Genomic DNA, 144,179 nt, shown 5'->3' with positions numbered 1-144,179 from the left:
CCATTGTTTTGTAGTCACGTTTCATTCTGGCATACAATTTTAGCTAATACAAAAACAATTATATGGTTTCTCCACATTCTTGTTGACTCAGCTCTTGGCCAAAACAATTACACACTGGCGTGAGTTCATTTTACTTTGTAAAATGGAATTGCAGAATTGCAGAAGTAACATTAATTTACCTGTATCCCACAATTTCCCCCTTTTCTTTAATTACCATTTGTTATCTTCTGCATCTTTCTTTTAGGGGCACCTGTTTCATCAAGGCTGTTTCAATCAGTCTTTGGGTGAGCCCTCATATACAGGGTATGATACAACAGCCAATGGCCACCAATACCCCGACTACTACTATCAGGGAAGTAAGGATAGAAACCACCACCCCCTTCTACCTTCCAAACCAGGACTGAAGCCATCCTGTGAGAGATGTCTCTACTCCTGAATTCTCAGCCAGTTCCTCTGCTAAGGTAGTCAATCCCCTTAAGGCCATTTGTAATTGAACCATCAGGCGCAATGTTATTAGGAATAAAGGTATAACAGCTTCCTCCTAACATCACACACACACCCTTTTTCTGCTAAAATCATATCCAGGGGCATTCTGTTTTCCCATGCCATTCTACTTGTTGCATCAAGCTGGTCTGATATTCCTTTAACCGCATCTCTTGTATAATTTATAAATCGCTGTTGATTATAGAAAATGTAATTTATCCAACCTACATTTTTATTAATTGTTACCCACCAAAAGAGAGCTGACACAAAGCCTGCTGCAATCTGGTTACAAGCCTTGAATTCATCAGGTACTCCCCGAGGGACTCCTACAGAATCGAGATAAATCCTGTCATCGAAAGAAGTGTCTAACAGTGATCTCTTACCCCTTCCCTTTTTCCCTCCTATCTTTTCCTTCTCAAATGCCAGGGTAAATGGAATTGCCAATTGTAAAATTGTACATATCCCTCTCCAATCTGGAGGGAGGGTGGGTCTCAGTATTTTGCCTCCACAGTACCACCACAGATCCGCTCGGGGAACTTTCAGTGCTGAGTAGTTCCCTCCCTTCTCCGTTTCGGTGACATTCTTAATCTCTGTACATAATTTCAGCTCCCCCAAATCTCTTGACCGACTTGTACCTCGTCTACGCACACATGACATGCGATTTCCAACTGCGGTGGAAAATGTGCGGGGGACTTTTGCATCTTTCTTCTCCAAGGGAGGGAACATCCGAGATAGGGAGGTACAATTCCTATCATTCCATGCAGTCTCATCCTGATACAGGGCGATCATACATTTCATGCCCTTCCTGTCTCCCTTCCACCCGAGCGGAAAGGGAACCACCTGGGCCACTGGCCGACCGGAGGCACATGCATAGCAATTGCTCTTGTTCAGACTTTTTACAGTCTACTTTACCCATTCAACCCAGGCATTTGCATCCCCGTACCCAGTTTCTATTTCAATGGTCTGTTTCAAGTCCTTTCCCTCTATAAATTTTACTACTTTAGGATCAGCGGGAGGGGTGAAAGATTGTATTTTATTACCCAGTAGTTCTACCCGTTTTTCCCGTGCAACGCTAATTTGAAAACAACAGCCCAAGAAATCCTTCCTATTTGCTTTCATTTCTATCCCAAACGTTTCATTTCATTGTATCTCATAGGTGCCCCCCACCCCCACCCCCAGGATTGTTTCGTGCTATGTTTTCCTTATTGTCAGGTATATTGGGTTACACTTTTTTATCGGGACAATCACGAGCTGGTCGGAAGGGGGGCCTGGTGTACTGTGACGAGACCATTATTACCAAGGCCATCCCCATAGGACTTAAGATGTATCTCAGAGCTGCGGTACTGTCCCTGATTATCTACATCCCCACAATTTACTAAGCTGCATACATCAGCGTCTATTACTTGTGGATTATCTGATTCGGGAACCGTTAGTAATACATATGTAAATGATATTTGACAAAATCCCAATACTAAGAGGGCTAGCATCATAACTCTAAGCATTCCCAGTATTCTAAAGATCATGCTGAAGCACAAAACTTCTTAATATACAATCTTACAGAAATAATCCCACGCTCGCATCACCACTGTATAATTAGTTACTCAAAGTCTCTTAAACCTGAGTTTCAGCGGATCTTGCGTTGACTCGGCTGTCCAGACTTCTTCCTCCACGGGAGGGTCCACTCGCCCTTTGATCCGAGTGTAGTAAGTCCAGCCTTTCTCCGCCGTCCTTATTGCCATTTCAGTCGTCAAAAGAGCCTGGTACGGCCCTTCCCAGTCCGGCTGCAATTTAGTCTCTGTCCATGATTTTACTATGACCCAATCTCCCGGTCGGATGGGGATGAACGGTGAATTCAAGGGGTGGAGTCTGTGCCAATAAACCCTGTTTCCTGAGGAAAGACAAAGAGGAGGTCAAGCCCAGTATGTACTTCTTTAAGAACAAATCTTTAGTTTTGGGAATTGACAATTCTCCATTCGTTCCCAAGTAAGGTAATCCAAATAAGATTTCATAGGGGGATAGTCCTAAATCTTTCCTCCGCCAAGGGACAAGCCCAAAAGGCATCCTTTAAATCTATCACACCAAACCATTTGTGGTCATGGGTGATCTTACTTAATCTCTAATCAGTCCCTCAATTACTGGCTGCAGTCCTCGTTTACCTTCTATGGAAATGGGATATTGTTGCTCATAGACAATGTCCCCTTTCCTTTTTAAATTTCTTAGAAGGGGAGGGATCTGTAGTTTTCCATGACTCCCTTCTCTAGCCCATACAATAGGGTCTATCTCTCTCTCCATATCCTCTGTCAACATTGCCATTTGTACAACTAATTCTTTTTCCTGAATTCCAATCCCCAGTCCTAAGAGGATAATTAAGTCTCTCCCTAGTAACTCACTTCCTATATCAGGGATATACAGCAGTTCCCCTGTGACCCTATCCTTAGGACCTTCTATCATCATAGGTTCAAATACTGGAACAGTAAATCCTTCCCCTTTTACCCTCTAAACAGTAATTGACCGTGTTGACATTCCTACTTTCTTTGGTTTAAAATTCAGCGATGACCGTGCTGCCCCCGTATCTACTAGGAAGACTACCTCTTCCCTACAGGGTCCCACCTTCAGGTTTATCAAGGGTTCCTGGTGGGTCCCCGAGGGCAGGAACCTCTGACACCCCTATTCGTCATCAAAATTCATAAGCGGAATTGTCCTTTCTTCCCTTTGTAGATCAGGACACTCCCGCCTAAAATGCCCGAGTTTCTGCAATAATAGCATCCTGCCTGTGGAGACCTCCAGCACTGCCCCTGTCGCTCAAACCCTCTATCAAACGCTCCCCCTTGTCCTCTCTGTCCGACATGCTGCCACCCACCGCTCCGGTTGCTCAATATTGGTTCCATTCTTTTCTTAACTACCTCATCAACCGTAGATACCATCATTTTCACCTTCTGTTTCTGTCTCTCATCCTCTCTCTTTACAAACACTTTCTGTGCCTCTCTTAACAATTCATCTAATGGCTTTTCACTCCACCCTTCTATCTTCTGTATCTTTCTCTGTATGTCTGGCCATGCCTTTGTCACAAAATGTACTTTCAAAAGACCCTGTGCCACTGGGTCCTCAGGGTTCATTCCAGAATATCTCCGCATTGAGTCTCGTAATCTCTGCAAGAAAGCTGAAGGAGTCTCATCTTTCTCCTGTCTAACTTCAAAGGCTTTAGTCAAATCCTGTGACTTCGGAACTGCCTCTCTTATTCCTTTTAGAATCAGGTCTTTCAATTCCCTCATTTCTTCTCTATGCTCCGGGTTTTGATCTTCCCACTGGGGGGGTCTCTGAGGGGAAACTTCGTCTCTCCCTGTCCAGCATCCCCATCTCCAATGGGGTGTTCCCTGTCCCATATTTTAATGGCTGCTCCCCATATAAGTCCCCTTTTTCTTTCTTAAAGGAATATTGCAATATTTCTAGCTCCCCATAACTTCAAACACCAATTCATCAATTCATGCTTGACTAACTTTAAAGCCTGTTCCAAACTTGTAAATATATTTATATATTTACGTTCATTTATACAGTATTTAATATTTAAAATGTAAAATGCATACAGTTCCCAATTTTGAAATCCACTGTAATCACTCAGTTTTAGTCCCTTAATTTAAATCCAAAATTAGCTTTCTTAAGTAGTCCTGACCAATCATTGCTCAATTACAATACTATAGGTCGTGAAATAATCAGAGCTGCCTTAAAAGAATTTGTCTATTCAAGTTAAAAAAAAAACTTCTAATGCATGAACAATGGCCGAATCCAAGGTCACAGATATTAACCATAGAATTTTGTTTTTACCTCAATCTAACGTTGAACTGAAACTTCAACTGTCCTCCATAAATCGCTTTTATGTAAAGATAAAAGAGATTAGTTAGAAACTGATAGTAAGGCAGTCATGACCTGTAGGAAGAACAGGAGTTATCATTCTTTTTTTTCATAATCTCTATAGAATCCTTAACCTTAAAAGAAATCATGTTAAGTTTCCATAATAAAAATCAGATTCAAAACAGTCCTGGAACTCAAGCTCCAGGGAATAAAATGCAAACATTCAATCACCAACAAACAAATGTGCATTCAAACCAAATCAAAAAGGGTTAAACTTTCTACCAGCTGTACAGCTCTTTTCATTCTCTTTCTCTCTCTCACTCATTGCCAAATAAATTCAGATATTTACAAACCCAGTCTTTGTCCGACCTGTATTTTGGCCAGAAGACGGCGGGACGAAGAATGGATTCCTTATTCCATACGAAGCAACAATATTTAATCATCTTTTTCCCTTGTACAAGTATTATTTTGCCAATTCCACAACATCCTGCCCAAAGGACTTTCTGGAGGTATGTTGTAAGGGACCCCGCCTCCATTTCCATTGCTTTTTTCTTCTTTTGTTTTCCCGGAGGCTTTTTCCTTACCCACGGCACAGCCCATATTGAGTTCCTTCATTAGTCCCTTATTAACTACTAAAACTCAATCCCGGCCACCAAGGCAAAACTCAAAAGTCAGGTTTCTTACCTTGGTCTGTGCACAGAGTTGCCTGGCCCCTTTGTGCCGTATGTTCTATCAATCTCCTTTCACCGTCTGATTCAGATGTCTCTCTTGTGGGATTCGTACCAGTCACTCAAGGGAGCAGACCAAACCGGGACACGAGACTGCTCCTCAATGGGGAACGGGACGTGTCTTCCCAGTGTCCAAGGCCAGCCACTCCCCCCGGCGATGGAAGAACATCCCGGACGAGCCCCTAATTGTGAGAAACAAAGCTCAATCACCTCAATAATTTCAGTCCGAGACAAGATCTAAATCAGTAGTGTCATTTATTTTACACTTGCAAGTGGGTGTGATGTCCAGTGTCTATAAGGCAGAGGACATACACACCAAATTCAATTCATACACAACATTTATATAATTTGATTTCTTTTGTTTTACACTGCTCCTCCCCTGTTTACATCTTCCACTTCCCTAAGACCGGCCCCCATTACCCCTGTTTATCTCTTGCCTTATCCGGCCTTGTCTGTGACAAAATGCTTATTTCTGGCCTCACAAGGCTGTTTGACCTCATCCTGCTGTAGGTCATTGTTAGGTATATCCTTTCTTCACCATTATCTACCCCCTTCATCTGTGCCTTTCCCGAGGCCGTTCTGATCCCTATGACCCTTTTAATTGGGGTTTGTTCCTCTGTCTCTGTAAAAGTGGGAAACAGATGTTTATACCTACTGCTTGTACAGGCGTATCTAGCTTAACTTCAACCCCTCACAACCTCTTATCTATTTGCCCGTAACGTCTACCATTGTTTTGTAGTCACGTTTCATTCTGGTATACAATTTTAGCTAATACAAAAGCAATTATATATTTCCTCCACATTGTTTCCATTCTTGTTGACTCAGCTCTTGGTCAAAACAATTACACACAGATGTGAGTTCATTCACCTTGTATCAGACATTATAATTGCAGAATTGCAGAAGTAACATTAATTTACCTGTATCCCACACTAGCTTTCGGAGCGACGCTCCTTCATCAGGTGATTGTCAGGAGCGTCGCTCCAAAAGCTAGTGTGCTTCCAAATAAACCTGTTGGACTATAACCTGGTGTTGTGTGATTTTTAACTTTGTCCACCCCAGTCCAACACCGGCATCTCCAAATCGTAAAGAAAGAGCACACAGTGTGTTGAAGATTAGTAGGAAGCTAGAGGCTGGTGAGTCTTTAAAAACCAGCAGAGGTTCGTGAAACAAGCAATTACAGGGGGAATAGATGAAATTTGAGGGAAAGCTAGCTGGCCGTACAAAAGGAGATTGCAAGACATGTTTAAAATGCATATATAAATGATAAGAGAGAGACAAGACATTGGAGCACTGAAAAATTAGGCTGGAGAAATAGGAGAAATAGTAATGGGGAAACAAAGAGATGGCAGAGGAACTGAACAGATACTTTGCTTCAGTCTTCATAATGGAAGATGTTTGTGGCATACCAGATTTTAAGAGAGTCAGGGGGGCAGAGGTGAGTGTAGTGGGGGCTGGGGAAGCTGATAGGCCTGGAGGTGGACAAATCATCCAGACTGGATGGGCGTCACCGCAGAGTTTTGAAGGAGATAGCTGAGGAGAGAGTGGAGGAATTGGTGGTGGTCTTTCAGGGATCACGGGAGGGTCTCAGAGGACAGGAAGACGGGAGGGAGACAGAAAGTGGGAAATGATAGGCCGGTTAGCCTGCTCGTGGTTGGGTGGTGAGATGTTTGAGCCCGTTATTAAGGAGAAGAGTACAGAGTGTGTGGCAAAATAGGGCTGAGTCAGCACGGCTTTGTCAGGGGCAGGTCATGCCTGTCATAACTGATCAAATTCGTTGTAGAGGTAGCAATCAAGTTGCACAAAGGAGAGTCAGTGGTCATTGTCTGTTTGGATACTCAGAAGGCTTTCGACAAGGGGCTGCATAGGAGGCTGCTAAATAAGGTCAGAGCCCCATGGTGTTCGGGGCAAGGTACCGTCATGGTCAGAGGATTGGCTGACTGGGGGAAGGCAGAGAGTGGGGAGAAAGGGATCTTTTACTAGATGGCACCTGTTGACTAGTGGAGTTCTGCAGGGGGTCCATGTTGGGACCACAACTACCCACGTTACACGTTAACAATCTGGAGGAGGTAGCTGAGGACATCGTTGTTCAGTTTGCAGATGACACAATGATAAGTGGAGGGACAGGTAGTGTTGAGGTAGCGGGGAGGCCTGAAGAAGGATTTGGACGGGCTAGGAGAGTGGGCAAAGATGGAACGCAATATGGGAAAGGCCTCTGACATACACATAAAACGTAGCAGGTGAACACCCTCCTTCCAACACATCCACAGGTAGTCTTTTTCGAACACAACTTTCTCTCAGGTAGAGAATAGAGGTGTAGACTATCTTCGAAATGGCGGGGGGGGGAGATTTCGGAAATCCGAAGCACAAAGGGAATTTGTGAGTCCCGGTTCAGGATTCTCTTCGGGTTAACAGGCAGGTTCAGTCGGCAGTTCGGAAGGCAAATGCCTTCGAAAACAGTTGAAGCCACAAGTAGTGAGGATGGAGTAAGGGTTTGCCAAGGGATTCAGAATGTGACGTTAACATTCGTTTCGAGAGGGTGAGAATACAAGAGCAGGGATGTACTGCTGAGGTTGTTTGAGGCTGTGGTCAGACTGCATTTGGAATCTTGTGAGCAGTTTTCAGGCCCCGTATGAGAAAGGAAGGATGTACTGGCCTTGGAGGTGGTCTGTAGAGAGTTCGCAAGGATGATCCTGGGGATGGCGGGCTTGTCATATGAGGAGCGGTTGAGGACTCTGGATCCATACTCGAATGGAGTTAGTCAAGTGAAGGTGGTATCTCATTGAAACCTCCAGAATACTGAGAGGCCTGGTCGAGTAGGCCTGGAGAAGATGTCTCCACAAGTAGGACAGGCTAGGAACAAAGGACACAGCCTCAAGTTCAAGGGACCACAATGTCCTCAGCTCCCACGTCCAAGATTGTTAACATGTAACGTGGGAGTTGTGGTCCCAACATGGACGCCTTGCAGAACTCCACTAGTCACCGGCTGCCATCTTGTAAAAGACCCCTTTTAGAACTGAGATGAAAAGGAATTTCTTCTGAGCGTGTGGAATTCATTGCCCCAGAGGGCTGTTGCGGCCAAGTCGTTGAGTATATTTAAGACAGAGATAGATATGTTCTTGAGTGGTAAGGGGCATCAAGGGTTTCGGGGAGAGGGGGAGAGAATGGGGTTGAGAAACGTATCAGACATGGTCGAATGGGGGAGCACACTCGATGGGATGAATGGAGTCATCCTGCTCCCATGTCTACAACCAACAAGTCCTGGTTGGAGACTCAAAGCTTCTTGCTCCCAGGATAGAAGGGCTGCCATTGATTCACAAGGCCTCTGACATACACATAAAACGTAGCAAGTGAACACCTTCCTTCCAACAAATCCACAGGTGGTCTTTTTCGAACACAACTTTCTCTCAGGTAGAGTCTCCTTCCCTGTCGGGCACTCATACTGACCCTCCATACACATCCAGACTAAATGACAAGAGACACAATGGCTCAGTGGTTAACAGTGCTGTCTCACAATGCCTGGGTTCGATTCCAGCCTCGGGTGACTGACTGTGCAGAGTTCACGCGTTCTCCCCCATGTCTGTGTGGGTTTGCTCCGGCTTCCAGTGATGTGCAGGTTAGTTTGGATTGCCTGTGTGAACGTGAGGACTGCAGATGCTGGAGATCAGAGTCAAGATTTGTGCGGTGCTGGAAAAGCACAGCAGCATCCGAGGAGCAGGAAAAATCGGCGTTTCGGGCAAAAGCCCTTGATCAGGAATGAGTGTTCTGCTGAATGATTTCCCTGCTCCTCGGATGCTGCCTGACCTGCTGTGCTTTTCCAGCGCCGCTCTAATCTTGGCTGTGCTAATTTGCCCACTGTGTCCGTGGGGGGAGTGCAGGCTGGGTGGGTGAACTGTGAGAGATGCAGGGATAGGATGGGGGAGGGGATTTCTCTGCGGAGGGTCAGTGTGGCCTCAGACAGCCGAATGGCCTGCTTCCGTACTGTCAGGATTCTATGAACAGTACATTCAACCCATCACGGGGCATGAGTGCTGTATGTATTAACTGGGAGGAGGCCATTCAGCCCCTTCGAGCCTGCTTCACTGTTAATAGGGGAATGCAATGACCTAGTGGTATGATCGCTGGGCTGTTCATCCAGAGACCACATGTTCTGAGGATGCGGTTTAGAATCCTGTCATGGCAGATGGTGGAATTTGGATCCAATAAAAACCAATAATTACGAATCTAATGATCACCATGAGTCAATTGTCAGATAAAAACCCATCTGTTCACTAATGCCCTTTAGGGAAGGAAGCTGCCATCCTTACCTGATCTGGGCTACACGTGACTCCAGACCCACAGCGATGTGGTTGACTCTTAACTGCCATAGAGTCCTACAGCAAGGAGACAGGCCCTTTGGCCCAACTGGTCCAAAATGTCCGTCCACACTAACCCCATTGCCCTGCACTTGGCCCATACCCTTCTAATCCTTCCCTCTCCATGTATTTGTCCAACTGCCTTTTAAACATTGTTGATGTACCCCCCCCCCCCAACCACTTCCGTTAGCAGCTCATACCATCTGTGTACCACCCTCTGGGTAAAAACGTTGCCCCCTCAGGCTCCCTTTTACTCTTTCCCCTCTCACCTTAACCTGAAGCCCTCTAGTCCTTGATTCCCCAACACTGGGGAAAAGGCTGAGTGCATTCACCCTATCCATGCCTCTCATGATCTTATACACCTCTATAAGGTCACCCCTCAGTCTCCCACGCTCTAAAGATAAAAGTCCTCACTTGTCCAACCTTTCCTCAGACCCTTGCATCCTGGCAACATCCTTGCAAATTTCTTCCGCACTCTTTCCAGTTTAATAACATCCTTCCTGTAACAAGGTAACCAAATCCTCCCAGTGCGGCCTCACCAACGCCCTGTATGACTACAACCTAACTTCCCAAAGTTTACACTTAATGCCCTGACTGATGAAGGGCAATTAGGGATGAGTAATAAATGGTCTTCTCACTCGTAAGAAATGAATAATAATTTTAAAAATGTGATGGTTGATCTCATCTCATCCTGGTTCCCACTTTCTTGGCTAGTGCAGTCTGTGTTGTGTATGGAGATCTAGAATGCTGTTCGGGGGCGTGTTCCTGGATTTTGACTCAGTGACCGAAGGAACAGCGATGTATTTCCAAGTCAGGATGGTGGGTGGAGCTTGAATAGGGACCTTCAAGTCCTTGTGTTCCCAAGGATCTACTGCTCTTGTCCTTCCAGATGGAAGTTGTCGTGGGTTGGGATGGTGCCAAGGGCCCAACGGTCTGCTTTGGCATGGGGCATCTTGAGAGTGTCGGTGCATCGCCAGGTTCGAACAGCCAACCCGTCTCCCCAATGTGGGTATGTGAAAGAAAGCAGCTTTAAAACGGTAATTCATTTGGGTACGAGGTGAGGTTAGGATATCTGGTCGGCCTGGTCGGGTTGGACTGAAGGGTCTGTTTCCGTGCTCGATGACTCTATTAGGAGAAAGTGAGGACTGCAGGTGCTGGGGATCAGAATCAAAAAGTGTGGTGCTGGAAAAGCACGGCCGGTCAGGTAGCATCCGAGGAGCAGGGGAGTCGATGTTTCGAGCATAAGCTCTCCATCAGGAATACATTCCGAATGAACATGTTCGAAACATTGACCCTGTTGCTCCTCAGATCCTGCCTGAGCGGCTGTGTTTTCCCAGCACCACACGTTTTGACTCTATGACCTGTATTGGACAAGTAGACACCAGTTCATTCCCTCCCGAGCCAGAGGTCAACCCATAACAGGAGCAGGTAAGTTGCCATTCCCCACCAGTTGCATCAAGCTCACCCTACCCCAAAGTCAAAAACTGAACTGGAATAGCCATTTAAATGCAACAGCTACAAGAGCAGGTCAGAGGCTAGGATGACTACATTGAGATATGAGCATAAGAGGTACAGTTAGTAAGTTTGCAGAAGACACCAAAATTGGAGGTGTAGTGGACAGCGAAGAGGGTTACCTCAGATTACAACAGGATCTGGACCAGATGGGTCAATGGGCTGAGAAGTGACAGATGGAGTTTAATTCAGATAAATGTGAGATGCTGCATTTTGGGAAAGCAAATCTTAGCAGGACTTACACACTTAATGGTAAGGCCCTAGGGAGTGTTGCTGAACAAAGAGACCTTGGAGTGCAGGTTCATAGCTCCTTGAAAGTGGAGTCGCAGGTAGATAGGATAGTGAAGAAGGCGTTTGGTATGCTTTCCTTTATTGGTCAGAGTATTGAGTACAGGAGTTGGATGGTCATGTTGCGGCTGTACAGGACATTGGTTAGGCCACTGTTGGAATATTGTGTGCAATTCTGGTCTCCTTCCTATCGGAAAGATGTTGTGAAACTTGAAAAGGTTCAGAAAAGATTTACAAGGATGTTGCCAGGGTTGGAGGATTTGAGCTACAGGGAGAGGCTGAACAGGCTGGGGCTGTTTTCCCTGGAGCGTCGGAGGCTGAGGGGTGACCTTATAGAGGTTTACAAAATTATGAGGGGCATGGATAGGATAAATAGACAAAGTCCAGTACTAGAGGGCATAGGTTTAGGGTGAGAGGGGAAAGGTATAAAAGAGACCTAAGGGACATCTTTTTCACACAGAGGGTGATACGTGTATGGAATGAGCTGCCAGAGGAAGTGGTGGAGGCTGGTACAATTGCAACATTTAAGAGGCATTTGGTTGTGTATGTGAATAGGAAGGGTTTGGAGGGATATGGGCCCAGTGCTGGCAAGTGGGACTAGATTGGGTTGGGATATCTGGTCGGCATGGACGGGTTGGACCAAAGGGTCTGTTTCTAAGCTGTACATCTCTATGACTCTATGACTGTATGAATAACTCCCCCACTAACTCCCCAAATTCTACCCACCATCTACAAAGCACAAGTCAGATACTGCCCACTTGCCTGCATGGGGGAAGCTCCAACAACACTCAAGAAGCTTGACACCATTCAGTACAAAGCAGCCCAATTGATTGGCCCCACATCCACAAACATCCACTCCCTTCACCGCTGCTGCTCGGTAACAGTAGTGTGTACTATCTACCAGAGGCACTGCAGAACCTCACCAAAGCTCTTTAGACAGCAGCTTCCAGTCGATGATCTTTACCATCTGGAAGGACAGGGGCAGAAGATACCTGGGGACACCACCCCCTGCAAGTTTTCTTCTGAGCCACCCACCAACCAGGCACGGCATGGTGGCTCAGTGGTTAGCTCTGCTGCCTCACAACGCCAGGGACCTGGGTTTGAATCCAACCTCGGGGCGACTTTCTTTGTGGAATTCGGACATTCTCCCCGTGTCTACGTGGGTTTCCTCCGGATGCTCCAGTTTCCTCCCACACTCCAAAGCTTATGGGTGAATTGGCCATGGGAAATTGCCCACAGTGTTCAGGGGTGTGCAGGTTAGGTGCATTAGTCAGGGGTAAATGTAGAGCAATAGGGTAGGAGGAATGGGTCTGGGTGGCTTGCTCATTTGAGGGTCAGTATGGACGTGTGGGACAAATGGACTGCTTCCACACAGTAGGGATTCCATATCACTGTTCCCTCAGTGTCCCTGGGTCCAAATCCTGGAACTCCCTCCCCCAGAGCATTGTGGGTCCAGATGGTTCAGAAACCACTCCCTTCTCAGGGGGTAATTAGGGATGGCCAGTAAATGGTGATCCAACCAGCCACATCCAAAAAAAAATCACATTCCAGAGCTATAGTCTATTATGGATTTAAATGTTCAGGTCAGGTGAATTGGCCATGCTAAGTTGCCCGCAGCATTAGGTGAAGGGGTAAATGTAGGGGAATGGGTCTGGGTGGGTTTCTCTTTGGAGGGTCGGTGTGGACCTGTTGGGCTGAAGGGCCTGTTTCCACACTGTAAGTAATTTAATCTAATCTAATAACGAGAGCAGATGGAAACCTGTCTTAGCATGACTTGTCACAAAGCTCTTGGCCTTACAAATATACGTGTCAAAACAGCCCAGGAAACTGCAGCTTTGATGTTACACTCACCAGTGAGAGGTTTATTTTTAGAATCATAGAGATCTACAGCACAGACAAAGGCCCAGCCTGTCCAAACCAGTCAAATTCAACCACCTAACTTTCTCATTGTCAATTTTCCAGCACTTGGCAACAGGTTAGGGTGAGTTGGTCATGGGAAATTGCCCACAGTGTTTGGGGATGTGTAGGTTAGGTGTATAAGTCAGGGGTGAATACATCTTGAGTTGAGTCCATAGTTAAGAAAGCAAGTGTAATATTGTCATTTATCTGAAGAGGGTTGGAATGTAAAAGCAGCGATGTGCTTCTGAAACTTTATAAAGCTCTAGTTAGGCCCCATTTGGAATACTGTGTCCAATTTTGGGCCCCACGCCTCAGGAAGGACATACTGGCACTGGAGCGTGTCCAGAGGAGATTCACACGGATGATCCCTGGAATGGTAGGCTCAACATACGATGAACAGCTGAGGATCCTGGAGTTGTATTTATTAGAGTTGAGAAGGTTGAGGGGAGATCGAATAGAAACTTACAAGATAATGCCTGACCTAGAAAGGATGGACATTGGGAATTTGTTTCCGTTAGGCGGAGAGACCAGGACCCGTGGGCACAGCCTCAGAATTAGAGGGGGTCAATTTAAAATGGACATTTTTTCAGCCAGAGAGTGGTGGGCCTGTGGAATTCATTGCCATGGAGCGCAGTGGAGGCCGGGACGTTAAATGTCTTCAAGGCAGAGATTGATCAATTCTTGATTTCGCAAAGAATTAAGGGCTACGGGGAGAATGCGGGTAAGTCGAGTTGAAATGCCCATCAGCCATGATTGAATGGCGGAGTGGACTCGATGGGCCGAATGGCCTTACTTCCACACCTATTTCTTATGATCTTATGGTTGTCTTATCTTTAATGTGATGAAAATATATTCCTGACAGGCAGCCTCTCGGTGAAAAAGGTTTATCTCACATCCCCTCTGAACCTCCAGCTCCTTCCCTTAAATCTGTCTCCCCTGATCATTGAACCCTCCATAAAGGGAAAACTACAGGTATGGTCTCCTTTTCTGAGGAAGGATGCTCTTGCTCTCGAGTGAGGGCAGTGAAGGTTTCCCAGGCTGATTCCCGGGGGATGGCGGGAATGGTGTATGAGGAGAGATTGACTCAGTCAGGATTGTTTTCACTGGAGTTCAGGTGAGTGAGGGAGGGATCTCATAGAGACGTATAAAATACGAACAGGGTTAGACAGGTTAGATGCAGGGAGGATGTTCCCGATGGTGGGTGTGTCCAGGACCAGGGGTCACCGTCTGAGGATTCAGGGTGGACTGTTTCGGACGGAGACGAGGAGACAGTTCTTCACCCAAAGTGTGGGGAGCCTGTGGGATTCGTTACCACAGGAAGCAGTTGGTGCCCGAAACATCGAATATATTCAAGACACGGCTGGATATAGCACTGGGGGCAAATGGGGTCAAAGGTCATGGGGAGAAAGCAGGATTAGACTCTTGAGTTGGATGATCAGCCAAGATGGTGGTGAATGGCAGAGCAAGGCCTGAAGGGCCGAATGGCCTCCTCCTGCTCCTGTCTTCGATGTTTCTGTGTTTCTATTCTTTCTTGTCCATACCCGTCGTCACTTCAAACATCTCGATCACGCTCCCCTCGCAATCTCATCTGCTCAAAGGGAAAAGCAACCCCAGACTATCCAATCTCTCTTCATCGCTGAAGTGTTGCAGCCCAGGCAACATCCTAGGAATTTACTCTCCGCCCTCTCCAGTGCTATCTCATTCCGTCCCGTAACATGGGTTCCAGAACTGCACACAACACTTTGGCTGCGGTCAGATTATATCCAACTGCGACGTGACTTCCCTGCTCATAAACTCTCCACCTCGGCTAATCAAGGCAAGGTTCCCATTGGCCACTTGACCACTTTATCCACTGACCATTCATCAAGTATTCCTCTGCTTTGCTTTCTGCTCGTTTCCTAGCTCCTTGAAAGTGGAGTCACAGGTAGATAGGATAGTGAAGAAGGCGTTTGGTATGCTTTCCTTTATTGGTCAGAGTATTGAGTACAGGAGTTGGGAGGTCATGTTGCAGCTGTCCAGGACATTGGTTAGGCCACTGTTGGAATATTGCGTGCAATTCTGGTCTCCTTCCTATCGGAAAGATGTGACACTTGAAAGGGTTCAGAAAAGATTGACAAGGATGTTGCCAGGTTTGGAGGATTTGAGCTACAGGGAGAGGCTGAACAGGTTGGGGCTGTTTTCCCTGGAGCATCAGAGGCTGAGGGGTGACCTTATAGAGGTTTATAAAACCATGAGGGGCATGGTTATGGTAAATAGACAAAGTCTCTTCCCTGGGGTGGGGGAGTCCAGAACTAGAGGGCATAGGTTTAGGATGAGAGGGGAAAGATATAAAAGAGACCTAAGGGGCAACGTTTTCACACAGAGGGTGGTACGTGTATAGAATGAGCTGCCAGAGGAAGTGGTGGAGGCTGGTACAATTGCAACATTTAAAAGGCATTTGGATGGGTATATGAATAGGAAGGGTTTGGGGGGATATGGGCCGGGTGCTGGCAGGTGGGACTAGATTGGGTTGGGATATCTGGTCGGCATGGACAGGTTGGACTGAAGGGTCTGTTTCCGTGCTGCACATCTCTATGACTCTATGGCTATATGCTCATGCTAACAGACCCTTCAACATAAACCCCAGTGCATCGTCTCCTGGGCATGCCTATTGAACGGTGGGGCAGGTTGGAGGGCCCGAACAGCCTACTCCAGTTCCTGTTTCGTCCCACTGTCTCCGCGTCCGAAATCAGTGACACCCTGTCCCCATCGTTCTCCCACCCAAACTTCACACTTTCCCACGTTGTATCCTGCTAAACTGTCGAAGCAAAGCACATTTGCTGTATACACTCGCTTGGCTTTCTGCTGTCTGAACATTTCTGACATCTTTTCGAAAGCGGGCCGCGTTGTTATCTCCTTCATAATCAGGTGCAACCTTTACGAATGCAGTTATTTTCTGCTACTCGGTTTGAGACTGCAAGATTGTCTGAATCAGTGTTAGACACTGTTCCCATGCTAGCTTCAGTTCACACCAGCCTTTGACTGGGGGTGATTTGTTATCTTATGTGGCTTCTTCATACATATAATGTCTCTGTAATCTCAGTGAGTAAGGTCAGGCATTGGGCTTGAAGCACGCCATTGGGTCATCGAGATCTGCCACTTTCAGTCCACGAAGACCAATCTGTCCACCAATTCCAGTTGCGTTTTCCATCACTTGGCCCAGTGATCTAATTGTAGCGCAAATAAAACTCAGCTTTGGAGCCCGTTCCGATGCAGTAGCCCAGTCCCTACTGCTGGGCCAGGTACAAAGCCCAGAGCTGTGTTGCGACACTGAAGTAAAACAATGGCCCTGGGAATGGAGTCAAACAAGAAACAGAAACTGCTGGAGGAACGTCAGCAGGTCTGGGAATGCTGTGGGTCATTGAGTCATAGACATGTGCAGCATGGAAACAGACCCTTCCGTCTAACTCATCCATGCCGACCAGATATCCTAACCTAATCTAGTTCCATTAGCCATCTCTTGGCCCATATCCTTCCAAACCCTTCCTATTCATAAACCCATCCAGATACCTTTTCAATGCTGTAATTGTACCAGCCTCCACCACTTCCTCTGGCAGCTCATTCCATATACGTACCACCCTCTGTGTGAATAGGTTGCCCCTTAGGTCTATTTTATATCTTTCCCCTCTCACCCTAAACCTATGCCCTCTAGTTCTGGACTCCCCGACCCCAGCGAAAAGACCTTGTCTATTTACCCTATCCATGCCCCTCATGATTTTATAAACCTCTATAAGGTCACCCCTCAGCCTCCGACGCTCCAGGGAAAACAGCCCCAGCCTGTTCAGCATCTCCCAAAAGCTCAAACCCTCCAACCCTGGCAACATCCTCGTAAATCATTTCCAAATCCTTTCAAGTTTCTCAGCATCCTTCATATAGCAGGGAGACCAGAATTGCACGCAATATTCCAACAGTGGCCTAACCAATGTCCTGTCCAGCCGCAACACGACCTCCTAACTCCTGTACTCAATACTCTGACCAATAAAGGCAAACAAACTTTATTGAGTACAGAGTTGGGAGGTCATGTTGAGGCTGTACAGGACATTGGTTAGGCCACTGTTGGAATATTGCATGCAATTCTGGTCTCCTTCCTATCAGAAAGATGTTGTGAAACTTGAAAGGGTTCAGGAAAGATTTACAAGGATGTTGCCAGGGTTGGAGGATCTGAGCTATAGAGAGAGGCTGAACAGGCTGGGGCTGTTTTCCCTGGAGCGTCGGAGGCTGAGGGGTGACCTTATAGAGGTTTACAAAATTATGAGGGGCATGGATAGTGTAAAAAGACAAGGTCTTTTCCCTGGGTTGGGGGGAGTTCAGAATTAGAGAGAATAGGTTTAAGATGAGAGGGGAAAGATATAAAAGAGGCCTATGGGGCAACGTTTTCACGCAGAGGGTGGTACGTGTATGGAATGAGCTGCCAGAGGAAGTGGTGGAGGCTGGTACAATTGCAGCATTTAAGAGGCATCTGGATGGGTATATGAATAGGAAGGGTTTGGAGGGATATGGGCCGGGTGCTGGTAGGTGGGACTAGATTGGGTTGGGATATCTGGTCGGCATGGATGGGTTGGACTGAAGGGTCTGTTTCCGTGCTGTACGTCTCTATGACTCTATGACTCTATATCAAACACACAGGAATCGGAATGTTAAATCTGTTTCTGTCTCCACAGATGCCTGTGCAGACCTGCTGGTTTCCTCCTGCATTTTCAGGGTTTGTCGAAATAAAAAATGAAATTTAAGTTTGGGTTTGATGTTAGTTATAGTCATCTCCAGCTTCTCGCGTTACTGAAGGATAGTTACTCTGCGGCTTTTGTGGTTTGGAAGATGGTTCTCATATGAAATGTGTCGGCATTTAGAGTTTACTGCTTGCATTACACAAATAATGTGCACAAAATGACTCTTGTATGACTCATCTTGCTCTCTGAGGCAGCCCCACTGCGCCAATGTGAAGAGGGTAACTTAATGATTTAATGAACTTAACTTCAGCATCCCCTTGCTGCCTGGAGCCTACACTATCCCACCAACCATTTGTTTATCAGGAATTGCCGCCAGAGAGGGCAAACCCATGGTTGGAATAAACGCAGAAAGTGCTGGAGGAACTCAGCAGGTCTGGCCACATCTGTGGAGAGAGAGAAACAGGGTCAGTGTGTCACATCTGGTCTGACTCTTCCTCAGAAGTGAGCTGACTCTGGGTTTGCATGTCCCCTGTTGACCCAGTTACGTTCGTAGCCCACATCCTTCTTTCGGTTCGAGAGCAAAGCATCCTTCCCCCATTTCAATTCCTCTTAATAGTTCATGGGATGTGGACATCGTTGGCTATAAATGCTGATTTATCGCTTGTCCCGAATTTCCCAGAGGGCAATTAAGAGTCAACCACATTGCTGTGAAGTCTGGAGTCACATGGAGGCCAGACCAGGTAGGGATGGAAGATTTCATGGAATATAGCACGCAGGACAGTACAACACAGGAGCTTGAGCCCACAATATAATGTCAAATGTGACGCCAAATTAAACTAATCCCTCCTGTTTGCCCTTACTCTATATTGGACCCCCTCAAGGACTAAAGTGGGCATGTATGTGTAGAACAGCAGGAGATAGGTGAGGTTCTCAATCCAAAGGTGAGGTTCTCAATCGGGTGGCACAGTGGCACAGTGGTTAGCACTGCTGCCTCACAGCACCAGAGACCCGGGTTCAATTCCCGCCTCAGGCGACTGTGTAGAGTTTGCACATTCTCCCCGTGTCTGCGTGGGTTTCCTCCGGGTGCTCGGGTTTCCTCCCACTGTCCAAAAATGTGCAGGTCAGGTGAAATGGCCATGCTAAATTGCCCCTAGTGTTAGGTAAGGGGTAATTGTAGGGCAATGGGTCTGGGTGGGTTGTGCTTCGGCGGGTCGGTGTGGACTTGTTGGGCCGAAGGGCCTGTTTCCACACTGTACGTAATCTAATCTAATCCAAAGATGTGCAGATCAGGTGAACTGGCCAAGCTAAATTACACATAGTGTTAGGTGCATGAGTCAGAGGGAACTATATGGTAGGGGAGTAGGTCTGGGTGGGTGGGTTTGGACGTGTTGGGTCAAAGGGCCTTTTTCCATACTGGAGGGAATCTAACCTAATATCCAAGCGCTTATCTAAATGTCCTTTAAACACCCCTATCCCTGTAACCCTGCATTTCTTATGGTTAACCCCACCTGCACAGCACTGAACCCATCCAGTCAGATCCAGGTGCTGGAGCGAGAGGTGCGGGCCTTACGAGACGAACTTGAAGATCGAGGTTGGAGGATAAATCTCTGAATTGTCAGGCTCCCTGAAGGTGAGGAATGTGAGCAGCCAGTCAGCTTCTTTGAAAGCCGGCTGCCGAAGTTTTTGGGCCTTCACTTCCAGTCCAATAGGCTGCAGGTTGAAGGGCCTTATTGGGTTACAGTGCACAGGTCAGGCCCAGTGCAGCGCCCCCGCTCAGTCCTAATGCACTTCCACTCATATAAGGACAAGCAAAAAGTCATAGAAGCTTCCAGATCCCTGGGAGAAGATCCGCAGGCACTGCTGTACAAGGGTTTTTTTCCAGGATTTCTCTGCAGCTGTAATTCGAAAGACGAAGTCCTTGGATGAAGTTAACAAGAGGCTGAGGAACCTGGACATCCATGAGATACCCTACAGTGCTCCATTTCAGCCACAAGGACTCGGTTTATACATTTGGCTCAGCAGATAAGACTAAAATCATTGTGGACACTTTAAAAGAGACGGATAGGCCTGAAGGGTATGGTTAATGCTTGTTCTCTTTTCTATCTGTCCAAATATTTTCGCTTCCTTTTTTATTATTCCTTTCTTTCTACCTAATAGTTTCCTTTTTGGAAAGGAGGGAAAAGACCTTGGAATAAGTTGTTCCTACGTTTTATAATAACTGGATTTTCTGATGGGAAATTTTGTGGATGTTGTTTGTTGCCTCCCCCCGTTATTTTGTTTGTTCTGCTTCTCTTTTAGTCACGTGAAAGAGAAGGGATGAGTGGAGGGCTCATCCTGACTTGGTCTTTTTTTCTGTTGATTTAAGGATCATCTCCTTGTTTTTTTTTCCTGGCCTAAGACTGGGGCACAGTCCGGGTTTGAAGGAGCTGTGAAGGAGGGGATGGGTAAGGTGAGTGCCCCCTATGGGCAGGGGGAAGAGTCTTCCATTCAAGATTTTATAGTTGGTTTTCTTTGTAGTTTTTTGGTAGTAATAGTTGTTTATAGGTATGATAGAGTAGTTTTTGTACATATAGTTTTTCGATTCTATGAGTCTTTATTTACTTATGCTCGGCGCTTTGTAAGCAGGGTTCTCCCTCTGAGGGGTTCAAGGGTCTCTGAGTGTCTTATTAAATGGCGCGCCTGGAACATGAAGGGAAGTCATTCACCTGTTAAAAGGAAAAAAGTTCTTTCTAGCCTTAAGAGGGAAAGGGTTGATATCACTTTGTTGCAGGAAACCCATGTTTATGATGGGGAACACTTGAAATTACAACAAAGGGGTTATGACCGGGTATTCTTTTCATCCTTTACTACTAAAAATAGGGGAGTGGTGGTATGTATCCAGAAAAATCTTCCGTTCACATTATTAGAGCAGTTGAAAGATGAGCAGGGACGGTTTCTGATACTTAAAGCCCTGATATATGGGGAGGAATATGGCATTTTAAACATCTACTGTCCTCCGGTGCATCCCCTCAAATTTTTGATTAGTGCTTTCTCTAAGTTGAGTGCTTTTGGAACACGGCACATTATTACAGGGTTGGGGGGAGGGGTTAAGTGCCTTTTGGATCCAACAGTGGACAGGCTGCCTTTTAGGCCCCCAACTATTTCTTCACAGGCTAAGCAGGTGGTTGACGTTGTGCGAGGAGTTGGGGCTGGTGGATGTTTGGGGATGCCTTCACCCTACCGGCAGGGACACCACCTTTTTTTCAAACCCACATAAATATCACATGAGGATTGACCTCTTTCTGGCTCCCTCAGCCCTTCTGGATTTGATTATGGGTTGTAAAATTGGGAATATAGCTGTGTTCTGATCACGCGGCAGTATATTTGGAGGTTAAGACCAAGAGTGAAGGGCTAGGTTTGCGGCACTGGCGTTTGGACCCTTTTCTCCTTAAGGATTCCAAATTTGTGGAATACATTTTGAAGGAGTTTCAGGAATTCTTGACTATCAACTCAGGCATGGCTAGTAGTCCGTCCATAATATGGGAGACTGCTAAGGCCTTTGCTAGGGGATTAGCTATTTCCTATTCGGCTAGCCAGAAACGACAGAGGGAGGAACAGCAGCGTCTACTTGAGACGCAGTTCAAAGCTGCTGAGTCGGCACATTTTGCGCGGCCTTCGGTGACTAAGCTAAAGTGGATCATGGCCTTCCGGGCTGTGTGAATTCAACACTGACACAAAACGCAAAGGAAGAGCTTGCTTTTACTAGACAGAGGCTGTTCGAATATGGGGATCGGCCAGGGAAGTATTGAGCGTACCTGACTCGGAAAAAGCGTGCTCCCCAATCCATTACTGCAATCAGAGACAGCGCCGGGCTCCTTACACATGACGCTAAAAAGATTAATGAGGCTTTTCGGAGTTTTTATTCTGAATTGTATCGGTCTGAAGGTTGCGAAGAAAGGAGGGCTAAAGTGGAGACCTTTTTTAAGAGCCTGGACCTCCCAGGGGTAACCTTGGAACAGGCCTTTCTCCTTAATGTCCCCTTGACAGTTCAGAAAATACAGGAGGCAGCGAGGCAACTTCAGAGTGGGAAAGTGCCTGGCTCTGATGGTCTCCCGGGTGAGTTTTATAAGGAGTTTACAGGGATCTGTCAGGGCCGATGTTGGAGATGTACAATCACTTCTATATGCATGAACGCCTACCATCATCTTTGAGAGAAGCTAATATTTCCTAATTCTTAAGAAGGGGAAGGTTCCTGACGATTGTGCCTCATACAGGCCCATCTCTCTATTAAATTTCCATTTCAAGATTCTGTCCAAGATCCCGGTGCTGAGATTGGAAAGGGTGTTGCCCCAGATTGTTAAAGAGGACCAGATCCTCTAATAATCTTAGAAGGTTGCTGAATGTGGTCCAAGTCTGTCAGCGACAATCGCTTCAGGGGTTGGTTTATTTCCTTAGATGCAGAGAAAGCATTTGACCGGGTGGAACGGCCGTATCTTTTTTATATCTTAGAACAGTTTGGGTTGGGTGGAGTCTTTGTGAGGTGGGTGGAGGTTTTATATCGCTGTCATTGCCAACGGGGTGAAGTCTGGGAATTTTACGATGGGTCGGGGCAGTCGGCAAGGCTGTTGTTTATGTTGGTGACCCTCTCACCGCTGTTGTTTATGTTGGTGACAGAGCCGCTGGGAGAGGCTATTCGTCAGAATGTCCACATAACCGTTCCGGAAGTGGGATCGAGGGCACACCAGTTTACACTGTTTGTGGATGGTGTCCTTCTGTTTTTATCGAACCCAATCACCTCTGTACCCCATCTGATACAAGGTATTGATTCAGTTGGGGCTATTTCAGGATATAAGGTTAACTTTGCAAAATCGGTGGGTTTGCCTTTGGGGAACCTTAAGGATGTTCCAGAAGTTGAAGGTGGCTCTAAGTTCCCTTTTAAGCGGTCACGGGAAGGGTTCCGATACCTACGCACTTTTATTACCCCCCCCCCCCCCCCCAAGTTCGATCTGTTATTTCGAAATAACTTTGCTCACTTGCTCGACAATATTAGGCGAGATCTCCAGAGATGGGAGGCTCTTCCCATTTCCTGGCTGGGCCGAATATCTCTCGTTAAGGTGAATGTTCTTCCTCGTTTGCTTAATGTTTCCCAGGTCAACGCCGCGGAAGCTTATGGGGTGGTTTGGTTCCTTTGTCTGGTATCGTGGGCAGCCCCTCATCAAACTTATTAAATTGCAGTTACCTCCTGGAGAGTTCCCAGACACCAGAAGGTATCAATTGAGTTCCCTGCTGTCCTTTGTCTGCCATTGGGTAGGTAACGATCCAAACTCAGTATGGCTGGATATTGAGGCCTCCCAGGCAAAGAGCCCTCGTTATTAACCTGTTGTTCATGGATAAGGTGAGGACAATTATGGACCACTCCCATTGTCATTAGTACAGTCAAGGCATGGAGGGTGATGCGTCAGAGTGAGGGTTGTTTGTCCAAGACTTCGCCACTTACACCTATAGTTGGTATGCCAGGGTTCCGACCAGGGATGATGGACTCAGGGTTCAAACTATGGGCAGCAAGAGGAGTTTCTAGTTTGGGAGACTTGTTTGAGGGGAAGGTTATGATGTCTTTTGAGCAACTGAGCTGCATATACAGGTTACCCATCAGAGATTTTTTTCCGTTTTTTTCCAGGTTCGGGATTTCCTCCAGAAGAAGACTACGCTTCTGACGAAGCCCCATAAACCCGATACAGAGAGGATGTTGCTACGTTCCACAAGCACCCTCTCGGTTAGTGCCCTCTATCGCCTGCTGGGTGACAGGGCCTGGCAGGATATTAACCGGTTATGTGAGGTCTGGGAGCAAGAGCCAGGAGTGGAGATTGCTACGGAAACGTGGGAGAACACATGGGAGAATACTTGAAAGATCTCAATCTGTAACAGGACATGCGCTACGCAGTTAAAAGTTCTGCACAGGGCTCATCTGGCACCAGACCGTCTGGCGACGTTTAAAAAAGGGGCATCTTCAGTGTGCCCCAAATGTAAAATAAGTGTAGGTCCTCTTACCCATTGCTTCTGAACAGGCCGCAGGCTCCGTGTTTATTGGAGCGCGGTGGCGGGAGAGATAGGGAGGGGATTGAGGACTGAAGTCAAAGTAGACCGGACATCTCTCCTCTTAGATCTACCGAATTTACCATCTTTAGACGGGCATGGGAAGAAACTATTTAACATTCTTGCATACTGTGCACGGAAGAATATTCTGATGAACTGGGTGTCTGAGAACCTGCTGGGATGGCAGAAATTAATTATGGAGCTCATTCCCTTGGACCTTTTTACAAACATGGTGCACCACACAACAGACTATGTTTATATGGCAACCCTGCTTGAGTCATTTGGATATAGATTTGTCAGTTATACTAACTAGGGCTTTTGTCGAACCAGGGTTGATTAGATTTGTCAAGCCCTGGGCCCCTGGAGGGGGGTGCCCTGAGTTAATACGGGTATTAGATTAGATTACATTACTGTGTGGAAACAGGCCCTTCGGCCCAACAAGTCCACCCATACCCCTACATTTACCCCTTACCTAACACTACGGGCAATTTAGCATGGCCAATTCACCTGACCTGCACATCGTTGGACTGTGGGAGGAAACCCACGCAGACACGGGGAGAACGTGCAAACTCCACACAGTCAGTCGCCTGAGGTGGGAATTGAACCCGGGTCTCGGCGCTGTGAGGCAGCAGCGCTAACCACTGTGCTACCCACTAATATACAATGCTCCCATTCCTTTGTTTGGGAGCTTTACACCGAGCATAGCTGTTCTGTATTTTGTGTTTTTTTTAATTTTGCTTTTCTTTCTTTTTTTTGGTGTTGCTTTGCATAGTGTTAGGGTTTGCTTTGTATTAGAGGGTAGGGTAATAGTTAGGAGACAGTAGTTGTATTGTAATTTGTGGGGTTTTTTGTTTTTATTATACTGATATTTGTTATTGATTGTATTTTTCAATAATTTTATACGTTTGTAAAGTTAAAAAATATTTGCAAATAAATATATTTACAAAAAATAAAAAGTCCCCACAGTGTTCAGGGATGTGCAGGTGAGTTGAGTTAACATCGGAAATACAAGGATAGAGTAGGGGGATGAGTCTGGGTGGGTTACTCTTCAGTGGGTTGGTGTGGACCCGATGGGCTGAATGGCCTGTTTCCACACTGTCGGGATTCTAACTGTCTGGGTGTGTCTAGGAATTGCTTGTCTCTCACCAGACACTGTCTGAGTCTGTCGCGGAGCTGTCTGGATCTATCTACGAGCTGTATGGAACCATCCAGGAGTTTTGAGGATTTGCCAAGGAGCTTTGTCTAGGAGATACCTCAGGATTTTCCAGAGATTTCTGGCTCTGTCTGGGATTCAGCTGGATCTGTCATAGCTGATTTTAGGTGCTTTCTGCTTCTCTCTAGGATTCTGTCACACACAACATTGTGCTGTCTCAGATCTGACTCTGTCTGTCTCAGATCTGGCTGGGTCTGTCTCAGACCTGTCTGGGTTTGTCTCAGATCTGTCTGGATTTGTCTCAGATCTGACTGGGTCTGTCTCAGATCTGATTGGGTCTGTCTCAGACCTGTCTGGGTCTGTCTCAGATCTGTCTGAGTCAGTCTCAGATCTGTCTGGGTCTGTCTCAGATCTGACTGGGTCTATCTCAGATCTGTCTGGGTCTATCTCAGATCTGTCTGGGTCAGTCTCAGATCTGTCTGGGTCTATCTCAGATCTGTCTGGGTCGATCTCAGATCTGTCTGGGTCTGTCTCAGATCTGACTGGGTCTATCTCAGATCTGTCTGGGTCTATCTCAGATCTGTCTGGATCAGTCTCAGATCTGTCTGGGTCAGTCTCAGATCTGTCTGGGTCTGTCTCAGATCTGTCTGGGTTTGTCTGAGATCTGTCTTCGTCTGTCTCAAATCTGTCTGGGTCTGTCTCAGATCGAACTGGGTTGATGTCAGATCTGTCTGTGTCTATCTCAGATCAGACTGTGTCTGTCTCAGATCTGACTGGGCTTTCTGAGATCTGTCTGGGTCTGTGTCTGATCTGTCTGACTCTCTCAGATCAGAATGGTTCTGTTTAAGATCTGACTGGGCGTGCATCAGATCGGTCTGGGTCTGTCTCAGATCTGACTGGATCTGTCTCACATCTGTCTGTGTCTGTCTTAGATCATTCTGTGTCTGCTCAGATCAGTCTACGTCTGTCTCAGATCAGTCTGCGATCACTCAAGATCTGTCTGGGCCTGCCTCAGATCTGCCTGGGTTTGTCTCAAATCTCTCTGAGGTAAAAACAATGACTGCAGATGCTGAAAACCAATTACTGGATTAGTGGTGCTGGAAGAGCACAGCAGTTCAGGCAGCATCCAACGAGCAACGAAATTGACGTTTCGGGCAAAAGCCCTTCAAGTCTTTTGCCCGAAACGTCGATTTCGCTGCTCGTTGGATGCTGCCTGAATTGCTGTGCTCTTCCAGCACCACTAATCCAGTATCAAATCTCTCTGAGTCTATCTCAGATCTGACTGGGACTGTCTCAGATCTGTCTGGGTCTATCTCAGATCTGTCTGGGTCAGTCTCAGACCTGTCTGGGTCTATCTCAGATTTGTCTGGGTCTATCTCAGATCTGTCTGGGTCAGTCTCAGATCTGTCTGGGTCTGTCTCAGATCTGTCTGGGTCTATCTCAGATCTGTCTGGGTCAGTTTCAGATCTGTTTGGGTCTGTCTCAGATCTGACTGGGTCAGTCTCAGATCTGACTGGGTATGTCTCAGATCTGTCTGGGTCAGTCTCAGATCTGTCTGGGTCGATCTCAGATCTGTCTGGGTCTGTCTCAGTTCTGTCTGGGTCAGTCTCAGATCTGTCTGGAACAGTCTCAGATCTGTCTGGAGCAGTCTCAGATCTGTCTGGGTCAGTCTCAGATCTGTCTGGGTCAGTATCAGATCTGTCTGGGTCAGTCTCAGTTCTGTCTGGAACAGTCTCAGATCTGTCTGGAGCAGTCTCAGATCTGTCTGGGTCTGTCTCAGATCTGTCTGGAGCAGTCTCAGATCTGTCTGGAGCAGTCTCAGATCTGTCTGGGTCAGTCTCAGATCTGTCTGGGTCTGTCTCTAACCTGTCTGGGTCTGTCTCAGATCTGTCTGGGTCTGTCTCTAACCTGTCTGGGTCTGTCTCAGATCTGTCTGGGTCTGTCTCAGATCTGTCTGGGTCTGTCTGAGATCTGTCTGGGTCTGTCTCTGATCTGTCTGAATCTGTCTCTGATCTGTCTGGGTCTGTCTCAGTTCTGTCTGGGTCTGTCTCAGATCTGTCTGGGTCTGTCTGAGATCTGTCTGAGTCTGTCTCTGATCTGTCTGGGTCTGTCTCAGTTCTGTCTGGGTCTGTCTCAGATCTGTCTGGGTCTGTCTGAGATCTGTCTGGGTCTGTCTCTGATCTGTCCGGGTCTTTCTCTGATCTGTCTGGGTCTGTCTCAGTTCTGTCTGGGTCTGTCTCAGATCTGTCCGGGTCTGTCTCTGATCTGTCCGGGTCTGTCTCTGATCTGTCTACGTCTACGTCAAATCTGTCTGGGTCTCCCTCCGAGTTGTCTCCGAACCGTCTGGATCTGCCAGAGCTATCCAACGTTTTCGAGACATTGAAACCCTTTATGACAGAGCAGTAGCATCCCTACCTTTGGTCTGGGGGGCTCCTGTTTGCAACAACCCATCTCTACCAGTCGAGCATCTGAACAAGTTGACTTTTTAATATCTTGCGGCTATCTCTGTCTCTGTTCCTTTGTGAACTGCATTGCCAACGTGAGAAGTATTTCATTGTCAGTCGAGCAGACTACTGACAGAAGAAAATATCCTTGTGTACGCTGTGACGGATCGGGAAATTCAGGAATCTTATTTCTGGAAAGCAAACCTACCATGAATCGTTCTGTTGAGCTCTTGGTGACTGTGATCAGCAGGGAGCAGTGTTTCTCAAAGCTCTGGGACTGCCAGAGCCGAAACGATGGAGGATTTTTTCTCTCTCTCTCAACGCCGTGGTTTGCTCCTACACCACAAACCTCATCGATAAGAATATCAAAGGCAGGATTCAAGTTTCGAAACACAAACAAACCCAAAATCCAGATTGGGGTGTCAGATAAACCGCACCTCCCAGTTTGTGCTTTCAACTGACCTCCTTGCCACTTGAGAAACGGAAAGAAAGAGGCCATTCGGCCCCTTGAGACAGTGGCACAGTAACAGCAAGAGACTGTCCCACAGGAACTGTAGTAGACTCGTCAACTTTAAGGGCATTTAAACGGTCATTGGGTAGGCATATGGATGGAATAGTGTCGGTTGGATGGGCCTCAGATGGGTTCCACAGGTCAGCGCAACATCGAGGGCCTGTACTGCGCTGGAATGTTCTCTGTTCTATAACAGGACGTGGCCATTCGTCCCCTCAAGGATATCAATTGGAGCAGGAGCCGTCCATTCAAGCCTGTCCTACTCAATCAGGGGAAAGCTGAAATGAGGAAACAATAAAAGACGCAGAGGAAATACGCAGAGGAAAAATGAGGTATGAAGGTAAACGGGCCAATCATATAAAGGAGGATATTAAAAGCTTTTTTTAGGTATGTGCAAAGCAAAAAAATGGTTAGGACTAAAATTGGGCCCTTGAAGACAGAAACAGGGGAATATATTACGGGGAACAAAGAAATGGCAGAAGAATTAAATGGGTACTTCAGATCTGTGTTCACTGGGGAAGACACAAGCAATCTCCCTGAGGTAACAGTGGCTGAAGGACCTGAACTTACGGGAATTTATATTTGCCAGGAATTGGTGTTGGAGAGACTGTTAGGTCTGAAGTTTGATAAGTCTCCAGGGCCTGATGGTCTACATCCCAGGGTACTGAAGGAGGTGGCTCGGGAAATCGTGGATGCGTTGGTGATTATTTTCCAGAGTTCGATAGATTCGGGGTCGGTTCCTGAGGATTGGAGGGTGGTTAATGTTATATCACTTTTTAAGAAAGGTGGGAGAGAGAAAGCAGGAAATTATAGACCAGTTAGTCTGACCTCAGTGGTGGGAAAGATGCTGGAGTCTATTATAAAGGATGAAATTATGGCACATCTGGATAGTAGTAACAGGATAGGACAGAGTCAGCACGGATTTATGAAGGGGAAATCATGCTTGACTAATTTTCTGGAATTTTTTGAGGATGTAACTCTGAAGATGGACGAAGGAGATCCAGTAGATGTAGTGTACCTGGACTTTCAGAAAGCTTTTGATAAAGTCCCACATAGGAGGTTAGTGAGTAAAATTAGGGCGCATGGTATTGGGGGCAAAGTACTAGATTGGATTGAAAATTGGTTGGCTGATAGGAAACAAAGAGTAGTGCTAAACGGCTCCATTTCGGAATGGCAGGCAGTGACCAGTGGGGTACCGCAGGGATCTGTGCTGGGACCACAGATTTTTACAATATATGTTAATGATATAGAAGATGGTATCAGCAATAATGTTAGCAAATTTGCTGATGATGCAAAGCTGGGTGGCAGGGTGAAATGTGATGAGGATGTTAGGAGATTACAGGGTGACCTGGACAAGTTAGGTGAGTGGGCAGATGCATGGCAGATGCAGTTTAATGTGGATAAATGTATGGTTATCAACTTTGGTGGTAAGAACAGGAAGGCAGATTACTACCTAAATGGAGTCAATTTAGGTAAAGGGGCAGTACAGAGAGATCTGGGTGTTCTTGTACACCAGTCAATGAAGTAAGCATGCAGGTACAGCAGGTAGTGAAGAAGGCTAATAGCATACTGGCCTTCATAACAAGAGGGATTGAGTATAGAAGCAAAGAGGTGCTTCTGCAGCTGTACAGGGCCCTGGTGAGACCACATCTGGAGTACTGTGTGCAGTTCTGGATTTGAGGAAAGACATTCTGGCTATTGAGGGAGTGCAGCGTAGGTTCACGAGGTCAATTCCTGGAATGGCGGGATTACCTTACACTGAAAGACTGGAGCGACTGGGCTTGTATACCCTTGAGTTTAGAAGACTGAGAGGGGATCTGATTGAGACGTATAAGATTATGAAAGGATTGGACACTCTGGCAACAGGGAACATGTTTCCGCTGATGGGTGAGTGCTGAACCAGAAGACACAGCTTAAAAATACGGGGTAGACCATTTAGGACAGAGATGAGGAGAAACGTCTTGACCCAGAGAGTGGTGGCTGTGTGGAATGCTCTGCCCCAGAGGGCAGTGGAGGCCCAGTCTCTGGATTCATTTAAGGAAGAGTTGGATAGAGCTCTCAAAGATAGTGGAATCAAGGGTTATGGAGATAAGGCAGGAACAGGATACTGATTAGGAATGATCAGCCATGATCATATTGAATGGTGGTGCAGGCTCGAAGGGCAGAATGGCCTACTCCTGCACCTATTGTCTATTGTCTATTGTCTAATAAAAGACTGTAGGTCTGACCAAAGGCTGATACAGTCTCTGCTCTCGCAATCTGTGCAGTGTCACGCTCCGAATACCAACGGACGCTGGAGATCACAGCGGGTCAGACAGCATCCATGGAGAGACAGAAGGCGCGCTAACATTTCGATTCTCCGCGACTCTTCATCAGAGCTGGAGTGCAGGGTGGAGGGGGCAGCATTTCCCAGAATCCTCGACTCCTACAGTGTGGAAATGGGCCCTTCGGCCCAACAAGTCCACACCGACCCTCCGAAGAGTATCCTACCCTATTACTCCACATTTACCCCAGACGAATGCACCGAGCCGACACACCCCTGAGGAAAGAGTAAGGGCCGCAGGTGCTGCAGATCAGGGTCGAGAGTGTGGTGCTGGAAAAGCACAGCTGGTCAGGCAGCAACCGAGGAGCAGGAGAGTCGACATTTCGGGCATAGGCCCTACACGTCCCTGAGCATTGTGGGCAATTCAGCCTAACCTGCATATCATAGATTCCCTACAGTGTCGAAACTGGCCCTTCGGCCCAACAAGTCCACACCCACCCTCCCAAGAGGAACCGATTCCCTACCCTATTACTCGACATTTACCCCTGACTAATGCACCTAGCCTACACATCCCTGAACACTACGGGCAATTTAGCACGGCCAATTCACCCTAACCTGCACATCTTTGGACTGCGGGAGGAAACCGGAGCACCTGGAGGAAACCCACGCAGACACGGGGAGAATGTACAAACTCCACACAGTTAGTCACCTGAGGCGGGAATCGAACCCAGGTCCCTGGCACTGCGAGGCAGCAGTGCTAACCACTGAGCCACCCCTGCTGCCCACTTGAATTATGTGGTGGAGGGTGGTTAGTAGGTTTAGGGTGCTGGTGGAGAAAAGATGTTCGGAGTTTACATGAAGTGAGTGGAATGACAGAACAGTGGTGTGTCAACCTGCCAGACTGGGGAGGACAGTCAGTGGGACTGGAGGTGGGTGGGGGTGGGGGGGAGGTGGTAAACGACGTGATAACAAGCTGAAAGAAATGGCTCCCAATTTGAAGGTGTTGAACTCAATGTTAAATCCAGAAGGTTTTAAAGTGCCTCGTGTGATGACGAGATGCTGTTCCCTCAGTTTGCGCTGGGATTCACTGGAATCCTGCAGCAGGGTGAGGGACAGAGAGGTGGGCGTGTGAGCCGGACGCTGTGTTAAAGTGACTGGCTACAGGAAGGCCAGGGTCTTGCTTGTGCACAGACTGGAGGTGGTATGCAAAGGGGTATCCAGTCTGTGCTTGGGATTTCTCCAAATTAGAGTACTCTCCATCGGAGTGAAAACAATGACTGCAGATGCTGGAAACCAAATTCTGGATTAGTGGTGCTGGAAGAGCACAGCAGTTCAGGATGCTGCCTGAACTGCTGTGCTCTTCCAGCACCACTAATCCAGAATACTCGACATCGGATGCAGCCAATGCAGATTGGAGGAGGGACAGATGAAATGACATGGAAGACATTCCGGCGCAGTACAGAGACTTCGGCCCTCGATGTTTTGCCAACCTGTGGAATCAGTCTGAAACCTCTCTACCTTACACTATTCCCATTTAATCCATATGCCTATCCAAAAACTATTAAACGTTGGGGAGTCTCCTACTGGTGCAGGCAGTGCGTTCTATGGTCTTACTACTCCCTGAGTAAAGAAACTACCTCAGACATCTGCCCTATATCTATCACCCCTCAATTTGTCCCCTCATGCTAGCCATCACCATCCAGGGCAAAAGGCTCTCCTGGTCCACCCTATCTAACCCCCTGATTATCTTCTAGGTCTCAATTAAGTCACCTCTCTAACCAAAACAGCCCCAAGTCCCTCAGCCTTTCCTCTTAAGACCTTCCCTCCATACCAGGCAACATCCTGGTAAATCTCCTCTGAACCCTTTCCAAAGTTTCCACATCCTTCCTATAATGCGGTGACCAGAACTGTGCACAATACTCCAAGTGCGGCTACACCAGAGTTTTGTCCAGCTGCAGCATGACCTCGTGGCTCCGAAACTCAATCCCTCTCCCAATAAAAGCGAACACACCGTACGCCTTCTTAACAACCCTATCAACTGGGTGGCAACTTTCAGGGATCTATGTACACGGACACTGAGATCTCTCTGTTCATCTACACTGCCATGAATCCTACCATTAGCCCAGTACTCTGCATTCCTGTTGCTCCTTCCAAAGTGAATCACCTCACACTTTTCCGCATTAAACTCCATTTGCCATCTCTCAGCCCAGCTATGCAGCTTATCTATGTCCCTCTGTAACCTGCAACATCCTTCATTCTCCACAACTCCACAACTCTCCACAAATCTACCGACCTTAGTGTCATCCCCAAATTTACTGACCCATCCTTCTACGTCCTCAAATGCGAGAAAGAGAGAAAAGAGAGTGCAGATCGTGGAAGCCAAAATAGACAGGCAGGAGGCTGGAGGAACACGGCAAGCCAGGCAGCATCAGGAAGTGGAGAAGTCAACATTTCAGGGTATAACCCTTCTTCCTTGATAGATTCTCTCAGCCCTTGAGCGCTGATCATTTCGTGACAACTACAAACACCCTTCCTCCACCAGGCACCAACTATCTGTGGCACCAACCAACCCCCCCCCACCCCCCTCGCTCCTCCACCCCCACCAAACTGTAGCACAAATGCTGCCCCCTCCACACTCCATTTCAAGAGTTATCTCGGACTCGAAACGTTAGCTCTCTCTCTCTCCGTGGATATTGCCTGAGCTGTTGTGATCTCCAGCGTTTGATGGTTGCAGCATCTGCTGTACCTTGTCCCGGCTGCCTCTTGTTCAACCCGGGTCTCCTCTAACCCACCCCTCCTGGACTCCTGTTCATCCTTTGCTCTGGAATCTCTTGTGTAATCCTCTCTGCCCCTCAAACCTTATCCTTCTGTCTAAGCCCCCATTACCAACTGCGGGAGCTATCCCATCAGCTTGCCGAAGGTGTGGGTTGCATTTACAGGGTAGAAGCTACGTTGTCAGAGGCTGTTGCTGCACAAGAGACAGAATGATCTCAACACAAGGTCTTCCTACAGCAAGGCAAGGAGGCAGGGAGAGGTTTAACCGTACACCTAGTGCAAGGCACGTTATAGTCCACATAGCTTTCCCACAGGGAGACAGATCTGTGCTGCAAACGAGACAGAGGGGCCCAAATCCATGTCATCCCCCTTTGAGAGAGGGATTCTGACTAATTGAGCCAGATCCATTGAACCATGGGACTTGACCCGGTGTTCCACTAGACCTGAGAATTATAGGCTTGGTTCCTTAGGATGGGACAGTAGACCTGGGCATGTGGGCCTGGCCTGACAGGATCCAGTCTCTAGGCCTGAGAAAGAGCCTGCTCTGACAGGATCCAGTCTCTAGGCCTGAGAAAGTGAGTCTGATGTACCAGGAACCAGTCACAAGGGCTAGAAAAGTGGGCCTAGGCTGACAGCATCCAGTCTCTAGGCCTGGGAATGTGAACCTCGTCTGCCAGGATCTAGTCTCCGGGCTGAGGAGAGTGGGCCTGGTCTGCCAGGATCCGGTTCTAGGCCTGACAAAGGTCCTGGTCTGACAGGATATAGTCTCTAGGGCTGAGCTGGGGCCTGGTCTGACAGGATCTAGTCTCTGGGCCTAGGAGAGTGGGCCTGGTCTTCCAGGATCCGAGTTCTAGCCCTGAGAAAGGGCCTGGTCTGACAGGATCCAGTCTCTCAGCCTGTGAAGGGGCCTAGTCCAACGGGATCCAATCTCTCGGTCTGTAAATGTGGGCTTGGTCTGACAAGATGAAATCTAGGGCTGGGAGAGTGGGCCTGGTCTGCTAGGGTGCTGATTCTTGGCCCGAGAAAGGGCCTGGTTACCATGATCCAGTCTCTGTGCCTGAGAGAGTGGGCCTGGTCTGACAGGATCCAGTCTCTGTGCCTGGGAGATGGGGTCTGGTCTGATAGGGTCCAGTCCCTGTGACTGGGAAATGGGGCCTGGTCTGACAGGATCCAGTCTCTTAGCCTGGGAAAGTGGGTCAGGTCTGACAGGATCCAATCTCTTAGCCTGGGAAAGTGGGCCCAGTCTGACAGGATCCAGTATCTGTGACTGGGAAATGGAGCCTGGTCTGACAGGATCCAAATCCTAAGCCTGGGAGACTGGGCCTGGTCTGACAGGATCCAGTCTCTTAGCCTGGGAAAGTGGGTCAGGTCTGACAGGAACCAGTCTCTTAGCCTGGGAAAGTGGGCCTGGTCTGACAGGATCCAGTCTCTTAGCTTGGGAAAGCAGGCCAGGTCTGACAGGATGCAGTTCCTGTGACTGGGAGAGTGGGCCAGGTCTGACAGGATGCAGTTCCTGTGACTAGGAGAGTGAGCCTGGTCTGACAGGATTCAGTCTCTTAGCCTGAGAAAGTTGGCCCGGTCTGACAGGATCCAGTCCCTGTGACTGGGAGAGTGGGCCTGGTCTGACAGGATCCAGTCTCTTAGCCTGGGAAAGTGGGCCCGGTCTGACAGGATCCAGTCCCTGTGACTGGGAGAGTGGGCCTGGTCTGACAGGATCCAGTCTCTTAGCCTGGGAAAGTGGGCCTGGTCTGCAAGGATGCAGTTCCTGTAACTGGGAGAGTGGGCCTGGTCTGACAGGATGCAGTTCCTGTGACTGGGAGAGTGAGCCTGGCCTGACAGGATCCAGTCCCTGTGACTGGGAGAGTGGGCCAGGTCTGACAGGATTGGGTCCTTGTGACTGGGAGAGTGGGCCTGGTCTGACAGGATCCAGTCTCTTAGCCTGGGAAAGTGGGCCTGGTCTGACAGGATCCAGTCCCTGTGACTGGGAGAGTGGGCCTGGTCTGACAGGATCCAGTCCCTGTGACTGGGAGAGTGGGCCAGGTCTGACAGGATTGGGTCCTTGTGACTGGGAGAGTGGGCCTGGTCTGACAGGATCCAGTCTCTTAGCCTGGGAAAGTGGGCCCGGTCTGACAGGATCCAGTCCCTGTGACTGGGAGAGTGGGCCTGGTCTGACAGGATCCAGTCTCTTAGCCTGGGAAAGTGGGCCTGGTCTGCAAGGATGCAGTTCCTGTAACTGGGAGAGTGGGCCTGGTCTGACAGGATGCAGTTCCTGTGACTGGGAGAGTGAGCCTGGCCTGACAGGATCCAGTCCCTGTGACTGGGAGAGTGGGCCAGGTCTGACAGGATTGGGTCCTTGTGACTGGGAGAGTGGGCCTGGTCTGACAGGATCCAGTCTCTTAGCCTGGGAAAGTGGGCCTGGTCTGACAGGATCCAGTCCCTGTGACTGGGAGAGTGGGCCTGGTCTGACAGGATCCAGTCTCTTGGCCTGGGAAAGTGGGCCTGGTCTGACAGGATCCAGTCCCTGTGACTGGGAGAGTGGGCCTGGTCTGACAGGATTCAGTCTCTTAGCCTGAGAAAGTTGGCCCGGTCTGACAGGATCCAGTCCCTGTGACTGGGAGAGTGGGCCTGGTCTGACAGGATCCAGTCTCTTAGCCTGGGAAAGTGGGCCTGGTCTGCAAGGATGCAGTTCCTGTAACTGGGAGAGTGGGCCTGGTCTGACAGGATGCAGTTCCTGTGACTGGGAGAGTGAGCCTGGCCTGACAGGATCCAGTCCCTGTGACTGGGAGAGTGGGCCAGGTCTGACAGGATTGGGTCCTTGTGACTGGGAGAGTGGGCCTGGTCTGACAGGATCCAGTCTCTTAGCCTGGGAAAGTGGGCCTGGTCTGACAGGATCCAGTCCCTGTGACTGGGAGAGTGGGCCTGGTCTGACAGGATCCAGTCTCTTGGCCTGGGAAAGTGGGCCTGGTCTGACAGGATCCAGTCCCTGTGACTGGGAGAGTGGGCCTGGTCTGACAGGATCCAGTCTCTTGGCCTGGGAAAGTGGGCCTCATCTCCTATGAACCAATCACTTTGCACCTCGGGCTGGCCTCAGGGAGCACTGTAAGTGTAGAGAGTAAATAGGAAGTTGGCTATCTGCTTTTCACAGCTGCTCTATATTTAGATGCTGACATTCAGGGCAGGGCAGTGATGATTCATTTTGATTCCACAGCAGTGAGGGCTGGAGTACCATCACCTCCATCAGATCGCTGTCAGCAATGAGCAGTGGGCTTGATCAGCACATTGAAGGTGAAAAACCAGCAACTGTTTTGCTGCTGCTGCTGCTGCTCAACCTAGCATCCGGTCCAAGTGAGCAACTGTTGTCAGCTCCCTACATCTCCAGACCCAGGCTGGGAAATACCCTCGCAGGACTACAATCCTGCATGTGGTGGGGTGGGGGGGGGGGGGGGGAGTGGGGGGGGGGGGGGGGGTGGGTGGGATCCCCTTGTGATCGGACACTTCCCCAGCATGGGAGCTGGGAGTTCATGCTGCGGCTGTACAGGACATTGGTTAGGCCACTGTTGGAATATTGCATGCAATTCTGGCCTCCTTCCGATCGGAAGGATGTTGTGAAACTTGAAAGGGTTCGGAAAAGATTTACAAGGATGTTGCCAGGGTTGGAGGATCTGAGCTACAGGGAGAGGCTGAACAGGCTGGGGCTGTTTTTCCTGGAGCGTCGGTAGCTGAGGGGTGACCTTATAGAGGTTTACAAAATTATGAGGGGCATGGATAGGGTAAATAGGCAAAGTATTTTCCCTGGGGTGGGGGAGTCCAGAACTAGAGGGGCATAGGTTTAGGGTGAGAGGGGAAAGATATAAAAGAGACCTAAGCGGCAACTTTTTCACCCAGAGGGTGGTACGTGTATGGAATGAGGTGCCAGAGGAAGTGGTGGAGGCTGGTACAATTACAACATTTAAAAGGCATTTGGATGGGTATATGAATAGGAAGGGTTTGGAGGGATATGGGCCGGGTGCTGGCGGGTGGGCCTAGATTGGGTTGGGATATCTGATCGGCATGGATGGGTTGGACCAAAGGGTCTGTTTCCGTGCTGTACATCTCTCTTACTTTCTGGCTGTGTGACTCTTGCTCAGTCAGATTTCCTCTCGCTATTATACCCCATTGGGCTCCACTCAAAATGGAGGCAAGGTAATCTCCGGTGAAGCCCAGAGTGGACTCCCGGCCTCGACGGGATGAGGCAGTCTGTACTCCCGGCCTCAAGGGGGAGGAGGGGGCAGTCCGTACTCCCGGACTTGAGGGGAGGGGGCAGTCTGTACTCCCAGCCTCAAGGGGAAAGGGCAGTCCGTACTCCCAGCCTCGAGGGGAGGGGCAGTCCGTACTCCCAGCCTCGAGGGCAGGGGGCAGTCTGTAATCCGGGCCCTGAGGGGGAGGGAGCAGTCTGTAGTCCTGGCCCTGAGGTGAAGGGGCAGTCTGTACTCCTGGCCTTGAGGGGAGGGATAGTCCTTACTCCTGGCCCTGAGGGGAGGGGGCAGACTGTACTCCTGGCCCTGAGGGGACTGGGCAGTCTGCTGTCCTGGCCCTGAGGGGAGGGGCAGTCTGTACTCCTGGCCCTGAGGGGAGGGGGCAGTCTGTACCCTGGCCCTGAGGGGAGGGTCAGTCTGTACTCCTGGCCCTGAGGGGAGGGGGCAGTCTGTACCCTGGCCTTGAGGGGAGGGTCAGTCTGTACTCCTGGCCCTGAGGGGGAGGGGGCAGTCTGTACCCTGGCCCTGAGGGGAGGGGCAGTCTGTACTCCTGGCCCTGAGGGGAGGGGCAGTCTGTACTCCTGGCCCTCCCACGGTCCAAAGATGTACAGGTTCGGGTGGATTGGCCGTGCTAAATTGCCCAAGGTGTCCAGACATGTGCAGGTTTGGTGTGTTGGCCGTGGGTGCTTCAGGATTGTGGGCATTGGGGGCTGGGTGGGATGCTCTTCAGAGGGTTGGTGCAGACTCAATGGGCTGAATAGCCTCCTTCTGCATTGGAGGGATCCTCAGCTTCTTTGAATACTGTGGGTCGCACTGGCCACCATACTTATGAAAGCATGTTAATGCATTGGAAACAGTTTAGAGAGATTGACTGAGCTAAAATTCTGGTGGGATGCTGTCCGGAGGGTCTGGATGGGCCACATGGCCTGTTCCCACACTGTGGGGATTCTATGAGCAGGTTTATGAGGTAGGCTGGGCCTAGTATTCTCCGGCATCTCGAAGAGCCAGAGAGGACTGATTGAAGCATATAAGATCCTGAGGGGCCTTGACAGGGTGAATGTTTCCTCTTGTTGGGCCGATCTAGGGATCGTTGTCTAAAACGGGGTGGGGGGGGGGGGGCGGGGGCACCCATTTACGAGAGAGATGGCGAAATATATTTTTCGCTCAGAAGATTGTGAGTCTTTGGGGTTCCCTTCCAAAATGGATGTCTCAATACTTCTAAGGCAGAGGTAGATGGATGAGCAAGGGGTGGGGGGTGAACGGTTATTGGGCGGTATGCAGGAATATATAGATCAAGGTTAAAATCAGATCAGCTGTGATGTTATTGACGGGCTGAGTGGCCTCCTCTTCTTCCTTGTCTCTCATGCATGAGTGTGCGATGGTAGCAGAATGATCCTTCTGCTGGGCTGGTAGATCAGAGACCCAGACCAACGTCATTGCAATTTGGGGTTGAAATCTTGCCTTTACAGGAATACATTTGCTGACTTAGTACTTCACATCCTTTATCTACTGTGTCCGTTGCTCTTGATGTGGTCTCCTCTACATTGGGGAGACAGGACGCCAACTCACAGAACAATTCAGGGAACATCATACGCACCCAACAACCCCACTTCTCTGTGGCCGACCACTTCAACTACCCCTCCCACTCTGTCAAGGACATGCAAGTCCTGGGCCTCCTCCACGGCCAAATCCAAGCCACCCGACGCCTGGAAGAATAACGTCTCATCTTCCAACTTGGGACCGTCCAACCATAAGACATCAACACCGACTTCACCAGTCTCAAAATCCCCCCTCCCCCCACTACATCCAACCTCCAACCCAGCGCCGCCCTCTTGACCTGTCCCACCTGCCCATCTTCCTTCCTGCCTATCTGCTCCAACCTCCACTCCGACCTATCACAATCACCCCCCTCCCCCATTCTGCATCCACCTATCGTCTTCCCAGCTACCTTGGCCTCACCCCCACCCTCCTCTTTATCTCTCAGCTCCCTCCCTTCCCCACCCCTCCACATTCCTGATGAAGGGAACTGCCTGAAATGTTGGTTCTCCTGCTCCTCGGATGTTGCCTGACCTGCTGCGCTTTTCAGGAGCCACCCTTTTCGACTCTGACTCTCCATCGTCGGCAGTCCTCACTTTCTCGTAATAGTGACTAGAAATCATCCGTTGTTGATTAAACCACTAACAGTTCACTAATGTCCTGTCAGGCAGGAAATTAGCCATCCTTCTCCAGTCAGACCCACTGCAGTGTGGTTGACCCTGAGGTCACTGAACAAGCCAAGGGTGTGTGGGTATCTATGTGTGTTTGTGTGTCTGTCTGTGTGTGTGTGTCTGTGTGTGTGTGTATATCCATGGGTGTTTGTGTGTATGTGTGTGTGTGTCTGTGTGTGTCTTTGTGTGTCTGTGTCTGTGTCTGTGTGTGTGTGTGTGTGTGTGTGTGTGTGTCTGTGTGTGTGTATCTATGTGTCTGTGTGTGTGTGTCTGTGTGTGTGTCTGTGTGTATCAATGTGTCTTTGTGTGTCTGTGTGTCTGTGTATGTCTGTGTCTGTGTGTGTTTGAGTGTCAGTGCGTCTGTCTGTGTGTCGTGTGTGTCTGTGCGTCTGTCTGTGTGTCTCTGTGTATGTGTGAGTGTGTGTGTGTGTGTCTGTGTGTGTGTATCTATGTGTCTGTGTGTGTGTGTCTGTGTGTGTGTCTGTCTGTATCAATGTGTCTTTGTGTGTCTGTGTATGTCTGTGTCTGTGTGTGTTTGAGTGTCAGTGCGTCTGTCTGTGTGTCGTGTGTGTCTGTGCGTCTGTCTGTGTGTCTCTGTGTATGTGTGAGTGTGTGTGTGTCTGTGTGTATATCTATGTGTCTGTGTGTGTGTCTGTGTGTATCAATGTGTCTTTGTGTGTCTGTGTGTCTGTGTATGTCTGTGTCTGTGTGTCACAGACACAGACATACACAGTGCGTCTGTCTGAGTGTCGTGTGTGTGTGTGTGTGTGTGTGTGTGTGTGTGTGTGTGTGTGTGAGTGTGTGTGTGTGTGTGTGAAAGTAAAGGATAAAGTTAAAATCACACAACACCAGGTTATAGTCCAGGTTATGTGTGATGTTTAACTTTGTCCATCCTAATCCAACACCGCTCCACATCAAAGTAAAAGATATAATTCCAAAAGGAGTGCATGTCTTGTGGACACTGTGGACAATTTCTAGACCTTATCCCCGTAACCCTACATTCCCCAATCCACCTGACCTGCACATCTCCGGACGAAACCCACGCAGACACAGGAAAACTTACCAACTCTGCACCAAAGGTGGAATTGAACCCAGGTCCCTGAAGCATCAGTGCTGTCCATTGAGGAACCATGCCTCCCTTATCCTGCTCCTTATCCTTCAAGCACCATTCCGTGAGGGAAAATCTGATCGATGGATACGCTCCACAAATATGTTTGGCAAGTCCTGCAGTGGTTTCGAAAGAATCCCAGGCTAAATAAGAGGGATAGGTATAAACCCAGGAAGTTACACTCACAACAACCTCAGCCAGAAGTAAATGACTGTATCCAAGTCTGGGCACTGCACTTTGGCAAGGATGTGAAGGTATTGGAGAGGGCGTGAGAAAAGGCGTCCGAAAAATGGGATACGTTACCTGAATAGACTGCAAACATTAGGACTATTCTCCTTTGTGAGAAGGAAGCTCAAAGGAAGATTGATTGAGTTGTTCAAAAATCAGGAGGTGGAGGCAGAGGCAATGGAGGAGGGATAGAGAATGGGCCAGCACTGACTTAGGCTCACAGGCATCAGGATGACAACAGCGTTTCACACAGTGAATGATAGGCATCTAAAATGTCCCTGAACTGAGAGTTTAGAGCAGGCAGCTCGGTGAAAACAGCCTTATTTGTTTATCTAGAAAGGAACTTTGAGCAAGGCTATAGAGAGAAGATGGGGGAGGGGCACCAGCTAAATTGCTAACACACACACCCACACACACACATATACACAGACACACACAGACACACACCTACACACACATACACAGACACACACAGACACCCACACATAGACACACACACATACACAGACACACACACACACACACACATACCTACACACACATACACAGACACACACACCCACACACAGACACACACACATACACAGACACACACACAGACACAGACACACACACACACAGACACACAGACACACACACCCACACACAGACACACACAGACACACTCACACAGATACATACACACACACAGACACTCACACACGCACAGACACACACAGACACAGACACAGGCGCACAAACAGACGCACACACAGACACACACATACAGACACACACAAAGGCACATACACACACACACACACACACACACAGGTACCCACACACAGACACACACACATACACAGACACACACACAGACACAGACACTCAGACTCACACACACCCACACACATACACAGACACTCACATACACACACCCACACACACACAGACACACACTCACACAGATACATACACACACACAGACACTCACACACACAGACACACACACACACTCACACAAACACACAGGCACACAAACAGACACTCACACACAGACACACACATACAGACACACACACAAGCACATAAACACACACACACACAGACACACACATACACAGGCACTCACTCACACACCCCACACAGACACACACAGACACACACATAAACACACACAGACACACACACACCCACACTGAGACACAGACACTCACATACACACACACACACACACACACACAGACGTACACACAATCAAACACACACACGGACACCCGCACACACACAGGCACACACACAGACAGACACACACAGACACACACACAGACACTCACACACCCACACACAGACACCCACACACAGACACCCACACACAGACACCCACACACCCACACACAGACACTCACACACCCACACTTACGCACCCACACACAGACACCCACACACAGACACCCACACACCCACACACAGACACACACAGAGACACTCATACATGCACAGACCGACACACACACACAGACATAGATATACACACACACAAACCACACAAACACAGATGCGTGCGTACACACACACAGACACAGACACAGACACTCACACACAGACACACAGCCATGCACAGACAGACACACATAGACCTGCACGGGCACACATGCACCAGCACCACACACAGCCCCACACATACACAGACACACACACACAGGCACACACACACAGGCACACACACACACACACACAGTGCTGTGACCATCTTTCAATTCTCTGAATCGAGTTCTCTGTGATGAGGGTCCATGCCCATCAATTTCCACCTCAGTGAATCACTTGCAGGGAGCAACTGGGTTCTTCTGTGCAATGCCACAGAGAATTGGGGTAAACTCGCACGTGTATCTGCAAGACTGTTTTACACTTAGGGCAGTGGGCATTGCAAACAAAACTTTGGCACCAGTACAAAATGCAATCAGTTCTACCCACACAGAAAAGCAAGGGGCAGTCAGTCACCCAAAGGTGTTGATGATAACAGAAGGCTTTCTTAAATGTGCAGAGTATCAGTGACCACACTGGCTAAGATAAAACATCTCTGTGCACAATATGCACCATCTCCTAGACTGGGACCCTCACGGTTGCCTATTTGAATTTAGTTTCATTTTGAGTTTAATTTGGAGAAATGTAAGGTGCTTGTATTTTGGTAAAATAGACAAGATTAGGATTCGTCCAATTAAAAGTCAGGCCTCGGGTCATAGAATGAGAGAGCTGTGCAGCACAGAAGCAGACCCTCCGTTCCAACTTGTCCATACCGACCACCTATCCTAACCTAATCTAGTCCCATTTTCCAGCACTTGGCCCACATCCCGATGAAGGGCTCTTGCCCAAACCGTCAATTCTCCTGCTTCCTCGGATGCTGCCTGACCTGCCGTGCTCTCCCAGCACCACACTCTCGACTCTGACCTCCAGCATCTGCAGTCCTCGCTTTCCCCTGTATATCCCTCGAAACCCTTCCTAGTCATATACCCATCCAAATGCCTTTTAAATGTTGCAATTGTCCCAGCCTCCACCACTTCCTCTGGCAGCTCATTCCATATACATGCACCACAATGTTGAAAACCAGAGCGAGCGAGGGATTCAGCTACAAAATTCTTTCACGTGTGCACCACGTTTAGCGTGCTTGCCTTCATTGCTCAGACCTTTGAGTGTAGGAGTTGAGATGCCATGTTAATGTTGTACAGGACATTGGTTGAGGCCTCTTCTGGAATATTCCGGTCTCCCTGTTATCGGAAGGATATTATTAAGCTGGAGAGAATTCAGAAGAGATTTACCAGGGAATGGACAAGTTGAGTTTTTCCCACTGGAGTGTAGGAGATTGAGGGGGTGACCTTATAGAGGTTTAGAAAATCATGAGGGCTATAGATAAGGTATCTTTTCCCTGCAGTGGGGGATTTCCAGATTATTTTTAAGGTGAGAGAGCTTGGTTTAAGCAAGTCATGAGGGGCAATGTTTTCACACAGAGAATGGCTCGTGTGTGGAATGACCTTCCTGAGGAAGTGGTGGATCTGGGGACTGTTACAATGTTGAGAGGACATATGGATAAGTAAGTGGATAGGAAAGGTTTGGAGGGAAACAGGCCAGGAACAAGCAGGTGGAAGCAGTTTAGGTTGGGATTATGGCACAGGTTGGTCAGACCGAAGGGTCTGTTTCCGTGCTGTATGACCCTATACCCTTCCTGAGCGGCAAATCTTCGGCAAGAAATCGGGGATCCTCAGACCCACGCCCAAGGCATGGTGCAGATGTTATGTATTCACAAGGACTTATTAGCACGGCTTTCTGAAGATGTAGCTCAGAGGCTGGCACACTCTCAGAGTCTTCCACATCGTATCCTGAACCCCAATTAACATGCAGGGGCAGGGAGTAACCAGGAAAACCCCTGGAACTGTATGACTCCGGCAGTCAGAGCAAATCCTTGCAGATGCTGGAATCTGCAATGAGCTGATGTTTCGGTGAGCTAGCGTGAAGTGTGGGTGTGTGCCGACATGAGACAAGGCCCAGGCAGGGCTTCGGGGAGTCAGGAGGTGAGTTACTCACCGCAGTATTCCAAGCCTCCGACCTGCTCTTGGAGCCACTGTGGTTCATGGTAAGTCCGGTCGAGTTTCTAGTCAATGCCCTCAGGCTGTCGCTGGTGAGGGATTCAGTGACGGTAACACCATTGACTGTCGAGGGGCGGGGGTTAGATTATCTCTCATTGGTAAATGGTCATAGCCTGATAATTGTGTGGTGTGAGTGTGATTTGGCACCTGTCAGCCCAGGCCTGGATATTGTCCAGATCTTGTTTCATTTGAACACGGACTGCCTCAGTGTCTGAGGAGTACTGAACATTGTACGGTCATCGGTGAACATCCCCATTTAGAGTCATAGAGTCAGAGAGATGTGCAGCATGGAAACAGACCCTTTGGTCCAACCCATCCATGCCGACCAGATATCCCAACCCAATCTAGTCCCACCTACCAGCACCCGGCCCATATCCCTCCAAATCCTTCCTATTCATATACCCATCCAAATGCCTCTTAAATGTTGCGACTGTACCAGCCTCCACCACTTCCTCTGGCAGCTCATTCCATGCACGTACCACCCTCTATGTGAAAAAGTTGCCCCTTAGGTCTCTTTTATATCTTTCCCCTCTCACCCTAAACCTATGCCCTCTAGTTCTGGACTCCCTGACCCCAGGGAAAAGACTTTGCCTATTTATCCTATCCGTGCCCCTCATGATTTTGTAAACCTCCATAAGGTCACCCCTCAGCCTCCGACGCTCCAGGGAAAACAGCCCCAGCCTGTTCAGCCTCTCCCTATAATTCAAACCCTCCAACCCTGGCAACATCCTTGTCAATCTTTTCTGAACCCTTTCAAGTTTCACAACATCTTTCCGATAGGAAGGAGACCAGAATTGCTCACAATATTCCAACAGTGGCCGAACCAATGTCCTGTACAGCTGCAACATGACCTCACAACTCCTGTACTCAGTACTCTGACCGATAAAGGAAAGCATACCAAACGCCTTCTTCACTATCCTATCTACCTGCAACTCCACTTTCAAGGAGCTATGAACCTGCACTCCAAGGTCCCTTTGTTCAGCAACACACCCTAGGGCCTTACCATTAAGTGTGTAAGTCCTGCTAAGATTTGCTTTCCCAAAATGCAGCACCTGACCTTCTATTACAAGAAACCCCCATTGAACCAGCTCTGATCTAAGAAAATTGGTTAAAGAACGAGCAACAACTTGAGGAAAACTACTGCCATGCAACACGTGGTCATGATGTGAAACACACTGCCTGGTGGGAGTGGAAATGAGTCTGACTGTAACATCTGTAGGGAAATTGGTTAAAGACTTGAAAAATACTGGCCTTCATCAGTCAGGGCATTGACTATAGAAGTTGGGAAGTTATGTTGCAGTTATACAGGACATTGCTGAGGCCACACTTGGAGTACTGTGTTCAGTTTTGGTCACCTTATTAAATTGGAAAGAGTGCAGAAGAAATTTTCAAGGATGTTGCCAGGGCTCAATGGTCTGAGTTATAGGGAGAGGTTGTACAAGCTAGGACCTTTATCTTTAGAGCATTGGAGATTGAGGGGGGATCTTATAGAGGTGTATAAAGTCATGAGATGGACACATTGTACACTTTTGTGATAAATTGTGTCTTACAATTGTGTCCTCCACAACCACCTGATGAAGGAGCAGTGCTCCGAAAACTAGTGCTTCCAAATTAACCTGTTGGACTATAACCTGGTGTTGTGTGATTTTTTAAGATCATGAGAGGCATGGATAGGGTGAACGCACTCAGTTATTTTTACCCCAGGGCTGGGGAATCGAGGACTAGAGGGCTTCAAGTTTAAGGTTCAAGGGGACAGAATAAAAGGGAACCTGAGGGGGGGGCAACTTTTTTTACCCAGAGGGTGGTACGCATATGGAATGAGCTGCCAGCAGAAGTGGTTGGGGTGGGTACATCAACAACATTTAAAAGGCAGTTGGACGAATACATGGAGAGGGAAGGATTAGAAGGATATGGGCCAAGTGCAGGGAAATGGGGTTAGCATGGACGGCCATTTTGGTCTGCATGGACCAGCATGGGCCAAAGGGCCTGGTGTAAGACCTGATGACAAACATTTGTAGAGCTGTCATAGAATCTGTTCAGGGTGGAATCAGGCCATTCAGCCCATCCTCCGAAGAGCATCCCATCCCCCTACCCTCTCCCTGTAATCCTGCATTTCCCATGGCTAATCCACCCAAACCTGCACAACTTGGGACTGTGGGAGGAAACCCACGCAGACACGGGGAGAACGTGCAAACTCCACACAGACAGTCGCCCGAGGCTGGAATCGAACCCTGGTCCCGTGAGGCAGCAGTGCTAACCACTGAGCCACCATCCTACCATGAAGCTCCACTAAGATTGTGGGTTGGAAACCTGCAGGCTTGGTCAGGATGGAGACAGAATCCATGAGCTGTGCTTCAACATGCACCACCCTCTGACAAACTGAGCTAGCTGAAGTGCTGCAGAGAAGGGGAGGGTCAATCCAAAGAGCCATCTGGGGGGGCCGTTTCTCCAGGCTGTGAAATCTCTCCACCTCTGAGACAGGATTCTCTGAAAGTTTTGTTCTGAACCAGACACTGTCTCATGCCCCATGCAACAATGCAGGCTGACTGCAAAGTAAAAGGACTTCGTTTGACGTCATTGTTTGCAGCAAAAGTTTGAGTTTTCGTTTTCAATCAGCCTGCAATCTGATAAGTGTTCAGCTCTGAGATGAACTGCGCACAGTTCTCGTTGTTTATCCTGTGCTCATGGTGAGGTGACAGGGGCGTGGGCAGTCACCTCTTCACTCCCCAGCGGGAGCAGCATATCCCACCCTCGCAACAACAGTCACATCATTCACTCACTGTTGGCACTGACTGTGCCATGCAAACACATTAACAGAATGCCCTCAATCGAAGGCAAAGAGCTGCCCAGCTCTTAGAGCCAGGCCTGACCCTGCCCCAACCAGGAGAGCCCAACGCTGCCTCCTGCAGGCTGTACACATGAGTCTGATCTGAGCAGGAATTGTCCAGGTGAGCTCTGCAATAGACTCATAGAGGTGTACAGCACGGAAACAGACCCTTCGGCCCAACCCGTCCATGCCGACCAGATTTCCCAACCCAATCTAGGCCCACCTGCCAGCTCTCGGCCCATATCCCTCCAGGTATGTCAGGAATAAAAGGATGACTAGGATAGGTATCGGTCCAGTCAAGGATAGTAGTGGGAAGTTGTGTGTGGAGGTGAGGAGATTGGTGAGACACTAAATCAATACTTTTCGTCAGTATTCACTCAGGAACAGGACACTGTTGCTGATGTGAATATTGAGTCACAAGTGATTAGAATGGATGGCCTTGAGGTACGTAGGGAAGAGGTCTGGGGAATACTGGAAAGGATGGAAATAGATAAGTCCCCTGGGCCTGATGGCATTTATCCTAGGATCCTCTGGGAAGCTAGGGAGGAGATAGCGGAGCCATTGGCCTTGATTTTTATGTTGTCGTTGTCTACGGGAATAGTGCCAGAAGACTGGAGGATAGCGAATGTGGTCCCCTTGTTCAAGAAGGGGAGCAGGGATAGCCCGAGTAACTATAGGCCAGTGAGTCTCACTTCTGTTGTGGGCAAAGTCTGAGAGAGAATTGTAAGGGATAGGATTTATGAACATCTGGAAAGGAATAATGTGATCAAGGATAGTCAGCATGGTTTTGTGAAGGGCAGGTCGTGCCTCACAAACCTATTGAATTCTTTGAGAAGGTAACCAAGGAAGTGGACGAGGGTAAAGCAGTAGATGTGGTGTATATGGATTTTAGCAAGGCGTTCGATAAGGTACCCCATGGCAGGCTAATGCAAAAACTACGGAGGTATGGCATTGAGGGTGCATTAGAGGTTTGGATTAGGAATTGGCTGGCTGGAAGGAGACAGAGGGTAGTAGTTGATGGTATAGGTTCATCTTGGAGCGCAGTTACTAGCGGTGTTCCACAAGGATCTGTTTTGGGACCATTGCTGTTTGTCATTTTTATAAATGACCTGGTGGAGGGGCTTGAAGGCTGGGTGATCAAGTTTGCAGATGACACGAAAGTCGGTGGAGTTGTGGATAGTGAAAAAGGATGTGGCAGGTTACAGCGCGATATAGATAAGTTGCAGAGCTGGGCAGTAAGGTGGCCAATGGAATTCAATGTCGCTAAGTGTGAAGTCATTCACTTTGGTAGGAGTAACAAGAAGATGGATTACTGGGCTAATGGCAGACTATTTGGTAGTGTGGATGAGCAGAGGGATCTTGGTGTCCATGTACACAGATCTTTGAAAGTTGCCACCCAGGTAAATAATGCGGTGAAGAAGGCATATGGTGTACTGGGCTTTATTGGTATAGGAATTGAGTTCCAGAGTCCTGAGGTCATGTTGCAGTTGTATAAGACTCTGGTGCGGCCTCATCTGGAGTATTGTGTGCAGTTTTGGTCGCCATATTATAGGAAGGATGTGGAGGCATTGGAACGAGTGCAGAGGAGGTTTACCAGGATGTTGCCTGGTATGGTAGGAAGATCGTATGAGGAAAGGCTGAGGCACTTGGGGCTGTTTTCATTGGAGAAAAGAAGGTTTAGGGGAGATTTGATAGAGGTGTACAAGATGATTAGGGGTTTAGATAGGGTTGACAGTGAGAACCTTTTTCCGCGTATGGAGTCAGCTGTTACTAGGGGACACAGCTTTAAATTAAGGGGAGGTTGGTATAGGACAGATGTTAGGGGTAGATTTTTTACTCAGCGGGTTGTGAGTTCATGGAATGCCCTGCCAGTAGCAGTGGTGGACTCTCCCTCTTTATGGGCATTTAAGCGGGCATTGGACAAGCATATGGAGGATAGTGGGCTAGTGTAGGTTAGGTGGGCTTGGATCGGCGCAACATCGAGGGCCAAAGGGCCTGTACTGCGCTGTATTTTTCTATGTTCTATGTTCTATGTTCTAAACCCTTCCTATTCATATACCCATCCAAATGCCTTTTAAATGCTGCAGTTGTACCAGCCTCCACCACTTCCTCTGGCAGCTCATTCCACACACGCATTACCCTCTATGTGAAAAAGTTGCCTCTTAGATCTCTTTTATATCTTTCCCCTCTCACCTTAAACCTATGCCCTCTAGTTCTGGACTCCCCGACCCCAGGGAAAACACTTTGTCTATTTACCCTATCCATTCCCCTCATAATTTTGTAAACCTCTATAAGGTCACCCCTCAGCCTCCGACGCTCCAGGGAAAACAGCCCCAGCCTGTTCAGCCTCTCCCTGTAGCTCAAATCCTCCAACCTTGGCAACATCCTTGTAAACCTTTTCTGCACCCTTTAAAGTTTCACAACATCCTTCCGATATGAAGGAGACCAGAATTGCACGCAATATTCCAACAGTGGCCTAACCAATGTCCTGTACAGCCGCAACATGACCTCCCAATTCCTGTACTCAATACTCTGACCAATAAAGGAAAGCATACCAAACACCTTCTTCACTATCCTATCTACCTGCAACTCCACTTTCAAGGGGCTATGAACCTGCACTCCTCGGTCTCTTTGTTCAGCAACATTCCCCAAGACCTTACCATTTAGTGTATAAGTCCTACCTTGATTTGCTTTTCCAAAATGCAGCACCGTGCGGTTATCTAAATTAAACTCTGTCTGCCACTCCTCAGCCCATTGGCCCATCTGATCAAGAGCTCAACAAACACCAGGAGAGTCTGCAGACTCACTGGGTTTTAAGAACATCTGCAGCTCACACATTGCTGAGGATTCGAGATACTTGAAGGAGCACAACAGCTCATTGCAATGGTGGGCTGAGGGGGTGGGGCTGGGTGGGTGACACGTCAGAGGTTCACAGCACAGAAACAGAGGAACTCCGGAATATCGGAACAGCGAGACGGAGGCTGATCTGTGACCTGACTCTGTACGCCTGTCTTTGGTCTACTAAATGCTCCAGCATTACAAATAGAATCATACAGCACAGAGAAAAGCCCAGACTGGTCCATGCTGACCAAAACATCCATCCAAGCCAACCCTGTCTCCCTGCACTCGCCCCGTATCCTGATGTTCACTTATTTCAGCAACTGATCCAGCATCCATTGCTGGAAGGGACCTCCAAGCCTCTAACCCCAGTTTGTGTGTTGCAGTGCTTCTTAACATCTCTGTGGGCCGGGCTGACCAATGGGGCCTAGTTCCAGCAGTGCTCTGGCCCACCAGTGAGGCTCCTGACAAAAGCACCCACCAATATGTTGAGAAACCAACTAGGGAACACATGATTTTAGGTTCAGTATTATGCAATAAGAAACATACCCTTTATCCTTGCCAACCAAATATCCCAAACTAGTCTAGTCCCACCTGCCAACCCTTGGCCCATTACGAAACTTTTGTCCCCACTGCTCTGATCCCATTTTCAACCTGGATGGCTTAGCATTACACGTGTGTATCTGGATGTGTTTTGTCTGCTTGTTTGGGCTTGTTGCTGAGAAATCAGTGGGCTGTATTCATTGAGTACTATATTCATTGGGTACTGTATTCATTTACTTACTACATAAGTAAAAAGTGGGCCATACCGCCAGTGCAGCAGCGGAGGCTCACTGATGATGTTACCAAGAATGGTGACGAAACATCTGAAAACAAACCTTCCAGCGCAGCGAGCAAACCTACATCCAGAACCTCAACTGAGCCACAACTCTTCTCAAAACACACTTGAATCAAGTCCCATTTGCCAGCGCTTGACCCATGTCCCTCTAAACCCTTCCGGTTGATATATTCATGCAGATGCCTTTTAAATGCTGTAATTATACCAGCCACCACCACTTCCTCTGGCAGCTCATTCCATACACGTACCACTCTCTGCATGAAAAAGTTGCCCCTTAGATTTCTTTTATATCTTTCCCCTCTCACCTTAAACCTATGCCCTCTAGTTCTGGTATGAAGAGGGATCTGGATGTGCAATGATATACAGAGGAATCTGGGTGTACAATGATATACAAAGGGATGTGGGTGTATAATGATATACAGAGGGATCTGGGTGTACAATGATATACAAAGGGATGTGGGTGTATAATGATATACAGAGGGATCTGGGTGTACAATGATATACAAAGGGATCTGGGTGTACAATGATATACAAAGGGATGTGGGTGTATAATGATATACAAAGGGATGTGGGTGTATAATGATATACAGAGGGATCTGGGTGTACAATGATATACAGAGGGATCTGGATGTACAATGATATACAGAGGGATCTGGGTGTACAATGAGATACAGAGGGATCTGGGTGTACAATGATATACAGAGGGATCTGGGTAACAATGATATACAGTGGGATCTGGGTGTACAATGATATACAGAGGGATCTGGGTGTGCAATGATATACAGAGGGATCTGGGTGTGCAACGACTTAGAGAGGGATCTGGGTGTACAATGATATACAGAGGGATCTGGGTGTACAATGATATACAGAGGGATCTGGGTTACAATGATATACAGAGGGATCTGGGTGTACAATGATATACAGAGGGATCTGGGTGTGCAATGATATACAGAGGGATCTGGGTGTACAATGATATACAGAGGGATCTGGGTGTGCAATGATATACAGAGGGATCTGGGTTACAATGATATACAGAGTGATCTGGGTGTACAATGACATACAGAGGGATCTGGGTGTGCAATGATATACAGAGGGATCTGGGTGTGCAATGATATACAGAGGGATCTGGGTGTGTAATGATATACAGAGGGATCTGGGTGTAGAATTACATACAGAGGGATCTGGGTGTACAATGATATACAGAGAGATCTGGGTGTACAATGATATACGGAGAGATCTGGGTGTACAATGATAAACAGAGGGATCTGGGTGTGCAATGATATACAGAGAGATCTGGGTGTACAATGATATACGGAGAGATCTGGGTGTACAATGATAAACAGAGGGATCTGGGTGTGCAATGATATACAGAGGGATCTGGGTGTGTAATGATATACAGAGAGATCTGGGTGTAGAATTACATACAGAGGGATCTGGGTGTACAATGATATACAGAGGGATCTGGGTGTGCAATGATATACAGAGGGATCTGGGTGTGCAATGATATTCAGAGAGATCTGGGTGTACAGTGATATACAGAGGGTTCTGGGTGTACAGCGTAATACAGAGGGATCTGGGTGTACAGTGATAAACAGAGGGATCTGGGTGTACAGCGATATACAGAGGGATCTGGGTATACAATGATATACAGAGGGATCTGGGTGTACAGTGATATACAGAGGGATCTGTGTGTACAATGATATACAGAGGGATCTGGGAGTGCACGACCACAGATCACTGAAGGTGACCGCGCAGGTAGATAAGGCTGTAAAAAAGGCCTATGCCATGCTTGTCTTCATTGGAAGGGGTAAAAACAATGACTGCAGATGCTGGAAAGCAAATACTTGATTCGTGGTATTGGAAGAGCACAGCAGTTCAGGCAGCATCCAACGACCAGCGAAATCGACGTTTCGGGCAAAAGCCCTTCCCGAAACGTCGATTTCGCTACTGATTGGATGCTGCCTGAACTGCTGTGCTGTTCCAGCACCACTAATCCAGTATTTGGTTTTCAGCATCTGCAGTCATTGTTTTTGCTTCATTGGAAGGGGCATTGAGTATAAGGATAGCCAAGTTACGCTGCAGCTTGATGGAACTATTTGGGCCACACTTGGAATATTGCATACAGTTGTGGTCACCACACTACCAGGAGGATGTCGATGCTTTGGAGAGGGTACAGAAAAGGTTTACCAGGATGTTGCCTGGTATGGGGGGGATTTACCGATGAGGAGAGGTTGGATGGACTGGGTTTGTTTTCATTCGAAGGTTGAGGGGGCACCCTGATCAACGTTTATAAGATTGCAAATGGCGTGGAATGTGTGGAAACTTTGAGGTCAGGGTGGAGAGATCAATAACTAGGGGACACAGTGTCAAGGTGCAGGGGCGGGGTGGGTGTTTAAAAGAGACGTAGGAGACAGGTTTCTCACACAAAGTGGGGTGAGTGGCTGGAACATGCTGCCAGAGGAGGTAGAGGGAGCTGACACAACAGCAGCGTTCACCTGGACAAATACATGATTAGGAAGGGAATAAAAGTAAATAAATCCTGTCAGTGAAGACAGATTTTGTATCGAAGGGCAAAATGTGTCAGCACAGGGCTGGAGGGCTGAAGGGCCTGATCGTGTGTTGTACTGTCCTTTGTAGAACCATAAAACCAGAAGAGATTAGAACAGGATTAGGCTGTTTCAGTTCCTTAATCTGCTCCGTGGGCTCAATAGGATCACTGCTTGTCAGATATTCCTCACACCCACTGTTCTTTCCTTTCCCTGTACTGAAGGTGTTGAGATGATGCTCATGTTGATTCGATGCTGTATTTCTGCCATCTTTGTCCAGACGTTTTGCAAGAGGCACAGGGTAGCTGGTTCCCTTATAAAAGATCTCTGACATATCAGCTAAAACCCGGCGTCTGCTGAAGGGAAGGCCCATAGATTTCCTTCCAGTTTAAATTGGGTTGTAACTGCAAAGAGCAAAGACAAGGTGGGTTCTGATGACCAAAGAGAGGGTATCTGAGCTGGCAGAAATAAAACCACTTTTCTCTCTGTGTGTCTGGTTCCCAGCCCCCCAAGCCGTTGTGTAACTGCAAAGCAATCATATTGGCAGGGGAAAGGTTTCTGTCATTGATAACTGGTCACTAGTCCATAGACCTCTTTTGTAATTTCAAGAATGTACTTTACTCACAAGAGAAACCTTATATACATCCATCGTCATGTGACCATTCTAAATAGTCTTTGCCATATTGACAGCAAACAAAAGGCCAAGACATGCCTTATTTGTACAAGACTGTTATTACATGACAGGAGAAAGATTTAAAAGGGACCTAAGGGCAATGGTTTCACCCAGAGGGTGGTACGTGTATGGAATGAGCTGCCAGAGGATGTGGTGGAGGCTGGTACAATTGCAATATTTAAAAGGCATCTGGATGGGTATATGAATAGGAGGGATATGGGCCAAGTGCTGGCAGGTGGGACTAGACTAATTTAGGATATCTAGTGGGCATGGTCAAGTTGGACCAAAGGGTCTGTTCCTTTGATGTACACCTCTATGACACTAAATAGGACTGGGTTAGGTTAAGATACCTCGTCAGCATGGACAAGTTGTGACCAAAGGATCTGTTGCCATATTGTCCATCTCTATGACTCGAAATGGGACGACATTAATTTAGGATATCTAATCAGTATGGACGAGTTCGACTGAAGGGTCTGTTTCCGTGCTGTACATCTCTATGACTGCATACATTTGAGGTACTGGGAGGGTCCAATAACTGAATAGATCCGCCCCCCCCCGCCCAGTCACTCATCCATAAAGCTGCCCAGCTGCATCTATACACAACTGCTTGGCTCCAAACCAAATTTTTATTGCTACTTGTTCTTGAAATGTGTCTTGCCATGGGTTGACCTGCTTTGTAAAACTCCCTTTAAAATACTGGCTCGAAACGCACAGACAAAAAGGCATGTTCTTTCAGGAAACCTCTCAGCGACTCTCCCTTACCCTTCCCCTTCAATGAGAGAAATAAGCTTTCAAAGTCACGATTTGGAGACGCCGGTGTTGGACTGGGGTGGACAAAGTTAAAAATCACACAACACCAGATTTGGAAGCACTAGCCTTCGGAACGCTGCTCCTTCCTCAGGTAACTAATGAGGGAGCATCGCTTCAAAAGCTAGTGCTTCGAAATTAATCTGTTGGACTATAACCTGGTGTTGTGCGATTTCTTAAGCTTTCAGAATGTTTTTGTTTCATTTATTGCAGGAAGCATGTACATCTGATAACAGCCAGACTCAAATATAGCTTTAAACACTTCACTTTGTCTCATCATTGTTTTCAGTCACATCAGACAAAGGAGCTGACCCTGAGGGAATTTTACTGCCCTGACCTTTTACAACCTGTTTTTCCACCTTGCACATCTCAAGTTACCTCTTCAGAAGTTGACATTCTTTTCACATTAAAGCTCCAACACTTTAGCAGTTTTGCTTTATACGTGGCCCACCTACCGTTCCAGTTTATCAGTAATACCTTTTCCTGTTTGATGCTGCTTTCTTCACAATGCTGTGTAAAACCTCTGATGTTCCCGGCCTACCTTGTTTCACTTGAACAGATACAGAGAACACTGGTCTGATAGCACACGTATAGACAGAGAGATAGAGAGAGAGAGAGAGAGAGAGAGAGACAGAGGGAGAGAGAGAGAACGTTTTGAGTCTGGTTTACCTTCTTCTGAACTTCAGAACGATTCAGGAAAGGTCAATTCCGAACGAACATCTCACAACGAGCGCACAGATGCCCTCTCGGTTGCAAAACATACACAAAAGGGTGGCGAGCATCATTTTAGCTCCTGGCATCTTCCTTTCTAAGAGCTCATCCCTTTTCTGTTCCCAGCTTGGCCCTGCTCACTCGCAGCTCCTTCTCTCCAGTCCCCTTCGATTCTTGTGTTTGTTGGGACTGTCACAAACAAACTCCTTAATTCGACCCTCACCGATCCAGAGGTTATTAATTTTTTTTTAAAAAAGTTCCAGCTCTCACATATTGTGGAGCTGCCGGTGTTGGACTGGGGTGGACAAAGTTAAAAAAAAAATCACACGACGCCAGGTTATAGTCCAACAGGTTTATTTGGAAGCACTAGCTTTCGGAGCGCTGCCCCTTCATCTGGTAACAAATGAGGAGCAGCGGTCAAAAAGTTAGTGCTTCCAAATAAACCTGTTGGACTCTAACCTGGCATCGTGTGATTTTTTTTTACTCAGCTCTGACACAGACAGATTGAGTCACAGAGGCGCTTTGTCCAAACGGTTTCCCTCCAGTCAAAAACAAGCATTCAAATCCCATTTTCCAGCACTTAGGATCATTGAATCCCAACAGTGCAGGCGCAGGTAATTCAGCCCATCGAGTGACTTTCTGAAGAGCATTCCCCATCCCTAGGAAACCCCGCATTTGCCCATGGCTGATCTACATAAGCTGCAGCTCCCTGGACACTGAGCTTGGTCAATCCATTCCATTCTGCACAGCTCTGCACCTGGCCCATAGCCTTGTATGTCTTGTTATGGGGATTTGAGCTTCTATCACCCGGATTGGCAGTGAATTCCAGATTCCCAACCACCTTCTGGGTGAAAACATGTTCCCTCGTATTTCCTGTCAACCTCCTCCCTCTTGCTTTAAATCTGTGGCCCCTTGGTCATAGTTCAAGCTGGAAGGTTTCTTTCTGTCTGCCCGACTCTGCAACTGCACATTTCCTCTCCTTCTATTCCAAGTAATAAAGTTTTCGCCCACTCATAGCTGTCTGTGTCAGTCTGCAAGCTCCTCATGTCAGCACAGTGGCTCAGTGCCAGCACTCGGGAACCCAGGTTCGATCCCAGCCTCGGGCGACTGTCTGTGTGGAGTCTGCACATCCTCCCTGTGTCTGTGTGGATTTCCTCCGGGTGCTCCGGTTTCCTCCCACACTCCAAAGATGTGCAGGTCAGGGTGGATTGCCTATAGTGTCCTGGAATGTGCATTAGTCATGGGGAATGGCCCTAGGTGGGACGTTCTTCAGAGGGTCAGTGTGGACTTGTTGGCCTGTTTCCACACGGTTGTGATTCTCTCCCTGTGTTTGTGTCAGCTGCAGATTTAAATGCCACGATGCCCTCAACTAAACATGCATCTAATTGATGCTTTATAAATGGCTTGAATAAGGAAGTGAAAAAGTGGGTTAGTAAGTTTGCTGAAGACATGAAGGTCAGTGGAGTTGTGAATAGTGTGAACAGCTGTTGGAGGTTGCAACTGGATATCGATAGGATGCAGAGCTGGGCTGAGAAGTTGCAGACGGAGTTCAACCTGGAAAAGTGTGAAGAGATTCATTTTTGAATTTGAATGCAAAATACAGGGTTAAAGGTAGGATTCTTGACAGTGCGGAGGAACAGAGGGATCTTGGGGTCCATGTCCATAGATCCCTCAAAGTTGCCAACCAAGTTGATAGAGTTGTCAAGAAGGTTATGTGGTCTGTTGGCTCTCATTAGCAAGGGAATTGAGTTTAAGAGCCACAAGTTGCAGCTCTATAGAGCCCTGGTTAGACTATACTTGGAATATTCTGTTCAGTTCTGTTCGCCTCATTATAGGAAGGATGTGAAGCTTTAGAGAGGGTGCAGAGGAGATTTCCCAGGAGCCTTCCTGGACTGGAGGGCATGTCTTATGATGAAAGGTTGAAGGAGCTTTTCTCATTGGACTGAAGAATGATGAGAGATAACTTGATAGCAATGTACAAGATGATGGGGAGCAGAGAGTGGATAGCCGGAGACTTTTTCCCAGGGCGGAAATGGCTATCACAAGGGGTCATAAGTTTAAGGTGATTGGAGGAACCTTTAGGGGAGACACAGAGAGTGGTGGGTGCGTGGAATTCACTGCCCACGGTGGGAGTAGAGTCAGAGACATTAGGGACAATTAAGTGACTCTTGGATAGGCACCTGGAAGTTGGTACAATGAGGGGTATGTAGGTTAGCCTGATCATAGAGTGGGATAAAGGGATGGCACAACATCGAGGGCTGAAGGGCCTGTACTGTGCTGTACAGTTGTACGTTCTATGTGAAGTGCAAAAGGCTGAGTCCTTAACACCTGCAAGTCTCCACCTCTCACATCCTGCCGATCGGAAAAAAAAGCCCTTATGCACATTCTGTTATCTGTCAATCTTCTTTCCACACTTATATGCGTTCCTTTTTTATCCCCTTTCATGTGGCACTTTGTTAAATGCCAAGTGCAGTGGTCTACAACCATCCCTTTATCTGCAGCTTCTGTTTCTCTGTCGAAGAGAAACACAAATGGGTTCAAGCAAGTCAGAGCGAGCTCAGAAAAAGGCCCTTCGGCCCATCAAGTCTACATGGGCAAAAAAAACCCCCGACTTCCTAACAATCTTAAGGAGGAAGTGAGGACGGCAGTTGCTAGAGATCACAGTCGAGAGGGTGGTGCTGGAAAACCACAGCAGGTCAGGCAGCATCCGAGGGGCAGGAGAATCGACGTTTCGGGGGTAAATGCCCTTTATCAGGACTGAGGCTTGTGGGCCAGGGGGGACTCCTCCATCGCCAAACCCTAACCACCCGACGCCTGGAGGAATAATGCCTCATCTTCTGCTTTGGGACCACACAGGATCAATGTGGATTTCACTAGTTTCCTCATTTCCCTTTCCCCCCATCTTATCCCAATCCTAACCCTCCAACTCGGCACCGCCCTCTTGACCTGTCCATCTTCCTTCCCACTCTCCCCTCCGACCTATCACCTTCTCCCTCACCTTCATCCACCTATCACATTCCCAGCTTCCTTCCCCCCAGCCCCACCCCTTCCCATTTATCTCTCAGCTCCCCCCCCCCCGCCCCAGCCCAGCCCACAGGTCTCATTCCTAATTAAGAGCTTTTTGCCTGAAACGTCAACTTCCCTGCTCCTTGGATGCTGCCTGACCTGCTGTGCTTTTCCAGAACCACACTCCGAACTATCCTAACATCATTTCCCAGCACTACGCCCAAAGCCTTGTGTGCCTTGACATTCAAAGTGCATACCTAAATGCTTCTTAAGTATGTGCGTCACGTGTCGGCACAGACCTGGTGGGCCGAAGGGCCTGTTCCTGTGCTGTACTGTTCCTTGTTCATTCTGCCTCTACCACCTTTACAGGCAGGGAGTTCCAGATACCAACATCCTCTGAGTGAAAAAGATTTTCCTCATACTTCCTCTGAACCTCCTCCCCCTTCCCTTAAATCTATGCTTTTTGGAGTACTCCATGCCAACTCTGCTCTCCCTGTGACAGGTAGGAGGTTGTGAAACTTGAAAGGGTTCAGAAAAGATTTACAAGGATGTTGCCAGGGTTGGAGGGTTTGAGCTAGAGGGAGAGGCTGAACAGGCTGGGGCTGTTTTCCCTGAAGCGTCGGAGGCTGAGGGGTGACCTTATAGAGGTTTACAAAATTATGAGGAATCGGGGAGCCGTGAATAGGCAAGGTCTTTTCCCTGGGCTGAGGGAGTCCAGAACTAGAGGGCATAGGTTCAGGATGAGAGGGGAAAGGGACCTAAGGGGCAACTTTTTCACACAGAGGGTGGTACGTGTATGGAATGAGCTGTCAGAGGAAGTGGTGGAGGCTGGTACACCTACAACATTTAAAAGGCATCTGGATGGGTATATGAATAGGAAGGGTTTGGAGGGATATGTGGCACATGCTGGCAAATGGGACTAGATGTATATAGGATATCTGATTGGTATTGGACGGGTTAGACCGAAGGGTTTGTTTCCACACTGTACAGCTCTGGACTCAATGCTGCCTGGACATTGATCTCTCCCATCATAACTTGATACATCTCAAACAATGTCAATCTCGTCTGTCCTCAGGAAAACAACCTCCGGTCCATTCGATCTGTCTTCACAAGTGACACACTCCAGTCCCAGGGCAATATCCTGGTAGCTTTCCCTCCGTCCCCTCTCCAGTGCTATCACATTCCCCTCCCACAATGTGGATTCGAGAACCGCACACAATCCCCTCGCTAACCAGCATTTTGTACAGTCCCAGCGTCACCTCCCAGCTCGTAAACCTTGTTTCCCTTTCACGAAACTGTGCTGAGTCATTCTGGTCACCTCGCGCGTCTCTAAGTACTCAGAAATAATCTCAATAATGATCAGCTTTAGCAGCTAGTGCAGGAGAGACATCAAGTTATTATTTCCTGTTTGCTGCCTATCTCCCTTCTTGCAGAAGTTGATCCTTCACTCAAATTTCCTCCTGTTCCTTTCTCATCGAAATCCTCCCTTTATCGCCACATTCCCGATGAAGAGCTTATACCTGAAACATTGATGCTGCCTGACCGACTGGGCTCTTCCAGCGCCACACTTTTCGGCTCTGATCTCCAGCGCCTGCAGTCGGCACTTTCTCCCCGCCTTATCCCTCGTCCCACCTTCCCTCAAGATGCGTCCACGTTCTCCGGTCCCTGGGTTATAACAGACGGGGCACTCAGCCCGGTCACCCTCTCTCAGTTGAAGTGTTCATAATCCACCACCGTTATGAGAAAGGGACGAGGGCAAACGGGGTTGGCGAGGGTTTGAGGAGGTGATTACAGATGTTGGGTGCGCGATCTGCCCTTCCCGCTGCCCTCCCGCTCTGGACAATCCCAATTTTAAAAAAGCAGAAGAAAAAGTCTTAATGAGTCCATGAGGGTGGGGTGGGGGTGGGGGGGGGGGGGGGGGGGGGATTCTGTCCAGGAAGTGGCAGGGGCAACAAACACATTTGCCAAGGAAACCCGGTGTTGGGAATGGGATCGGGATGCCCACAACCATGACAGAGATGGGACCCAACTCTTGGAGGGCCATGGTGAATGGAAACTTGCTAAGGATGATGGGTGGGGGTCAAAGGTTTTTAAGGGTTAGCGTTGACCCTACATTGGGTGACACCACAGACTTGTTTCATCTCTGGAGTAGAGGCACCTGTAATGGGTTAGAATTCTGATTTCCCCGTCTCCTCCCTGTCCAGCGTTGTTCAGTAGCATCTTGTAACATGGGCCCCCAGAACAGGAGGCCACCTTTTGATGAACATTTCCCTCAGGAAAGAAGCTGATGTTTTTGGGTGTGTCGAGTTTTTTGTCTTATTTTTGGAAGAATTCCTGCCCGGATGCCTGGTGAGATTTCTGACTGAACCAGGCTCCTGCACTGTCTACCCCCACACCCCCCAGCTTTCAGTCCCGCCTTCTCCCAGAAAATCCACCCCCTCCTGCTGCCCGAATGTTCCAGAATTGGTTGACATCCGGGTCTCGCAAAGCCCGTCGTGCGCCTGAACGGTCTCTGCCAGTCCGGAGTGGACTGGCACATGCCCACAGGCAAGGCAGGTGAGGGGAAGTACCAGTGCCCTCACTTTGTGGGCGTGGTCCTGGCTTTCTGGCCAGGGGAAGGGGAAGTGAGGAGGTGGGACTTCCTCTTCCTGTCGGCCCATTAGCAGCCTCAGGGTTCCATGGTGTAATGGTGAGCACTCTGGACTCTGAATCCAGCGATCCAAGTTCAAATCTCGGTGGAGCCTTCTTTCTGGCAGCGTGAGCGATTGTCTTCGACAGAACTGTTGGTTTCACAAATTCCACACCCATGATGGAAGTGGGCAAATGTTCCCCTCGCATATGTCTCGCTGTAAACGGTATTTGCATCGCTATTGAAGCGCTTACTGTTTCACAAGGACCCAAGGAAGGCACGTGGCATGCATGCCTGCCTTCAGAGAAACATCGAAGACAGGAGCAGGAGGAGGCCATTCGGCCCTTCAGGCCTTGCCCTGCCATTCACCACCATCTTGGCTGATCATCCAACTCAAGAGCCTCCTCCTGCTTTCTCCCCATGACCTTTGACCCCATTCACCCCCAGTGCTATATCCAGCCGTCTCTTGAATATATTCAATGTTTCGGGCACCAACTGCTTCCTGTGGTAATGAATCCCACAGGGTCCCCACACTTTGGGTGAACAACTGTCTCCTCGTCTCCGTCCGAAACAGTCCACCCTGAATCCTCAGACGGTGACCCCTGGTCCTGGACACACCCACCATCGGGAACATCCTCCCTGCATCTAACCTGTCTAACCCCGTTAGTATTTTACACGTCTCTATGAGATCCCTCCCTCACTCACCTGAACTCCAGTGAAAACAATCCTGACTGAGCCGATCTCTCCTCATCCACCATTCCCTCCATCCCCCGGGAATCAGCCTGGGAAACCTTCACTGCCCTCGCTCGAGAGCAAGAGCATCCTTCCTCAGAAAAGGAGACCAAACCTGCACACCCACAATTCTCGGGGTGGTCTCACCAAGGCCCTGTATGACGACAGCAACACATCCCTCTGCTCCTGTACCCTCCCGCAACGAGGGCTCGGCTGTGGCATTGAGTGTAAACTTTGAGAGTCCAGGGAGGGAGAGAGGGAAAGAAATGAGAAGAAAGAGAGGGGTAGAGGAAATGGGGAGAGAGTGCAAGAGAGGGATGAAAAGGGAAGAGCGAACGATCCAGATTGAGAGAGAGAGAGAGAGAGAGAAAGAGAGAAAGAGAGAGAGACGGATGTGATTGGGTGCAGTTGGGGGAACCAGGCAGAAAGATGAATTGTGCCGACGCCAGGTAGGACTGCGTGACCCAGAGATGAAAGCAAGGTCAGAATGACCTTAATCCAACTCCTGAAGACCAGAGCTTGGGGCTGAGTTATGTTGTAGGAGAAAGTGAGGACTGCAGATGCTGGAGATCAGAGCTGGAAATGTGTTGCTGGAAAAGCGCAGCAGGTCAGGCAGCGTCATTCCTGAAGGAGGGCTCGAGCCCGAAACACCGATTCTCCTGCTCCTCGGATGCTGCCTGACCTGCTGCGCTTTTCCAGCGACACATTTTCAGCTGAGTTATGTTGCCACTGCATCAGACTTGAGTTAGGCCACATGTGGAGAACGGTGCACAGGAAGGGGTGTGGAGGAGACATTTGGAAAGGATGCAGAAGAGACTTTGCCTGGATTGGAGTGTATTTCCATTGACGAGAGGTTGGACGAACCTGAAATGTTTTCGCCAGAACGTCGAAGGCTGAGGGGAACCTGAGGAACGTGTATTGTGACGGCATGGAGGTGGAACCCCTATGTTAATTAAAACCCAAAAAGCACGCCTTGACTCATTATCTGTTAAAATATCAGCAAGTGGTAGACAACTTGGTGGCTCAGTGTTTAGCACTACTACCTCACAGCGCCAGGGTCCCCGGTTCAATTCCAGCCAGCCTCGGGTGACTGTCTGTGTGGGTTTCTTCCCACGTTCCAAAGATGTGCAGGTCAGGTGAATTAGCCATGTTAAATTGCCTGTAGTGATGGGTGCATTAGTCAGAGGGGGGGTGGGTTACTCTTTGGAGGGTCAGTGTGGACTTGTTGGGTCAATGGGCCTGTTCCCACACTGTAGGGAATTTAATTGAAAACTCCTAATTTCCACTATTTGAAGAAAAATAACAACTTATTTCCCTAACTCTAATAGTGAAAACTAAACGAGAACTTATTAACTATTTCAAGCCCCTTTTATTCTTAACTAGAGTAGAGCAGCTTTATTTGTTGTTATACAGCTGGAACAATAAAATTGAGACAGCGGTCCTCCAGGAGTAAGGTGCTATATAAACACACAGACTACCCGAGAGTACAGTCATACAGAGGGCAGCATAAAGTACATAGAGAAATGCAAAATAGCACAATAATCGCTGACAAGATCAAACGTAAGGCAAGGTGGTGGATAAATTACATTGTAACAGTGAGTGAGCATAAATAAAACATTGTTTTAGCACCAATTCAAAACGTCGCCCAAAACTCGCAGATGGAATAGAGTGCGATCACACAGTGTTAAGGAGCCTGACGGCTTGGGGGATGGAACTGTTGTACAGTCTGGCGGTGACAGACCGAATGGTCTGGTATCTTCTGTCAGATGGCAGGAGGGAGAAGAGTGAGGGGTCTTCCACAATGCTCTTAGCCTATCAGATGCAACGTGTGGTGTAAATGTCTGTCATGGAGGGAGGAGAGACCCTGATGGATCTTCTCAGCTGCTACTTACTACAAAAATACTATTACAATAACGCAGTTATCAAACATTACAAGAACTTAATCTCAAGTCTACACAGTCCCCGCTGTCTTCAATCTTCCATCTGCTGATCTCCCTGGGTCATCTACTTTCATGTTACTATGGGTATGTTTTACATGAAAAGCTACCTTTGATAGAGAGTGTGTCTTCTAATTTCTTTGAGAGCGAGATGTTAGACGGGCAGTTAGCTCTCCAGCTCTACCGCGGTTGCTCAGCTGATCAGATGGCAGTTGCTGTCTGACAAAATTTTCAAAATGCTCTGGTTTTATACACCCTGCAACATCATTTTTTGTGGTTGGTCTGATGTTCTCAAAACAATGAATTCAAATTCGATTGGTTTTTAGTATCCAGAGCATGATTTAAAGTAATTGGTTAAATTTGAATTGTTGTCAAAACAGCAACCAAAACTCAGGTATCCATTTAACAGCCAACTGTTGCATGGAACAACTCGTCTTCCAGACTTTCCAATCAGCCAACTGAGTCTGCATTTAAGTTTACTTCAATATTCAGAAAACACTCTCTATTTTAAAGTGAATATACCTTCTTTTGACTTCATAACAGAATAAACTAGGGTGGAAGTGTCAAATGCTGGAGGGCACGGCGTTAACGTGAAAAGGGGAATGTTTAAAAGAAGCTATGCAAGGCAATTTTTTTTACACAGAGGGTAGTCAATGCGTGGGGGTGAGGTGTTAGAAGCAGATACAATAGCAAAGTCTAAAAGGCAGATATATCCAACAGGCAGAGAACAGAGGGATATACATCATGTGCAGACAGATGGGATTATTTTAGAATAACATTGTGCTTGGTGCAGACCTGGTGGGCTGAAGGGCCTGTTTTTGTGCTGGCCTGTTCTATGTTCTGTTATGGACCAGGCCAGACCCCCTCAAAATATTTAAAGAAAGTAGCCTAGACCCTAATGTTTCTTCTTGTTTTAGGCAGGTGTAGAGTGGATATTCCAGCTGCCACAACCACTCAGTTTTAAACAAAACAGAATTTATTTCCAGACGACTGACTGAAACACGAGGAAGAGAGAACAGAATGGAGAATAGGAACATCTCCGGGACACCCGCACCAATCAACCACACCGCCCCGTGGCCCAACATTTCAACTCCCCCTCCCACTCTGCCGAGGACATGGAGGTCCTGGGCCTCCTTCACCGCCGCTCCCTCACCACCAGATGCCTGGAGGAAGAACGCCTCATCTTCCGCCTCGGAACACTTCAACCCCAGGGCATCAATGTGGACTTCAACAGTTTCCTCATTTCCCCTTCCCCCACCTCACCCTAGTTCTAAACTTCCAGCTCAGTAACTGTCTCCATGACTTGTCCGGACTTGTCCTACCTGCCTATCTCCTTTTCCACCTATCCACTCCACCCTCCTCCCTGACCTATCACCTTCATCCCCTCCCCCACTCACCTATTGTACTCTCTGCTACTCTCTCCCCACCCCCACCCTCCTCTCATTTATCTCTCCACCCTTCAGGCTCTCTCCCTGTATTCCTGATGAAGGACTTTTGCCCGAAACGTCGATTTTCCTGCTCCTCGGATGCTGCCTGAACTGCTGTGCTTTCTCAGCACCACTAATCCAGAACCTACCTGAAAACCCAACCGACTCCTTCGCAACTTAACAATGCTGTTCTGATTTCCTGCAGCATCCCCAAATGCAAACCCACGGCTAAAAACGTAAAGTCTAACCCGGGTTCTCACAGGAGTGATGTTAGAGAGAGATAGAGAGAGACAGAGAGAAAGTCAGAGAGAGAGACAGAGAGAGAGAGGCAGAGAGTCAGAGAGAGAGACACAGAGAGAGAGGCAGAGAGAGACAGAGAGAGAGACAGAAGAGAGTCAGAGAGCGACAGAGAGACAGAGAGAGAGAGAGAGTGAGACAGAAGAGAGTCAGAGAGACAGAGAAACAGACAGAGGACAGAGAGAGAGAGGGAGACAGAGAGAGTCAGAGAGAGAGAGAGACAGAGAGAGAGAGTCAGAGAGAGACAGAGAGAGAGACAGAAGAGAGTCAGAGAGAGACAGAGAGTCAGAGAGAGACAGAGAGACAGAGAGAGAGAGACAGAGAAACAGACAGAGAGACAGAGAGAGGGAGGGAGACAGAGAGAGAGTCAGAGAGAGACACACAGAGGGAGAGACAGAGAGAGAGACAGAAAGAGAGAGACAGAGAGAGACACAGAGAGAGAGACAGACAGTGAGAGACAGACAGAGAGAGTCAGAGAGGGAGAGACAGAGAGAGAGAGACAGAGAGACAGACAGAGAGAGAGAGACAGAGACACAATCAGAGAGAGAGAGATACAGACAGAGAGAGAGAGAGAGAGACAGAGAGACAGACAGAGAGAGACACAGAGATAGAGACAGACAGAGATTGACAGAGAGAGAGAGTCAGAGAGAGAGAGTCAGCCAGAAACACCTGTTGAATCAGGCATCCTTCTCCCCCCCCCCACCCGCAGCTCTCTCTGACCAGCAGCTTCAAACAGACTGCTGACTGACCCAGATCCTGAACAGGGAGAACGGACCACACCCCTTTCATTGTTCAAGTGTTTGAATAAATAAACCAAAAAGCCCTTTTTCCTGATTGCTACCTGAGACAGTATCTGTTAGAACACAGACCATAGAACATTACAGTGTAGTATAGGCCCTTCGGCCCTCAATGTTGCGCCCACCTGTGGAACCAATCTGAAGCCCATCTATCCTGCACTATTCCATTCTCATCCATATGCCTATCCAATGACTATTTAAATGTCCTTAAAGTTGGGGAGTCTACTCCTGTTGCAGGCAGTGTGTTCCACATGCCTGCTACTCTCTGAGTAAAGAAACTACCTCTGACATCTGTCCTATATCTATCACCCCTCAGTTTAAAGCTATGTCCCCTTGTGCTAGCCATCACCATCTGAGGACAAAGGCTCTCACTGTCCACCCTATCTAACCCTCTGATTATCTTATATGTCTCAATTAAGTCGCCTCTCCAACTTCTCTCTAACAAAACCAGCCTCTGTTCCTGCAGCCTTTTCTCGTAAGACCTTTCCTCCAAACCAGGCAACATCCTAGCAAATCTCGTCTGAACCCTTTCCAAAGTTTCCACATCCTTCCTATAATGCAGTGACCAGAACTGTGCGCAATATTCCAAGTGCGGCCGCACCAGAGTTTTGTCCAGCTGCAGCATGACCTCATGGCTCCGAAACTCAATCCCTCTCCCAATAAAAGCTAACATTTCGTACGCCTTCTTAACAACCCTATCACCCTGGGTGGCAACTTTCAGGGATCTATGTACATGGACACTGAGATCTCTCTGCTTATCCACACCACCAAGAATCTTTCCATTAGCCCAGTACTCTGCATTCCTGTTACTCCTTCCAAAGTGAATCACCTCACACTTTTCCACGTTAAACTCCATTTGCCACCTCTCAGCCCAGCTCTGCAGCTTATCTAACATCCTTTGACACTATCCACAACTCCATTCACCCGCAAATTTACTAACCCATCCTTCTACGCCCTCATCCAGGTCATTTAGATCAGATTAGATTCCCTACAGTGCGGAAACAGGCCCTTCGGCCCAACCAGTCCACACCAACCCTGTGAAAAGTAACCCACCCAGACCCATTTCCCTCTGACTAATGCACCTAACATTATGGGCAATTTAGCACGGCCAATTCACCCTAACCTGCACGTCTTTGGACTGTGCGAGGAAACTGGAGCACCTGGAGGAAACCCCACGCAGACACAGGGAGAATGTGCAAACTCCACACAGGCAGTTGCCCGAGGCTGGAATCGAACCTGAGACACTGGTGCTGTGAAGCAGCAGTGCGAACATGACAAACAGCAGTGGCCCCAAAACAGATCCTTGTGGTACACCACTAGTAACTGAAGTTAGTTAGCCATTAGCAAGGTCTCCAAATCCAGACAAATCGGAACCTCTACCTTTTATAACCCCTCTTGAAAGAACCCAAGGATAATATATATACCTTGTTGAAGGAGCAGCATGCTCAAGGTTGATGCCAGCCTGATCCAAAGTGGCCACACTGGGTCAGTGCCATGTCGACCACTGAGAGGAATGCCCAGCGCTGTGGGAGTAAGGTCAATGAGCGTCTTCAGGTATCTCACGCTCATTCTGTCTCTGCTGCTGCACCCACGTCCCCCGAAGACTCTGCTCTGCCATTTTTTTTTGTGATTGCCTCCCAAAATACCTTGCCCAGTCACCACCCCAACCCACCGCTACCACCAGTCCCTGGAAGAACGCTGACCCTGCATGCCCGATGTGCTGCCCCCTCACTCGCCTGGGGGAACCCTCCACCTGCACCAACAGTCACAACTGGGCCACCCACTACTGTATCCCTTCTCTTTCTCGCGTTCCTGGAGGAGATAAGCACTCCTTGGGGGAGGGAAGGGGGTGGCAAAAAAGAGACCGAAGCAACAACAAAAAAATGAAAGAACCGCGGGTGCTAGAAATCTGAAACGAAAACAGAAATCGCTGGAAAAACTCGGCAGATCCGGCGGCATCTGTGGAGAGAAATCAGAGTTCACGATTCGTGTCCAGTTACCCTTCTTCAGGGTCGCCGGATTTGCAACGTTAACTTGGATTTCCCTCCACTGAGTTTTTCCAGCGATTTCTGCTTGGGTTTGGGGAAGAGTCAAGCAATGGGTTCCCCAGTCCTTGGCTCCTCACCCCTCATATGGAGAGTGCCCCCTAGTGCCTGGCTGACCATGTCCAATCCCCACCATCATGAGGCTGTTTATGACTTAATGCGTTGGGATACCCCTTGACCTTTTCTACCCTGTATCCTGAGACAGTGATCGCTGGTTTTAGATTCCCCAATCAGAGCAGACATCTTCCCTGCATCTCTCCTTTCCAGTCCTGTCAGAATTTTGGATGGTGCAATCAGATCCCCTCTCATCCTCTACTGAATGCAATTCAACTGATTTCTGCTCAGAGGATAGTCCTGCTGTATCCAAATACCAGGAGAGTGGGGAATAGGAAGACTGGGAGTGAAAGGGAACAGGGGAGTTGAGGGTGACAGGAGAAACAGGTGATGGCTACTGGGGAACTTATGGGTGGTGGGAACAGGCTTTGAACCGAGTTCAAGTCCCACCTGGGCTGGAAATATATCACAACAAGTCATTTCCAAACACCTTAAGGGCTCCTGTGGCACAGGAACAGTGTCCTCACCTCTGGATTAGAGGTTCAAATCCCAGCTGTGTGATAATGTGGTGCGGTGACTCACAGCTGCCTCACAGCGCCAGGGGCCTGGGTTCGATTCCAGCCTCGGGCCATCGTCTGTATGGAGTTTGCACTTTCTCCCCCCCGTGTCTGTGTGGGTTTCCTCCCAAAGATGTGGATTGGCCGTGCTAAATCACCCTGTAATAGCCAGGGGTGTGCAGGCTAAGTGGGCTAGCCGTGGGAAATGCAGGGGGTGGATCCGCTGGGATGCTCTCCAGAGGCTTGATGTGAACCCGATGGGCCGAATGGCCTGCTCTCACACTGTAGGGATTCTCCGAGCAAGTGGATGAGAGAATGGCTAGATGTTTACAGTGAGGGCTTTGGAAGATTGACAGACAAGACCCTGGGGAGGAAAAGACAGCAACGTCGTTAAGACAAAACCAAAGACGATTGAAATCGAGATGGAAACCCCTGTCAGAACCTCATCACAAGACAAAACATTGTTTATCTTTCGAGAGAACACAAGGCTGATGCTGAGGCAAGCAGAACAACAGCAAGAAGTTCTCGGGTGGCAGTATGACTCAGCGGTATCAGAGGCGATTTCAGGTTAACAACATATTTGGATTTATTTGGTGTGACCTTGATCACATGGATGAAGTTTCGGTAAATAATTGTAAGACACTCATCGTGGAGTATGCAAATGATATGTGAGGAGCTAAGTTATTTAGTGAAAGATTCAAGAAAAGAGAGCAATCATTGGATAGAAATTGGAAGTGATGATTCAGTGTAAGCAGGTTTAACACATTGTCTATTCTGTCTCCTTCATCAAATCACAAAACTCAAACTGGGCAATTTATTTCTGAACACATGCATTTGTTTATTAATATTTTAACAATGCACATGACTTTGGCTGAGTGTCTCTTGAGAAACTGGTTAAGACTCTCAGGAGGAACCATGAGTCGAGAAAGATCAGTCTTAGCTATCGAGAAATATTCATTTTGACGTTACAAATTCATTTAGAGTTTAGAGATGTACAGCACAGAAACAGACCCTTCAGTCCAACCCGTCCATGCCAACTAGATATCCCAACCCAATCTAGTTCCACCTGTCAGCACCCGGCCCATATCCCTCCAAACCCTTCCTATTCATATACCCAACCAAATGCCTCTTAAATGTTGCAATTGTACCAGCCTCCACCACATCCTCTGGCAGCTCATTCCACATACGTGCCACCCTCTGTGTGAAAAAGTCGCCCTGTAGGTCTCTTTCATATCTTTCCCCTCTCACCCTAAGCCTATGCCCTCTAGTTCTGGACTCCCCCACCCCAGGGAAAAGACCTTGTCTATTTACCCTCTCCATGATTTTGTAAACCTCTATAAGGTCACCCCTCAGCTTCCAACGCTCCAGGGAAAACAGCCCCGGCCAATTCAGCCTCTCCCCATGGCTCAAATCCTCCAACACTGGCAACATCTTTGTAAGGCAGCATCTGAAGAGTAGGGAAATCAGCGTTTCAGGAATGATGAAGGACTTCTACCTGAAACGTCGACTCTCCTGCTCCCTGGATGCTGCCTGACCTGCAGTGCTTTTCCAGCACCACACTCTCGACTCTAATCTCCAGCATCTGCAGGCCTCACTTTCACCTAACATCCTTGTAAATCTTTTCTGAACCCTTTCAGGTTTCACAACATCCTTCCGATAGGAAGGAGACCAGAACTGCATGCACTATTCCAACAGTGGCCTAACCAATGTCCTGTACAGTGGCAACATGACCTCCCAACTCCTGTACTCAATACTCTGACCAATACAGGAAAGTATTGAGAAATATTAATTTGCATGTTACTAAATCATTTGCAGGTGACAGATTTTGAAAAATTGTTTTCTAGTTGGACCATGTCATTTTTCTGTATTTTTGACTGTAGCACTGAAATGCAAAAATGACCGTTCTGAAACCAAAGACTCCGGAACAGATCACCATAGCTTAGCATCAAACTGCGTCCTTCTGGACCTGAAACGTTAATTTACCTTCTCTCCACAGATGCTGCTGAGCTTGTCCAGCTACTTCTGCTCTTGTTTCGGATTTTCAGGATCATCAGTTCTTCTGGTTTGCTGCGCCTCTTTGTGTGTGGCGTTTACACAGCTGCTTTACTGTAGCAGCGGGGAAAGCTGTCTGTTGATAGCATGGCACTGGGAGGGGGGTATGTGCAGGGTGACACTTGACTGGAAACAAGTACAGAGGACTTTTGATTAACCAAACGAGATGAGTGGGTACTATTTTATTCGGATAATCGATTTTACCTTAAACGAGGGAAGCTGTAACACAATTGAAGAATTCAGACTGTTGTGAATCCCTGCAGTGTGGAAACAGGCCATTCGGCCCAACAAATCTGCATTGACCCTCCAAAGAGTATTCCACCCGGATGCATTCCCCTATCCCATTGCTCTATATTTCCCCTTGACTAATGCAACACATCACTGAACACAACGGACAATTTAACACGGCCAATCCACCCTGACTTGCACATCTTTGGACTGTGGGAGGAAACCGGAGCACCCGGAGGAAACCCACGCAGACACTGGGAGAATGTACAAACGTCTCACAGATGGTCACCTGAGGCTGGAATCGAACCCGGGTCCCTGATGCTGTGAGGCAGCAGTGCTAACCACTGAGACACCGTGCCACCTCTGCTCCAGTCTAACAGCCTGAAGGGGCATGAATAGCCTCAATCCTGCTGTCCCGACTCAACGACATTTGAAAGTTTGAAAGCATGGCCTTGCCCTGTTCCTACATCTATCTGCTATAGTGAAACAGTTTCGATGGGCTGAACGCACTTGCGTTGCATCAGTCCGTTTAGCTGATGAGGTTAAATGCTCTGTTATCTAATCCAAAGTGATCGGTTTGAGGGATAAGAATCGCCTCTTTGTAACACATTCATGGGTCTCAATGAGTGTCCTGTCTCTGGGGCAATTAGTTTGGGGAACTGAATAGCCTCTGTCTGTTCCTGTGCAATGTATTCGAGGTGCTGAATAGACTTTGTAAAAGACGCAATGGACAATGAGGACCTTCCAGCTACTCGCACTTCACCAGCCCTGGGTAGTGAATAGCCTCCTTCTGTTACTGGCAAGCAGTATTGAGGGCTGAATGGCCTCCATCTCTTCCTGTGTAGGAGGCGTGAGAAGCTCAGTGATCCCCTGATGTTCCTGGAGTAGTATTCAAGGGCTTAATGGCCTCCATCTCTTCCTACGTAGGAGGCGTGAGAAGCTCAGTGATATCTGCCTCTTCCTGGAACAGGATTGAAGGGCTGAATGGCCACCAGCTGGTGCTACATAACGGGCTTGGAAAGCTGAATGGTCCCTCCCTGTTTCCTGATGACGGGCTTTTGTCAGTTCTCCCGCACCTCAGATGCTGCCTGTGTGTGCTTTTCCAGCACCACCCTCTCGCCTCTGATCTCCAGCATCTGCAGTCCTCACAGAGAGAGAGAGGGAGAGAGAGACTGGGAAACAGACCTGGGAACTGACATCCCCGATCCCAGACGTCGGCAATATTCACTCCGAGAATTGTAAACGATTCTCACCAACCCCCAATTCACTGCCGTTCCTTAATGTTCAATCGCCCCCCCGTCCCTAGTTGCCCCCCCCTTGAGAAGGTGGGGGTGAGCTGCCTTCCTGAACTGCTGCAGTCCACGTGCTGTAGGGAGGTAATTCCTGGATTCTGACCCAGCTGACGGAGCGGCGATATATTTCCGGGTCAGGGTGGGAGCTCGTGGTGAGGGGGGGTGGTGACCCCATGTACCTGCTGCCCTTGCCCTTCCAGGTGGAAGTGGTCATGGGTTTGGGAGGGGAGTGTCTAAGAAACCTGAAGAGAATTTCTGCAGTGCATCTTGGCGATGGTACACACTGCTGCAACTGAGGTGGCAGGGGGAATGGATGCCAGTCAAGTGGAGGTTGGGGGGGGGCTGCTTTCTCCCGGATGGTGTTGAGCTTCTCGAATGTTGTTGGGGCCTCACCCACCCAGGCAGTGGGCCTCTTGGCTTGTCCGTTGTAGATGTTGGACACAGTCTGGGGGAGACAGGAGACGAGGTACTCGCTGTAGGATTCCCAGCCTCTGTCAGCCTATCGCGCCCCTCCTCTCTGTCCTTTCCTCCTATCAGTTGTCCTTCCACTCGCCTCAGCTGAAGCCTGACTTTCTCCTCTTCCTGTGCTTGACTCCATTTCATTAGCGACTGTGCCTCTGAGGTAAGCAGTGGTCACATGATCGGACGCTGCTAGATGATTGGAATCAGCACAGCTCAGTCACATGCTACAGACTTACCAAGTTTTAAATTATCTCCTAAACATGTTTAAAAGCAATCTCAAAGTTTGGTTTGAGCTTGTTTGTACAGAGACCCACAGAAAACAGGGAGGGCTTAGTGGTCAGCACTGCTGCCTAACGGTGCTAGAGACCAGGGTTCGATTCCAACCTTGGGCGACTGTCTGTGTGGAGTTTGCACATTCTCCCTGTGACTGCGTGGGTTTCCCCCCCGAGTCCTCTAACAGTCCAAAGATGTGCAGGTCAGGGTGAATTGGCCATACTAAATTGCTTATCGCGTTCAGGGATGTGTATGAGTCAGGGGAATGGGTTTGGGAGTGGGTTACTCTTCGGAGGGTCGGTGTGGACTTGTTGGGCTGAAGGGTCCACACTATAAAGATTCTAATTAAAACCACGGTTCCAGTTCCCTCATAAGTATGAACAGGAGTAGGCCATGTGGCCTTTTAACCTGCTTTGTCAGTCATTATGACCATCTACCTCAATCCTCTGTTCTTGCTGTCACCGCTTACCCTTCGACCTAAGAGCAATACCTTGGAACAGTTCAATGGTTTGGCCTTAACTACTGTTTGTGGCAGTGGATTCCACAGGCGGTCTGGGTGAAGATCTTTCTCCTCACCTCTGTCTGACATGGCCTGCTCTCTACCGTTAGACTGTGTCCCTTTGGTTCTGGACATTGGGAATGTACTGTGAGTGTTTCCCTATTCGAATTGCGGGGGCTCCTATGAGACCCACCTCATTGTTCTAAACTCCAGTGAATGCAGGCCAAACTAATCAAGTCTCTCCTCATATGCAGCATGGTTTTGTTGGGGAAGGTCGTGCCTCACAAAGTTAGAGTCATAGAGAGGTACAGCACGGAAACAGACCCTCCAGTCCATCTCGGCCATGCTGACCGGATATCCCAATCTAATCTTGTCCCATTTGCCAGCACTTATAGAACATAGAACATAGAAAAATACAGCGCAGTACAGGCCCTTTGGCCCTCCATGTTGCGCCGATCCAAGCCCACCTAACCTACACTAGCCCACTATCCTCCATATGCCTATCCAATGCCCGTTTAAATGCCCATAAAGAGGGAGAGTCCACCACTGCTACTGGCAGGGCATTCCATGAACTCACGACTCACTGAGTAAAGAATCTACCCCTAACATCTGTCCTATACCTACCACCCCTTAATTTAAAGCTATGCCCCCTCATAATAGCTGACTCCATACGTGGAAAAAGGTTCTCATGGTCAACCCTATCTAAACCCCTAATCATCTTGTACACCTCTATCAAGTCACCCCTAAACCTTCTTTTCTCCAATGAAAACAGCCCCAAGTGCCTCAGCCTTTCCTCATAGGATCTTCCTACCAGACCAGGCAACATCCTGGTAAACTTCCTCTGCACTCGTTCCAGTGCCTCCACATCCTTCCTATAGTATGGCGACCAAAACTGCACACAATACTCCAGATGCGGCCGCACCAGAGTCTTATACAACTGCAACATAACCTCAGGACTCCAGAACTCAATTCCTCTACCAATAAAAGCCAGTATGCCATATGCCTTCTTCACCGCACTATTGACCTGGGTGGCAACTTTCAGAGATCTGTGTACATGGACACCAAGATCCCTCTGCTCATCCACACTACCAAGTATCCGACCATTAGCCCAGTACCCCATCTTTTTGTTACTCTTACCAAAGTGAATCACCTCACACTTACCCACATTGAACTCCATTTGCCACCTTTCTGCAAAGCGGCACGGTGGCACAGTGGTTAGCACTGCTGCCTCACAGCGCCAGAGACCCAGGTTCAATTCCCGCCTCAGGCGACTGACTGTGTGGAGTTTGCACGTTCTCCCCGTGTCTGCGTGGGTTTCCTCCAGGTGCTCCGGTTTCCTCCCACAGTCCAAAGATGCGCAGGTCAGGTGGATTGGCCATGCTAAATTGCCCGTAGTGTTAGGTAAGGGGTAGATGTAGGGGAATGGGTGGGTTGCGCTTCGGTGGGGCGGTGTGGACTTGTTGGGCCGAAGGGCCTGTTTCCACACTGTAAGTAATCTCATCTAATCGCTGCAGTTTATCTATATCCCGCTGTAACCTGACACATCCTTCCTCACTGTCAACAACTCCACTGACTTTCGTATCATCCGCAAACTTGCTCACCCAACCTTCTAGCCCCTCCTCCAGGTCATTTATAAAAATGACAAACAGCAATGGTCCCAAAACAGATCCTTGCAGAACAGCGCTAGTAACTGCACTCCAAGATGAACCTTTACCATCAACTACTACCCTCTGTCTTCTTCCAGCCAGCCAATTCCTAATCCAAACCTCCAACTCACCCTCAATGCCAAACCTCCATATTTTTTGCAGTAACCTACCATGGGGAATCTTATCAAACACCTTACTAAAATCCATATACACCACATCAACCGCTTTACCCTCGTCCCCCTCCTTAGTCACCTTCTCAAAGAATTCAATAAGGTTTGTGAGGCACGACCTGCCCTTCACAAAACCATGCTGACTATCCTTGATCACATTATTCCTATCCAGATGTTCATAAATCCTATCCCTTACAATTCTCTCTAAGACTTTGCCCACAACAGAAGTGAGGCTCACCAGCCTATAGTTACTCGGGCTGTCCCTACTCCCCTTCTTGAACAAGGGAACCACATTTGCTATCCCACACTTGGGCCATAACCATCTAAACCCTTCCTATTCATATACCCATCCAGATGCCTTTTAAATGCTCCAAATGCTTTTAGATTCTCCACAACCACCCGATGAAGAGGCAGCAGCGCTCCGAAAGCTAGTGCTTCCAAATAAACCTGTTGGACTATAACCTGGTGTTGTATGATTTTCAACTTTGTCCACTCCAGTCCAACACCGGCAGCTCCGAATCATGGCTACATTTGCAATGTTGCAATTGTACCAGCCTCCACCACTTCCTCTGGCAGCCCATTCTACACACGTACCACCCTCTGCGTGAAAAAGTTGCCCCTTAGGCCCCTTTTTCTACCTTTCCCCTCTCACTCAAAGATGATGCCCTCTACTTCTGGAAGGAACTCCTTTTGAGGAAGTCACAAGGGTGCTTTGCTGAGGCAGGACGGTGAATGTTGCCTCCGTGTAGTTCAGCAAGGCCTCTGACAATGTCCCTCATGGCAGGCTGATTGTGGAGCCCCGTGGGATCTGTAATGAACTGGCACGCTGGATTTGGAATTGGCTTCGTCATAGATCTCAGAGAGTTGTGGTGTATTTCCAATTGGAGATTTGTGACCAGTGGTGTTCCACAGCGCAGGGACCCCCTGTTGCTTCTGATCCATAGCTCAATGGTTTGGAGGAGAACGTTGGGGTCGACTCAATTAGTAAGCTTGCGGATGATTTATCGATCGTTATGACCATCTCTCTCAGTCCCCTGTTCCTGCTGTCACCCCAGAGCCTTCGACCTAAGAACTGTATCTTGAAAAGGTTCAATGTTTTGGCCTCGACTGCTTTCAGTGCTAGTGGGCTACGGATTGGGAGGAGGGTTGCCAGAGGTTAGAGCTAGGCCCAAGAGTTGGGGCGGATTCATCTGGGCAACTGTAAGAAGGGTTCAGAGCTCGTGAGGGAAAATGGCAAAGTGGAAGATCGACCATGATCTCATATCAGAGAATAGAATCATAAGGTAGAGTCCTGACAGTATGATAAAAGGCCCTTCAGCCCGACGAGTCCACACTGACCCTCCGAAGAGTATCCCATCCAAACCCATTCCCCTACTCTATTACTCGACACTTACCCCTGACCAATGCACCGAACCTACACATCCTTGAACACTCTGGGTAACAGCATGGCCAATTCACGCACACCTTTAGATTATGGGAGGAAACCCATGCAGTGCACAAGGAGAACATGCAAGCGCCACACAGACAGTCAGACGAGGCTGGAATCGAACCCGAGTCCCTCGCGCCGGGAGGCAGCAGTGCTAACCGCTGAGACACCGTGCCACCCATCCTGTTGCATGTTGGGACAGGCTTGAGGAGTAAAATGGCCTCCTCCTGGCCCATAATCCCCGTCGCCCAGTGCTAGGATTGGGCCTGGTCTGGGGCTGGAGGCCTCTCTGAGAGTGAAGATACAGTCACCGCATTCCAATCGGTCTACAGCTGGCGAGGCCGGAGAGAGGGGTCATAATAAATGGCAGACCAAGATGTCTTTGCTCAGAGAGGGTGGGGAATCCCTGAAGGCTATGGCGTTCAGACTGCTTAAACCGGAGATTGACTGGTTTCTACCTGTTAAAGATATCAGGGCACATTGGCATTGTGCAGGTTAGCGGCATCGAGTGAAGAGATCAGCCATGATCTGGTTGAATGGGATGTCATGTTGAGGTTGTACAGTACTGGGCTGGTGAGGTCTCTTCTGGGGTAACTGTGCCCAGTTCCGGTCACCCTGTTATAGGAAGGACATTATTAAGCTGCAGAGGGCTCAGAAGAGATTTACCAGGATGTTGCCATTTTGGGATTATGTTCAAATAATGACTGGAACAGGTGGGTGGTGAAAATAGCCTCTTTTATTCAGCAATCACAGCACAAGATCGAGGCGATAATAGAATCCTGTAATACAGGCAGCCCCCGGGTTAGGAATAAGGTCTGTTTTTAACTCTGTTCGTAAATCGAATTTGGCTCTAAGTCGGAACAGATCCATACAGTTCACATCGAGCATCAATTGTTAAATGTTTGTCTTAGTATAGACATAAAAAACACGAAACAAGCATTTTTAAAACTGTTCAGAGAGAAAGGAAAGAATAATGATTAAAGGTTAACACTGAATCTCATTCCAAACGGTTGTTGCATACCAGAAGGAGCATTCATTAATAATACAGATTACTTTATTAATTGGAGGATGGGTCTGGTAATGGACAGAATGGGTTTTGGTGTGCGAGAGGGTGGGCCCGGTGTGGGAGAGGGTGGGCCCGGTGTGGGAGAGGGTGGGCCCGGTGTGGGAGAGGGTGGGCCCGGTGTGGGAGAAGGTGGGCCCGGTGTGGGAGAGGGTGGGCCCGGTGTCAGAGAGGGTGGGCCCGGTGTCAGAGAGGGTGGGCCCGGTGTGGGAGAGGGTGGGCCCGGTGTGGGAGAGGGTGGGCCAGGTGTTGGAGAGCACGGACCTGGTGTGGGAGAGGATGGGCCCGGTGTGGGAGAGGGTGGGCCCGGTGTGGGAGAGGGTGGGCCTGGTGTTGGAGAGGGTGGGCCTGGTGTGGGAGAGGGTGGGCCCGGTGTTGGAGAGGATGGGCCCGGTGTGGGAGAGGGTGGGCCCGGTGTTGGAGAGGGTGGGCCCGGTGTGGGATAGGACGGGCCCGGTGTGGGAGAGGGTGGGCCCGGTGTGGGAGTGGGTGGGCCCGGTGTGGGAGAGGATGGGCCCGGTGTGGGAGTGGGTGGGCCCGGTGTGGGAGAGGATGGGCCAGGTGTTGGAGAGGGTGGGCCTGGTGTGGGAGAGGGTGGGCCTGGTGTGGGCGAGGGTGGGCCTGGTGTTGGAGAGGGTGGGCCGGGTGTGGGAGAGGATCGGCCCGGAATGGGAGAGGATGGGCCCGGTGTGGGAGAGGGTGGGCCCGGTGTGGGAGAGGATGGGCCCGGTGTGGGAGAGGGTGGGCCCGGTGTTGGAGAGGGTGGGCCCGGTGTGGGAGAGGGTGGGCCCGGTGTGGGAGGGGGTGGGCCAGGTGTGGGAGAGGATGGGCCTGGTGTGGGAGAGGATGGGCCCGGTGTGGGAGAGGGTGGGCCTGGTGTTGGAGAGGGTGGGCCGGGTGTTGGAGAGGATGGGCCCGGTGTGGGAGAGGGTGGGCCCGGTGTGGGAGAGGGTGGGCCCAGTGTGGGAGAGGGTTGGCCTGGTGTGGGAGAGGGTGGGCCCGGTGTGGGAGAGGGTGGGCCCGGTGTGGGAGAGGGTGGGCCCGGTGTTGGAGAGGATGGGCCCGGTGTTGGAGAGGGTGGGCCCGGTGTGGGATAGGACGGGCCCGGTGTGGGAGAGGGTGGGCCCGGTGTGGGAGAGGGTGGGCCCGGTGTGGGAGAGGGTGGGCCCGGTGTGGGAGAGGATGGGCCCGGTGTGGGAGAGGATGGGCCCGGTGTGGGAGAGGATGGGCCCGGTGTGGGAGAGGGTGGACCCGGTGTGGGAGAGAGTGGGCCCGGTGTGGGAGAGGGTGGGCCCAGTGTGGGAGAGGTTGGGCCCGGTGTGGGAGAGGGTGGGCCCGGTGTTGGAGAGGGTGGGCCCGGTGTGGGATAGGACGGGCCCGGTGTGGGAGAGGGTGGGCCCGGTGTGGGAGAGGGTGGGCCCGGTGTGGGAGAGGATGGGCCCGGTGTGGGAGAGGATGGGCCCGGTGTGGGAGAGGGTGGGCCTGGTGTTGGAGAGGGTGGGCCGGGTGTTGGAGAGGATGGGCCCGGTGTGGGAGAGGGTGGGCTCGGTGTGGGAGAGGGTGGGCCCGGTGTGGGAGAGGGTTGGCCTGGTGTGGGAGAGGGTGGGCCCGGTGTGGGAGAGGGTGGGCCCGGTGTGGGAGAGGGTGGGCCCGGTGTTGGAGAGGATGGGCCTGGTGTTGGTGAGAATGGGCCTGGTTTTGGAGCAGATGGGCCTGGTGTTGGAGAGGATGGACCTGGATAATTAGGGTCTGAATCTGCTGCTGGAGAGTGGGGGTTGTATTTCTGAAGTCAATTCCTTCAAGTAAACATCAAGTTTGTCTTGAACAAGAGGTTTTTGTTTTTCTCCTTATACATGGCCCATCGGTATCTATCCAGTAAATGTTGGTGTACCTTCTGCATTAGGATCCTGCTCCTCTGAGTTTGCCATCCTTGTTTCAATGAAGTGTAAGGTTTCAGCTAACTCCTCTTGGGTTCTGGGGTTTCTACATCCTGGCCTTATTTCCCAAATGCTATCATCTGCTGCTCCAGCGTCATCAAGTCGTCATTAGTCACTCCTTTGGCATGGGATTCACGCACGTCCATGACTCCATTTTCATTGACGTTTCACTGCAGTTGCTTGTTCCCAATGTCACCCACAGCTTGCCTGCCCTCGGCGATGCCCTCACCTCGAAACTCGGTAAAACCAGCTGCGGACTGGGGGCACAGTTTGTCCCGGACTCCTTTCACCTTTATTTTGTTCACTTCCTCCCAAGCGTCTGCAATGTTTTTGAAGCCATCGTAGATGTTGTAACTCCTCCAGAGCTCCTTTAAGCTCATTGCATCATCTTGGTAGGCCTGACTGCTCCAGCGTAAACAGTCAACCTTAAAGAAGGTGATGATTCCCTGATCCTTTGGCTGAAGTCGTGGTGTGGCGTTGGGTGGTAAAACGATGACCTTTACATTGGGGTCAAGTGCCAGGACATTCCAGGGAGCGTTGTCAAGCACAAGGAGAATTTTGAAAAGAGTCTTCTCGGCCAGGCACTAACATTCAGCAGCAGAAGCAGAAAAGTTCCAGAACCAATCTTCAAAGAGAGCTTTTGAGTTTGCCTTCCAAATAATGGGACGAGATGTCTTGACGATTTGGATTTAGAGAGCGATACAGAAGTACAGGCTTAAACTTGGAGTCCCTGGATGTGTAACCACCAAAGGATGATGTTTGCCTATCCTTGGATGGCCTTAAGCCCTGGAGCTGTTTTTCCCTCTTTTGAAACGTATGTTCTTTCAGACGTTATTTTCCGAAAGAAGCCAGTTTTGTCTGCATTAAATATTTGCTCAGCTTCATAACCGCCCTCTTCAATGGTTTGCTTTCAACATTTCCAGACACTCTACAGCAGCACTCCGATTGGCACTCACTCCTTCGTCCCTGCACTTTAACATTGTGTAACGTTCCTCTCCCTTTGGAACGGTTGAACCAACCCCAACTCGCCACAAATCCTTCACCACAAGCTCCTTCTCTGGCTGCTTTTAAGTCACTGAAAAGGCACTGAGCCAAGGCTGATTGGAACATTGCACTGATTTTGATCCTCCAACCAAATTAGCAACAGCTTTTCCATTCCGATAATTAAACCGCCGTTTAGTCACTTGCATTGGGACACAGCCTTTTATATGCTCCATTCCCCTCCCCTTTGCCATGGTCCCGATCGATGACCGTCTGGAGCCTCACGCTTTGCCAGTGTTTGTTGGCGTTTCGCCTCTGTCTGATCGCTTGCTCATTTCGTTTCTAGCAAGACTGCTTTCCTTTGGTGCATCACCATCAGAGTTAGGCTTTGAAGCCACGATTACGACGGCGTGGCATTGTTCTCCCTGGGGCCAACAAGCCGCTGAAAACGCGCAGTGTCTTGAGCGCGCGCACGCAAAGTAGTTCGTTAAGAAAAAACATCATACGTAACCCGATTGTTTAAAGTAATAGGTGTTACAGAGGTCGGGTCAAAACCCGGGGGCTCCCTGTACAGTTCTAACAAGAGCCCCTTTACACACTGTTAGAACATAGAACATAGAACATAGAACATAGAACAATACAGCACAGAACAGGCCCTTCGGCCCACGATGTTGTGCCGAACTTCTAACCTAGATTAAGCACCCATCCATGTACCTATCCAAATGCCGCTTAAAGGTCGCCAATGATTCTGACTCTACCACTCCCACGGGCAGCGCATTCCATGCCCCCACCACTCTCTGGGTAAAGAACCTACCCCTGACATCTCCCCTATACCTTCCACCCTTCACCTTAAATTTATGTCCCCTTGTCACACTCTGTTGTACCTGGGGAAAAAGTTTCTGACTGTCTACTCTATCTATTCCTCTGATCATCTTATAAACCTCTATCACGTATATTAAAATTCCATCACTATAGTGTTACATTTTCTATTTATCTGACACAAAAGTTTGAAATGCTTCTGTACTGGGAGACAGGAGATGGGTTCAAATGTGCTAAATGCAGTCTGCTGCTTCTGATGGGAAGTCTGTCCGGTCTGTTTGCATACTTAGGAGGTGTTAGTCCTTTTAGCTTTAAAAGAGTAAATATTAGTGAAAATATGTGCTCTAAATAAGTTAGAAATACTAACAAAACACGGTGGCTCAGTGGTTAGCACTGCTGCCTCCCAGCACCAGGAACTCAGGTTTGATTCCAGCCTTGGGCGACTGTCTGTGTGGAGTTTGCACATTCTCCCCCCGTGTCTGCGTGGGTTTCCTCCCACAGTCCAAAGATGTGCAGGTCGGGGTGGATTGGCCATTCTAAATTGCCCGTGGTGTTAGGTGCATTAGTCAGAGTGAAATGGGACTGGGTGGGTTACTCTTCGGAGGGTCGGTGTGGACTGGTTGGGCCGAAGGGCCTGTTTCCACGCTTGTAGGGAATCTAATCTTGGCGGGGGTGGTATTGTCCTGTATGCTGATAAGGTGGGGAAATGCAGTCAGGGGTTTGAAAGGATTGTTTTTAAATTTGAATACAACAGAACCATGGTTTTATGAATAACTGAGTGAATGATATCATTTTATCGTAAATAATGGGAGAAAATGAGATTGGATTAGATTCCCTACAGTGTGGGAACAGGCCCTTCGGCCCAACAAGTCTGCACTGACCCTCACAAGAGTGACCTACCCAGACCCATTCCCCAAAATGTACTCCTGAATAACGCACCTACAAATCTGGGCAATGTAGCATGGTCAACTTATTCTAACCTGCACATCTTTGGAGTGTGGGAGGAAACTGGAGCAAACTCACAGACACGGGGGGGGGGGGGGAGAATGTGCAAACTCCACACAGACAGTTGCCCGAGGCATGGAATCGAACCTGGGTCCCTGACATCGTGAGGCAGCGGTCAGCTAACCACTGAGCCACCGTGCCACCCTCAGGGACTGAAGATGCTGGAGATCAGAGAGTGGTGCTGGAAAAGCACAGCAGGTCAGGCAGCATCCGAGGAGCAGGAGAATGGACGTTTCGGGCCAAGCCCTTCATCAGGAATACATCGACTCTCCTGCTCCTCGGATGCTGCCTGACCTGCTGTGCTTTTCCAGCACCGCTCTCTCGACTCTGATCTCCAGCATCTGCGGGCCTCACTTTCTCCTCGTAAATGGTTAGGAAAGAATGAGTGTGAACCTGGTATTAATGAATGTCATGAGCGGCAAGTGAGTCAATAAAGATAGCCTATGAAACAATATCACATTATACAATATCTCACAGTAGGAAGGATATTATTAAGCTGGAGAGGGTTCAGAGGAGATCTACCAGGATTGGAGGGCTTGAGTACTCAGGAGAAGCTGGCTAGGCCGGAACCTTTTTCACCGGAGCGTAGGAGGTTGAGGGGTGACCTGATAGAGGTTTATAAAATTGTGAGATAAAGTGAATGGCAAGGGTCTTTTCACCCAGGGACGGGGTGAGGTGGGGGGGGGGGGGGGGGGGGGAGTTCAAAACTAGGTGAGAGGAGAAAGATTTTAAAAAAGACACAGGGTCAACATTTCACACGCAGAGTGGTTCGTGTGTGGAATGAACTTCCGAAGGAAGTTGTGGATAAGGTGACAAGGATCGAAAGACATTCGGATGAATCGGAAAGGTTTGGAGGGATATGGGACTAGTTGGCAACGCGGTCAACGTGGAGTGGTTGGACCAAAGGGGTGTGTTTCCGTGCTGTATGACTCTATAAAAGCAAGGTGATGCATTTTGGGAGATGTAATCCAGGAGGGACATATACAGTAAAAGACATATTCTTAGAAGTGTCAACATACAGAGGAATCTAGGCGTACAGGTCCACAACTCCCTGATAGTGGCAATGCAAGTGGGTAAGGTGGTCAAGGAGGCATTGCCTTCGTCAGTCGGGGCACACAGGACAAGGGCATTGCAGCTGTACAGAACGTTTCGGTCAACTATATTAGGAATATCGTGCCCAGTTTTGGGTTGCCATGCTACCAGGAGGATGCGGAGAGGGGAGCAGAAACGGTTTACCAGGATGTTGCCTGGTCTGGAGAGTATTAGCCGTGAGGAGGGATTGGACAAACTTGGTTTGTTTTTCCACTTGAAAGTCAAAGGATGAGTGGGGGGAGTTGGGGGGAGGGAGGTGGGGTGGGGGGGGGGGGGTTGACCCGACAGAAGTTTATATAAATAGGAGAGGCGTGGATAGAATGGAGATTCGGAGTATTTTTCCCAGGAGTGAAATGTCCATTATTCGGGAACATAGGTTTAAGATACAAGGGGGTATGTTTAAAAGGGGAGGGGGGTTGGGAATGGGTGAGGGGCAGGTTTGTGTTTTACACAGAGGGTGCTAAATGCCTGGAACGCACTGCCAGAGGAGTGGGATAGAATCACAAAATTTAAGAGGGCAGCTTAACAGAAAGAGGGTATGGAGGGATATGGAGCACACAGGGTCAGCACAGCCATGGTGGGGCTGACAGGTCTGTTCCTGTCCTGCACTGTGTTTCGTTCATGTTATCCCAGGAATCAGTCCCGTGAGCATTTGTTGCAATCCTTCCCTCACCAGAATGTCAATACACCCTCCCGACGCCCTGCCCTGCTCACCTCCTTCCTCTGCCCTCTGGCTCTCTCCTCCCCCCTCCTTACCCCTCCACCTCTCCATCACTCTCTCTCTCTCTCTCTCTTCTCCTCTCTCTAATTCATCTCCCTTTCAATGTCAGGCGAAGGTGAGGCCTGCAGATGCTGGAGATCAGAGTCTAGATTAGAGCGGTGCTGGAAAAGCACAGCAGGTCAGGCAGCATCCGAGGAGCAGGAAAATCGACGTTTCGGGCAAAAGCCCTTCGTAAGGAATGAGCACGGGCTTTTGCCCGAAACGTCGATTCTCCTGCTCCTCGGATGCTGCCTGACCTGCTGTGCTTTTCCAGCCCCACTCCAATCTTGATCCCTTCCAATGTCAGCCCATCCAGTTGATTCCTGCCTTTCCCTCCTTCCCTCTCTCATTATGGGGAAAGATGGGATCAACTGGGCTTGTACTCACTGGAGTTCAGAGGAATGAGGGGGGTGGATCTCGGAGAAACGGATAAATTCCTGATGGGACTGGACAGGCTAGAGGTTGGAAGGTGGTTCCTGACATTGGAGAAGTCCAGAACTAGGGATCCCAGTCCACAAATAAGGGGTAGGCCATTCAGGACCGAGATGAGGAAGGATTTCTTCACTCAGAGAGTTGGGAACCTGTGAAACTCTCTCCCACAGGAAGCTGTTGGGGCCTGTTCGTTTGGTAAATTCAAGATGGGAGCTGGGCATGGCCCTTGAGGGTACAGGGATCGAGGGGAATGGAGAGAAAGCGGGAGTGGGAGACTGAGATTGCACGATCAGCCAGGATGGTATTGAATGGTGGTGCAGGCTTGAAGGGCCGAATGGCCTCCCCCTGCACCTGTTTTCTATGAATCTATGAATTACAGTGAAGGATGTTGCATGGCTTAATCCACAGTGGGCACTGGGGGGAGGTTGTGGAGGTGCAAATGGAATTGGAGGAGCACTCTGCTTTGAATTTGTCTTTGGTTCCCACTCCCAGGCTCTCGGCCTAGTGACTGGCCACAAGCACCCTACCTCTGGTGCCCACATGCAAGCTCCCTACCTCGGGCCCACCTGTAAGATCTCTCCTTTGTGCCCAATTCCACACTCCCTGCTTAGTGCCTGGCCGCACGTTCCCTAGCTGGTGTCCACCTACAAGCTCCTTCCTTACTGTCATTGAATCATAGAGCCGAACAGCATAGAAACAGACCCTTCGGCCCAATCCGTCCATGCCGACCAGATATCCCAACCTAATCCAGGCCCATTTCCCAGCACTTGGCCCATATTCCTCTAAATCCTTCCTATTCATATACCCATCCAGATGCCTTTTAAACGTTGCAATTGTACCAGCCTCCACCACTTCCTTTGGCAGCTCATTCTATACACGTACCACCTTCTGTGTGCCCCTTAAGGTCCCTTTAAAATCTTTGCCCTCTCACCCTGAACTTATGCCCTCTATTACTCGACTCCCCTACCATGAGCCTTACCATGCCTCTTACGATTTTATAAACCTCTATAAGGTCACCCCTCAGCCTCTGACGCTCCAGGCAAAACAGCCCCAGCCCCAGACTGGAAGCCTGTGACCAGTGGAGTGCCACAAGGATCGGTGCTGGGCCCTCTACTTTTTGTCATTTACATAAATGATTTGGATGCGAGCACAAGAAGTACAGTTAGTAAGTTTGCAGATGACACCAAAATTGGGAGTGTAGTGGACAGCGAAGAGGGTTTCCTCAGATTACAACAGGATCTTCACCAGATGGGCCAATGGGCTGAGAAGTGGTAGATGGAGTTTAATTCAGATAAATGCGAGGTGCTGCATTTTGGGAAAGCAAATCTTAGCAGGACTTATACACTTAATGGTAAGGTCCGAGGGTGTGTTGCTGAACAAAGAGACCTTGGAGTGTAGGTTCATAGCTCCTTGAAAGTGGAGTTGCAGGTAGATTAGATTACAGTGTGGAAACAGGCCCTTTGGCCCAACAAGTCCATACCGACCCACCAAAGCATAACCCACCCATACATTTACCCCTTATCTAACACTACGGGCAATTTAGCGTGGCCAATTCACCTGGCCTGCACAGTTTTCGACTGTGGGAAGAAACCAAAGCACCCGGAGGAAACCCACGCAGACACGGGGAGAACGTGCAAACTCCACACAGTCAGTCGCCTGAGGCAGGAATTGAACCCGGGTCTCTGGTGCTGTGAGGCAGCAGTGCTAACCACTGTGCCACCGTGCCGCCGTAGATAGGAAAGTGAAGAAGGCGTTTGGTATGCTTTTCTTTATTGGTCAGAGTATTGAGTACAGGAGTTGGGAGGTCATGTTGCGGCTGTACAGGACATTGGTTCGGCCACTGTTGGAATATTCTGGTGCAATTCTGGTCTCCTTCCTATCGGAAAGATGTTGTGAAACTTGAAAGCGTTCAGTAAAGATTTACAAGGATGTTGCCAGGGTTGGAGGATTTGAGCTACAGGGAGAGGCTGAACAGGCTGGGGCTGTTTTCCCTGGAGTGTCGGAGGCTGAGGGGTGACCTTATAGAGGTTTACAAAATTATGAGGGGCATGGATAGGATAAATAGGCAAAGTCTTTTCCCTGGGGTCAGGGAGTCCAGAACTAGAGGGGGCATAGGTTTAAGGTCAGAGGGGAAAGATATAAAAGAGACCTAAGGGACATCTTTTTCACGCAGAGGCTGGTACGTGTATGGAATGAGCTGCCAGAGGAAGTGGTGGAGGCTGGTATAATTGCAACATTTAAGAGGCATTTGGATGGGTATATGAATAGGAAGGGTTTGGAGGGATATGGGTTGGGTGCGGGTAGGTGGGACTAGATTGGGTTGGGATATCTGGGTCGGCATGGACGGGTTGGACCGAAGGGTCTGTTTCCGTGCTGTACATCTCTATGATGCTATGGCTCTTTTCAGCCTCTCCCTGTAGCCTAAACCCTCCAATCCTGGCAACATCCTTGGCAACCGTTCCTTCACGCAGACGGTGGTGGGGACCTGGAACAGGTCAGCAGCGGAGGTGGTAGAAGTGGGCACGATGGAGCCATTGAAGATGTACCTAAGACAGATACATGAAGGGACAGGGAACAGAGGGATACAGACCCTGAGAAAATAGGTGACAGGTTTAGATAGAGCATCTGGGTCGGCTTGGAGGGCCGAAGGGTTGGACACCTTCCCCTGAGCTCCACGCTGTGCTGTGGTCTGACCAGATCCGAGCTCCCCCCTCTCTCACCCACTCCTTCGTTCACACACCCCTCACTGGCAGCGCCTCTGTTTCTTTTCTGAGGCCTTTACTTGGTGCTCGTTCTGAGTTCCGACTTTAACAATCAGCTCAACATCAGCATCACCCCTCCTCCTTCAGACACTGGGTTCCCTCGCCTCTGCTCCTTCCTCAGAGTGCGGTACATCGCGCTGGGGTGGTTTCTCAGCTGCTGCGCTGACATCTCGGTGACTGGCGCTGTCCCAGCTTCGGATGTGTCGCCCGCTTTCCGTCACAGCTCTCAGCAAACTGCCACCAAGGGCGACGAACGCAGCCTTTGACACAATGCGGGACCAGCAGTGAGGTAAGTGTCAAGGAAGCCAAAGTGTAAAGCTGCACTGAGAGAGGCCGAGGGAGGGAGGGAGGGAGGGAGGAAAGGAGACCGCTGCAGGGAAAGTGGCAGACAGAAGCAGAGACAGAAGAAGAAAGAGTGGGAGAGAGAGAGAGAGAGAGAGAGACAGCAGCAGAGAGAAAGTGAGTGTGGAGGAAAGCGAGGGTCAGAGGGAGACGGCAGTGGAGAGAGCAAAAGAGAGCAGCAGAGAAGGAATTTAATAGAGCAGGTTTGTCCTGTGTTCTTTGGTTGCTTTCTGTAGCTGCCTGCCCACTGCCCAGCGAGAGAAACTGCGGCTGAGAGAGAGAGAGTGACAGACAGAGAATGTAACAGAGAGAGGGTGTGTGGGAGACAGAGGGTGTGACAGAGAGTGTGATAGAGGGTGTGACAGACAGAGGGTGTGACAGAGAGTGTGACAGACAGAGGGTGTCACAGACAGAGAGTGTGACAGAGTGTGTGATAGAGGGTGTGACAGACAGAAGGTGTCACAGACAGAGTGTGTGACAGAGAGTGTGATAGAGGGTGTGACAGAGAGTGTGATAGAGGATGTGACAGACAGAGAGTGTGATAGACAGAGGGTGTGACAGAGAGTGTGATAGAGGGTGTGATAGAGGGTGTTATAGAGAGTGTGACAGTGTGTGATAGACAGAGTGTGTGACAGACAGAGAGTGTGACAGAATGTGTGATAGACGGTGTGACAGACAGAAGGTGTCACAGACAGAGTGTGTGACAGAGAGTGTGATAGAGGGTGTGACAGACAGAGTGTGACAGACAGAGTGTGACAGAGAGTGTGACAGAGTGTGATAGAGGGTGTGACAGACAGAGTGCGTGATAGACAGAGGGTGTGACAGACAGAGTGTGACAGACAGAGTGTGACAGAGAGTGTGACAGAGTGTGATAGAGGGTGTGACAGAGAGTGTGACAGAGTGTGTGATAGAGGGTGTGACAGAGAGTGTGATAGACAGAGCGTGTGACAGAAAGAGGGTGTGACAGAGAGTGTGACAGAGAGTGTGATAGATGATGTGACAGAGTGCGTGATAGACAGAGAGTGTGACAGAGAGTGTGATAGATGATGTGACAGAGTGCGTGATAGACAGAGAGTGTGACAGAGAGTGTGATAGATGATGTGACAGAGTGCGTGATAGACAGAGCGTGTGACAGAAAGAGGGTGTGACAGACAGGGTGTGACAGAGAGTGTGACAGAGAGTGTGATAGATGATGTGACAGAGTGCGTGATAGACAGAGCGTGTGACAGACAGAGTGTGACAGACAGAGTGTGACAGAGAGTGTGACAGAGTGTGATAGAGGGTGTGACAGAGAGTGTGACAGAGTGTGTGATAGAGGGTGTGACAGATAGTGTGATAGACAGAGCGTGTGACAGAAAGAGGGTGTGACAGACAGAGGGTGTGACAGAGAGTGTGACAGAGAGTGTGATAGATGATGTGACAGAGTGCGTGATAGACAGAGCGTGTGACAGAGAGTGTGACAGAGAGTGTGATAGATGATGTGACAGAGTGCGTGATAGACAGAGCGTGTGACAGAAAGAGGGTGTGACAGACAGGGTGTGACAGAGAGTGTGACAGACAGAGAGTGTGATAGACAGAGGGTGTGACAGAGAGTGTGACAGAGACTGGATGGAAGACGGGTTCATGCTGAATCTCACTGTTAAAACTGAAAAGGTGTTCTGCCTGCACTGGGACAAGTCGCAGGGCTAGTCTCTGGGACGGCCATCTCCTGTCCCTTCTGTAGACCACCGAGCTGCAGGGAAGGTGACTTTAGGGGTGGAAGTGTTGGCAGGGTGGTGAGCTGGTGTAGGTGGAGCTCAGAGGTAAAAGGAGCTCGAGATGTTAAAAGCCTCCTCAGTCCCCAGAGTCTGGTCTCCCCCCCCCCCCCCCATCTGTTGGGCTCCATTCACACAGCCCCAGGGATCATCTCTGGCCACGGAGTTCACTGAGTTGTGCCCGCAGTTGGGCGTGTCAGTTCACCCCCTCCTTCCTCCCCTCTGCCCACAAAGCCACCATTGCCCCCTCCACTTCCCAGCCCAGTCCATAAGGCCATAGGAGCGGAAACTAGGCCACTCAGCCCATCGATTCTGTTCTGCCAGTCAATCATGGCTGTTAAGTTTCTCAATCCCCTTCTCCCGCGTTCTCCCCGTAACCCTGGATCCCCTTGATATTTAAGACCCTATCCATCTCCATCTTAAATATAGTCAATGACCCAGCCCCCACAGCCTTCTGTAGTAGTGAATCCCAGGGATTCCCCACGCTCCGGCTGAAGACGTTTCTCCTTCTCTCCATTCTTAAAGCTCTTCCCTTTACTCTAAGGCGGTCCTTGGGTCCTAGTCCCTCCTCCCAATGGGAACATCTTCCCAACATCTTCTCTGTCCAGGCCATTTGTTATTCTGGCTGTTTCAATTAGATCGTCCCCCCCCTCCCCATCCCCATCCTTCTCAACTCCATCGAATACAGACCCAGAGTCCTCAAACATTCCTCTTATTGTTAGACTTTGCATTCCCGGGACCGTTCTCCGCTGGGCCCACACCGGGGTCAGAATGTCCTTCCTGAACGTAATCCTGCCCTGAGCTGGGATATGTGGGAGCCGCCCGCACACAGTGAGGCCTACAAGGTTTAGTGCTCTGATCGAGTGAATGCTTAGACACCTTACTCAGCCACCCAACTCTCTCCAACACCACATCCTGTCAGCTGTCTGTCCCTCCACCCTTTCCTCTGCCTCGGTGTTCACCTTATCAACAGCATCTCACTCCAAAACAAAGGGTTCCTAGGCCTCAGACCTCACATCCCCCCACCTCCCTCTCTCTCTCTCTGTCTCCTCCTCCCTCGCTCTTTCACCTCCTTCGACTAAACACAGTTACCGATCACTACCTTCAGCCCACAACACCTCTCTGCCTATTCAAGTTTTCTCTCACACTCCTGCTCTGACTAACTTTACTCCCGTCTCTCTCATCTTCCCTAGAGTTTTTCTCTGTCCCCTCACTCCGTCTGAATGCTTGCCCCCCCCCCCACCACCCCGCAGCCCCATTTAATTTCTTTGTTCCTCAGCATTACTTTCTCTCACTCCTCTCTCTCTCTCTCGTTTATTCCCACCACTGCAGGAAGTCACCAAAGCTCCTTAGACAGCACCTTCCAAACCCACGACCACTCCCATCTCGAAGGACGAGGGCAGTTAGACGCATGGGAACGCCAACTCCCTGCAATTTCCCCTCCAAGCCACTCCCCGTCCAGCCTTGCGAGTATATCGCCACTCCTTCAGTGTCAAAGTCCAGGATATGGACTGCATCATCTTCCTGTAGTCAGTCAGGGGTGTGGGTAGACAGAACAGCAGAGGGCCTCCTAGCTCCTGTCACATACTCGTGTCCCCACCATACTAAGCTTCCAGACCTTATAGACCTTTAGGCCTGGCAAGTCCACACCAGCCCTCCGAACAGTATCCCACCCAGACCCATTCCCCTATTACTCTGCATTTCCCTCTGACTAATGCACCTGACCTACACATCCCTGAACACTCGGGGCAATTTAGCACGGCCAATTCATTCTAACCCGCACACCTTTGGAGTGTGGGAGGAAACCGGAGCACCCGGAGGGGACCCACGCAGACCCGGGGAGAAGGTGCAAACTCCACACAGACAGTCGTCCGAGGCTGGAAGCGAAACTGGGACCCTGGTGATGTGAGGCAGCTGTGCTAACCACTGAGCTACCGTGCCGCCTTCTTCACTTCCCAGTCTGAGGCCTTCTCCCTTTCCACATCCGGTATCCCTCTCCCCACACTGCTGTACACCAACGTTATCCATGCAGTCCCAATGAACGGTTAGGGATCACAAAGCTTCCCAATTGGATTTGGACTCAGCTGGGGTTGCCCACAGTCTCTTACGTTGTCTGTGTGTGGTATAGAACCCTTCGCCAAGTCCAACAGGAAGGATGAGAACCTGGGGTGGGGGAAGCTATTCTAGGTAGCAGAGGCCTACACGTTAAGGTCTCCATCTACATGGACAGCATCTCCATTTTCTGCTCGGATGCACTGTCAGACCCATGGGCGCCTATGACCAGTTTGAACCGGCCTAGGGAGCCAAGATAAACCCAGGCAAGAGTGAGGCCATGTTTCTTCAGGAACTGGGCCAACCGTACCTTTATCCCCTTCCCCATCAGGACGGATTATCCGAAGGGGCTGGCAATATGGTCTAGAGAGTTTGGGATATACTTGGAGGAGCGCATCGCTGAGCTGAGACAGGAACTGGTCTTTTGGGAGCACCGTTCCCCCTCTCCGGGAATTGTGGGTAAAAACCTGGTCACCAGGTGTGAAGCGTTGTCTCACTCTCTGTCTCTCTCTCTGCTCTTGCACATGGAGCAAGTCCGGCCCATTCCCCAAGATGGCGCCATTGCTGTCACTCGGGCCACCTTCCCCTTCACCTGAAGGTCAAAGGTGGACAGTGTCTGCGTGGACACCATGTAGAAAGCACTGGATAAGTGGGTGGGGGAAATAGCATACCCAACCCCATCTCAAAATGCCTTTGGATTAGTTGTAACTATCCAGAAATTCAAAACTCAATGTTTGTACGCAACAACCATATAGAACATAGACGATAGAACAGTACAGCAGAGGACAGGCCCTTCAGCCCACGATGTTGTGCCAAGCATTTATTTTAATCTAAGATCAACCTAACCAACACACTCCTCAATTCACTGCCATCCATTTGCTCTCCAGCAGTCGCTTAAATGTCCCTAACGTCTCTGACTCTACTCCCACTGCTGGCAGTGCATTCCACACATCCAGCACTCTCTGTGTAAAGAAGCTACCTCTGACATCTCCCCTCAACCTTCCTCCAATCACCTTACAGTTATGAGCCCTCGTGATAGCCGTTTCTGCCCTTGGGAAAGGTCTCTGGCTGTCTACTCTGTCCAGGCCTCTCAATACCTTGTACACCTCTATCAAGTCACATCTTTTAGTGTGAAAACCCAACCTCTGTTCATAAGACATGCCCTCCAATCCAGGCAGCTTCTTGGTAAATCTTTCTGTGCCCTCTCTAAAGCATCTGCATCCTTCCTGTAATGACGGTGACCAGAACTGGGCACCATATTCCAAGTGCGGTCTCACCAGGGGTTTATAGAGCTGCAGCAAAACCTCGCGGCTCTTAAATTCAATCCCCCTTCTCATGAAAGCCAAAACACCATACACCTCCTATCAACTTACCCTAATGACAGTATAGATCTGAACTTCTTTAGTAATTGTGTGTGTACCATAAAGATTTCCTTTTTTTATTTTGTTTTGCAAAAAAAACCTCCAAAAATGAAACAATGGGATACAGGAGCAGAATTAGGCCATTTGGCCCATCAGATTTACTCTGGCATTCGATAATGGCTGATCTGTTCCTCAACTCCACCCTTGACTCCCTTCCTAATCAAGAACCTATCTATCTCTGCCTTGAAGACTCTCAATGACTTGGTCTCCAAAGGCCTCTGCTGAAAAGAGTTTCACGGAGTCACCGCCCTCTGGCTGAAGATGTTCCTCCTCATCTCTGTTCCCAATGTCATCCTTTCCCTCTGATTTGGAGATGCCGGTGTTGGACTAGTGTGTACAAAGTTAAAGATCCCACAACGCCCGAGTCCAACAGGTTAATTTGGACGCATTAGCTTTCTGAGCGCTGCTCCTTCATCAGGTGGTTGTGGAGCGTAAGATTGTAAGATACAGAATTTATCGCAAAAGTTTACAGTGTGATGTAACTGAAATTATACATTGCAAAAAACCTGGATTGTTTGTCAAGTCTCTCATCTTTTAGAATGACCAGGTTGGTTTCAGCTCTTTTATAGGTAAATCGCAAAACCTTTTTTTAAAAGTTACATTCTCAAGTGAACTTGGTGCCTGTCAGCCCAGATAATGTATTGAAGGTGTGAGCTCCCTTGCGTGAGACTGGCTGTGCCACAATGGTCAGACTGAGTCCAATCGAAAAAAAATGAATTCACAGAATCTTACATTGGTTCATGCAGGTTTTGAGTGAAGTACAATGTAACTCTGCAAGTACATATACACCCCTTATATGTGTGTGTGTGTGTGTGTGTGTGTGTTGGGGGGGAGGGTTGTGAGTGTCTGTGAGAGAGTGGATGCATGTGTGTGAGTGTGAGTATAAATGGGTATGTCTGTGATAGGGTGAATGTGTGTGTAGGAGTGTGTGTGTAGGAGTGTCTGTGTATGTGTGTGATTGTCTGTGTGTGTGGGTGTGTAGGAGTGTCTGTGTGTAGGAGTGTCTGTGTATGTGTGTGTGTGTCTGTGTGTGTGGGTGTATGTGTGGGTGTGTAGGATTATGTGGGTGTGTGTGTGTAGGGGTGTCTCTGCTTGTGTCTGTGTGTGTATGTGGGTGTGTGTTTGGGTGTGTGTAGGAATGTCTGTGTGTGGGTGTGTGTGTGGGTGTGTAGGAGTGTGTATGTGGTGTGTGTAAGAGTGCCTGTGTGTGTGGGTGTATGAATGTGTGTGTGGGTGTGTGTAGGAGTGCCTGTGTGTGTGTGGGTGTGTAGGAGTGTGTGTGTGTAGGAGTGTCTCTACTTGTGTCTGTGTGTATGCTGGTGTATAGGAGTGTCTGTGTGTGGGTGTGTATGTGTGTGTGGGTGTGTAGGAGTGGGTGTGTATGTGTGGGTGTGTATGTGTGTGTGGGTGTGTAGGAGTATGTGTGTGTGGGTGTGTGTAGGAGTGTCTGTGTGTGGGTGTGTAGGAGTGTGTGTGTATGGGTGTGTGTAGGTGTGTAGGAGGGTGTGTGGGTGTGTAGGAGTGTCTGTGTGTGGGTGTGTAGGAGTGTATGTGGGTGTGTAGGAGTGTCTATGTGTGGGTGTGTAGGAGTGTGTGTAGGAGTGTTTGTGTGTGGGTGTGTGTAGGAGTGCCTGTGTGTGGATGTGTGTATGTGGGTGTGTAGGAGTATGTGTGTGTGGGTGTGTGTAGGAGTGTCTGTGTGTGGGTGTGTGCATGGGTGTGTTGGAATGGGTGTGTTTATGAGTGTGTCTGTGTGTAGGTGGGTGTATAGGAGTATGTGTGTGTGGGTGTGTGTAGGAGTATCTGTGTGTGGGTGTGTAGGATTGTGTGTGGGTGAGTGTACGAGTGTCTGTGTGTGTGGGTGTGTAGTAGTGTGTGTAGGAGTGTGTGTGGGTGTGTGTAGGAGTGTCTGTGTGTGGGTGTGTGTAGGAGTCTCTGTGTGTGTGTGGGTGTGTAGGAGTGTGTGTGTGAGTGTGGGTGTGTGTAGGAGTGTCTAGGTCTGGGTGTGTGTGTGGGTGTGTAGGAGTGGGAGTGTGTAGGAGTGTGTCTGTGTGTGTAGGTGGGTGTGTAGGAGGGTGTGTGTGTAGGAGTGTGTGTGGGTGTGTGTAGGAGTGTCTGTGTGTTGGTATGTGTGGGGGTGTAAGAGTGTGTGTGTGGATGTGTGTACGAGTTTCTGTGTGTGTGTGGGTGTGTAGGAGTGTGTGTGTGGGGGTGTGTGTAAGAGTGTGCGTGGTGTGTGTAGGAGTGTCTGTGTGTGGGTGTGTGTGTGTGGGTGTGTAGGAGTGTGTGTGTATGTGGGTGTGTGTAGGAGTGTGCGTGGTGTGTGTAGGAGTGTCTGTGTGTGGGTGTGTGTGTGTGGGTGTGTAGGAGTGTGTGTGTATGTGGGTGTGTGTAGGAGTGTGTGTGTGGGTATGTGTAGGAGTGTGTGTGTGAGTGTGTATGTGTGGGTGTGTAGGTGTGTGTATATGTGGGTGTGTGTAGGAGTGTGTGTGGGTGTGTGTGTGTGGGCGTGTAGGAGGCTGTGTGTGGGTGTGTAGGAGTGTCTGTGTGTGTGGGTGTGTAGGGGTGTGTGTGGGTGTGTAGGAGTGTCTGTGTGTGTGGGTGTGTAGGGGTGTGTGTGGGTGTGTAGGAGTGTCTGTGTGTGTGGGTGTGTAGGGGTGTGTGTGGGTGTGTAGGAGTGTCTGTGTGTGGAGAGTGTCTGTGTGTGGATGTGTGTATGTGGGTGTGTAGGAGTGTGTGTGTGTGGGTGTGTGTAGGAATGTCCGTGTGTGGGTGTGTGTGGGTGTGTAGGAGTGTGTGTGTGGGTGTGGGTGTGGGTGTGTGTAGGAGTGTCTAGGTGTGGGTGTATGTGGGTGTGGAGGAGTAGGTGTGTGTAGGACTGTGTCTGTGTGTGTAGGTGGGTGTGTAGGAGTGTGTGTGTGTGGGTGTGTGTAGGAGTGCGTGTGGGTGTGTGTAGGAGTGTCTGTGTGTGGGTGGGTGTGCGTACAAGTGTCTGTGTGTGTGGGTGTGTAGTAGTGTGCATGTAGAAGTGTGTGTGGGTGTGTGTAGGTGTGTCTGTGTGGGGGTGTGTGTAGGAGTGTGTGTGAGTGTGTGTAGGAGTGTCTGTGTGTGGGGGTGTGTAGGGGTGTGTGTGTGAGTGTGTGTAGGAATGTCTGCGTGTGTGTGGGTGTGTAGGAGTGTGTGTGTATATGGGTGTGTGTAGGAGTGTGTGTGTGGGTGTGTGTAGCAGTGTGTGTGGGTATGTGTTTTGTTGTGTAGGAGTGTGTGTGTAGGTGTGTGGGTGTGTGTGTGGGTATGTGTGTATGTGGGTGTGGGTGTGTAGGAGTGTGTGTGTCTGGGTGTGTGTGTGAGTGTTAATGAGTGTGTGGGTGTGGGTGTGTAGGAGTGTGTGTGTGTGGGTGCGTGTGTGTGTGGGGGCGTGTAGGAGTGTGTGTGTCTGGGTGTGTGTGTGAGTGTTAATGAGTGTGTGGGTGTGGGTGTGTAGGAGTGTGTGTGTGTGGGTGCGTGTGTGTGTGGGGGCGTGTAGGAGTGTGTGTGTGTGGGTGTGTGTGGGTGTGTGTGTATGGGTGTGTGTACGGGTGCATGTGTGTGTGTGTGAGGGGGGTGTGGGTGTGTGTGTGGGTGTGTGTGTGTGGGTGTGGGTGTGTAGGAATGTATGTGTGTGTGTGGGTGTGTGTGTGTGTGGGTGCGTAGGAGTGTGTGTATGGTTGTGTGTGTGGGTGTGTGTGGGTGTGGGTGTTTGGGTGTGTGTGTGGGTGTGTGGGTGTGAGTGAGTGTGTGGGTGTGTGTGGATGTATTTGTGGGTGTGTGTGGGTGTGTATGGGTTTGTAGGAGTGTATGTGTGTGGGTGTGCGTGTGTGGGTATGTAGGAGTATGTGTGTGTGGGTGTGTGTGGGTGTATAGGAGTGTGTGTGTGGGTGTGAGTGTGGGTGTGTAGGAGATCGGAGGTTGTGTGTGTGGGGAGGGTGTGTGTTTCTGGGTGTGTGTGGGTTTGTAGGAGTGTGTGTGTGTGTGGGTGTGTAGGAGTGTGTGGGTGTGTGTGTGGATGTGTAGGAGTTTGTGTGTGTGGGGAGGGTGTGTGTGTGGGTGTGTAGGAGTGTGTTTGTGTGGGTGTGTAGGAGTGTGTGTGTGTGTGGGTGTTTAGGAGTGTGTGTGTGTGTGTGTGTGGGTGTGTAGGAGTGTGTGTGTGTGTGTGTGTGTGTGTGTGTGTGTGTGTGTGTATAGTGCAATGGGGTGAGCAGAAGCTGATAGCTAAGTTCAGTATCCATGGGGATGACCTTAACCAGGACCTTGGGTTCATGTCACACTGCAGGTGACCCCACTGTACTGTATACACACACACGCACACACATACACGCACACGCACACACACGCACGCACACACACACACACATAAACAGACACTCCTACACACTCACACACACACAGATATACACAGACACTCCTACACACACAGATACACACTCCTACACACAGATACTCCTACACACACACAGATACACACTGACACTCCTAGACACACACACAGATACATACACACACAACAGATACACACTCCTACACACAGACACTCCTACACACACACAGATACACACTGACACTCCTAGACACACACACAGATACATACACACACAACAGATACATGCTCCTACACACAGACACTCCTACACACACACAGATACACACAGACACTACTACACACACATAGATACACACTCCTACACATAGACACTCCTACACACACACATACACACACAGACACTCCCACACACACAGATACACACACACAAATACACACTCCTACACACAGACACTCCTACACACACAGATACACACAGTCACTACTACACACACACACAGATACACACTCCTACACACACAGATTCACACTCCTACACACAGACACTCCTACACACATACAGATACACACACAGATACACACTCCTACACACACAGATACACATACAAATACACAATCCTACACAGACACTCCTACACACACAGATACACACAGAGACTCCTACACGCACACACAGATACGCACACACAGATACACACAGAGATAAACACTCCTACACACAGACACTCCTACATACACAGATACGCACTCCTACACACACAGATACACACACACATGCACACACAGATACACACTCCTACACACAGACACTCCTACACACACACAGATACACACTCCTACACACACAGATACACACACACACGCACACACAGATACACACTCCTACACACAGACACTCCTACACACACAGATACACACTCCTACACACACAGATACACACTCCTACACACAGAAACTCCTACACACACACAGATACACACAGAGATACACACTCCTACACACAGACACTCCTACATACACAGATACGCACTCCTACACACACAGATACACACACACACGCACACACAGATACACACTCCTACACACAGAAACTCCTACACACACAGATACACAGACACTCCTACACACACACATCCCCACACGCACACCCCCCACACATACACACGGATACACACTCCTACACACACATACACAGATACACACAGATACACACTCCTACACACACAGATACACACAAATACACACACAAATACACACTCCTACACACACACATCCCCACATGCACCCCTTCCCACACACACAGATACACTCACCTACACACAGACACTCACACACACACAAGCACCTACTCTCTCGCAGACACTTACAACCCTCCCCCCCAACCACCACTCCACCATCCCTCCGCCGCTCCCCCCCCACCCCCACACACACACACATACACACATATACATATATGTTTGTGGGGTGAATTTGTACTTGCAGAGTTACATTGTACTTCACTCAAAACCTGCATGAACCCATGTAAGATTCTGTGAATTCATTTTTTTTAGATTGGACTCAGTCTGACCATTGTGGCACAGCCAGTCTCACGCAAGGGAGCTCACACCTTCAATACATTATCTGGGCTGACAGACACCAAGTTCACTTGAGAATGTAACTTTTAAAAACAGTTTTGCGATTTACCTATAAAAGAGCTGAAACCAACATGGTCATTCTAAAAGATGAGAGACTTGACAAACAATCCAGGTTTTTTGCAATGTATAATTTCAGTTACATCACACTGTAAACTTTTGCGATAAATTCTGTGTCTTACAATCTTACGCTCCACAACCACCTGATGAAGGAGCAGCGCTCAGAAAGCTAGTGCTTCCAAACAACCCTGTTGAACTATAGCCTGGTGTTGTGGGATTTTTAACTTCCACTTTGCAGCTGTGTTCTTGGGTCTCAGTCTCCCCAACTTGCAGAAACACCTTCTCCCCTCTATTCACGCTTCTCAATATTCTGTCCGGTTCAATCAGAGATTTCCGCATTCTACTAAACTCTATCAAATGGAGGCTATGAGTCCTCAACCAATCTTCATGTCAGAAGATCTTTATTGCCCGGATCATTATTTTAAACATCCCTCGACCCCCTTCCAAGGCCTTAAAACTGCTCACAATTTTCCAACTGCAGCCTCACTCATACAGCCACAGCAGGACATCCCTGCTCTTGTATTCTAACCGTCTTGAAATGAATGTGAACATTACACTTACCTCCCTAACTGCCCACTGAACCTGCATGTTAGAGATAGATAGAGCTGGAGAGCATGTAAACAGTCCACCTCATCCATGCTGACCAAATATCCCAACCTAGTCGAGTCCCATTTGTCAGCACCTGGCCTTGTAAACCCTTTCTATTCACAAACCCATCCAAATGCCTTTTCAATGTTGTCATTGTACCAGCCTCCACCACTTCCTCTGGCAGCTCATTCCATACACGTACCACCTTCTGCGTGAAAAAGTTGCCCCTTCGGGGTCCCTTTTATATCTTTCCCCTCTCACCCTAAACCTATGCCCCTCTCGTTCTGGACTCCCCCACCCCAGGGAAACGACCGCATCTATTTACCCTATCCCTGCCCCTCATGACTTTATAAAGCTCTATAAGGTCACCCCCTCAGCCTCTGACGCTCCAGGGAAAACAGCCCCAACTTGTCCAGCCTCTCCCTATAGCTCCAGCGATGTTAACCTGAACAGAATCCTGAAGGAAGCCTCCAAACTAACTGAGATTGAAATTGCACACACCTTAGGAAGTTGTTCTATTCTCTTCCTTTTTCACAATGACTAAAATTTCAGATATAACCAGAGTAATAACCTTGCTGTCCTTTGGAACTTCCTTAAAAATGTCTTCCCTTACATCTTTTCCACAACCGAGTTCATGACTTATGCAAAAACTGATGGCGTCTCTGTTATTCTGTGACTGTTGCCCCAGTAGATTTTTTTTTCCCTTAACGCCTCTGGGAACTGCACTCCTAACAGTTGCTCCCTAATCACCCCTGGTAACCCCTGTTCCTTCTTCCCGGCTCTTTCTTTCTTTCAGACATGTTTAATTCTCAGTGTTGCTCATCTCTGAGTTTGGTCTCATTCGTTGCAAGATGTTCTCGGGGCCTGTGCACCCGCCCAACGTTCCCATTAATGGACAGCAATCTGAAATGGTCGACCTTCCCTCCTCCTCTGAGCCCAACGAGTAACGCCACATTCCCTCCATCCGTCCTCTTCCCATTCTCCGTGACGGAGGTGACATCAGAGCATGAACTGCGAGCAGGACAGGGTGGTAGCGAAAAGGACATGAACAGGTGGGCGGGAGTGGGCACATAGGTGACGGATTAATGCAGCGAAGTGTGAGGTGATGCAGTTTCATCAGAAGGTCATCGGAAGACAAAGCAGTTCATGATGAACACAGTGTTCACAGCGTTATCATTAAACAGGGCAGACAGTACAAGATAGGATTGATGGGGTTGTTAAGAAGGTGTACGGTGTGTTAGCTTTTACTGGGAGAGGGATTGAGTTTCGGAGCCATGAGGCCATGCTGCAGCTGGACAAAACTCTGGTGTGGCCGCGCTTGGAATATTGCGTCCAGTTCTGGTCACTGCATTATAGGGAGGATGTGGAAACTTTAGAAAGGTTTCAGAGGAGATTTACCAGGATGTTGCCTGGTTTGGAGGGAAGGTCTTACGAGGAAAGGCTGAGGTATTTGAGGCTGTTTTCGTTAGAGAGAAGTTGGAGAGGCGACTTAATTGAGACATATAAGATAATCAGAGGGTTAGAGAGGGTGGACAGTGAGAGCCTTTGTCCTCAGATGGTGATGGCTAGCACAAGGGGACACAGCTTTAAACTGAGGGGTGATAGATATAGGACAGATGTCAGAGGTAGTTTCTTTACTCAGAGAGTAGCAGGCATGTGGAACACACTGCCTGCAACAGGAGTAGACTCCCCAACTTTAAGGACATTTAAATAGTCATTGGATAGGCATATGGATGAGAATGGAATAGTGCAGGATAGATGGGCTTCAGATTGGTTCCACAGGTGGGCGCAACATCGAGGGCCGAAGGGCCTATACTACACTGTAATGTTCTATGGTCTGTGTTCTAACAGATACTGTCTCAGGTAGCAATCAGGAAAAAGGGCTTTTTGGTTTATTTATTCAAACACTTGAACAATGAAAGGGGTGTGGTCCGTTCTCCCTGTTCAGGATCTGGGTCAGTCAGCAGTCTGTTTGAAGCTGTTGGTCAGAGAGAGCTGCGGGTGGGGGGGGGGAGAAGGATGCCTGATTCAACAGGTGTTTCTGGCTGACTCTCTCTCTCTGTCAATCTCTGTCTGTCTCTATCTCTGTGTCTCTCTCTGTCTGTCTCTCTGTCTCTCTCTCTCTCTCTCTGTCTGTATCTCTCTCTCTCTGATTGTGTCTCTGTCTCTCTCTCTCTGTCTGTCTCTCTGTCTCTCTCTCTCTGTCTCTCCCTCTCTGACTCTCTCTGTCTGTCTCTCACTGTCTGTCTCTCTCTCTGTGTCTCTCTCTGTCTCTCTCTTTCTGTCTCTCTCTCTGTCTCTCCCTCTGTGTGTCTCCCTCTGACTCTCTCTCTGTCTCCCTCCCTCTCTCTGTCTCTCTGTCTGTTTCTCTGTCTCTCTCTCTCTGTCTCTCTCTCTGACTCTCTGTCTCTCTCTGACTCTCTTCTGTCTCTCTCTCTGTCTCTCTCTGACTCTCTCTCTCTGTCTCTCTCTCTCTCTGACTCTCTCTGTCTCCCTCTCTCTCTCTGTCCTCTGTCTGTTTCTCTGTCTCTCTGACTCTCTTCTGTCTCACTCTCTCTCTCTCTCTGTCTCTCTGTCGCTCTCTGACTCTCTTCTGTCTCTCTCTCTGTCTCTCTCTGCCTCTCTCTCTGTGTCTCTCTCTCTGACTCTCTGCCTCTCTCTCTCTGTCTCTCTCTCTGACTTTCTCTCTGTCTCTCTCTCTCTCTATCTCTCTCTAACATCACTCCTGTGAGAACCCGGGTTAGACTTTACGTTTTTAGCCGTGGGTTTGCATTTGGGGATGCTGCAGGAAATCAGAACAGCATTGTTAAGTTGCGAAGGAGTCGGTTGGGTTTTCAGGTAGGTTCTGGATTAGTGGTGCTGAGAAAGCACAGCAGTTCAGGCAGCATCCGAGGAGCAGGAAAATCGACGTTTCGGGCAAAAGTCCTTCATCAGGAATACAGGGAGAGAGCCTGAAGGGTGGAGAGATAAATGAGAGGAGGGTGGGGGTGGGGAGAGAGTAGCAGAGAGTACAATAGGTGAGTGGGGGAGGGGATGAAGGTGATAGGTCAGGGAGGAGGGTGGAGTGGATAGGTGGAAAAGGAGATAGGCAGGTAGGACAAGTCCGGACAAGTCATGGAGACAGTTACTGAGCTGGAAGTTTAGAACTAGGGTGAGGTGGGGGAAGGGGAAATGAGGAAACTGTTGAAGTCCACATTGATGCCCTGGGGTTGAAGTGTTCCAAGGCGGAAGATGAGGCGTTCTTCCTCCAGGCATCTGGTGGTGAGGGAGCGGCGGTGAAGGAGGCCCAGGACCTCCATGTCCTCGGCAGAGTGGGAGGGGGAGTTGAAATGTTGGGCCAAGGGGCGGTGTGGTTGATTGGTGCGGGTGTCCCGGAGATGTTCCTATTCTCCATTCTGTTCTCTCTTCCTCGTGTTTCAGTCAGTCGTCTGGAAATAAATTCTGTTTTGTTTAAAACTGAGTGGTTGTGGCAGCTGGAATATCCACTCTACACCTGCCTAAAACAAGAAGAAACATTAGGGTCTAGGCTACTTTCTTTAAATATTTTGAGGGGGTCTGGCCTGGTCCATAACAGAACATAGAACAGGCCAGCACAGAAACAGGCCCTTCAGCCCACCAGGTCTGCACCAAGCACAATGTTATTCTAAAATAATCCCATCTGTCTGCACATGATGTATATCCCTCTGTTCTCAGAGGGTTAGAGAGGGTGGACAGTGAGAGCCTTTGTCCTCAGATGGTGACAGCGAGCACGAGGGGACATAGCTTTAAACTGAGGGGTGATAGATATAGGACGGATGTCAGAGGTAGTTTCTTTACTCAGAGAGTAGTAGGGGTGTGGAGCTCACTGCCTGTAACAGTAGGACACTTGCCAACTTTAAGGGCATTTAAATGGCCACTGTATAGCAATATGGATGAAAATGGAATAGTGTAGGTTAGATGGGCTTCAGATCGGTACCACAGGCCGGTGTAACATCGAGGGCCGAAGGGCCTGTAATGTGCTGGAATGTTCCATGGTGTAAGAGGTGATGTTGAACTTCTACAAGACACTGGTTAGAACCCAGCTGGAGTATTGTGCATGGTTGTGAATGGCACATAATAGGAAAGATGTTAACGCATTGGAGTAACACTTTCCAACAATGGGGGATCCAGGGATTAAGTGGAACCTCAGAAGCTGTCAGTCTCACTGAGTTCATCCAGTCCCCTCTGTTTACATTTGCAAGGCGCTCAATCTGACCAATGGCAAGGCTCCCATAATGTATTTTGCTTTTCCTTAACTCAACGCCTCCCAGTGCTGCTGTGACCCCATAACGTGCCAATCTCACGGTCTACCCTCCCCAACATCACCACGGCGCTGCCCCTACCCCATCCAAACAGATCACCTCATGCTGCGAAAAAATATAGGCTGCATGATTTTTCAAAGTTGCTGAATTATAGAGCTTTATAAAACAAGGAGGGGCATGGATAGGGTAAAGAGGCAAAGTCTTTTCCCTGGGGTCGGGGAGTCCAGAACTTAGAGGGCATAGGTTTAGGGTGAGAGGGGAAAGATATAAAAGAGACCTGAGGGGCAACTTTTTCACACAGAGGGTGGTACGTGTATGGAATGAGCTGCCAGAGGAAGTGGTGGAGGTTGAAGACAATTACAGCATTGAAAAGGCATCTGGATGGGTCTATGAACGGGGTTTAGAGGGATATAGGCCCAAGTGCTGACAGATGGGACTAGGTTAGTTTGAGGATATCTGGTTGGCATGGACGAGTTGGACTGAAGGGTTTGTTTCCGTGCTGTACAGCTCTATGACTCCCCTGGTATGCGTGAAATGGATCTGCCATTGTTGGACAGGGGTGGACACTGACTGAAGTCACACGACCCCCATGTTCTAGTCCACCAGGTTTATGCAGCAATCCTGCTGGTATTCTGCATTGGAGCGGTGTCTGACACCTATCCCAGTTCATGCTTTGAAAGGAAAAGTTATGTGGCCCCTTGCAGCCGGCTGTACATTGATCCCTTGTATCGTTGGTTCGTCCGTGAGGCGATGTGCACCGCGCAATTCCCGCATCCGCGTCAACTCTGTTGCATGCTCTGCTACCGTTTTCTTGTCCAGTTACGACAGTGGGTGTTAGTCAAACATAATAGTGGCGAAATGCTTCAAGAGCGTTGTGAGGTTACGAGAGGTGTTGCAACAATTCAAGATCCTCCTACCTTTCCTGCCTTTGGCAGTAGATTCAGCAAGACAGATCGGAGAGCGTTCTCAGTCCAATCCCCTTTGGCGAGGAGCTCCGGCCACATTGAGTTGCTGAGGATACTCGGAGCGACGCTGACCCTCTCGCTGCATGATTAGATCCCGCCCAATGCTTGTCTCATGTAGGTAATCGGAAACTGGGTCGGGGCTTTGTGGGTCTGAGGAAGGGTCCAAAACGTTAACTCTGATTTCTCTCCGCAGATGCTGCTGGACCTGCTGAGCTTTTCTAGCAATTTCTGCTTTGTACTTTGTCAGGGCTGGTGACAAAGACAGAGAGAGTGGGCTAGCCCAGCAATGCACTTACTCAAGGGAATGGGCTGGGAGCATGGATACCTATGTAGGACACATCTAGATGTGTCTTAGACATGTTTTAGGGCTTTGGTCTGTCTGCCTATAGGGATCTGGGTTTTCAGCCTGAACACTGTAAGGAAACAGGCCATTCAGCCCAACTGGTGCTGACTGTTAAGTCTCCAGTTGAGCCTTCCCCTCCCCCACCCCATTTAAAACACATCTTTGTCTTAGAATATTGCGTGCAATTCTGGTCTCCCTCCTATCGGAAGGATGTTGTGAAACTTGAAAGGGTTCAGAAAAGATTGACAAGGGTGTTGCCAGGGTTGGAGGGTTTGAGCTACAGGGAGAGGCTGAACAGGCTGGGGCTGTTTTCCCTGGAGTGTCGGAGGCTGAGGGGTGACCTTATAGAGGTTTACAAAATTATGAGGGGCATGGTTAGGGTAAATAGGCAAAGTCTTTTCCCTGGGGTCAGGGAGTCCAGAACTAGAGGGTATAGGTTTAGGGTGAGAGGAGAAAGATATAAAAGAGAGCAACTTTTTCACACAGAGGGTGGTACAGGTATGGAATGAGCTGCCAGAGGAAGTGGTGGAGGCTGGTACAATTGCACCATTTAAGAGGCATTTGGATGGTATATGACTAGGAAGGGTTTGGAGGGATATGGGTCGGGTGCTGGCAGGTGGGACTAGATTGGGTTGGGATATCTGGTCGGCATGGATGGGTTGGGCCGAAGGGTCTGTTTCCATGCTGTACATCTCTCTGACTCTCTCTCTCTCTCTTCCAGGGGTTTCCACCAAAGTCCCATCAAAGTTGATCCCACCCCCAGCATCCGAGACAGATAGAGCTCTTGAAGATAGTGGAATCAAGGGTGATGGGGATAAGGCAGGAACAGGATACTGATTGTGGATGATCAGCCATGATCATAATGAATGGTGGTGCTGGCTCAATGGGCCGAATGGCCTACTCCTGCACCTATTGTCTATTGCCCTTCCAAACCTCAGTGACGGTGAGGAGGGGCAGTCCAGAGTGGGGGTCTTGGGGTGGGGGGGGAGCTCCAATCAAGCCTTAATGCCGTTAACGTTACGTCCCTGCATTTTAATGGAAACAACGCCACGCTCTTGTTTTTTATCTTGTGGCCTCGCTAACCTGTGCCGTTCTGTGATCGATGAATTTGTAAAGATGGGTTCCACCAATCCTCCCCCACACCTAGAATTTGACCTTCCGAGTAATGGTAGGCCTCAGGCTTCTCTTCACCAAAGTGTACGACCCCACATTCGTCAGCGTTGAACCACTTTTGCCACTTGTTTGCCCACCCCGTAACTTTTATGAGTATCCCTCCCATAATATGTTGCAGTTCTCCTCAGTGCTGACCCATCCCCAAGAGCTGGGGCTAACCCATCCATTGAGAAATTGAGTTTTCATTCCAATGTGCGCTTGTTGGGGTCTACACTTGAAGTTTGCCCATTCTCCCCGTGCCTGTGTGGGTTTCCTCCGGGTGCTCCTGTTTCCTCCCACAGTCCAAAGATGTGCAGGTCAGGGTGAATTGGCCTTGCTAAATTGCCCACAGTGTTAGGTGCATTACTCAGAGAGAATGGTTCTGGGTGGGTTACTCTTCGGAGGGTCGGTGTGGACTTGTTGGGCCGAAGGGCCTGTTCCCACACTGTAGGGAATCTAATCTAATCTCATTTTCTCCCATTATTTACGATAAAATGATATCATTCACTCAGTTATTCATAGAACCATGGTTCTGTAGTATTCAAATTTAAAAACAATCCTTTCAAACCCCTGACTGCATTTCCCCACCTTATGAGCATACAGAACAATACCACCCCCGTCAAGATTAGATTCCCTACAAGGGTGGAAACAGGCCCTTCGGCCCAACCAGTCCACACCGGCCCTCCGAAGAGTAACCCACCCAGACCCATTTCACTCTGACCAATGCACCTAACACCACGGGCAATTTGGCATGGCCAATCCACCCCGACCTGCACATCTTTGGACTGTCAGAGGAAACTGGAGCACCCAGAGGAAACCCACGCAGACACGGTGGAGAATGTGCAAACTCCACACAGACAGGTGCCCGAGGCTGGAGTCGAACCTGGGACCTATGAGGCAGCTGTGCTAACCACCGAGCCACCAAGCCTCCAGGCAACATTAATCAGCCCTTACCAACCATCCCCTGGACCTGCATAGATTAAGTACCTGCTGATGCCTTTTAACTGGGCCGTTATCCCTTTAAGGAACTAACTGACAGAATAGTGCTTGCATAACATTGCATGTTTGAATGAAACTCATACCGGCACATCGTAAATAAATCTCACAACCCAGCTGCAGTAATCAATTTAATATCCTTTATTGTTTTATTACGATTTCTAACTTCTAATCTACGCTTATCATAAGGATGATCGGATCCAGTTTCACCTTTCCTGAGCCACTGTTTGCCTCTATGGGACCTTACTCAGGCCATGTTGGTCATGTCAAAGTTACTTCCCTCAGGCTGTGTTGGCAAAGGGAAGCGAAGGCCCTAATGGTATTATCGCTGGACTGTTCATCTAGAGATCCAGACAATGTTCTGAGGACCCCCGGATCGAATCCCACCATTGCTGATGGTGGAATTTGAATATTAAAAAAAAATGTCTGGAGTTAAGTTGACCATAAAAGCATTGTTGGGAAAACCTGTCTGGTTCACTAATGTCCTTTAGGGATAGATTAGTTCTAGAGAAATGCTGGGACTTTTTTTCACTGGAGCGTTGGAGGTGAGAGGCGACCTTATAGAGGTTCATAAAATAATTATGGTTATAGATAGAGTTAATGGTACACGTTTTTAAGGGACGAGGTGAGAGATATAGGAGGCAATTTTCTTTTTACACAGAGGGTGGTTCGCGTGTGGAATGAACTTCCTGAGGAAGTGGTGGATGTGGGTACAGTTAAAGACATTCTGATAAGGACATGAATAGGAGAGGTTTGGGAGGGTACGGGCCAGGAGCTGATAAATGGGACTAGTTTAGTTTGGGATTATGTCCAGCATGGACTGGTTGGACCGAAGGGTCTGTTTCTGTGCTGTATGACTGTTTTGTTCCTAATGTCTGAGATTTTGGGATTGTGTGGACAGAACCTGGGATTGTCCATGATTGTGTTGGTAGAGTCTATTCGCCTAATGTCTATTGTTGGAAAAGTTATGAAGGAAGAAACAGCAACACTTTTGGAAACCAGTAAGCTAATCAGATAGAGGCAGCATGGCTTTTTGACAGAGAAATTGTCTCTGCCGACTTTATGAGTGATGTCTGAGGAAATCTCAACCAGAGTCGATAGAGAGGATCCAGTAACTGTATTGCATTTGGGCTTCTAGAAAGTATTTGATCAGAAACTTCAGACAGGATCATAAGATAAGAGCCCATGGCTATGCAGGTAGTATGTTGGTGTGGATAGATAATTAGTTAATGGGCAGGAAACAGCAAGTGGGGAATAAGGGATTTTCTTTTCCCCCAGGAAGCAGTGGGATCCAACAGCGATCAGCGCTGGGACCGCAACCGTTTACAATAAGTATAAATGATCTGTAGGAAGGAACTGAACGGACTGTCGCCAGATTTGTAGATGACATCAAAGTAGGTGGAAAGGTAAGTTGCCAGAGTGATACAGCTGAAAGAGAGAGGTAGCTCAGCTAAGAAAGAGGGCAAATGGTTGGCAAACGCAGTACGATGTGGAAAAATAGGAAGTTACGAGGGGAGAACAAGATATTTAGATGACTTAGTGTGGAAATAGGCCCTTCGGCCCAACAAGTCCACACCGACGCGCAACCCACCTATACCCCTGCACCTAACACTACAGGCAATTTAGCATGGCCAATTCACCTAGCCTGCACATCTTTGGACTGTGGGAGGAAACCGGAGCACCCGGAGGAAACCCACACAGACACGGGGAGAATGTGCAAACTCCACACAGTCAGTCGCCCAAAGCGGGAACTGAACCCGGGGTCTCAGGCACTGTGAGACAGCAGTGCTAACCACCGTGCTGCCCACTAATTATTTTGATGCAGAAATTCTGCAGAGGGCTGCAAGTCAAAGGGACGTGGAATACAGAAAGCGAGCGCCACAAGGAGTCAGGAAGGCGAATAGAGTGTGTGTTGGCCTTTATTTCAAGAGGGTTGGAGTAGAAGAGGAGGGAAGTCTTACCATGACTGTATAAGGTTGTATATCATTGTACACCCAGATCACTCTGTATATCATTGTACACCCAGATCTCTCTGTATATCATTGTACACCCAGATCCCTCTGTATATCATTGTACACCCAGATCCCTCTGTATATCATTGCACACCCAGATCACTCTGTATATCATTGTACACCCAGATCCCTCTGTATATCATTGAACACCCAGATCACTCTGTATATCATTGTACACCCAGATCCCTCTGTATATCATTGTACACCCAGATCACTCTGTATATCATTGTACACCCAGATCCCTCTGTATATCATTGTACACCCAGATCCCTCTGTATATCATTCTACACCCAGATTCCTCTGTATATCATTGTCACCCAGATCACTCTGTATATCACTGTACACCCAGATCCCTCTGTATATCATTGTACACCCAGATCCCCCTGTATATCATTATACACCCAGATCCCTCTGTATATCATTGTACACCCAGATCCCTCTGTATATCATTGTACACCCAGATTCCTCTGTATATCATTGTACACCCAGATCCCTCTGTATATCATTGTACACCCAGATTCCTCTGTATATCATTGTACACCCAGATCCCTCTGTATATCATTGTACACCCAGATCACTCTGTATATCATTGTACACCCAGATCACTCTGTATATCATTGTACACGCAGATCCCTCTGTATATCATTGCACACCCAGATCCCTGTGTATATCATTGCACACCCAGATCACTCTGTATATCATTGTACACCCAGATCACTCTGTATATCATTGCACACCCAGATCCCTCTGTGTATCATTGTACACCCAGATCCCTCTGTATATTATTGCACACCCAGATCCCTCTGTATATTCCCCCCCACCTCCTGGAGTATGTCGATAGAGTCCGTTGTCACTCCCCGCCCAGAGTGTGTTGGTAGAGTTTGGGAACATCCCTCAGAATGTGTCGGTAGAGTTCGCGGTTACCCACCCCAGATTGTATTGGCATAGTCGGGGATCACCCGCCCCAAGTGTTTCGGTATAGTGTGGGATCACAACCCTCCCCGGAGTGTGTCAGTATAGTCTGGGATCACCCCTCTGGAGTGTGTTGGTATAGTCCAGGATCACCCCCCTGGAGTGTGTTGGTATAGTCTGGGATCACTCCCCTGGAGTGTGTTGGTATAGTCCAGGATCAACCCCCTGGATTGTGTCGGTATAGTCTGGGTTCCCCCCCCTCCCGGAGTGTGTTGGTATAGTCTGGGATCACCCCCCCGGAGTGTGTTGGTATAGTCTGGGATCACTCCCCTGGAGTGTGTTGGTATAGTCTGGGATCACCCCCCTGGAGTGTGTAGGTATAGTCTGGGATCACCCCCCTGGAGTGTGTTGGTATAGTCTGGGTTCACACACCCCCCCCCCCCACCCCCGGAGTGTGTTGGTATAGTCTGGGATCACCCCCCTGGATTATGTTGGTATAGTCTGGGATCACCCCCCTGGAGTGTGTAGGTATAGTCTGGGATCACCCCCCTGGAGTGTGTTGGTATAGTCTGGGTTCACACCCCCCCCCCCACCCCCAGAGTGTGTTGGTATAGTCTGGGATCACCCCCCTGGATTATGTTGGTATAGTCTGGGATCACCCCCCTGGAGTGTGTTGGTATAGTCTGGGATCACCCCCCCCCCCCACCCCCAGAGTGTGTTGGTATAGTCTGGGATCACCCCCCTGGATTATGTTGGTATAGTCTGGGATCACCCCCCTGGAGTGTGTTGGTATAGTCTGGGATCACTCCCCCCCCCCACCCCCAGAGTGTGTTGGTATAGTCTGGGATCACCCCCCTGGATTATGTTGGTATAGTCTGGGATCACCCCCCTGGAGTGTGTAGGTATGGTCTGGGATCACCCCCCTGGAGTGTGTTGGTATAGTCTGGGTTCACCTCCTCACCCCCGGAGTGTGTTGGTATAGTCTGGGATCACCCCCCTGGAGTGTGTAGGTTGAGCCCAGGGCACCCCCCCCTCCCCCTCCCCCTCCTCCCCCCCCCCCCACCCCAGCCCCGGAATGTGTCGGTCGACCCTGCGATGCTCTAATCCTTCCCTTCCCCTTACAGAAAGATGTCCAATCAATCGTGCACCTTCTCGAATTCCTCGGTGACCATCGAGCGAACCACCTTCACCGTGCTGTACAGTGTGATCATCGTGCTCGGCCTCTCTCTCAACGTGCTTGCCCTGTGGATCTTCTGCGTTCACATCCAGCAGCGATCTGGCACCACCTTCTACATGACGAACCTGGCCATGGTGGACATCTTGTTGGTCTGCTTCTTGCCCTTCCGCGTCGTTGCTTACTACAAGGAGGACAGACTGTCGTGCGAGATCGCCGGCATCATCTTCCTGATCAACATGTACACCAGCATCTTTTTCCTGGCCTGCATCAGTCTGGATCGCTGCCTGGCCACAGTTTTGCCCTTTAAGGTGAGGATTTACCACCTACGCAGAGCAGCGCCCTGGGTCAGTGGCTTGGTGTGGCTGCTCACTGTGGGCTGTAGCCTCCCCACCTACCTCAGATGGAAATTCACTGTCAACGTGACCAGTAGTTACAACTGCCTGGAGCCCATCGTCGTCACCAATGAACTCCCACGGAACTTCACCCTCGCCATCGGCTTTGGGCTTCCCTATAGTTTGGTCCTCACCAGCTCACTCCTCGCCCTCGTGAAGATGAGGAAGGCCAAATTATCGCTCACCCTGAACATCCGCAAAACCCAGAACATGATCCTGGCCAATTTCCTGGTCTTCACCTTTTGCTTTCTGCCTTACCATGTCTTCCTGGGCTTTTACAGAAAGGAGAACAACGATTGGAACTGCAGCAGTCGACTGCTCTTCCAGATAACCCAGATCCTCGCCAGTGCCAACACGGTCTTTGACCCCATGATCTATTACTTCACCACAGAAGCGTTTCAGAAAACTCACTTGATGAGAACTGTGTGCAGCATGGTTTGTTGTAGGTCCAGCACTGAGGAGCAGGAAAAATACTCTGTGCCGTGCAGGGAGTCATACAAGAAATCATCAGAAGCATCTCTCTTTTTATAGCATTGCGTGAAACAATCTGCCAGTTTTGGTCTGATCTCTCAAACCCAAGTTTGCTGTTTTTCTGACCTTTGTTTCTGTTTTAGTTTTGATAATTCCTTATCGAACAACAGCCAGAATATTATCTCCTACTTCAATTTCTGAGCTCCAGATCTACAGTAGAACTCCCTCTACTCCTTTGAGCACAAGTAAAGATTCTCCTTATTCTTCTGAACTGCAAGTGAAGCTCCCTCTACACAGTCTCCCATCAAACGTCCCCAGGGCAGGGACAGCATGGGGTGAGATACAGAGGAAAGCTCCCTCTACGCTGTCCCCATCAAACACCCCTGGGGCAGGGACAGCATAGGGTTAGATACAGTGTAAAGCTCCCTTTACATTGCCCCCCATCAAACATCCCCAGGACAGGGTTAAACACAGAGTAAAGCCTCCTCTACACTGTCCCCCATCAAATGTACCCAGGACAGGGACAGCACAGGACTAAATACCGAGTAAATTTCCCTCGACACTGTTCCTATTATACTTTCTGAGTACAGGGACAGCACAGGGTTAGATACAGAGTAAAGCTCCCTCTACACTGTCCCCATCAAACATTCCCAGGACAGGGTCAGCATGGGGTTAGAAACAGAGTAAGGCTCCCTCTACACTGTCCCCCCATCAAACACTCCCAAGACAGGGTCAGCATGGAGTTAGATACAGAGGAAAGCTCCCTCTACACTGTCCCCCCATCAAACACTCCCAGGACAGGGTCAGCATGGAGTTAGATACAGAGTAAAGCTCCCTCTACACTGTCCCCCCATCAAACACTCCCAGGACAGGGTCAGAACGGGGTTAGATACAGAGTAAAGCTCCCTCTATACTGTCCCCCCCATCAAACACTCCCAGGACAGGGACAGCACGGGGTTAGATACAGAGTAAAGCTCCCTCTACACTGTCCCCCCATCAAACACTCCCAGGACAGGGTCAGAACGGGGTTAGATACAGAGTAAAGCTCCCTCTATACTGTCCCCCCCATCAAACACTCCCAGGACAGGGACAGCACGAGGTTAGATACAGAGTTAAACTCCCTCTACACTGTTCCCCCCATCAAACACTCCCAGGACAGGGTCAGCATGGGGTTAGATCCAGAGTAAAGCTCCCTCTACACTGTCCCCATCAAACACTCCCAGGACAGGGACAGCACGGGGTTAGATCCAGAGTAAAGCTGCCTGGACTCTTTTATTAAAACAGGAAGTCAAAACTGATGATGAAACATTCCCTGCTGGGGCACGGTCAAACAGAAAATTACTAAATTGAAATAACAATGACTGGGTCAATGATGCACTCCAGCCCTGGCGGGGCCTAGTGTCCTGGAACAGTCCTGACTGTGCTGGTGCACCCCCTCCCCAGGGAGACCCCCGAGCACCGATGTAACCGCAAAAAGAGGAGCAGGATAGCCTTCACGGTCACGGTCCCCTTGGCTGGGCCACACAGACAGCAGGAGACATCCTGGCCGCACCAGCGATCAGGAGTCTGGGGTTGGAACATGGCCAGAGTCAAAAGGGAGACAGCAGCTTTGTAAAACCACAAGGGGCAGCAGACCTCAAATACCGACTACTCCAGGCAGCAACAAAACTCCACGTGGCCTGGCACCCATAGAAATAACCTGTACAGGCTTAGAGTCAGAGAGATGTACAGCACAGAAACAGACCCTTCAGTCCAACCCGTCCATGCCGACCAGATATCCCAACCCAATCTAATCCCACCTGCCAGCACCCGGCCCACATCCCTCCAAACCCTTCCTATTCATATACCCATCCAGATGCCTTTTAAATGTTGCAATTGTACCAGCCTCCACCACTTCCTCTAGCAGCTCATTCCATACACGTACCACCCTCTGCGTGAAAAAGTTGCTCCTTAGGTCCCTTTTATATCTTTCCCCTAAACCTATGCCCTCTAGTTCTGGACTCCCCGACCCCAGGGAAAAGACTTTGCCTATTTACCCTATCCATGCCCCTCATGATTTTGTAAACCTCTATAAGGTCACCCCTCAGCCTCCGATGCTCCAGGGAAAACAGCCCCAACCTGTTCAGCCTCTCCCTATAGCTCAAACCCTCCAACCCTGGCAACATCCTTGTCAATCTTTTCTGAACCCTTTCAAGTTTCACAACATAGCAGGGAAACCAAAATTGAACACAGTATTCCAACAGTGGCCTAACCAATGTCCTGTACAGCTGCAACATGACCTCCCAACTCTGTACTCAGTGCTCTGACCAATAAAGGAAAGCATACCAAACGCCTTCTTCACTATCCTATCGACCTGCGACTCCACTTTCAAGGAGCTATGAACCTGCACTCCAAGGTCTCTTTGTTCAGCAACACTCCCTAGGACCTTACCATTAAGTGTACATGTCCTGCCCTGATTGACTTTTCCAAATTGCAGCACCTCGCATTTATCTAGTCGTAGAATTATCCAGCATGGAAACAGATCTGTCAGTCCAATCAGTCTGAGCTGAACATAATCCCAAACTAAATTAGTCCCACCTGCCTGCTCCTGGCCTATATCCCTCCAACCTTTTCCTATTCATCTATTTATCCAAAGTCTTTTAAACATTTCAATTTCACATTCATCACTTCCTCAGGAAATGCATTCCACACTTGACCTGGCCTCTGTGTAAAACATTTGCTCCTCGTGTCGTTTTTAAATCTCTCTCCTCAAAAATGCTCCCCCCCCCCCAGTCATGAAACCCTTCGTCCTCGGGAAACGACAATAATTCTATCTATACCTGTAATTGTGTCATAAAGGTCGCTTCTCAACCTCTGTAAATCCCAGCCTATCCAGCCTTTCTTTACAACGCAAGCCCTCTACACCCAGCAGCATCCTGGTAAGTCTCTTCCGAACCCTCTCCAGCTTAATAGTATCCTTCCGATGACGGGATGACCAGAACTGGACGCATTAGTCTAAACGAGGCCTCACCAATGCCATAGAATCATAAAGACGGAGTAATTCATCCATACCGACCAGATATCCCAACCCAATCTAGTCCCACCTGCCAGCACCGGGCCCATATCCCTCCAAACCCTTCCTATTCACATACCCAACCAAATGCCTCTTAAATGTTGCAATTGTACCAGCCTCCACCACATCCTCTGGCAGCTCATTCCATACACGTACCACCCTCTGCGTGAAAAAGTTGCCCCTTAGGTTCCTTTTAAATCCTTCCCCTCTCAACCAAACCTTTGCCCCTCTAATTCTGGACTCCCCCCCACCCCCAGAGAAAAGCCCCTGTACCATCTCGATATAACGTCTCCTAGTTATGTTGAAAAGACTAAATTAAACTCCATCGGCCACCTCTGATCAGGGTCCCGTTGTGCTCTGAGGTAACCTTCCAATCCACCACCAATCTGCAAATCATTCCTCCAATGTTCACTTCTAAATCAGATGTATATGGAATCAAAACTCAAACGTGATTGGACAAGTTCCCCAATGCAAAAGGGGTTGGGAACTGCATTGTGCAGGACCCTCCACTGGGGAGCTGTATCACTGGGGAACGAAATGGTGTCTGTGTGGCGGGTGAAGGTGCAGAAATGGAGAGTGTGCAACAGCAGCCCGTACAGGAGGTGCCTCTGTGCAGTGTTATGAAGCTGAAGGCGTGTACTGTACCTTTAAGAGAGCGCGAATGCTGTTTTGCTCTGAAAGCTTACAAGCACCAGTTATGTGACTAGCCAGCAGCCTCTGAGTGCACTGAAAAATTGGAAATATGTAACATTTGGCTGTGAAACAGATACCTGCATTAGTTGTAACAATTTCAATTTTACCAATCAGTTTAAATTATGCCCCAGGATACTAAAATCCAATCGCGGTTGAATTTATTGTTTTTGCCAACATTGAACCAATGAGACGATCTGATGTTGGGAGGATAAAGTAACACACATTTTGAAAGTCAGACAGAGAGTAAACAACCACTGAGAGAAACTGCTATTCCAAAACCCTCAGGTGGTACGGTGACTCAGTGGTTAACACTGCTCCCTCACAGTATCATGGTCCCAGGTTCAATTCCAGCCTCAGGCGACTGTCTCTGGAGTTTGCCCATTCTGCTCGGGTATCCTCTGGGGGTTCCAGTTTTCTCCCACAATCCAAAGGTGTGCAGTTGGCCATGCTAAATTGCCCATAGTGTTAGGTTCATTAGTCAGAGGGAAGTGAGTCTGGGTGGGTTACTCTTCGGTGTGGACTGGTTGGGCTGAAGGGCCCGTTTCCACACTGTAGGGAATCTAATCTCTCAATCTAAAGGGTAGCCTTCTCGTATGAAACACCTTTGCAGCAAAAATGACCCAGGGAGGTCTTCATCCAGAGGAAGACAGACACCAGAGATGAGAACCGCTGCGTGGTTTTGAAATTTAAGTTGATGTCACTTCAATATTGCATTGGAGTCTGAGAGTGTGGCGCTCGAAAAGCACAGCATCCGAGGAGCAGGAGAGTCAATGAAAGTTTTCCAGCAGCCCACTCTCAACTCTAACCTCCAGCGTCCACAGTTCCTCACTTTCTCCGGGTTTTTTTATCGGAACAGTATATTGTTACAGAGTTTTTTAGATTAGATTAGATTACTTACAGTGTGGAAACAGGCCCTTTGGCCCAACAAGTCCACACCGACCCGCCGAAGCGCAACCCACCCATACCCCGACATTTACCCCTTACCTAAGGCTACGGGCAATTTAGCATGGCCAATTCACCTGACCTGCACATCTTTGGACTGTGGGAGGAAACCGGAGCACCCGGAGGAAACCCACGCAGACACGGGGAGAACGTGCAAACTCCACACAGTCAGTCGCCTGAGGCGGGAATTGAAGCCGGGTCTCTGGCTGGTTGGAGGCAGATAATAACCATCTCAGAGACAGGAGGCGCAGAATTGGAAAGGGCTGTTGTTTCATGTTCACTGTTAGAGTTAAAGAATAAATTGACATTTTATTTCTTGGAACAATGGAATGTGGGGAGTTCTCTGTCACTCATACGTTAACAGGTCGCGGAGGGAGGTGAAACTTTCTGGGTGTTTGTGGTTTCTTTAGCAGGATGGTTCACCGCTGTGTCATAACAGCAGTGACTCCCCAAAGACAACTCCCATCGTAGGCTACCCCAGTCACGGGGGGGGGGGGGAAAGGGTCTATTGTGGTGGCAGGACCGGCATTGGGTTCTGGAAGGGCAAGGCTCAGTTCATCCGGGGGCCCAGCCCACACCAGAACCCCCTCTATCTCCCGCGAGGCATCGGGATCGAACGCTGTGTCCCTCAGGTTCTGGAGGTGGGGAGGAGGAGGGGAGAGAGGGCCGGGAAGCTTGAGGGTCACCCATCAGCAGGGCCCACTGACACTGGAGGGCTTGAAGCTGCCGCTGGAGGACCTGAAGGCCGGATGTTGCTACCTGGATGCTGGGGCGCACCAACGCCTGACCCATCCTGGAGGACCCAGACATGCAGAGGGCGGGGGGTGGGGTGGGAGGTGGTGGTGGTGGGGGGGAGGGCAGTCTTGGCCTTTGTCCCAGCAGAAAGCCTCAATGAGCCTTTTCTCGAAGGCGTGACAATGCTAGCCGTTGGTACCACAACATGGCGGTCACCAACTGGCAGACCAACCAGCACTCCCACCCTGCAGATCAATCCTATCCATTGCCCTTGGTAAACCATCCCCTTGGTTTCCAACTGGTGCCTCAACCATGACCTCACTGAAGTTGAGGACATCCTCATGGTGACAGTAGAGTCATAGAGTGACAGAGATGTACAGCATGGAAACAGACCCTTCGATCCAACCCGTCCTAAATTCATCTCATCCCATTGGCCAGCACTTGGCCCATATCCATCCAAACCCTTCCTATTCCCATACCCATCCAGATGCCTTTTAAAAGTGGTGGAGGTTGGTACAATTGCAACATTTAAGAGGCATTTGGATGGGTATATGAATAGGAAGGGTTTGGAGGGATATGGGCCGGGTGATGGCAGGTGAGACTGGATTGGGTTGGGATATCTGGTCAGCATGGATGGGTTGGACCGAAGGGTCTGTTTCCTTGCTCTACATCTCAATGACTCTATGACTCTATAAATGCTGTAATTGTACCAGCCTCCACCACTTCCTCTGGCAGCTCATTCCAAAAACGTACCACCCTCTGTGTGAAAAAGGTGCCCTTTAGGTCCCTTTCATGCCCTCCAGTACTGGACTTCCCCACTCTACGGGAAAGACTGCCTATTTACCCTATCCACATCACTCCTGATTTTATAAACCTCTATAAGGTCACCCCTCAGCCTCCAAAACTTCAGGGAAAACAGTCCCAGCCTGTTCAGCCTCTCCCTGTAGCTCAAATCCTCCAACCCTGGCAACATCCTTGTAAATCTTTTCTGAACCCTTTCAAGTTTCACATCGTCCTTCCGATAGGAAGGAGACCAGAATTGCACGCAATATTCTAACAGTGGCCTAACCAAGGTCTTGTACAGCCACAACATGACCTCCCAACTCCTGTACTCAATACTCTGACCAAAAACGGAAAGCATACCAAACACCTTCTCAGCCCATTGGCCCATCTGGTCCAGATCCTGTTGTAATCTGAGTTTACCTTCTTTGCTGTCCACCACACCTCCAATTTTGGTGCCATCGGCAAACTTACTAACTATACCTCTTATGCTCACATTGAAATCATTTATATAAATGATGAAATGTAGTGGTACTCCACTGGTCACAGGCCTCCAGTCTGAAAAACAACCCTCCACCATCACCCTCTGTCTTCTACCTTTGAGCCAGTTCTGTATCCAAATGGCTAGTGCTCCCTGTATTCCATGAGATCTAACCTTGCTAACCAGTCTCCCAATACGAACCCTGTTGAACGCCTTACTGAAGTCCATATAGATCATGTCCACTGCCCTGCCCTCATCAATCCTCTTTGTTACTTCTCCTCCTCTGTAATTATGGACATTTTTCAAGATGTCACCATCTATTTCCCCACATTCTATATCTTCCATATCCTTTTCCACAGTAAATACTGATGCAAAACATTCGTTTAGTATCTCCCCCATTTTCTGTGGCTCCACACAAAGGCCGCCTTGCTGATCTTTGAGGGGCCCTATTCTCTCCCTAGTTACCCTTTTGTCCTTTATGTATTTGTAAAAACCCTTTGGATTCTCTTTAACCCTATTTGCCAAACCTATCTCATGTCCCCTTTTTGCCCTCCTGATTTCTCCCTTAAGTATACTCCTAATGCCTTTATACTCTTCTAAGGATTCACTTGATCTATCTTGTCTATACCTGACATATGCTTCCTTCTTTTTTCTTATCCAAACCCTCAATTTCTTGAGTCATCCAGAATACGCTATACCTAACAGCCTTCCCTTTCACCTGAACAAGAACATATTGTCTCTGGACTCACATCACAATTTTGAAAATTGTAGGGAAAGGAGTTATGAATCTGCACTCCAAGGTCACTTTGTTCAGTAACACCCCCTAGAAACTTACCATTAAATATGTAAGGTAAAAATATATGCGTCCTGCTAAGATTTGCTTTCCCAAAATGCAGCACCTCACATTTATCTTAATTAAACTCCATCTGCCACTCCTCAGCCCATTGGCCCATCTGATCAAGATCCTGTTGTAATCTGAGGTAACCTTCTTCGTGTCCACTACATCAGGGGATAAACAGGCAGATAGACAGATACAGAGTAGCATCCCCATCATACACCCCCAGGAATGGGACAGGCAAAGGGTCAGATATAGAGTAATGTCCCCATCAAACACACCCAGGGCAGGGACAGGCAGAGGATCAGATATAGAGTAACATCCCCATCAAACACTCCCAGGAATGGGGCAGGCAGATGGTCAGATATAGAGTAATGTCCCCATCAAACACACCCAGGGCAGGGACTAGGGGAGGGTCAGATATAGAGTAACGTCCCCATCAAACACTCCCAGGGAAGGGACGGGCAGAGGATCAGATATAGAGTAATGTCCCCATCAAACACACCCAGGTCAGGGACAGGCAGAGGGTCAGATATAGAGTAACGTCCCCATCAAACACACCCAGGGCAGGGACTGGGGGAGGGTCAGATATAGAGTAACGTCCCCATCAAACACACCCAGGGCAGGGACAGGCAGAGGGTCAGATATAGAGTAACGTCCCCATCAACCACACCCAGGGCAGGGACAGGGGGAAGGTCAGATACAGAGTAACACCTCCTTCAAACACTCCCAGGGCAGGGACAGGCAGAGGGTCAGATATAGACTAATGTCCCCATCAAACACACCCAGGGCAGGGACAGGGGGAGGGTCAGATATAGAGTAACATCTCCTTCAAACACACCCAGGGCAGGGACAGAGGGAAGGTCAGATACAGAGTAACATCTCCTTCAAACACACCCAGGGCAGGGACAGGGGGAAGGTCAGATATAGAGTAACATCTCCTTCAAACACACCCAGGGCAGGGACAGGGGGAAGGTCAGATATAGAGTAACATCTCCTTCAAACACACCCAGGGCAGGGACAGGGGGAAAGTCAGATACAGAGTAACACCTCCTTCAAACACTCCCAGGGCAGGGACTGGGGGAGGGTCAGATATAGAGTAATGTCCTCATCAAACACACCCAGGGCAGGGACAGGGGGAGGGTCAGATATAGAGTAATTTCCGCATCAAACACACCCAGGGCAGGGACAGGCAGAGGGTCAGATATAGAGTAATGTCCTCATCAAACCCACCCAGGGCAGGGACAGGCAGAGGGTCAGATATAGAGTAACGTCCCCATCAAACACACCCAGGGCAGGGACAGGCAGAGGATCAGATACAGAGTAACATCCCCATCAAACACACCAGGGCAGGGACAGGCAGAGGGTCAGATATAGAGTAACGTCTCCATTAAACACTCCCAGGGCAGGGACAGGGGGAGGGTCAGATATAGAGTATTGTCCCCATCAAACACTCCCAGGGAAGGGACAGGCAGAGGGTCAGATATAGAGTAATGTCCCCATCAAACACACCCAGGGCAGGGACTGGGGGAGGGTCAGATATAGAGTAACGTGCCCATCAAACACACCCAGGGCAGGGACAGGGGGAAGGTCAGATACAGAGTAACACCTCCTTCAACACTCCCAGTGCAGGGACTGGGGGAGGGTCAGATATAGACTAATGTCCCCATCAAACACACCCAGGGCAGGGACAGGCAGAGGGTCAGATACAGAATAATGTCCCCATCAAACACACCCTGGGCAGGGACAGGCAAAGGGTCAGATATAGAGTAATGTCCTCATCAAACACACCCAGTGCAGGGACAGGCAGAGGGTCAGATATAGAGTAACGTCCTCATCAAACACACCCAGGGCAGGAACAGGCAGAGGGTCAGATATAGAGTAACGTCCCCATCAAACACACCCAGGCCAGGGGCAGGCAGAGGGTCAGATATAGAGTAACGTCCCCATCAAACACACCCAGGGCAGGGACAGGCAGAGGGTCAGATATAGAGTAACGTGCCCATTAAACACTCCCAGGGCAGGGACAGGCAGAGGGTCAGATATAGAGTAATGTCCTCATCAAACACACCCAGGGCAGGGACGGGGGAGGGTCAGATATAGAGTAACATCTCCTTCAAACACACCCAGGGCAGGGACAGAGGGAAGGTCAGATACAGAGTAACACCTCCTTCAAACACACCCAGGGCAGGGACAGGGGGAAGGTCAGATATAGAGAAACATCTCCTTCAAACACACCCAGGGCAGGGACAGGGGGAAAGTCAGATACAGAGTAACACCTCCTTCAAACACTCCCAGGGCAGGGACTGGGGGAGGGTCAGATATATAGTAATGTCCTCATCAAACACACCCAGGGCAGGGACAGGCAGAGGGTCAGATACAGAGTAACGTCCCCATCAAACACACCCAGGGCAGGGACAGGGGGAGGGTCAGATATAGAGTAATGTCCGCATCAAACACACCCAGGGCAGGGACAGGGGGAGGGTCAGATACAGAGTAATGTCCTCATCAAACACACCCAGGGCAGGGACAGAGGGAAGGTCAGATACAGAGTAACGTCCCCATCAAACACACCCAGGGCAGGGACAGGCAGAGGGTCAGATATAGAGTAACGTCCCCATCAAACACACCCAGGGCAGGGACTGGGGGAGGGTCAGATATAGAGTAACGTCCCCATCAAACACACCCAGGGCAGGGACTGGGGGAGGGTCAGATATAGAGTAACGCCCCCATCAACCACACCCAGGGCAGGGACAGGCAGAGGGTCAGATGTAGAGTAACGTGCCCATCAAACACACCCAGGGCAGGGACTGGGGGAGGGTCAGATATAGAGTAACGTCCCCACAAAACACACCAAGGTCAGGGACTGGGGGAGGGTCAGATATAGAGTAACGTCCCCATTAAACACACCCAGGGCTGATGTAACACAAGCCTAGATTTCGATTAAAACTCACTTGACCCTTTCTCCACCAAACACTGCCAGGCCAGGGATAGCCTGGGCTTAGATAACGAGTAACACTCTCTCTATTTTTTGAATGCCTCTGCTGTATTCCCATTCATTGCTTACAGAACATTATCAGTACTGTGTTAGAGATAGATTAAACTGCAATGACCATGTCCCCACCAAACACTCCCAGTATTGGTACACTTCTGCACTGTTTCCGGCTTGAATCAACCTCTCTCTACACTGCAGCAACACTTACAGAGACTGTACAGCACACAGTTAGAAACAGAATAAAATCTTCTTAAACATTTTGATTCAAACCTGGCATCGAGCAAGTAATACCCTTAATAATAAGAGGTGCAGAGAGAGAGCAAGAGAGAGAGGTAGAGGAAGAGAATGAGAGAGAAAGAAAGAGAGGGAGAGAGTGACAGAGAGAGAGAGACAGAGGGAGAGAGGGAGAGAGAGAGGGAGAGACAGAGAGAGTGAGGGAGAGAGAGAGAGGAAGAGAGTGAGGGAGAGAGAGAGAGGGAGAGAGAGAGTCAGAGAAAGAGAGATGGAGAGAGCGAGAGAGAGGGAGAGAGAGAGAGAGACAGAGATAGGGAGAGGGAGAGAGAGAGGGGGAGAGAGAGAGACAGAGAAAGAGAGATGGAGAGAGGGAGAGAGAGAGAGGGAGAGAGGGAGAGACAGAGAGAAAGAGGGAGAGACAGAGAGAGAGGGAGAGACAGAGAGAGAGGGAGAGAGGGAGAGACAGAGAAAGAGGGAGAGACAGAGAGAGAGAGGGAGAGACAGAGAGAGAGGGAGAGAGGGAGAGACAGAGAAAGAGGGAGAGACAGAGAGAGAGAGGGAGAGACAGAGAGAAAGAGGGAGAGAGAGAAAGAGGGAGAGAGAGAGGGGGAGAGAGAGACAGTGGGAGAGGGGTGGGGGGAGAGAGAGATAGAGAGAGCGAGAGAGAGAGAGAGAGGGTGAGAGAGAGATTTGTTCTCTGAGTCCGGTTTCAGTTTCACCCGAACACCACAGGTGTGACTTGCTGCTATATTGAGTCTCAGGGGGCCGGCCGAGACAGGTGCACGCCTGTGCTGGGTGTGAACCGGAGGAGGTCTGAAATGAGACCGTTTCCATTCAGGCCCTCATCTCTGATCACAAAATGAGTCATCACCATCAACCCTGTCACTTTAGAGGTCACTTGGGGCAAACTAGCACCCACACAGAGCAAGGGAGAGGGGCACTGAGATAGGAACAGACAGAGACAGCGGAGAAGAGAGAGAGACAGGCAGAGGTGAAAGAGAGAGACCAAGGTCAGAAGAAAGGGATGGGAGAGACAAAGAGATGCCAAGGAAACAGGAGAGGGAGAGAGAAACAGAGAGAGACAGGGAGAGAGAGAAACAGAGAGAGAGAGAGAGACAGAGAGAAACAGAGAGACACACAGAAAGAGAGAAGCAAGTGGCACACAGAGATGAGCTCGTCTAATGCTGTCCAAGGGGGGGGGGGGGGGGGGGCAGGCATTTAAGGTGGAGGGGGTTGGGAAGTTCAAAGGAGATGTGAGGGGTACGTTTACACAGAGAGTGGGAGGAGTCTGGGGGTGGTGGAGGCAGATATGATCGGGGTGTTTAAGGGGCTTTTAGATAAACATGTAAGGGATGGAGGGGGTATGGAGCAAGGCCAGGCAGAAGGGATGAGTTTAATTTGGCATCACGTTCAGCACAACATCATGGGCTGAAGGGTCTGTGCCTGTCCTATACTGTTCTGTGTTCAATGCTCTTGGTCCATTTTCCACGTTCTATGTCCTATGTCCTGTGTTCTGTGTTCTATGTGCTGTGTTCTATGTGCTGTGTTCTATGTTCTATGTTTTGTGTTCTGTTCCACGTTCTAAGTTCTAAGTTGTATGTTCTATGTTTTGTGTTCTGTGTTCTATGTTCTGTGTTCTATGTTCTATGCTCTGTGTTCTATGCTCTTCATTCTGTGGTCTATGTTCTAACTTCTAAGTTCTATGTTCTATGCTCTGTTTTCTATGTTCCATGTTCTATGTTGTGTTCTATGTTCTATGTTCTGTGTTTTATGCTCTATGTTCTGTGTTCTGTGTTCTGTTCTATGTTCTGTGTTCTGTTCTATGTTCTGTGTTCTGTTCTATGTTCTGTGTTCTATGTTCTGTGTTCTACGTTCTGTGTTCTACGTTCTGTGTTCTATGTTCTATGCTCTGTGTTCTATGCTCTGTGTTCTATGTTCTATGTTCTGTGTTCTATATTCTGTGTTCTGTGTTCTATGTTCTATGTCTATGTTCTGTGTTCTATGTTTTGTGTTTTACATTCTATGTTCTATGTTCTATGTCCTGTGTTCTATGTTCTACGTTCTGTGTTCTATGTTCTAGGCTCTGTGTTCTATGTTCTGTGTTCTATGTTCTGTGTCCTGTGTTCTATGTTCAACGTTCTGTGTTCTATGTTCTAGGCTCTGTGTTCTATGTTCTGTGTTCTATGTTCTGTGTCCTGTGTTCTATGTTCAACGTTCTGTGTTCTATGTTCTAGGCTCTGTGTTCTATGCTCTGTGTTCTCTGTTCTGTGCCCTGTGTTCTATGTTCAACGTTCTGTGTTCTATGTTCTAGGCTCTGTGTTCTATGCTCTGTGTTCTATGTTCTATGTCCTGTGTTCTATGTTCTACGTTCTGTGTTCTATGTTCTAGGCTCTGTGTTCTATGTTCTGTGTTCTATGTTCTGTGTCCTGTGTTCTATGTTCTAGGCTCTGTGTTCTATGCTCTGTGTTCTATGTTCTGTGTCCTGTGTTCTATGTTCAACGTTCTATGTTCTGTGTTCTGTGTTCTATGTTCTTCGTTCTGTGTTCTATGTTCTAGGCTCTGTGTTCTATGCTCTGTGTTCTATGTTCTGTTCTATGTTCAACGTTCTGTGTTCTATGTTCAACATTCTGTGTTCTATGTTCTGTGTTCTATGTTCTATGTTCTGTGTTCTATGCTCTGTGTTCTATGTTCTGTGTTCAACGTTCTGTGTTCTATGTTCTGTGTTCTGTGTTCTATGCTCTGTGTTCTATGTTCTATGTTCAACGTTCTGTGTTCTATGTTCTGTGTTCTATGTTCAACATTCTGTGTTCTATGCTCTGTGTTCTATGTTCTGTGTTCTATGTTCTATGTTCTGTGTTCTATGCTCTGTGTTCTATGTTCTATGTTCAACGTTCTGTGTTCTATGTTCTGTGTTCTATGTTCTGTGTTCTATGTTCTGTGTCCTGTGTTCTATGTTCAACGTTCTGTGTTCTATGCTCTGTGTTCTATGTTCTGTGTTCTATGTTCTGTGTCCTGTGTTCTATGTTCAACATTATGTGTTCTATGCTCTTTGTTCTATGTTCTGTGTCCTGTGTTCTATGTTCAACGTTCTGTGTTCTATGTTCTGTGTTCTATGTTCTGTGTCCTGTGTTCTATGTTCTATATTCTGTGTTCTATATTCTGTGTTCTATATTCTGTGTTCTATATTCTGTGTTCTATGTTCAACGTTCTGTGTTCAACGTTCTGTGTTCTATGTTCTGTGTTCTATGTTCTGTGTTCTATGTTCTATGTTCTATGTTCTGTGTTCTATATTCTGTGTTCTATATTCTGTGTTCTATATTCTGTGTTCTATATTCTGTGTTTTATGTTCTGTGTTCTATGTTCTATGTTCTGTGTTCTATATTCTGTGTTCTATATTCTGTGTTCTATATTCTGTGTTCTATATTCTGTGTTTTATGTTCTGTGTTCTATGTTCTGTGTTCTATGTTCTGTGTTCTATGTTCTGTGTTCTATATTCTGTGTTCTATATTCTGTGTTCTATATTCTGTGTTCTATGTTCTGTGTTCTATATTCTGTGTTCTATATTCTGTGTTCTATGTTCTGTGTTCTATGTTCTGTGTTCTATATTCTGTGTTCTATGTTCTGTGTTCTATGTTCTGTGTTCTATGTTCTGTGTTCTATATTCTGTGTTCTATATTCTGTGTTCTATATTCTGTGTTCTATGTTCTGTGTTCTATGTTCTGTGTTCTATGTTCTGTGTTCTATATTCTGTGTTCTATATTCTGTGTTTTATGTTCTGTGTTCTATGTTCTGTGTTCTATGTTCTGTGTTCTATGTTCTGTGTTCTATGTTCTGTGTTCTATATTCTGTGTTCTATATTCTGTGTTCTATGTTCTGTGTTCTATGTTCTGTGTTCTATGTTCTGTGTTCTATATTCTGTGTTCTATGTTCTGTGTTTTATGTTCTGTGTTCTATGTTCTGTGTTCTATGTTCTGTGTTCTATATTCTGTGTTCTATATTCTGTGTTCTATATTCTGTGTTTTATGTTCTGTGTTCTATGTTCTGTGTTCTATGTTCTGTGTTCTATGTTCTGTGTTCTATGTTCTGTGTTCTATATGCTGTGTTCTATGTTCTGTGTTTTATGTTCTGTGTTCTATGTTCTGTGTTCTATATTCTGTGTTCTATGTTCTGTGTTCTATGTTCTGTGTTCTATGTTCTGTGTTCTATATTCTGTGTTCTATGTTCTGTGTTCTATGATCTGTGTTCTATGTTCTGTGTTCTATGTTCTGTGTTCTATATTCTGTGTTCTATGTTCTATGTTCTATGTTCTGTGTTCTATGTTCTGTGTTCTATATTCTGTGTTCTATATTCTGTGTTCTATATTCTGTGTTTTATGTTCTGTGTTCTATGTTCTATGTTCTATATTCTGTGTTCTATGTTCTGTGTTCTATGTTCTGTGTTCTATGTTCTGTGTTCTATGTTCTGTGTTCTATATTCTGTGTTCTATGTTCTGTGTTCTATGTTCTGTGTTCTATGTTCTGTGTTCTATGTTCTGTGTTCTATATTCTGTGTTCTATATTCTGTGTTTTATGTTCTGTGTTCTATGTTCTGTGTTCTATATTCTGTGTTTTATGTTCTGTGTTCTATATTCTGTGTTCTATGTTCTGTGTTCTATGTTCTGTGTTCTATGTTCTGTGTTCTATATTCTGTGTTCTATGATCTGTGTTCTATATTCTGTGTTCTATGTTCTGTGTTCTATATTCTGTGTTCTATGTTCTGTGTTCTATGTTCTGTGTTCTATATTCTGTGTTCTATGTTCTGTGTTCTATATTCTGTGTTCTATATTCTGTGTTCTATATTCTGTGTTCTATGTTCTGTGTTCTATATTCTGTGTTCTATATTCTGTGTTCTATGTTCTGTGTTCTATATTCTGTGTTCTATATTCTGTGTTCTATGTTCTGTGTTCTATATTCTGTGTTCTATATTCTGTGTTCTATGTTCTGTGTTCTATATTCTGTGTTCTATATTCTGTGTTCTATGTTCTGTGTTCTATGTTCTGTGTTCTATATTCTGTGTTCTATATTCTGTGTTCTATGTTCTGTGTTCTATGTTCTGTGTTCTATATTCTGTGTTCTATGTTCTGTGTTCTATATTCTGTGTTCTATATTCTGTGTTCTATGTTCTGTGTTCTATGTTCTGTGTTCTATATTCTGTGTTCTATGTTCTGTGTTCTATATTCTGTGTTCTATATTCTGTGTTCTATATTCTGTGTTCTATGTTCTGTGTTCTATATTCTGTGTTCTATATTCTGTGTTCTATGTCCTGTGTTCTATGTCCTGTGTTCTGTGTTCTATATTCTGTGTTCTATATTCTGTGTTCTATGTTCTGTGTTCTATGTTCTGTGTTCTATATTCTGTGTTCTATGTTCTGTGTTCTATATTCTGTGTTCTATGTTCTGTGCTCTGTGTTCTATATTCTGTGTTCTATGTCCTGTGTCCTGTGTCCTGTGTTCTATGTCCTGTGTCCTGTGTTCTATGTCCTGTGTTCTATGTTCTATGTTCTGTGTTCTATGTTCTGTGTTCTATATTCTGTGTTCTATGTTCTGTGTTCTATATTCTGTGTTCTATGTTCTGTGCTCTGTGTTCTATATTCTGTGTTCTATGTCCTGTGTCCTGTGTTCTATGTTCTGTGTTCTATGTTCTGTGTTCTATGTCCTGTGTTCTATGTTCTGTGTTCTATGTTCTGTGTTCTATGTCCTGTGTTCTATGTTCTATATTCTGTGTTCTATGTTCCGAGTGGGCCAACACCCGAGATGATGATTATGGTCTCTTCTCTTCCCTAATGGCGACATCTTGGACATGAGACTGTTTCCAAGCTGACCCTTTCTCCAGTGCAGACGTAAGGGTGGCAGGATAGTGGCCGGGTTACATATAAACTTTCTGTATTAATTCACCAATCCAAGGTAACACCTACACTCCAGTACAGATGTAGGAACCAGGGCTCCTTCGATCGTGCTCACTTTGGACATAGATCATAGAACATTCCAGTGCAGCACAGGCCCTTCGGCCCTCAATGTTGTGCTGACCTGTGGAACCAATCTGAAGCCCATCTATCCTGCACTATTCCATTCTCATCCATATGCCTATCCAATGACTATTTAACTGTCCTTAAAGTTGGGGAGTCTACTCCTGGTGTAGGCAGTGTGTTCCACACCCCTACTACTCTCTGAGTAAAGAAACTACCTCTGACATCTGTCCTATATCTATCACCCCTCAGTTTAAAGCTATGTCCCCTCGTGCTCGCCATCACCATCTGAGGACAAAGGCTCTCACTGTCCACCTTCTCTAACCCTCTGATGATCTTATATGTCTCAATTAAGTCATTTCTCAACCTTCCTCTCTCTGATGAAAACAACCTCAAGTCTCTCAGCCTTTCCTCATAAAACCTTTCCTTCAAACCAGGCAACATCCTGGTAAATCTCCTCTGAACCCTTTCCAAAGTTTCCATATCCTTCCTATAATGTAGTGACCAGAACTGTGCGCAATATTCCAAGTGCGGCTACACCAGAGTTTTGTACAGCTGCAGCATGGCCTCGTGGCTCCGAAACTCAATCCCTCTCCCAATAAAAGCTAACACACTGTACGCCTTCTTAACAACCCTATCAACCTGGGTGGCAACTTTCAGGGATCTATGTACATGGACACTGAGATCTCTCTGCTCATCCACACCACCAAGAATTCCATTAGCCCAGTATTCTGCATTCCTGTTGCTCCTTCCAAAGTGAATCACCTCACAATTTTCCACGTCAAACTCCATTTGCCACCTCTCAGCCCAGCTCTGCAGCTTATCTATGTCTGTCTGTAACCTGCAACATCCTCCATCACTATCCACAACTCCACCGACCTTAGTGTCGTCAGCAAATTTACTAACCCATCTTTCTACGCCCTCATCCAGATCATTTATAAAAATGACAAACAGCAGTGCGCCCAAAACAGATCCTGACGGTACACCACTAGTAACTGAACTGCAGGATGAACATTTCCCATCAACCACCACCCTATGTCAGCTTTCAGCTCGCCAATTTCTGATCCAAACCACTAAATCATCCTCAATCCCATGTCTCTGTATTTTGTGCAATAGCCTACCATGGGGAACCTTATCAAATGCTTTACCAAATACACCACATCAACCACTTTACCCTCATCCACCTGTTTGGTCACCTTCTCAAAGAACTCATTAAAGTTTGTGAGGCACGACCTACTCTTCACAAAACCGTGTTGCCTATCCCTCATCAACTTATTCCTTTCTAGATGATTAAAAATCCCATTTCTTATAACCTTTTCCAGCACTTTACCCAGAACCAAAATAAGGCTCAGTTGTCTATAATTACCAGGGTTGTCTCTACTCCCCTTCTTGAACAAGGGGACAACATTTGCTATCCTCCAGTCTCTGGCACTATTCCTGTAGACAATGACGACATAAAGATCAAAGCCAAAGGCTCTGCAATCTCCTTCCTGGCTTCCCAGAGAATCCTCAGATAAATCCCATCTAGCCCAGGGGACTTATCTATTTTCACACTTTCCAGAATTGCTAACACCTCCTCCTTGTGAACCTCCACCCTGTCCAGACTAATAGCCTGTATCTCAGTATTCTCCTCGACCACATGGTCTTTTTCTTTATCTTCCTACGGAACTAACCCCATCTTGTCAACTCGTTAGCTCAAGAAAGTCACTTGGGGTGTCTGGAACACAATTTCCTCCCATAAGGAACAAAGATCCAAGGAGGCAAACCAGACTGTTCGAGAATCTCCCCACCCACTTTGGAAAGTGATGCGAAGACCCCTCACACAATGACAGAGGTCTGTTGGGTGTCTGAGAACACCGGAAATTGTAGAATCCAAAAATCCCTACAGTGTGGAAACAGGCCATTTGGCCCAACACATCTACACACACCCACCCACTGAAGAGTAACGTACCCAGACTCATTCCCCTACCCTATTACTCTACATTTACCCCTGACTAATGCCCCTAACCTACACATCCCTAACACTCTGGGCAATTTAGCATGGCCAATTCACCCTGACCTGCACATCTTTGGACTGTGGGAAGAAACCGGAGCACCCGGAGGAAACCCACGCAGACACAGGGAGAAGGTGCAAACTCCACACAGTCTGTCGCCCGAGGCTGGAATCGAACCTGGCTCCCTGGTGTTGTGAGGCAGGGAGCGGTAGTAGGCCATTCTCTCTCTGGAGCCTACTCTGTCCCTCAAAAGATCATGGTTCATCCTATTTTCCTTGTTTGCCTGTGAGATCAAACATCTCTTCATTGCCAGACTTCAACAGGATCCTCAATGGAACCTTCCTAGCTCTCTATGCCAGACAATTATCAAAATTCATACCCTCTGAGTGAAAATAAAAACTCCTCATCTCAGTCCAAAGTGATCAATCCCCTTTTATCCTTGGATTATGGCCCTGTGTTTCACATCCCTCCGACAGTCTCTAGAGTCTTAATGAGATAGAGTCATAGAGACATAGAGATGTACAGCACGGAAACAGACCCTTTGGCCCAACTTGTCCATGCCGACCAGATATCCCAACCCAATCTAGTCCCACCTGCCAGCACTCGGCCCATATCCCTCCAAACCCTTCCTATTCATATACCCATCCAAATGCCTCTTAAATGTTGCAATTGTACCAGCCTCCACCACTTCCTCTGGCAGCTCATTCCATACACGCACCATCCTCTGTGTGAAAAGGTTGCCTCTTAGTTCCCTTTTATATCTTTCCCCTCTCACCCTAAACTTATACCCTCTAGTTCTGGACTCCCCGACCCCAGGGAAAAGACTTCATCTATTTATCCTATCCACGCGCCTCATAAGGTCACCCCTCAGCCTCCGACGCTCCAGGGAAAACAGCCCCAGCCTGTTCAGCCTCTCCCTGTAGCTCAAACCCTCCAACCCTGGCAACATCCTTGTCAATCTTTTCTGAACCCTTTCAAGTCTCACAACATCCTTCCGATAGGAAGGAGGCCAGAATTGCACACAATATTCCAACAGTGGCCTAACCAATGTCCTGTACAGCCGCAACATGACCTCCCAACTCCTGTACTCAATACTCTGACCAATAAAGGGAAGTATCCCAAACGCCGCCTTCACTATCCTATCTACCTGTGACTCCTACCACGGGCCACCCCTGCCCTGCCCGTCCAAATGAACAATCAGACGGATCTCCAAGGCAAATAAACCTTTCCTACGATGAGAAGATGCCAACAGGATTCCAGATGTGGTTTAATTGAATCCTGTCAAACTATAACAAATCTGTTTATTCTTGTTTACCCCAATTCCCCTTCCAATAAAGGCCAAAATGCTAATTGCCTTCCTGCATCCCAATGTCCTGTGTTATTAATACGCGTGCGCCCAGCTCCTTCCAGACAGAATGGCGAGTGGCTTGGAGGGCAACTTGGAGTAGGTAGCGTTCCCATGTATCTGCTGCCCTGGTCCTTCTTGGCGGAAGTGGTCATGGGATTGGACAGTGTTGTCCCAGATTAGCTTCGGTGAATCTGTCACATTCTAACGTATGAAAACATTCAAGATTTTATGAGTTGCCTTGGGGTGGGCCTCGTGGCTCAGTGGTTAGCACTGCTGCCTCCCAGCGCCAGGGACCCGGGTTCAATTCCAGCCCTCGGGCGACTGTCTGTGTGGAGTTTGCACATTCTCCCCGTGTCTGCGTGGGTTTCCTCCGGGTGCTCCGGTTTCCTCCCGCAATCCAAAGATGTGCAGGTCAGGGTGAATTGGTCATAAAGGGGACCCATATGAGAAAGCAGGAGGTTTTAGATTAGATTCCCTACAGGCCCTTCAGCCCAACACTGACCCTCTGAAGAGTAACCCACCCAGGCCCATTCCCCTACCCTATATACACCTAACACTCTGGGCAATTTAGCACGGCCAATTCATCCTGACCTGCACATCTTTGGAGTGTGGGAGGAAACCAGAGCACCCGGAGGAAACCCACGCAGACACAGGGAGACAATGTGCAAACTTCACACAGACAGTTGCCCCGAGGCTGGGATCGAACCCAGGTCCCTGGCGCTGTGAGGCAGCAGTGCTAACCACTGAGCCACCAGCTTGGAGAAGAGCAAATGAAAATAAAATTACGAGATAGTGTTGCCAGTCAGAAACTTTTCCCAGAGTTGAAATATTAATATTAGGAGGATCGCATTTAAGGTGCGGTGGGGTGGACATTCAGAGAAGGGGCAAGTTTTTCATCACAGAGAGTGGTTGGAGTCTGGATCGCACTACCAGGGGGCGGTGGTGGAGACGGGTATGAGGTTTAAGGGGCTTTTGGATAAACACATGGGTACACAAGGGATGTGGGGCAAGGCCGGGCAGAATGGGACAAAAGCTGAAGTTGCTGGAAAAGCTCAGCAGGTCTGGCAGCATCTAGGAAGCGAAATCAGAGTTTACGTTTCCGGCCCGGTGACCCTTCCTCAGATGCTAATGAGCTTTCCCAGCAACGTCCGGGTTTTTGTTTGGTTTCTGATTTGCAGCGTCTTCAGTTCCTTTGGTTTTTATTTGGCAAGCAGAAGGGATCACAGGGCCAACCCCGCCCCCCCCCCCCACCCCCACCCCCCCCCCCCACCCCCAACCCCCTGGTATCTGCCGAATGGTTTCGTTTCCCCGCGGTTTACCGCTGCTGGAACATACAAAAGGGAACATTCTGCAACCAGGGAGCAGGAGGCTGTCGGGAAGGTACGTTTCCCATTTAAATGGATGGGTTTGCTCCTATCCACGGTTTCAGCTTGTGTGGGTATGGAGGGGAGGGGGAGGACTACTGTTAATTCCATTGGGCATCATTTGGGGCGACACGGTGGCTCAGTGGTTAGCACTGCTGTCTCACAATGCCAGGGTCCCAGGTTCGACTGCAGCCTCGGCCGACTGTCTGTGTGGACATTCTCCCCCCCCGTGTCTGTGTGGGTTTCCTTCGGGTGCTCTGGTTTCCTCCCACAGTCCAAAGATGTGCAGGTCAGGGTGGATTGGCCATGCTAAATTGCCCCATAGTGTGAGGTCAATTAGTTAGAGGGAAATGGGTGTAGGTGGGTTACTTTTCAGAGGGTCGGTGTGGACTGGTTGGGCCGAAGGGCCTGTTTCCACACTGTAGAGAATCTAATTATCAAGTTCGGCGCAACATTGTGGGACCATTGTCCCATTCCTGTCCCGTACTGTTGTGTGGACGCATTGCCTCGGTCTTTCTCACAGATAGCTACCCTGGCCACGCTGTCAGAGAAGGGCGCTCCTTCTTTTTGAGGTATTTTAGGTGTTGGAGGTGATTCCCTCGAATTCCAGGAGCAGCAATTACTGTTTTGCATGCTGTTAACATTGTTCTGGAACTTTGGGGGAGAAAAAGTCAAACCAACAGCAGTTTAAAAGGGAGGGAAACAGACAAGGAAGCACATAGTGAGGACAGTGCAGGAGAGACAGAGCTAGAGAGAGAGAGAGAGAACCTGCACAGTTACTGCCTTTGCTGTTTGAATTCGTGTATCGCTGGACATCGGAGTGCATCTGGGAAAATTAACATACAGTAAAATTCACAACTAATCTTGCAGGATGGAATGAGTTGCCAGAGGAAGTGGTGGAGGCTGGTACAATTGCAACATTTAAGAGGCATTTGGATGGGTATATGAATAGGAAGGGTTTGGAGGGATATGGGCCGGGTGCTGGCAGGTGGGACTAGATTGGGTTGGGATATCTGGTCAGCATGGACGGGTTGGACCGAAGGGTCTGTTTCCGTGCTGTACATCTCTATGGCTCTATGACATGAGAAGGGTTCCAAATCCATCAGGATGAGGAATTGGATGGACTGTTGGTATTTTGTCACGGACAATGGGGTACATCCACGGATATTGAAGGAGGCGGAAGTGGCCGTAATTGTCCGATCTTCAGGGACCGGAGAATTGCAAATGTCATGCCTTTGTTCTGAAGAAGAGAGCCCAGCCAGTTAATTTGATTACAGTGGCCGGGAAAGGTCTGGAAACTGGACATTGTTAATTGCCACAAGGGTAAAAGCAAGTCAATGAAGTTGATGAAGCATGGGTTCCCTAAGAGAGCTCTCTGCTTTCCCAAAATTTATTGCATTCAAGTCTGAACCGATCAGAGGTCCTGCTGAAGTACTGAACCATGCTACTGAACACATAAACCAGAGGCGACCGAACCCACGCTGCTGTAAAAGACGGGGACAGGGGGTGGGGGTGATTGTGGTGCGATTTCTACAAGTATTTTTCTGCACCACTGCTGTGCTGCAAAAAGCCCCGCAGCATCCCCCTTCCCTCCCTCCACCCCTGGTTTTCTTGTCCCTGCCCAAAGTATCTGGTCCAAAGCTTTCACTTTGTGTTCGGTTAAGCAATCGCTCATTTAACCCGAATCCCCAGGAGAGGTGGTGTTGGGCCCAGAATCACTGCAGGTGATGGGCTGAGCGTCAACAAAATGTGTTAAGGAGGCGATAAGGCAGGCCGCCAGCTGTGTGCCCTATCAGTCGGTAATGCATGAGCAAGCCCACAGCTGTGGGATGGGACACAGAAAATCTCACCCTTTCTCAGAAGCTGTGAACAAATTGCAAGGAAGGTTAAGGTCTCACCCTTTGCCAATACCCTACACACGCTCACTGCCCAGGGTCACAGTCAGACAATCCCTACTTGTGTGGAAACAGGCCATTCGGCCCAACAAGTCCACATCGACCCTCCGAAGAGTATCCCACCCAGACCCATTCCCCTCGCCGGTTACTTTACATTCCCCCTGACTAATGCATCTAACCTGAACATCCCTGAACACTACGGACAATTTCGCATGGCCGATTCACCCTGACCTGCACGTCTTTGGAGGGTGGGAGGAAACCGGAGCACCCAGAGGGAACCCACGCAGACACGGGGAGAGTGTGCAAACTCCACACAGACGGTCGCCCCCTAGGCTGGAGTCGAACCTGGGTCCCTGGCACTGGGAGGCAGCAGTGCTAACCACTGAGCCACTGTGTTGCCCATTATACCGATCTCCAACATAGAACGAGGCCCTTCAGCCCATCACGTCAAAAGCAATCATCCAACTATTCTGAGCCCAGTTTCCACAACTTGATGCCTAACTTTATCGTCCTGATTTGGAGCTGCCGGTGTTGGACTGGGGTGGACAAAGTTAAAAATCACACAACACCAGGTTATAGTCCAACAGGTTTAATTGGAAGCACTAGCTTTCGGAGCGACACTCCTTCACCACCTGATGAAGCAGCAGTGCTCCGAAAGCTAGTGTGCTTCCATCATTTACATTTCTGTGTCTCCTCGAAACCTCCTGCCTGTTCCCTTAATCTGTACCCCAGCCCCACCCTGGTCAGCGATCCCTCCATCAAGGGGGAACAGCTCCTTTACGTCTACCCTGTCAATGCCCCTCATTATTGGAGACATTTCAATCACAGCCCCTCTCAATCTCCACTGCACTGTTCAACCTTCCTTCACAACTGAAACTCTCCAGCCCAGGCAACATCCTGGTTCAATCTCCCTCTGCCCCCCCTCTCCAGTGCTACACAGAAAGATCGAAGACAGGAGCAGGAGGAGGCCATTCGGCCCTTCAGGCCTTGCTCTGCCATTCACCACCATCTTGGCTGATCATCCGACTCAAGAGCCTCCTCCTGCTTTCTCCCTATGACCTTTGACCCCATTCGCCCCCAGTGCTATATCCAGCTGTCTCTTGAATACATTCAGTGTTTTGGGCACCAGCTGCTTCCTGTGGTAATGAATCCCACAGGGTCCCCACACTTTGGGTGAAGAACTGTCTCCTCGTCTCCGTCCGAAACAGTCCACCCTGATTCGTCAGACGGTGACCCCTGGTCCTGGACACACCCACCATCGGGAACATCCTCCCTGCATCTGACCTGTCTAACCCTGTTAGTATTTTATACGTCTCTATGAGATCCCTCCCTCACTCACCTGAACTCCAGTGAAAACAATCCTGACTGAGCCGATCTCTCCTCATCCACCATTCCCGCCATCCCCCGGGAATCAGCCTGGGAAACCTTCACTGCCATCGCTCGAGAGCAAGAGCATCCTTCCTCAGAAAAGGAGACCAAGCCTGCAACACCCACAATTCTCGGGGTGGTCTCACCAAGGCCCTGTATGACGACAGCAACACATCCCACTGCTCCTGCACCCTCCCGCAGTGAGGGCCAACATCCCATTTGCCTTCCTGCTGCCCCTGTACGGTCACCTTCAGTGAGTGGTGCACAAGGACACCCAGGTCCCACTGCACACTCCCCTCTCCCAATGTACAGCCGTTCCGATAGTCATCTACCACCTTGTTTTCACATCCCTCCTACAATGTGGATTCCACACAATATTCCAATGGTAGCCTTACAGAGCTTTTGAACAGCCCCAACACGACTTCCTCTCTAAGATACCCAGCCTCAGCCCACAAAGGGGAGTGTACCATGTGCCTTCTTAACTACTCTACCCACTTATCCTTATCCCTTATCTTGGTGAACGTGCATGCTACGGTTCCTCCACTCCTCACTGTCCTACCATGCATCACTCATTCTCTGGCCTTCCAGTTATACAGTCATAGACATCGACACAGGCCCTTCGGCCCAACTTGTTCACACCGCCTGGTTCTCCCAATCAATCTAATCCCATTTGCCTGCATTTGGCCCATATCCCTCCACATACTGAGCCAAATGTTTCTTAAGTGAAGAAACTGTACTCGCTTCCACCACTACATCTGGCAGCCCATTCTGGACATTCACTGTGTGAAAATAATTGCTCCTCCAGACCCTTTTGATATCTCTCCCCTCTCACCTTAAACCTATGCCCTCTGGTTTTAGATTCCCCTACCATGGGGAAAGCTGTTGGCTATCTACCTTATGAAACAAAAGCGGCAGAAATTAGGCCATTCAGCCCATTGTGTCTGCTCCGCCATTCGATCATTGCTGATAGGTTTCTCGTCCCTATTTTCCCACCTTCTCCCCGTAACCTTTGATCCCCGAGGCAATCAAGAACTTATCTATCTCTGTCTTAAATACACTCAATGACCTGGCAATGAATTCCACAGATTCACCACTCTCTGGGTAAAGAAATTTAGATTACTTACAGTGTGGAAACAGGCCCTTCGGCCCAACAAGTCCACACCGACCCACAACCCACCCAGACCTATTCCCCTCCACCTAACACTACAAGTAATTTAGCATGGCCAATTCACCCTAACCTGCACATCTTTGGAGTGTGGGAGGAAACCAGAGCACCCAGAGGAAACCCACGCAGACACGGGGAGAACGTGCAAACTCCACACAGATAGTTGAGGCAGGAATTGAGCCAAGGTCTCTGGTGCTGTGAGGTAGCAGTGCTAACCACTGTGCCGCCTATTCTCCCGATCTCTGTTCTAAAGGGTCTTCCTTTTACACTAACGCTGTGCCCTCGCCCACACAGGGAGCAATGATCTCAAATCTGACAGACAACCTCAAGGGCTTGAGGGCCTTTCAGCATAACCTGCCAGATCCCTCTACCTGCCACACTCATCGTCTCACCCCGACCTGAAATAGTCCCACAGCGGGTGTTGTCCCCGTCACCGAGTCACCCTTTATGTCCACGTGCACACAGGTAGCTCTCCTATAGAGAGTAGTTGTGTTCCCGTGTGACACCGTGTCATAGACTATCGTGCAATTGAAATAACGGGCCATACGGGAAAAACAGTGTTGGAGTGAAGCGCGCAAAAACTGTCGGAAAAACATTGGAAACAAAAATAATAGTTTGCCTCCCACTAATGATAGCACAGTCTAAGTAAATCTTCAAATGGTTCAGAAAAGATTGATAAGGAGGTTGCCAGGGTTGGAGGGTTTGAGCTACAGGGAGGGGCTGAACAGGCTGGGGCTGTTTTCCCTGGAGCGTCGGAGGCTGAGGGGTGACCTTATAGAGGTTTACAAAATTATGAGGGGCATAGATAGGATAAATAGGCAAAGTCATTTCCCCTGGGATGGGAGTCCAGAACTAGAGAGCATAGGTTTAGGGTGAGAGGGGAAAGATATAAAAGGGACCTAAGGGGCAACTTTTTCATGCAGAGGGTGGTACGTGTATGGAATGAGCTGCCAGAGGATGTGGTGGGGAATGGTACAATTGCAACATTTAAAGGGCATTTGGATGGGTATATGAATAGGAAGGGTTTGGAGGGATATGGGCCGGGTGCTGGCAGGTGGGACTAGATTGGGTTGGGATATCTGGTCGGCATGGACGGGTTGGACCAAAGGGTCTATTTCCGTACTGTCCATCTCTATGAGTCTATATATTTAACGCTGAATGTTAATGCTAAAATCAGCAACTACAGCACTGTACCTTCAGTAAAGTGAGTGAGCTGACTGACCACGTGATGCCGATGGGGAAGTCCAGCCCTCCTCCAGATTCTCCCGCTGGTTTGAGATAAAGCTCCTCATGAACATGGATGACGATTCCCAGTTCCATGCTAAATTTCCAGGCTTTGCAGAGCTGACTGCATTCCAATTTGAGCTGCGCACACCGAGGCTAGGTTTAGCTGTCCCGGTGAGCACCAAGGATGGAATCATAGAATAGAATCCCTAAGTGTGGAAACAGGCCCTTCGGCCCACCAAGTCCACACTGACCCTCTGAAGAGTAAGCCACCCAGAGCAATTCCCCTACCCTCTTGCTCGACATTTCCCCCTGACTAAGGCACCGAACCTGAACACTATGGGGCCATTTAGCGTGACCAATTCACCCTGACCTGCACATCTTTGGACTGTGGAAGGAAACCAGAGCACTCGGAGGAAACCTACGCAGACATGGGGAGAAACTCCACACAGATAGACTCCCTGAGGCTGGAATCGAACCTGGGACCCTGGCGCTGTGAGGCAGCCGTGCTAACCACTGAGTCACAGAGTGGTAAAAGTCTGGAGCACACTGCCAGAGGTGGGGGTGGAGGCAGATACAGTCGGGGTGTTTAAGGGGCTTTTAGATAAACACATGGACGGAGGGATATGGAGCAAGGACAGGCAGCAGGGATTAGTCCCACTCGGCATGAGGAAATGGTGCTGTGAGGTAGCACGACGGCAAAGTTTTCAAATATTTTTTAACAAAACAGGTCCACGATTTACGAATCGCGTTGGAGCCAAATTGCGTTTAATACACGCGCGTTATAGCAGAACTACTTGTGGTATATGACAGTGACCCAGCTCTCAGAGTGAGCAGAACCTCCTGTCTGTATCTGTAGGCCAGGGCTCCCTGATCGGACCCGCTTCACAGCCCCAATCAGGGAACTCCTATTCTATGAGCTGACAGCATTGCAATTACGGCATTCCCCCCCCCCCCCCCCCCCCCCCTCTAAGTCCTGCAATGGAGGCCCTGGGATAGCTGCCCCTGGGGCATATTGGGAACAGGCCTGGTTCCTTCATCGTTGCCTCAGATACTCATGTAGCCCACCTCCTACGCTGGGAGTGCACCCCTTCCCCCACTGAAACACAACTTCCTCTTCAGACAGGAACAGCGTGTGACATCCTCAGAGGTTTCTTTGACGCTAGTGGGTGAGGGGGTGTCTCACAGGTTCTGACTGCCTTGGCGGGCGTTCTGAGGGGCTGGGGATGTTTCTCTCCTGCCCTGTTGGCGAGGGGGCAGCTTTCACACAGTTCGCGTTCCAGTTCAGGATCACATCCAGTCCCCAGACTTTGTACGTTATGGGACCTGACCTTGCGTTGACCGTGTCTTTTACCCCTGCAGGGCCGTTCCCGTGACTCAGCACCAATCTTCGTCCCCGAAGTAAACTGCCTCTCTCGCTTAGACGTGTCTTATATCCGGAGTTGGCGTTCCTTATGCCGCTTCATCCCTCCTCCGCATCCCCGACCCCACCCCAGATTCGGGAAGATCGGCTTTAACTGGTGCACAGTCATCTCCCCCTGCTGGAGTTGTCCCTGGAGTTGTCTGAGGGTTGGTCCTATAATCAAACAGGAACCGGGACAGTTTGGTATCGAGTGAAGCCGTAGGCTGTTCCATTAAGCCTGCCTTCACGGTTTGGCCTGCTCTTTCCACCAGACCATTGGACGATGGATGGCATGGAGCCGTCATTACGTTCCAAACGCCATTTGACTTTCGGAAATACTTAGATTCCCTGCTGGTACGCGATGGCTGGTTGTCTGTGACCAACGCTTCCCAGAGTCCGTGTATTGCAAAAATATGCTTACAGCTTTTCTACCTCCCTCCCCATGTTCGACACATGAACTCTGTGCACATCCAGCCATTTCCAGTGGGCGTCCACAATGACTAAGAACATGGAGCCCCTGAAGAGGTAACGTGTAACCGAGTCCAGGGCTTACCAAGCCATTCCCACGGATGCTGGGCACAGCTGCTGGTGGTAATCTCTGTCCTTGTTGGCACTCTGGGCACCGCCTGACCAACGCAGCCACGTTGGCACCCAATCTGGGCCCCCAGACATAACCTCGTGACAACCTCCTCATTTTGTGGAGGTGCCAGTGTCGGACCGGAATGGCCGAGGTCAGAGGTCACACGCCACGGTTATGGTCCAACCAGGTTTCTTTGAAATCACGAGCTTTCGGAGCACTGCCCCTTCATCAAATGAAACCCATTGGGCTATAACCCGGGGTCGTGCGACTTCTGACCATCTTCATTTCGGAACGCCCTTGGATGATCCTGGTTGGAGTTCAGCCGGATATTGTCAGTGGTGACAGGAAGGATGTCCAGAAAGTTTAACACTAAATGGACTCTTCCAGGAGGGTACCACAAGTGGTGCATCTGCCAGTGGGAGGCAGCTCAAGGCACCAGCATTAGCCACTTGGCCACCAACTTGTGGTTGTACGCATTGAAAATCAGATCCTATTGCTGCATTTGACCAGAAGCTATGGATGGCATGGTCTACCCTCTTTAATTAGCCCGAGTAGGGGTTTGTGGTCTGTTACTATTACAGACTTACATCCATAAAGTTATTGATGGAACTTTCTGACACCAAACATGGCCGTCAAACCTTCCTTCTCTGGCCGGACGTATCTTCATTTGGCATCAGCCAAACTCCGGGAAGTGTACACTATTGGGCGTTCCTCGCCATTGGGCCACTAGTGAGCCAACACTACTCCAATACCGTACGGGGATGTGTCGCGCAACACCAGCCCCTCTCGCTTGGGATCGGAGTGGGCCAAGACGATGACGACGACTTCATCGCTTCCCTCAATGGCTACATCCTGGCTACGAGACCGTTTCCAAGGCTGACCCTTTCTCAATAGCAGACGTAAAAGGCTGGCAGAATGGAGGCCGGGTTATGTGTGAATCTTCTGTAATAATTCACCAACCCAAGGAATGACCTAAGCCCTGGTACAGTTGTGGGCGCTGAGGTATAGTTGATCACCTTGACTTTATCGTCCAATGGGTGTAACCCAGTACTTGTTGACCCAAGTGGTGCCTGGAACAAAAACGTTTCCCTCTTAAGGCATAGCCTTGCCTGGGAGAAACGTTGAGGTACTATGTCCAAATTTCCAAAATGGTCTTTGTGGGTCTTCCCTGTTATTACCATGCCATCCAGGGAAATGGAGATCTGGGACAGACCTTGTATAGTGTTCTCCATGGTCCTCTGGAAAAAGGCACATTGGTAGGAGAGACAGGGACCCAAGGGACTGGCCTTAGAGTAAAGGGAAGAGCATTTTTTTTTAAATTCCATACAATATGGAAACAGGCCCTTCAGCCCAAATCGACCCTCTGAAGAGGAACCCACCCAAACCCATTCCCATACCCTATATTTACCCCTTGACTAATGTACCTAACACTATGGGCAATTTAGCTTGGCCAGTTCACCCGACCTGCACATCATTGGACTGTGGGAGGAAAACGGAGCAAACTCACGCAGACACAGGGGAGAACGTGCAAACTCCATGCAGACAGTCACCTGAGGCAGGAATCAAACCTGGGTCCTTGGCGTTGTGAGGCTGAGGTGCTAATCACTGAGCCACCGTGCCAAACAGAGATAAAGAGAAACGTCTTCATCCAGAGAGTGGGGAATCTCTGGGATTCACTGTCACAGAAGGCTGTGGAGGCCCGGTCATTGACTATATTAAAGATGGAGATAGATAGGCTCTTGAGCATCAAGGGGATCCAGGGCTCCAGGGAGAAAGTGGGGGAATGGGGTTGAGAAACTTAACAGCCATGATTGAATGGCGGAGCAGAATCGATGGGCGGAATGGCCTAATTTCTGTTCCTGTGGCCTTCTGGTCTCTTGTGGGTGTGCCTGCCTCCTGAAACACAGCGTCCAGGTAACTCCCCCCACTTCTGAAATGTCACAGCGTTCATAGGTCAGACACCAGCTCACCAACTCAGAGCCGGAATTTGTCAAGCAACCAGCATGTACCGCACGTTGTGGTCACCACCAATCACAATGGGGCCCTCCAGCTCCCGCATCTCAGCGCATGCAACGCATTCGCTGGTCCTGTATCTCCATTTTGTTAACCATGTTGCTAACTTGTTCAT

The 144,179-nt window shown here is 48.9% G+C and overlaps 1 protein-coding gene, 1 long non-coding RNA gene and 1 other non-coding gene across 5 annotated transcripts; 2 read left to right on the top strand and 1 right to left on the bottom strand.

Moving 5' to 3' along the window:
• Positions 1 to 2,173: 2,173 nt before the first annotated feature.
• On the bottom strand, positions 2,174 to 40,865 carry LOC140492581 (uncharacterized). Of its 2 annotated transcripts, XR_011963584.1 has the most exons (4): positions 40,541 to 40,865; positions 5,017 to 5,242; positions 4,306 to 4,351; positions 2,174 to 2,371 (listed from the first exon to the last, which is right to left on the bottom strand). It is a non-coding gene; the product is annotated as an uncharacterized lncRNA (long non-coding RNA). The 2 variants fall into 2 exon arrangements; XR_011963583.1 differs by having other exon boundaries at positions 2,174 to 4,351.
• A 20,486-nt stretch (positions 40,866 to 61,351) lies between these two features.
• trnaq-cug (transfer RNA glutamine (anticodon CUG)) lies at positions 61,352 to 61,423 on the top strand. The gene has a single exon. It is a non-coding gene; the product is annotated as a tRNA-Gln (tRNA).
• A 26,676-nt stretch (positions 61,424 to 88,099) lies between these two features.
• Positions 88,100 to 118,118, top strand: LOC140492580 (lysophosphatidic acid receptor 4-like). Of its 2 annotated transcripts, none has more exons than XM_072591560.1 (2): positions 88,100 to 88,342; positions 112,046 to 118,118. In XM_072591560.1, exon 2 carries the CDS (start codon positions 112,050 to 112,052, stop codon positions 113,019 to 113,021), a length of 972 nt encoding a protein of 323 aa, XP_072447661.1. In that variant the 5' UTR covers positions 88,100 to 88,342; positions 112,046 to 112,049; the 3' UTR covers positions 113,022 to 118,118. The 2 variants fall into 2 exon arrangements, with proteins under 2 accessions (XP_072447661.1, XP_072447660.1); XM_072591559.1 differs by lacking the exon at positions 88,100 to 88,342 and adding an exon at positions 105,436 to 105,620.
• Positions 118,119 to 144,179: the final 26,061 nt, after the last annotated feature.

This window comes from Chiloscyllium punctatum, chromosome 21 (genome assembly GCF_047496795.1).
Source record: "Chiloscyllium punctatum isolate Juve2018m chromosome 21, sChiPun1.3, whole genome shotgun sequence".
Lineage (NCBI taxonomy): Eukaryota > Metazoa > Chordata > Chondrichthyes > Orectolobiformes > Hemiscylliidae > Chiloscyllium > Chiloscyllium punctatum.
Note: the sequence above shows the minus strand (reverse complement) of the source record. Positions and strands in the feature narration are given on the sequence as shown.

What these genes read in the sequence shown, in the direction of transcription:
- LOC140492580 (XM_072591560.1), top strand. Translation starts at nt 112,050, where the DNA reads ATGTCCAATCAATCGTGCACCTTCTCGAATTCCTCGGTGACCATCGAG.